The sequence below is a fragment of the Martes martes genome, assembly GCF_963455335.1.
Source record: "Martes martes genome assembly, chromosome: 1".
In the NCBI taxonomy this organism is placed as follows: domain Eukaryota; kingdom Metazoa; phylum Chordata; class Mammalia; order Carnivora; family Mustelidae; genus Martes; species Martes martes.
This window is the reverse complement of record NC_137888.1, coordinates 4,014,157-4,138,073: the sequence shown is the minus strand read 5'-3', so window position 1 is coordinate 4,138,073 and position 123,917 is coordinate 4,014,157. Positions and strand designations below refer to the sequence as shown.

The 123,917-nt window shown below is 54.8% G+C and overlaps 3 protein-coding genes across 6 annotated transcripts; 2 read left to right on the top strand and 1 right to left on the bottom strand.

Annotated features, from left to right (window-relative positions):
* The first annotated feature begins 3,522 nt into the window (after positions 1-3,522).
* MX2 (MX dynamin like GTPase 2) lies at positions 3,523-32,976 on the top strand. The gene is made up of 14 exons (XM_080803071.1): positions 3,523-3,599; positions 9,576-9,892; positions 10,426-10,618; positions 11,573-11,710; positions 13,779-13,933; positions 16,140-16,278; positions 19,991-20,189; positions 23,469-23,547; positions 25,153-25,275; positions 25,602-25,743; positions 26,798-26,956; positions 27,409-27,485; positions 28,944-29,198; positions 30,456-32,976. The coding sequence occupies exons 2-14, from the start codon at positions 9,644-9,646 to the stop codon at positions 30,684-30,686; spliced, it is 2,139 nt and encodes a 712-aa protein (XP_080659197.1). The 5' UTR covers positions 3,523-3,599; positions 9,576-9,643; the 3' UTR covers positions 30,687-32,976.
* Positions 32,977-40,596: 7,620 nt separating this feature from the next.
* MX1 (MX dynamin like GTPase 1) lies at positions 40,597-70,924 on the top strand. 4 transcript variants are annotated; one of them, XM_080809718.1, is made up of 18 exons: positions 40,652-40,669; positions 42,451-42,573; positions 42,747-42,885; positions 44,255-44,344; positions 45,711-45,822; positions 49,129-49,164; positions 49,668-49,860; positions 50,920-51,057; positions 53,728-53,882; positions 54,566-54,704; positions 55,252-55,450; positions 56,932-57,010; positions 58,593-58,715; positions 59,060-59,201; positions 61,631-61,789; positions 64,196-64,272; positions 65,635-65,901; positions 70,276-70,924. In XM_080809718.1, the coding sequence occupies exons 5-18, from the start codon at positions 45,733-45,735 to the stop codon at positions 70,504-70,506; spliced, it is 2,028 nt and encodes a 675-aa protein (XP_080665844.1). In that variant the 5' UTR covers positions 40,652-40,669; positions 42,451-42,573; positions 42,747-42,885; positions 44,255-44,344; positions 45,711-45,732; the 3' UTR covers positions 70,507-70,924. The 4 variants fall into 4 exon arrangements, with proteins under 4 accessions (XP_080665847.1, XP_080665844.1, XP_080665846.1 ...); XM_080809720.1 differs by lacking the exon at positions 49,129-49,164; XM_080809719.1 differs by lacking the exons at positions 42,451-42,573; positions 42,747-42,885.
* Positions 70,925-75,280: 4,356 nt separating this feature from the next.
* On the bottom strand, positions 75,281-106,256 carry TMPRSS2 (transmembrane serine protease 2; the record flags this gene model as incomplete). Its single annotated transcript, XM_080824569.1, is given in 17 exon segments — positions 75,281-76,746; positions 77,320-77,472; positions 77,952-78,094; positions 79,741-79,836; positions 80,803-80,978; positions 82,147-82,318; positions 83,698-83,741; positions 85,992-86,125; positions 86,131-86,161; positions 87,273-87,399; positions 91,110-91,229; positions 91,950-92,036; positions 96,781-97,003; positions 98,602-98,664; positions 104,497-104,577; positions 105,983-106,091; positions 106,174-106,256. Coding segments are annotated over 17 exon segments (1,854 nt in total). The 3' UTR covers positions 75,281-76,734.
* Positions 106,257-123,917: the final 17,661 nt, after the last annotated feature.

The following is a 123,917-nucleotide window of genomic DNA, read 5'->3' as shown; positions in this document are numbered from 1 at the left end:
GCTGGGACCCCTCCGCCTCCGCCGGCGCCTACGGTGGCCCTCCCGGGTACTCCCCCATCCCGCCCGGGGAGCACCTGTTTGCTGTGTCCTGTTTGCTGTTCACGAGGGCACCGAGTGCGGGCGCGTCTGAGCCTCTGGGGACCAGCCCCCGGGAGAGCCCCGCGTCTGCTCTCACACGTCTCTCCACGCTTGGCCGTCACGCTGAGCCGCCAAACACAGAGCTTCCGGAGAGCGCCCTCCTCAGCCGTGACCTGGGCCGTTGTAGTCCCTCCATCAGGCTTATGTTTTCTCCCCAGACTTTCATTTTCTTCCATTAAATAGTGTGGCCTTCAGCGGGATGACTTCCACAACATCGGCACAGAGAGTCCCGGCCTGGGTCACTGCTGGGGGTCCTGTGGGCCCTGCCACCGCGTTCTCTTTGGGCAGCTCTAGCTGCAGGTTCCTGGAAGCATCTGCCTCCCAGCGTGCACCGGGGAGTTCACCGCAGAGAGCAACGCCCACAGAGGGATGGCTGTGCCCACAACGTCCTCCCCCGCGCCGGGGACTGCTCCTGCCCTGACGAGCACCCTGTCCCCCACCGCCCCGGCCCTGTCCTCCCCTTACAGGGAAGCTCCTTCGGGCCCCTCTGCGGGAGGGTTGGGGTTCTGGGTTCTGTGGGGATGGGGTAGCTGGGGAGTGTGAGGGCGGCCAGGGAGGCAGCGGGGGCTGAGGGGCTGCGGAGACAGTTGGAGCTCGGAGGACCCTGGTCCCCAGAATGTGCATCACCAAGAGTGAACTTGACCTGAACTGCGGACTCTGGGTCATGATGGGTCAGTGCAGGCTTGTCAACTCCCGGGACAAAGATACCACTCTGGGGGGATTGTCCATCCTGGGGGAGGCTGTGCACATGCTGGGGCAGCGGGAAATGGGGAACGTCTATAACTTCCCCTCAATTTTGCTTTGAATCCACACTGCTGTCAAATATAGTCTAGTAAAAACAACGAAAAGCTGCCAATGGCAGATGACACAGATGGACAACCAGCCCTGAGCATCCTAGGGACCCAGCCCCCCTTCCCAGGGCAGAGCAGGGGTGAGGTCTCCCGGGAGGAGGGCAGATCCCGCCCCTCCCTAGAGCGGATTCAAGGGAGTGGGGAAGAAGCTCCCTTCCAGGGAGGACACCAGGGCCTCAGGCCTCTGCCTCCCTGAACGGGGGGCATCCCCCACACAACCCCACTCCCACCTGCCTCAGCATTTCCATTACCAAGACGCCTCTGACTTTGCACCCTGCGAAGCAGAACGGAGAGCTCGTTCCTGACCTTGCTCCTGACCTGCTCCTGACCGAGACCAGGGTGTCAGCCGCTGGAATGCCCCAGTCCCGTAGAGGACTCCTCCCGCCCAGCTCACTCTGCCCTCCCTGGGGCCAGGCCCCTAAGGACATCGCTGTGCTTGAGGGCTTGATGCGACATGCCTGTGCCCAGCCCGCCCTCTGCTAGTCCTCACGCCCATCCGGAGCTGCGGGCCCAGTGTAAGCCCCCCTGGAGAGGTGGGGCCCGGAGATGGAGGAGGCCGCGGACTCTGACCTCGCAGAGCCCCCCACCCCTGCCCCGCCTCTGCGCCCCACCAGAGCACATACCCCTCGCACCCCTGCCCGGCCTCGGTCTCCACAGATCCCTCCACCTCACTAATCTGAGTAGTTTTCATGGTGTCATTTATACACTGGAGAATGCCAGCTTGGAAGGACAGTGCCGCTGGACGGTGGGGGCACCCTGGCTCCGGGGGGCTGGGACCCTTTGAACACACCGGCTGCATCCTACAGAGGCTCAGCGGCCGACGGGGGGTGCATCCTTACCCCCCCACCCAGCGGAGCTGACGGCCTGCCTGGCCTTTGCTTTGATGCTCCTGACTGTGCTCCCCCTCGGCTGGGCGTGTCACCATCCTCTGGCCGCAAGGACCCTGTCCTCTGGGCAGTTCGAATGGTAGGCTCCCTCCTGGAGAGGCCACTGGGATGGGGAACGTACCAGGAGGGGGTGCCCTCTGGACAGTAGTTGGAGGGCTCCTGCTGCTCTCGCTGTGCCCCCGTAAGATCGGGCACTCTGTCCAGCGGGGGCTCGTGGTGCCTCTCCTGGAGCCATGGGCGCGCCCCAGGACTGTTGGGAAAGACATGGGTGTTGAAACAGAAAAGCATCACACAGCAGATGAGCGGCCCACTCCCTGCTGGGGTCAGCATTGGACCCCGGATCCCTCAGCGCCCAGATCTCCAAGACTATCTCCCCAAGACCTCCCAAGGCAAAGGTTCTAATTTTCTTCTTTAAAGGAAAACCTGGGGGCGCCTGGGTGGCTCAGTGGGTTGAGCCTCTGCCTTCGACTCGGGTCATGATCCCAGGGTCCTGGGATCGAGCCCCACATCAGGCTCTCTGCTCTGCGGGGAGCCTGCTTCCCTTCCTCTCTCTCTGCCTGCCTCTCTGCCTACTTGTGATCTCTGTCTGTCAAATAAATGAATAAAATCTTTAAAAAAAAATAAAAATAAAAAAATAAAGGAAAACCCGCCCGCAAGGGCAGTAAGTAAAAGGAATGAACAAAGAAATGCTTGGGATTCTTTTTTCGTGATTTATAAACAATGTTCGTTTCGATTTGGGGAGGATCAGCCCGAGGCCCACTTCCTCTTTTTTGCGCAGGCCCGGCATCCTGAGGGCTCCTGGGGTTTCCTGGCAGCTGTGCTCTGGGGACGGGCATACCCGACTTGCTTCCACTCCGTCACAGAACCGGGGACCTGCAGGACCTCTGGGCACACACGCCTGCCCTTTTGCGGGGGACATGACTGAGGACCAGAAGGTCAGCAGTCTCAGGGCTGAGCTCCCAGCTGGGAGCCCCCTGCAGTCCGCCTCTGCCCTCTTCCTGGCCCCGCAGAGAGCTCTCCCAGTGCAGGAAGCCCCGGGAGTGTGGGGGTGTGCACTGAACAAACAGGTTATTTCAGGGAGCTGCGGAGTTCCCTCCTTCGGGTCTGCAGGGATTCCCACGGGGAGAGGATGAGGATGGTCAGGGGTGGTTCAGGCGTGTGGCCGTGGGACCCCTCAGAGCGCTCAGATCACAGACCTGCAGGCGCAGGGGTGTGGGAGCCGCATGTGAGGGACTGAGTCAATCAGAATGAAACCGACTAAGACGGTCAGATCCTCAGGCTCACTGGCCTTGTTCAGGATGCTTCGAGCCGTGCAGGTGCCCCTCTGTATTGGACACAAAGAATAGAACGTTGCCATCATCGTGGATTGTCCTGGAGGTCGTGCTCCTCTAACTCCCTGGATGTCCAAGTTCTTCCTCAAACCAGCCTCCCCCGAGAAGCCGTCATCCCGATGCCGATTCTCCAGCCCAGGCATCTGCCCCCCATGCCCCGGTCCTCCAGGACAATTCTGCTGAGAACTCCAGGGTGAGTCACAGGGTGCGGGGAGGGGTGGGCAGCGTGCTGCTTTTTCGGTTTCATTTCTGTGGTCCGGATATCTGGTTTCATTTCTCTCGGTGATGCTCAGGGGGAGTGAGCCACACGGCATATAAAAGGGAAGCAAGGAAGGACCGGATGACTCTCCTGGTGCAGGAACGCGTTGTGAAGAAGACAAGAAGGCTCCGAGGTAAGGGGGCCCCTCCCTCCCCGGGCGGCTGTGCTGGGAGGACTGTCACCACGGCTTTCTGCAGCAAATGTGCCTTTTCAAAGGATTTCCCGGGAAGCGTGGCTTGTGCCTGAAGGTGGCAGACAGAAAGACAAGTTTCTGAAGGTGCCCCCTTGGGAGATCCGGGGAGGCTTGGTTGGCACAGGGGCCCCCTGCACGCCCGGGGTGCGTTCTAGAGGACGCGGCTGGTCTGGAGGCACAGGCGGCCCCCCCCACCCTGAAGCTGACCAGAACCTTGTGGCCACAAAGGGGTGGCTTCTGGGACACCTCGCTCACACATCACATCGGGGGGTGGGGGGAGCTTTGTGCCCCTGTGATGTTGTGAGTTGTAACAAGGTAAGTTAACTTTTGTCACCCAGCTGTATATTATATCCCATAGTTAGTAATGTAGTTAACAACGCTGTAGTGCATATTAGAAAATTGCTTAGAAAGTAGATATTAAAAGTCCTTATCAGAAGAAAAATTGTCGCTTTGTGCCGAGACTTGATGTTAACTAGATTTACTGCAGTGATCATTCTGCAGTATATTACAAATACCAGGAAAATATATATATATAAAATTTGATCTTCATCCTGTTCCTGACACAGAGCTCCTAAAACCCTGGGGATTTCTCAAGTGGAGAGAGCACTGTCTTTTGTTATGTTAATAAGGACTTTGGAAAGCCTCCAGGGGTGGGGCTGCCCGGTGACTCCCTGGGGAACTTTCTTTCCTCCCCTCACCTGGGGGAGGGAGAGTGGCTGGAGGTTGAAGCAGTCTCCAGGGGTCGGTGATTCCATCCGTCATGTCTGTGCAATGACACCACCATAAAAACCCAAAAGGAGAGGGTTTGGAGCGCTTCCAGGCTGGTGAACACGGGGGCCCCCGGAGGGCATGGAAGCACCCCCTCTTTCTCAGACCTCGCCCTGGGCATCTCTCCATCTGGCTGTTTTTGAGCTACAGGCTTTTGTCATAAATCAGTAATCTAGTGAGTTCTCTGGGTTCCCTGAGCCGCTCCTGCAAATTATCCGAACCCCAGGTGGCGGTGGTTGGAACCACCCATCTGTAGCCCATGGGTCAGAGGCAGGTGACACCTCGCACTTGTGCTTGGCATCTGCAGTGGGCTGGGTGGGGGTGCGGCGGGCGCAGGAGCGATCTGCCAGGACCCAGCCCTTAGCCTGTGGCATCAGATGCTATTTTGGGGTAGATCGTGAAAGAATTAAGTGTCTGGTGGTGTGGAAGAAAACCCCCACATGGGAACTGGTGTCAGACTTTGAGCCCTAAAGCCTGGTCTCTGGGCTTCGGGTGCCTTCAAAGCGGTCCCTCGAAAGAGACACTGAGGCCAGGTCCGCCCAGCAGAGAGTGGCATTGGCGGGGGACAGATCAGTATTAATCACAGACTGTCCGTGTCTCAGGGCCGCCAGAACAAGGTGCCACGCGCTCGGTGCCTTAAACGGTAGAAACGTCTCGTCTCCCAGCTCTGGAGGCTGGAGGCCTGAGATCCGGGCGTGGGCAGGGCTGGGTCCTTCCTCGCCTCCTCCCTCGTCTGGTCGTGGCCCGCAAACCTGGCATTATTTGGGGAACACATCTCAGGGTGCTGGGCTGCTCCGCGGGTCGTGCCAGCAGCAGGAAGGCCAGGGCTGTCCCGAGGCCGGAGGGGAAGTGAGTAGTGACACCTCCCTTTCTCTTTCCTGGAAACCATGACGAAATGTGGGTGAGCCCAATTTTCGTCGTTGTATTCTGTTTTCGGGAGAAACAAAATTTCTGAATTAGTGTGAGAGCAAGCAAACTCCCCACAGGTCTGAGAGGTCGTGCAGGCTCGGCCCAGTGGTGGCCATGGTAGAACAGCCCTGAAGGCCCAGCAAGCGGCCATGTCCGAGGTCGACAAGCTGCGAAGGGATGGAAGGTGTCCCCTCTGCACGGAGCCTGTGTGGCTGCAGAGCTCCTCGCAGAACCCAGGCCCGGGGCAGGTCCCGGAGGCCAGGCTCCGGGGCTGGGGGCCAGGGAGGGGCGCAGGGCCCTGGGTTCCAGACCTTTCCCCCTACTGTGCTTCCCCTGGGGCTCGGCAGAGTGAGAAGAAGGTCCAAACATGGTAGAATCGAAAGCAGGAGGACAGGCCCTGGGGGAGCGAGGGGCTGGTCCTCAAGGTTGAGATCCAACATCTACCCTCATTCATGGTGGCCCTCTGTGAAGCGTTTTCTTCTCTTTTCTTTTTAATATTTACTTTATTTTATTTATTTATTTCAGAGAGAGAGCACTAGTGGGGGGAGGGGGACAAGGAGTGGGGGATGGGAAGGGGTGAGGGAGGGGGCGGGGGCGGGGAGGGGGAGGGAGAGAGAGTGCAGGGGTGTTGGTGGGAGAATGGGAGCCGAGGGAGAAGCAGGCTCCCCACCGAGCGTGGAGCTAGACGAGGGGCGATTCCAGGACCCCAGGATCTTGACCCGGTGGAAGCAGACACTCAACTGCCCGAGCCGCCCAGGCGTCCCCTGTGATGTATTTTCCAAATGTGAATAACTTCACTATTTCCTCATTGTTCAAACAATCCACTGTTTCTTGGAGTCTCGAGCCTGTTGCTTTCTAGCCGGGATGGACCCCCAGCCCTTCAGCCTGTCTGAACTTCTCCCATCGCCTGTAAACGCAGGGCTCCGTAAACGAGATCGCGGGCCACCCAGGACCACAGGGCATGCGAGGAGCATCAGGGACCCTTTCCCGCACAGCCCACCCATCTGTCCATCTGTCCGACCGTCCCACCACCTCACTCCCTCCTCTTTCCTGGCCCCTCCGGGCACATGTAGCTTCACCCTGCATCGGTATCCCCCAAATTTCTCCGTCCAGGGTGCCCTGAGTGTCTCCGTGACTCGTTCATGGTGCCCCCTTTTGGGGGAGCAAGAACCCCTGCCCCTTTCATGTCCTTGTAGCTGGACTAAGAAACACGTGGCCACGAGGCAGATTCACAGGAGAAAATCCAATTTAGCAGCGTGCATACAGGGAGTCCACACAGACGTGGACGTTCTGGACAGTCGGGCGACAGGAGGCACACGTGTCGTCTGAACGGAGAAGAGGGGCCGGGCTCTGGGGCTTCGGAGGGAAGGAACCCCCTTCACGGGAAGACAAGAGGCGGCTGTTTGCATATTGGGTGGTTGTCCCACCGTGCAGATAAAATGCGTCTCTGCTGAGAACCTCATTCTGGAAAGACCCCCCAGTCCAGAATCTTCTGTGGGGTTAAGGGAGGGAAACAGTTTCTCCCGAGCCCACGGGGTCTCCGTTGCTGGCAGCTCAAGAGAATCCTCGCGCCAAGTAGTGCGTTCCTGGGGGAAGAGGAGCCTGACCCCTTCACCCCCAGCCAAAAGAAATACCAAATAGTTTGGTTTTTTTTTTAAGGTTTTATTTATTTGACAGACAGAGATCACAAGTAGGCAGAGGCAGGCGGGGGGCGGGGAGTAGGCTCCCTGCTGAGCAGAGAGCCCGATGCAGGGCTCAATCCCAGGACCCCAAGATCATGACCTGAGCCAAAGCCAGAGGCTTTAACCCACTGAGCCACCCAGGCGCCCCCTGAATATTTCTATCAATTAATCATTGCTGTTGGGTCCAAACAACTCAGCAGCAGCGGGTTGTATGGTGTCCAACAGGTGTCTGCGTGCACCCCTGAGAAGTTTAAAAACCCACAAGTGACCCTGCAAGTTAGCTGAGTTTCCTCAGGGTGCCCTGACGCACAGTTTGGGAACCATCGCCCGACCATTCTGGGCAGTGTCTTTTCCTCACCTGCATGTCACTCAGAGGCTTACCTGTGATGTAGGTAACCTGGTCCCAACGTGGGGGTGCCTTCCACGGAGGGGCCCTGTCTCCATGGACCCAGCAGCGAGGGATGATGGGATGAGGTCATCTCTCGTGCAGATGGCAGCTCCTTCAGGGTCAGGGAGCCCTCGCCTCCGGTCTGCTCCTCCTCCTGTCCTCGGCCACCGTCCTCCCTGCATCCCACCCTTCACCTACCCTCGGGGCCCCTTCTTCCTCTGGGTTGCGGGCTCAGCCCCTGTAAGTGGACTCCAGCCCGTCACCCCTGCAAGATCCAGCTGGAAGTGGGGGCCGGCAAGGTCCCTCTCGGATGCTTTCGCCCCAGAAGAGAGGGAGCGAAGGAAGGAAACCCTCCCTCTGGGGCGGCCTCGGTGACCCCCGAACAGGACCGGCCATCTTTCCCCTGCCCCTGTGTCTCCTCCCTGGCACACTCCTCGGGTCCCTCCTGTCTCCCCCGGTCCTGTGCACCACCCTCTATGCTCTCTGTCTTCTCAGAGACGGTTCTGCGCTCCTAACTCGATCGGGTCCTGTCGCCCCACCCTGCCCTGCATGGACCCCACGAGTGGGTGTTTCTTCCCACTCACTTCCCAGGGTCTCTCTGCGGCTCTGCCCTGTCGTTGGCTGTGCTCCCCCCCTCCCGGGCCCAGGGCCCCCACCAGGAAAGGCGGAGAATGTGCAGATCCCTGCAGACCACCTCTCGCATGCCCCACTGTACGTTGTTTATGAAACCGGGTTTGCCTCTTGTTGACTGTCTCGAGCCAAAGGGCACAACCAACCCAGCCCAAGAACAGGACGAAGAAGGTGGTACTTGGGACAAGCAAAGGACACCGGGGCTATTTCCCGAAGCAGAGTCCCCTCAAATAGCAGAACTGGGAAGGTTTACGCTAAGGGCATGTGCGTATTCGTGACGGGGCTCAGACGATGGGACCACAGTGTGCCTCTTAAGGGACAGAGTCCAGGTCCCGAGTGATGGAAGCCAAGGGCCGCCAGGGGAGACAGCATCAGTTCTCTGGGTCCGGTTGCCCTGGGGTCTGCGTGCTCTCGGGGTTGAGATCCCGCAGTGATACCTGGAGAGTGTGTCGGACCGGGTGCCTGGCTCTGTAGGGACAGCGTTCGACTCCCAATCTCAGGGTTGTGAGTTCAAGCCCCATGCTGGATACAGCGATTCCTTAAAAAATAAAATATTTGAAACAATAATAACGTGCTGGGCCAATCTTTACTTTTGAACCAGCCCTGGGAGTTTTATCACTGATCGATTGTCCCCGATACCATTGCGCTATCTCCTGGCCTGCCAGTGGCCGCTTGTTCTTACATTCTTGTCTTCCCCTAAAATCCTTAACTACCGGGCTCTGTTGTTCTGCAACTTCGACGTATCTCCGGAGGTTCTGCAAGAAATGTGCTCTGGGCGAGTAGTGCTGGTCAGGCACAGATCCCAGGGTGGCCGGGGCCTAAAATGGCCTTTCTTAAGTCAAGAAAGCTGCATCTCGTCTTTCTTTTTCTGGGGACCCCTAATTCTTTCTGCTTGCAAAATCTTAAAACAAGAATAAGGCCTGATAAGACTCTGGGGACGAGAGCCAAGGAGGATGGCAAGGCCCACAGCCGCACGAATCCCCACGATTCCCTTGTGAGCCTGCTTGCCGCCGCTGGGAACGGGGCACAGGCGGATGGTGTCCTTTACTCTGACAACAGGGAGCCCGTGATTCACCAGGAAAGCAAAGTCCTCCACCTTGGCCCTCTGCAAAGGAATTTATTCTGTGTACATATCGCGGAGGTTAATAGAACTTGCATGATATCCTTATTTAAGATTAAATAAGTGAACAGATTTGTTCTTGAGGTCTCTCCCTGGTCTGCAGGCAGGGGTGCATGGTGTGGAGTTGGGCGAGGCAGGGCTGGCCAAGGTCCGGGCTGGGAGGGGACTGCCCAGGGACAGTGGGCCACTCTGCCCTCCTATGTCTTTTTTTTTTTTTTTAATTTATTTATTTGACAGACAGAGATCACAAGCCTGCAGAGAGGCAGGCAGAGAGAGAGAGGAGGAAGCAGGCTCCCCTCTGAGCAGAGAGCCCGATGCGGGGCTCGATCCCAGGTCTCTGGGATCATGACCCGAGCTGAAGGCAGAGGCTTTAACCCACTGAGCCACCCAGGCGCCCCTTCCCTCCTGTGTCTTTGCAGAGTTTGTCAAGGAGACGCGGCGCTAAGCAGCAGAGAGCACACTCCCAGCTCTGACTCGGTGAAGGCCGATGTCTAAGGCCCACAGTTCTTGCCCCTACTGGAGACGCAAGCCGTTTCCTCCCCAACAGCAACCAAAAAAGGACACGAGTTCCTTCCAGCCGCAGCCGCCACCATCTGGAGAGGCAACGGGACACGAAATGTATCCCTCAAAGCATCAGGTCGGTGGGGAGGACCCAGCTCACCTCAGCACAGTGTTCCACTCCCTGACGCTGAACGCGCAGCAGCCAGAAGGAAGCAGAGCCCAACAGAAGACAAAGGTAGGTCCCGCAGAGGGACATCAGGAAGGGTGTGTTCCAGCTCCCGGCCAGAGGTGAGCTCCCCAGTCATGGCCGTAAACCCACAAGTCTGGTCCAATCCTGCCAGTAAAGCCGGTGCCCCATGGTCTCCCAGGCACCTCCAGCAATCACCGGGACATACCCAATCTCGGGCAGCAAGCCTGGGGCTTCTGTCCCAAGGGCCGGGGTTTCCTCCCTCCCTCCCGGAGGAGATGCTCCAGTCAGCATCACCATGGCTAACCCACCCCACTCCCAACCCCACCCCTGCTCGGCAGCCCAGGGCCTGGTTCCTGTCCCCACTCTGGCCAGGTGCTCCCACCTCTGGGTGCTTTCTGCCTGTTCAGTGAGGCACCTGCCAGCCAGCTACCCCACATCAGCAGAAGCAAAGCCTCTGCGGGAGGAGAACACGGGGACCTCCCTGGGGCCCATGCACCTCCTGTCTGCACCCCAGCATCAGGGAAGGCATACATCCTGCCCCAAATTCCCGGTGACAATGGGAATCCTGCCTTTTCCAGGGCCCCGAGCACAGGCTGGCTAGCCAGTACGAGGAGAAGGTGCGCCCCTGCATCGACCTCATCGACTCCCTGCGGGCCCTGGGTGTGGAACAGGACCTGGCCCTGCCCGCCATCGCCGTCATCGGGGACCAGAGCTCAGGCAAGAGCTCCGTGCTGGAGGCTCTTTCAGGGGTCGCCCTCCCCAGAGGCAGCGGTAAGCACCCTGGGCCAGCTTCGCTCTGCAGCCTGCTGGGTCACCCTCGGGCCACAAGGCATCCCTGGGGGCTAGCGTCTTCATTGGCAGGCCCTGGAAGGCTTAGGTCTGCAGCTCATGGCCTGGGCTGGCAGGTGTGTATGTGGGGTGGGGGGGTCCCTCAAGGCCCCCGGGTTCCTGACCCCCTTTCCCATCAATAGCTCTTGCTGGGCTTGGGCTGGAGGAGGAGACGATGCTGCCCCTATAGGGCCGGCAGAATAGACACATGGAATGCTCAGGACTTTGCAATAGGATTGCCCAGCCCCAAGCAGCTCAGGGAGGTTCCAGCCTTGAACCCCGAGAATGCCCTTGAACCCCTCCTTCGGACGTCCCGACTCTTGCCCTGGCTCTAGCTGCCTTCTCCCCACCAACCCCAAGTGTGAGGGGCTTGGAGGGGGTGGGACAGATCTCACTGCTCCACTCATCCATCTGTCCTCTGCCCTCTGCGGCCACCGGGACAAAGGCTGGTCCCGGGGCCAACGCCCAAGGTGGGACTCCAGCTCGGGTGTCCAGGGGAGCCCTCAGACACACAGAGCCTCAACTCGGGCTTGTGTGACTTCTAGAGCAACACGGTGGGAACAGTGGCCAAGGTCGGCCTGGAGGCTCAGTGAGCCCAGAGCACAGGGCCCGGGTCGGGGCTGGGGGGCACAGCTGCAAAAGTCTCTTTCCTCGGACCTGTGCCCCTTTGTGCCCGCCCAATCTGAGTCCCTGTCCCCACCCACCCCTGGAGACGGACCAAAACTTCAGATGAGCACTCCTGGGACGTCGGGGCAGCTCCTTGGGGGCAAGGGGAAAGGGCATGTGCAAACCCTCCTTTTCAAGGGAACTTAGCATGTCGGCTGCGCCGTCTCAGGGGGCTGAGCGCGTTGGGTGCGCCGTCTCAGGCGGCTGAGCGCGTCGGGTGCGCTGTCTCAGGGATCGTGACCAGGTGCCCGCTTGTGCTGAAGCTGAAGAGGCAGCTGCAGGAGAGCGCGTGGAAGGGTCGGATCAGCTACGGCACCAGGGAGGTCCAGCTCCAGGACCCCTCCCAGGTGGAGAAGGAGATCCTCAAAGGTAGGAGGCCCGGGGTTTCTGCAGGTGGGGCTCTGGGGGCCGCTCCCTTGCTGTCCCGCCCCCTTCTCCACCTCCTGGCCGTGGGGCCTCTTCCTCCCAGGCTTTTCCGTGCACCAGTCCTCCTGCCTCCCACGCTGCCCCTCCTCTGGGCGGTGCCCCCAACAGGACACCCCACCCCCCACCCTCACCACTGTCCTGAGCCACTGCCCTGCAGATTACTAAAGCTGATTCGGAACGTGGAGGGGCTCCATGCGACGGATAACAAACACGGCCTCTCCCCGTGGCTTCCCGGGCTCAGATCCCCCAGAACCCCATGTCTGCAGGCCTCAAATGGCTCAGCACAGGGACCGCCTCCAGAAGGGAGAAGTCCTGCCCACCCCCTCCCCGTTCTTGTGCTCGCCCTGCTGCCCTGCCGGAGAGAGAAGTCTTCTCCAGCCCTGATGCCCCAGGACTCGGTCTCTGTTCCACGGTGGCTCTGCAGCTAATTCCAGGAGGGGGAGGAAGGGGGAGGAAGGAGGTGTTGAGGGGAGAGCCCACCCAGAGGAACAAGGCCAGGTGATGGGGAAGCATCGTTCTTATGTCTCCATGCTTCCCCTTGAGCCGGTGACCAGTGACCTCTGTGTCCTTGTCCTTGGCACATGTATCTCATGACATTTGCCGTCACTCCCGCCCCTCCCCCTCCTCTAGATCATCCCAGCTTCCTCTCATTTCCGGGTTTCCCTAGGCGGTCCAGCCCCTGGGCCCTCATCTGGTCTGCAGCAGCCACTTGTCTGGGGGCTCGTTGGCACTGCAGAGTCTCAGGGAGACACCGCACACCCGCCCGGTCCGAATCTGGACTTGAACCAGGTTCCACAATGGGTCCCAAGTGCTCAGAGTGCGCGGAACCACACTTGGAGCCGGGCCGGCTACGTGGCTCAGGCGCTCCGCACGGAGTCAGGCTCCAAGACCTACCCCCATTCAAAATTACTAAGAATTTCAAGACCGTGAAAGCAGATTAGTAAACCAGGTGGGGGGCCCTCCGAACCATGGGGCTCCCCGTGACGGCTCGGGTCGCAGCTCTGAAATGTGTGCACGAGGCACCTGAGTCGGTCCCTGTTATGGCTGTGACGCCAACAGCCTGCGGGAAGGCTGGTTCTTCCTAGCTCACCCCTAGGGGTGCTCCCAGGAAGGGGCGAGATCCCTGGGACGTATCTGGTGGCCCCTGTCTGCCCGAGGGCATCTGGACATCACTGTGGGTGACGGGCAAGCAAGGACATGCACAGCCGGGCAGCTGGAGAGTGACAGTGGAAGTCGGGGGGCGGGCGGACTGTCTCAGCTCTGCCCACGTGTCCTCCTTCTGGCCGTGAGGTTTGCTCTGCGACGCTCTCATGCCCACATCCGCATGTCTGTCCTTCCTCCCCGCACCAGTCCTGGCTTGCGGATGGGACGGAAGCTCGGTGTCGATGGCTGTCTTTACTGACACCTCCAGACCCCCGACCCAGGGAGCCCGTCCGTCCGTTGGCCACCCTCTAGGAGGACGGAGACCGTCCTGCTGCACCAGCAGAGCTGGAGCCCAGCTCGAAACGGAAAGTTTCTTCTGTCTTTGAACCCTGGGACCCAGTGGAGATACTTGGTGTCCTCAGGACAGGGCGGCCACAGAGTGAGCCACTCGAGAGAAAGCCGGCGGAGGCCACGGTGTTTCCTTCCTGCTGGTCACACACGGTCACTCCCACCATCTCTGTCCTTGGACAGCGGTCCCTACGTCCCGCCCCCGCACAGGGGCTCACCTTTGGGAGGGAAGGGTGTGGAAGAATTTGCGGCCGTATTTGAAGCCACTATAACACGCACTGGAAAATATTAAAAAGCACGAAGGGAACAGAACCCTTTCGTAATCCCATCGTGAGCGTATGGTATGTTTCCCACCCCGGGGCAGGGGTGAGGTCTGTGTGTTCAGTGGCCCCCCAGGTGGCCTCAGAACCTCTCCTCAGGCCTCTGTGAAGTGTTTCCCAAGCACCAGGGGCTCTTGGCTTTTTCTTGGAGGGGTCGTTAATCTGGACTCTGGGTTTGCCCCCTGCCTTGGCCTCCGCAGCCCAGAACACCCTAGCCGGGAACGGAGTCAGCATCAGCCATGAGCTCATTAGCGTGGACATCACCTCCCCCGAGGTTCCGGATCTGACCCTCATCGACCTCCCCGGCATCACCAGGGTGCCTGTGGGAAACCAGCCCCAGGACATCGGGTTGCAGGTGAGCTTTCCTGGAACTTGGGAATGGGCCCGGCTGGAGACAGGGAGACTTCCTGGCCTGGGCGGGCAGGCCCAGGGGCTCTGGAGCGCCGCCACCCTGGACCTGGTCCCCGGCTCTGGGGCTCTGGCTCGGGGTGGTTGGGGAGGAGACCCGGGGAGCAGTGTGCAGGGCATGGAGCGGAGGCTGTCGCTCCCCAAGGCTCTCTGGTGGCTCCAGGTCCATCAGCATGAAAGTTCGCCACATCCAACGTGCTCCGGCCACACGAGCTCACGGGCCACATGTGTCACTGTGCCCCGTTCCTCCCCTGCTCCAGCCGCACCCGAGTCCTCGACAGTCCTCGAGCCCTCCAGCTTTGCACCTTCTCCTCCCTCTCTCTGAAACGCTCCCCCCGCCCAGATTTCCATGGGGCTCCTTCCCCTGCTTCCTCCAGAGCTCTCCCAAAAGCCACCTTCACCGGGATTCCCTCCCTGATGCCCAATACCCCGCACCTGGTCCTTCCACTTCCTATTTATCATCCCTGTTGAGTGTCTGTGTTCCCTCCTGGGACAAAGACCCCCGAGGGACATCACCTGTGTGTTCATGAACCTCTGCATCCTGGAATGGACCTACCACCTGGGGGTGCCCGTCATGTTCGTTGCATGAAAAGGAGGTGAAGAAGTGTGTTTCCCATAGTGATTCCTACCCCGAACCTATCTCTGCCCCCCGCCCTACCGCCCTGGGGACGTCAGCAGGGTCTGAGACATTTAAGGTTGTCACGGCTTGGGAAAGAGGGGCTGTTACCGGCATCCAGTGGGTAGAGACCAGACGCAGCTAAATTTATTCTGTACCGCACCGGCTAACTCCCCCGCAACAAAGAGCCGTGCGTCCTGAACTGTCCGCAGTGCTGAGAAGAAGAGCCCGGGGTGGGGAGCCCGCTTACAGACCTTGGCAGAACAGGTGCTGCCCTCCGGTGTAGCAGAGGGAATAGAGACCAACAAGAAAATGACTTTTATTTTAACTCAAAGACAATTCACGTTCAATGTGAGTTTATTCCATAATGTTATTCTACGACGTGAGTTTATGCTATTAACTAGCTTATAGGAGTTGATTGTAACTTTACTCAGGGAAAATTTCCCACAGTTAGAACCTCACCGGGCCTGTTGGTGTTTGTCAGCTTTTTTTTTTTTTTTTAAGATTATTTATTTATTTGACAGACAGAGATCACAAGCAGGCAGAGAGGCAGGCAGAGAGAGAGGGAGAAGGAAGCAGGCTCCCCGCCGAGCAGAGAGCCCGATGCGGGGCTCCATCCCAGGACCCTGAGATCGTGACCTGAGCTGAAGGCAGAGGCTGTAACCCACTGAGCCACCCAGGCGGCCTGATGTTTGTCATCTTTATTCGACCCCATCACTAATTGTTTCTACGACGCTAGCCTGCACTTACAGGATGCAAGGTTCCTATTTGTGGCTGTGCAGGATTATTTCCTTGTGCGACACAGAATAATTTCATGGAGCGTCATAAGAGAAAAAACTCTGTGTGAATTGCACCCGAATATACAAAATTGTGTTCCTAGGTGCCAGCTTTCTCCATGTTGGTTTGTACTGTCTGAGGGGACAATATTTTTGAAATTCGATATGTAAGGCTTGTGCTGCCCACATCTCTCTTTTGCCTACAGATTCTAAGAAATTTTATTGGATTTCCCTAAATTTGAGTGAGCTAGATTCCTTCTAAGAACAAACTCCGGAAAAAGACATTGATATTGGGGATGAACATGTGGAGAGATATTATTGACATCAGATACTATGGTAGAGGGCACTGAGCACCTGCCACTTGGGGCACCGTAGGGGACTCGGCGTGGGGACTGAGAGCTCACAAAGGCACCCCTGGGCTCCCAGGGCAAACATTATAAGGAAGACTGTCAGAAGCATCACAGGAGAGCCTTGGAGAAGAAGGAGAGTTCTAGTCCGGCTACAGGGACCAGAGAGTCGGCGGGAAAGAAGAAATATCAGTGGGGGGTCTGAAGGGACGTAGGAAATCAGCAGAGAACCCAGTAAAGGCAGATGGCACAAGCTTGCTTGTGGAAGGGGACTGGCCACATCAACGCCCTTCAGAAGAGTGAGACTGGGTCATGCTCTTGGAAGTTGGCTTGTTGCCGTCACACCTGTCTAGCTGGGCTGTTGGTTAACCAGAGGCATCCTCTTCCTTTGTGTGATTTTTATCTTTCCATCAGATCAAGGCACTCATCAAGAAGTACATTCAGAGGCAGGAGACGATCAACTTGGTGGTGGTCCCCTGCAACGTGGACATCGCCACGACAGAGGCGCTGAGCATGGCTCAGGAAGTGGACCCCAAAGGAGACAGGACGATAGGTAAGAAGACGGAACCAAGCTCCCAGAGGACAGGGAGGAAGGGGGAGATTTTTATATTTAGAAGGTCCCACAACGTAGCCCTATTCCCTGCAGAAGCTCCATGGGTTTAGGACGCCTTCACCCGCTGCCGATGGCAGTCTCCACTCACAGTCAGGGTGACAGGTGTGGCCAGAGCCTGGAGGGTCTTCATCCTCTTTCCTCCTGGCCCTCATTGGTGTTGGCAAACCCTTCCGCATGGGGGCCCAGAACTGCCTTATCCGCTCTCCCACAGTGGTCCGGAAGGGAGAAACTGACCCGCCCGTCAGCTCTGCTGTTCCACAGTTAAAGGTCTTGGGACCTGTTGGTACATGGCAAGGACCTTCATAAGGCCTCAGGGAACATTCTACGGGGCTGATGTTGGGGCATGAGAGTCTGCAGAATTGGTCTTCAAGCAGAAGTCTTTGTGGGGAGCTGGGTTCTCTTAAATATCTTCTAAAAAAAAAAAAAATTCACCCTGGAAGGTGTTACAGGGAACTTGACTTGAGAGCACACACAGTCTGGGTTTGAATCCTTGTTCTAGCACTTACAGGCTACAGAGCCTTGGGTATTATATTTAACCTCTCCGACCGCCCCGTCTTCATCCACAAACTGGTATCGCAGTCCTACCTATGCGTTGGGTGGTTGGGAGGATTCCATGAAGAAATATCGTACAGCATGGTCCGTAGGTCCAAGCATGTAGTATTTTCTCAGCAAAGGAGAGCTGCTCTTTTTTTATTAGTAATTCCGTCACTCAACATCACTTCTTCCTCGGTCACTCCGCCTACCCAGAGAGCTGACCCTCCTGAAACTTTGCAGGCCGTTTCCTGATGAAACGCATACCTGACGTGTAATTGCCTTTTCCGTTTCTTCCCAAATAAATGCCTGGTTTTCCAGGAAGGACAGAAATGAATATTAGGGGCGCAGACCTCCAACATATCATTTCAGTCTATGCTGGACCCCCCTGGTGTGCTGTTACCTGTTGACTTCTGCAAACATCACCAACACACCGAGCCAGACAGAATACTCAGGCTTTGGGTCCCTGGTCGTCGTGGCTCCGTGCTCTTTGTCCTCTCTCGATCCTAAGTCAGGAAGGATGCCTCACTGATGGCCACACCAGGTGACATCATCTGTCTCATAGGGTCAGGTGTCTGGATATTAGTAGGTCTATAGAAGGGGGGGCAACCGGGAGTTAGGGGTGAGTACAGAGTTTCAGTTCTGTAAGATGAAGCAAATCCTGGGCAGGGGGTGGGAGGCAGGGGGTTCACAATGGTGAGGATAGAGACACCGCTGAACTGTCCACTTTAAAGTGGCCCAAATGGTAACTTTTATGTGATGTCGATTTTACCACGATCTTTAAAAATACATGGGTTTTAAAAACAGGAAACCCGAAGTTGGAGTGACGGAGGAAGCAGCCTATTTTCATTAGCTGCATTATTCTCTTGCACACACGAATTATACAAACTTTTCCACGATTTTTTTAAAAAGAGAACCTAATGCCTGTCTATACAGTACTTGGGACGGGCGAAAATAGACCAAGGTTGATGACGAAGTGAGTAGAGGTTTACATAACACCAAGCTGCAGAAACAACTGGGAGCCCATATATTTGCAGGCCGTCCGCCAGCCCATCCCCCCAACCCGCCCACTGTTCCACGCATCATGCCCGCTTGGCCAGCACCAGCGGGCCTCCCGTCACCACCATGGCACAGAGATGGCATCTGGAAAGTCGCCAGTGCCCTCCGTGCCGACACGCATGCAGTCCCTTCTCTGTCCCCGTCTCCTCCCCTGCGGACCCAGTCCGATGGCCGACCACTCCCTCCTTCTCGAAATCTCTCCTTCCTTTGCTGTAACACGGCCCGCTGGCTTCCAGGTCACCATCCTGCACTGGCCACTGGAGGTCACATTCTTAGTCTTGTCTGGTTGTTCCTTCCCTTCTCCGACCTCTAAATGTCGGAAACCCAAAACGTGGCTCTGACATCTCCTCTCTATCAACACGTGCTCGTTAGGCAAGCTGACCATGGCTTTGAGTCTCTCTCTTCGCTGGCAACTCCCAGATCTAAATTTGTAACCCTTCCCTTGCCCTGGACTTGACATCTCCACTTGGATGTCCATTGAATGTCTCCAATGGAACGTGACCAAAAGACAGCTCCCGACACCCCAACCCCCCAGCTCTCCTCCCTCCCACGGCTTCTCCTCACTCACAGCACCGCACCTGCCAGCCAAGTTCTAGAGCCAAACCTAGGAGTCACACATGACACCTCCTTCCCCGGCTTCCATGTCTGATTCATCTGCAGTCCCGATGACTCTGTCTCCAAAACTAAACCAAGTCTGTCCACTCCTCTCCATCTCTGTGCTCACCACTAGACCAGACCCCCATCGTCTCCTGCCCAGATGACTCAACCATCCTCCCACTGGGTCTCCAGACACTCGCCTTGCCTACTACACCCCCCACTGGCCTTTAAGCATGTAAATAAAGTCAGACCCCTCTTCGGCTTTTTCTTTTTCTTTTTTTTTTTTTATAAATTTTATTTATTTATTTGACAGACAGAGATCACAAGTAGGCAGAGAGGCAGGCAGAGAGAGAGGGAAGCAGGCTCCCTGCCAAGCAGAGAGCCCGATGCGGGGCTCGATCCCAGGACCCTGGGATCATGACCTGAGCCAAAGGCAGTGGCTTTAACCCACTGAGCCACCCAGGTGCCCCTCTTCGGCTTTTTCTTTATTGCTTGTATATCTCTAGACTAATCTGGCTTTTACCCAGTAGGGGGTGAGGGGATAGTCACAAAATCAGGGACCTGGCAGTCTTGTTCCCGGCCCCTTTCTCGATACCTAAACCAGAGTGCTTAATAGGCATCCTTAAATTCAATATAAATATGTCATGTACTCAGAAAAGGGTTAATTGAAAAATGAGAAACGTTGTTGACCGTGCCCTTCTCCGTGGCCCTAGTAGTTGGGACACTAGACGATCTTCACGAACCGAGGCTGTCGAAGGAGGCAAGAGTGTTTCCTACTTGAGTTCTCGGCTTCAAACAGAGGCACTGGGTGAGAAGGCCCTCTCTCCCCAGGGACAGGGAGTTCTCATTGCAAACCTCCCTCTTTCTTATCTTCCTGCTTTCTCGGACTCCAGCTCAGTGTTCTAGGCTTCCCTGAGTGACCGCTGGCTCCGAGGAGGGGCCTTCACGGTGCTGCCGTCCCTCCCGGTGGAGGATCGTCTCCTTTCCCGGTGGAAGGTGCCGGCGCAGGTTCAGAGACTTGTCGGCTCCCTTGGGGACACAGAGGTCTGTGCGCACACAAACCTCTTCGTGAGTGTAGAGGCACGCTTTTGAGGACCACCCTTGGTAAAGGGAAGGTAAAACAGAGAGAAATCCCACAACTTAGATGCCAGAGAAGGTTCAGGAAATGAGAAGCCAGATGGCCAGATTTCCCCCCAGATTAAAAACAAGGACAAAGAGAGTAGAAGATGATGTTAGGTTTCCCCCCGCGACAGACCAAAAAAAAAAGTGGCTATTTGAGCAAGTAAAGATGCAGGTAAGACGGGTGGCGAGGGACTGCGTGAGTGGGGTTTCAGGCCCCGCACCGTCAGAGCTCCAGCAGGCTTCCCGGGTCCTGGCCAAGGCAGGCTCCTAGAGCCTAGCGGCCGTCAAGTACACGGGAGGAGAAAACTGACCCCTCCCGCTCTCTTTGCTGCTCCTCCCCCAGGAATCCTGACCAAACCGGATCTCGTGGACAGGGGCGCGGAACCCGTGGTTCTGAAGGTGGCTCAGAACCTCACGTACCATCTGCAGAAGGGCTACATGATCGTGCGGTGCCGGGGCCAGGAGGAGATCACCAACAAGCTGAGCCTGGCCGAGGCAACCAAGAAGGAAATGATGTTCTTCCAGAAACATCCGTATTTCAGGTGAGCTTCCTTAGGACTGTCCCAGGACTGCCCTCTGTGGAGGCCAGCCCTGCCTTCCAGGCCAGAACTGGCCAAGACGGGGGCCAAGTGACAGAGATCAATGTGGTCAATGTGTTCACCCCGGGTCTGGGGCGGGGCCCCGGGATTTGTGTTTCCATCACGTTCCTGGAGGCGGCCAGTGTGCAGGGACCGTGCTGTGAACGCCAGGACTCAGGTCCGTGGGGAAGGGAAGTCTTGGACGTGCTTTGTCATCGTGCGTCGGAGCGGAAATCCTTGAGTGCCCGTGGGCAGGGACTCACCTGTTTCATGAGAAACACTCAGAGCAGCACTTGGAAAATGGTCTTGTGGGACTAGATACAGAGCCTCACCGTGCCCTTAAAATCGGTTGTTCACAGATTGAACACACGCGTATTTGTAAGACCCTTAGAACCGCACCCGCTGCTTAGTGAGCACCATGTGAATTTTTAATTTAACTGTATTGTGGTAGGAACCTAACATGAGATCAACCCTCTGAACAAATGTCCAGCGCACGACACCGTCTTCTTAACTACGGGCACGAGGCTGACCAGCCACCTCCAGAACTTTTTCATCTTGTGTCACTGGAACATCGTCCCTGGTGATTAGCAAGTCCCGGTTTCCCGTCCCCCAGCACCTGCGACCACCACTCCACTCTCTGGTTTGTGAGCTTGGCCAGTGTAGACAGATCACGCAGGTGGCATTGGACAGTTTTTACCTTCTGGAACCGGCTTGTTTCAATCAGCGTGACATCCTCAACATTCCTCTGTAGGGGAACGGCTGTCAGAATGCCTTTTTTTTTTTTTAAAGATTTTATTTATGTATTTGGCAGACAGAGATCACAAGTAGGCAGAGAGGCAGGCAGAGAGAGAGAGGAGGAAGCAGGCTCCCCGCTGAGCAGAGAGCCCGATGCGGGGCTCGATCCCAGGACCCTGGGATCATGTCCTGAGCTGAAGGCAGAGGCTTTAACCCACCGAGCCACCCAGGCGCCCCCAGGACGCTCTTCTCTTTTAAAAGCTGAACCATATTCCTTTGTGCATCTTGTCTTTATCCGTTCATCCACCCGTGGACACTGAGCTAGTTCCCACGTCTGTCAAACGAATCACAGTGCGCGTGGGAGCGCTAACGTCTCTTTCCTGACTTCAGTTCTTGTGCTAAATGCCCAGAACTGGGATTGCTGGCCCACACGGCAGTTTCGTATTATAATTTCTTGAGGGCCGCCCGCACCGCTCTCCACAGCGGCTGCGCCGTTTGGCCTCCCCGCCAGCAGGGCACGAGGGCTCACGTGCTTCCACCTCCTTGCCGACACTCGTGGGGTCTGGGGATCGCACCCAGCCTAGCGGGTGTGGAGTGCTGTGTCGTTGTGCTTCTGATTTATGTTCCCCGGATGCCGGTGGCTTCGAGCTTTTTCTCACATACCTGTTTGCCCTTGGTGTGTCTTCTCGGAAGAAATCTCTGTTTGAGAACTGGGCCTGTTTTTAAGTGGGTGGGGTTTTGTTTGTTTGTTTGTTTGTTTAAGATTTTATTTATTTATTTGACAGACAGAGATCACGAGTAGGCAGAGAGAGAGAGAGAGAGAGAGAGAGGGAGAAGCAGGCTCCCCGCTGAGCAGAGAGCCCGATGCAGGGCTCGATCCCAGGACCCTGAGATCATGACCTGAGCCCAAGGCAGAGGCCACAGGTGCCCGGTTTTGGGGGTTTTATTGTTGTCATCACTGTTGACTTGTGGGAGTTCCTTGTACGTTTTGGAAACTGGTGCCTTATCAGCTACGTGGCCCGCACCTATCTGTTCCCACCCCGCAGGCTGCTTTTCCCTGCGTTGGTTGTTTCCATCGCTCTGGAGAAGCTTTGGAGTTGACGTAACCCTCTTTGTTTTTGCTGTGGTCGCCTGTGTTTTTGGTGTCATATCCATAAAATCATTTCCAAGACCAATATCACGAAGATTTTCTCCTGATGTTTTCTTCCAGGAGTTTATTTTTTTTCCCCAAGATTTTAGTTATTTATTTATTTATTTGAGAGACAGAGAGAGAGCACACGAGAGAGGGGAGACGCAGAGGGAGAGGGATAAGCAGACTCCCCGCCGAGACGGGGCTCCGTCCCACGACCCTGAGATCACGACCTGAGCCAAGAGTTTGGCGCTCAGCTGACTGAGCCACCCAGGTGCCCCCTATATTCAAGCCTTTAGCCAGACTTTCGTGTAGTCGTGTGAGAGATGGATGGATCCAAGTGCACTATCTTTGCACACGGTTGTCGTTTTCCCATCATCTTTCGGGGAAGAGACTGTCCCCATTATAGATTCTTGACCCTCCATCAGAGACCAGCTAATTGCATGTGCATGGGTTTACTTCCAGGCTCACCGTTCTGTTCTGTTGGTCTGTGTGTCTGTCTTTATGCGAGCACCATATTGTTTCAATTACCGTAGCTCTGTACTACATGTTTGAAATCAGGAAGTAGAGCACCTCCTTTTTTCTTCTTTATCAAGACTGATTTCGCTATTCGGAAATAATTGTCACAAGAAATAAGACACTCGTGTGGGCGAGTCACTTATCCTCTATGAAGTTAAGTTTTTTGGTTGTCCTGTAGCTAAGATGACTTACCTCATGAGTTTGTTGAGATGATAAAAAGAGAAAATAAATGTAACCTTCCGAGCACCCGGCTTGCTTGAGTTTGGGCTCACCCCGTAATTACGAACTGTCTTTCTAATGCACTGTTTGGCTTTCCGATGGCCTGTGTCACCCTAGGGACCTGACACATAAAGCCCGGAATAGGAAAAACGATCATATAGGTTATCGACCTTAGAAATAGAAGAGCGAGTTCTTTTTTCCAGCAAAAATGAATTTATTTGGGAATAACTGAATTGCAATTTGGGACATTCGAGCCATGGCAAAACCAAAGGCGAGCCCAACAAACAAAGGAGAGGAACGTTATCTTATGGAGAAGAGGCAGGACTTGGGTTGTTTGGAACTCAGTCCACTGGAGGAAGGCAAGCGTTCAGGGTGCTGACGGTTTTCCATTGGCTGAGTCGCAAGGGTGGTGGGTTGCTTGTGGGAGAGTCAGCTCACATCCTTTCCGGCTGGGGTTCTCAGCCAGTACTTCTCTCCCAATGAGGAGTCTTCTGCTGGGTCTGGTCCAGACGCTTCTTGGGCGGTGGTGTGGCATGGGAGCTCCCCCTTCAGGCCTCCCGGCTCCATTTCAGCGAGGTTCCCCTGACGGTACCGATGACGAGGGCGCTTCCTGAATGCCCATGTGTTCTGTCTTGTCTCAGAGTTCTCCTGCAGGAAGGAAAGGCTACGGTGCCCTGTCTGGCGGAAAGACTGACCAACGAGCTCATCTTGCACATCAATGTGAGTCAACAGCGTTGGGTTGCCTCTTGTAGAAATTACAGCCTACCCAAGTCCCTTCATCGTCCGATGGCCGAGCTGCCCGCACAAGCCGATCGGCAAGTGCATTCTGAAAACCAAATCACTCATGGTCAGAGGTTCCCAACAGAGCTTCCAAAACCTGGAGGCAACAGCTGCGGCCTGTTGAGGCAAATTGTCGAATCCGTCAGTCTGGGGGAAGCAACAAGAGAAGGAGGGGTGGGATCAGCCAGTTCGGAAGGGTAAAAGGAATGCGCACTGACTTAGCAAATACATCCTTTTGCAAGAGGCTGACACTTTGTCAACCTTGAAAATGAAACAGAGATTTTACCAACCTGTCAGACAAAAGCGATGAATTCTTCTGAGCCAGGAAACACATGCTCCAAGAACGTTTGGTGGGAAGGGGCCAGAGCTTCTCAAGCTGTGTGCACGAGTCACCTGGAATCCTATTTAAACTCAGATTCCTGGGTCCCAATCCAAGTTTCTGAGTCAGTAGATCTAGGGGGTGGAGAGCAATGAATCTGGCTTTCTAACTTCCCAGGTGGTCCAAGGAACATACTTTGAGGAGCCCTGCTAATCCAGAAACTGCCGGCAAGCCCCCACGCACCCCTCCTTCCAGGCCACAGTGATCCCCCGAGGTGGAGGGCGCAGAACGCCTCCTGGCCCAAAGACAGCCCTCCTGGCGCCTCTCGAGGTCCTTCCTTCTCCCCCTTTCCTTCTCATCGGCATCGCTGACTGGTTAGGGCTCCTCCCAGCCTGACACCAATATCCAAGACGTCTCCTCTACCGTAGCACCATTTATCTGCTTATAACACCCAAATGATCACCAGCAGAACATTTTACTAAAGAAAACTTACATTATATGCAAGTGTATTTGTTCCCTAAAAATTTTTTAAAAGATTTTATTTATTAATTTGGAGAGAGAGAGAGAGCACGCAGGGGGAGAGGCAGAGGGTGAGGGAGAGAGAGAATCCCAAGCGGACTCCCCGCTGAGCACAGGGCCCAACCTGGGACTCAATCTCATGACCTGAGCCAAAACCAAGAGTTGGATGCTTTTTTTTTTTTTAAGATTTCATTTATTTATTTGACAGAGAGAGAGATGACAAGCAGGCAGAGAGGCAGGCAGAGAGAGAGGGGGAAGCAGGCTCCCCGCTGAGCAGAGAACCCAATGCGCAGCTCGATCCCAGGACCCTGAGATCATGACCTGAGCTGAAGGCAGAGGCTTTAACCCCCCGAGACACCCAGGCACCCCAAGAGTTAGATGCTTAATTGCCTGGGCCACCCAGGTGCCCTTACTGTTCTCTAAATACAGAGCATCACCCAAGGCCAACCTGGCCATGCCCCGATTCCTCCCTAGTCCAACGACCTCAGCAAAACGGCAAATTCCCGCACGCGATCCTTCAGGCCGTAGCGCGCTCATTGCCTGCACAGCGACCCCTGGGCTCCTCGATGGGTGTCCGTGTTCACAAGCTTCACACAGTAACAGGAAATCCAGACCCTCTCGAGAGCTCTTGCGGGCGACTCTGTGTCTAAGAAACCTGTCGGCCAGTGTCACCCAGCTGCGGGTTTCATGGCCGGCTCTTTGTTCAGAAATCACTCCCGCTGCTAGAGGAGCAAATTCGGGAGAGCCACCAGAGGGCCACAGAGGAGCTGCACCAGTGCGGAGACGACACCCCCAGCAGCGAGGCCGACAGGATGTTCTTCCTGATCGACGTGAGCATGACCGGGGCTCCACGGGACACTCGGCACAGACCCGGGCCACCGTGTCACCAGACCCCCGGAAATGGCCGCATGCTCCCCTGTGGGCCGGCCCCCCGATCGTGGCCTCCCATATGTCCCTGCCTGTGGCCTGCCGGGAGCCCTGTTTCGTGGGGAGCTGCCCACCCTTTGTCCCCGCCAGGGGGCTGGGGAGGTCGGGTGGCTGCCCAGGTTTCTTGACCCCCGCCCCGCCCACCCACCGCCACACGCTGCTGCCGCAGGGAAGCCCCCGGCTCTTTAGTGGCGTTACAGCACAGCCTGATGACTTCGTCTCATTTTAGAAAATCAAGATGTTTAATCAGGACATTGAGAAGCTAACAGAGGGAGAAGAAGTCGTCAAGGAGAAAGAGACCCGCTTATTTAACAAAATCAGGGAGGAGTTTGAGAACTGGGTGCTCGTACTCACAGCCAATACCCAAAAAGGTAAGTCCTGGGACAAAGCTCCCCCTAAACACAGGACCAGAGGCTCCTTGTGGCTCAGAGGAAGCGCGCAAACAGCCGAACATGCCACGCAAGACACCAGGGGCCCCTCAGCCATCGATAACGGCTTCCCAGCCATCCATGGGCGCACTGCCCCTCCCCAAGAGACAACTCCACCACCACCAACCTTCTTCTTGCTTCTTTGAGACTAGACAGTTCTGCTCAGCTCCTGTGCCCTCCTCTCTTCGCCCCTAATGCAGAGGTCCGTGGTTTGATAAGAACCCCTTGCTTTGCTTGGGGAAGTTCCAACGTCCCTTCTGCTAGAGCCCAGATGCCTGCAGGGTGTGTGGTGTGTGTGTGTGTGTGCGTGCACGCGTGTGTGTGTGCATGTGTGTGCGTGTGTGTGCGTGTACGTGTGCGTGTGTCTGTGTGTGTCTGTGTGTGTGTGTCTGGCACCTGGAAAAAAATACCACTGTTCACGTCCAACTGTCGTCTGGACGTGTTCTTGGGAGATCTGTGAATCCTATAACAATATTTAAGTTTCTGTTTTCGTGGTACGAATCTGGTACCTTCTACCATTTAAGAACACTAAATTCATCTCTCAGGCTGAGGACTCTCAACTAAAACACGTTTCCATACGATAACAATTTTGTTTCTTAAAAGCCATTTTTCCTTCAGCTGGTATTATCAGACCATAATTATTTTTTTCATTATTAAAAAACTCCATTTAGGAATATTGCCTTAGGATGCAGTGGGTAAGCAAGACTCCAAGAAAAAGATGTTTCTATTTTTTTATTTTTATTTCTTTTAAAGATTCTATTATTTTATTTATTTGTCAGAGAGAGAGAGGGAGAGAGAGCAGGCGAGCACAGGCAGACAGAGAGGCAGGCAGAGGCAGAGGGAGAAGCAGGCTCCCCGCTGAGCAAGGAGCCCGATGTAGGAGTCGATCCCAGGACCCTGGGATCATGACCTGAGCCGAAGGCAGCCGCCCAACCCACTGAGCCACCCAGGCATCCCTGTTTCTATTTTTTTAATGGTGGCTTGTTTTATCCTGCAGTTAAAAATATTATTCACGAAAAAGTCTCCATATATGAAAAGCAGTATCGCGGCAAGGAGCTTCTCGGCTTTGTCAACTACAAGACGTTCCAGACCATAGTGCACCAGTACCTGGAACAGCTGGTCGACCCCGCAATCGCCCTGCTCCACAAGGCTGTTGGTAAGGAGCTCTCCTGAGTGCCTTTCGCACGGTCGGCCCAGCCCGGTACCGTCTGGAACGCACGGTGCCTCGGAGGGAGGGGTCGGGAGCAACGATCAAACCAAGCAGGAAGACCTTCCTTGGCCATTTAGGGGGGAAGACGAGAGTCAGGGGAGCATTCTCTGGTTTCCCCCACCCCTCCACGCAGCCACGTGGGCTATAGTCGGATGCTGGTCCTGGAGAGAACACACACTCCACCCGAGGACGGCAAATTGACAGGACCCGGGCAGGGCGGTGGTGGTTTTGGGTCTCCATGGGACAACGTCATGTCCCCCTCCTCCTCTCCTGGTCTGTAGATCTGGGGAGCACAAGGTTGGAACGGGGCCCATGTAACACGATTTCTTTTTCCCTGTGTCTCTAACCCATTTTACTCCTGCTTGCAATTTATGGATGCCTTGTTCTTCTCGGGTCAGAAATCGTCCGGCAGACGTTCTCCGACACAGCCAAGAAGCATTTTAGTGGATTTTCCAACCTTAATCAAAGAGCCCAGGTAAGCACCCTCAGTCTACGAGCCAGTCACCTGTACTGCTGGCTCTTTTGTCGGGGTCTAACCTTTGAAAGAAGCAGGGTATTTCCTGTCGTCTAGAAATTCGAGGCCGAGGTTAGGACTGCGGGCTGGCTGGGCTGGCGGCTGGTAGTCTGCACTCCCTGGGAGGGACGGAACAAAGCGCCCGGCCGAGTTCCTGTGTCTGCGGGAGACTAACGCAGGCCGCAGGCTCGGTGCTGGTGCTCCGAACATACCTGGTGACTGACCGGTTCTTTGAACCTCTTTCCACTACTATAAAGGACAGGATCGTCCTTTAGTCCTACTCCAAAATCTTTCTAAGTTGGACTTTAAAATATGATCGCAGCTGTGTGGGTTTCTACGGAAACAGCTCTGATGCCCCTCTCAGGGATGGGAAGCAGGGGTGCTCCAGCTCCCCACCCCCACCCCGGGCTCTAGATAAAAACCTTCTTCTGCTCAGGGCCGAGCCGGTGGGTCTGAATTTCAGTCCACAACTCAGGTGAGCAGGAAAGAGAATTTTTCTGCCATTTTCCCATGGCTGGGGAAAGCCAGTCTGACTTCGGACCTCTCCAGCTCTCCCAGGGGCTGTGTCTGAGGCCTCGGGTGCCTCCCCAGGGGATGGGGGACAGGCCTGGTCCTGGACCGCCGTTTCTCCAGGACAGCAGCCTGTCCTTCCCAGGTCTCAGCAGTTGGTCCCTGCCCCCCACCACGCTCCTGACCCCAAGAAGGGGCCCTTCTGCACCAGGTCACCCTTCCCTTCCCAGAACGCCTCTGACTGCCAGGGCAACGCAGGAGTCGCAGGATTCCTGGGAAACACAGATGTCCAGCTGGTACCCCGTTGTGTTCATTTGTGCGGATTCATTCTCAAAGGCATGGATTCAAGCCAGTTAGAGACCAGAGGGATGGAGGTAGAATTACAGAGTAGACACCATCGAGGAGGCAGGCAGATGGTGACGTGGGAGCGAAGGGAGGTCAGGACAGAGGGGAGGACCCGCTCGGAGCAGCAGGTGGGATCCTGCAGGGGCAGAGAGACAGGATGCGAGAGGACACCGTGGCGCGGGGCAGGGAGCCTCCCTGGAGTCGCCATGTAAAATCGCAGGCCTTCTTTGACCTGAAATTATGTTTAATACCATCTCAACATAATAGTACTTCCTACGATGTTTAAAACAACCAAGGGGAGGGGCGCCTGGGGGGCTCCGTGCGTTAAGCCTCTGCCTTTGACTCAGATCATGATCTCAGGGTCCTGGGATCAAGTCCTGCATCAGGCTCTCTGCTCAGCGGGGAGCCGAGCCTGCTTCCTCCTCTCTCTCTGCCTGCCTCTCTGCCTGCTTGTGATCTCACTGTCAAATAAATAAATAAAATCTTAAAGAAAAAAAAAAGAAAAAGAAAAAAAAAACGACCAAGGGGAGCCAAGAAGTCATGTGCTTTCTCTTCTCCAACCAGAACAAGATTGAAGACTTAAAAACGAGACAAGTAGAAATCGCGGAAAATCTGATCCGACTTCAGTTCCGAATGGAGCAGCTGGTATACTGTCAAGACGAGATTTACGGCGTGGTTCTAAACCAAGTCCGGAAAGAGGTTTTCAACCCAATGGGAAAGCCCATGCAGGATCATGAGTTGAAACTGTCTTTCTCAAAAGATACATCTTCGATGTCGTCCATCACTGAAATTGGGGTGCATCTGAACGCATATTTCTGGGTGAGCATGTAGGTCCGGGGCGGGCATCTTTGCCCTGCAGACCCCTGGCATTCTGCTTGAAGCTGCTTCGTGGGCCGGGGGCCCCTGCCGGGTATGCCGCCCCTTCCGCAGGCATAAATGTTCACATATTATCTCATTTATAGTTATAACCCCGGTGTTAACAAATAGTTGCAACCCTGTCTAGGAACTTTCCACTAACTCGGGAATTGGGGAATCAGGTTTGTAATGGGACATGGCACGTACTCAAAACGCATTCCAGTGGCAAAGTTCTTTGTATTTTATGCTATGCATGAATCCCCAAATTGCTAGTATCAGAATACAGCGAGATACAATCAGCACCAAGTTCACTAGTCAACGCGCAGCTCTCCCCTCCCTGACGTTCAGAAGGCACTCGGGTCTCGGATGGCCTCAGACCCACCAGCTGCACAAAACTGGAATGAAAATTCCTTTACTTAAATTCTGCGACCCGATCACCTCCAGAGTCTCCAGGCCTCCGTCCATGGACAGAAATGTGGCGCACGTAGAAAGGAAGAGAGCTTTTAACCTGCAAAGGAGCCCAACCCCTAAAGCCCTTTCTTTCTTTATTTTTAAGATTTACTTATTTTAGAGAGAAAGAGAGAGCAAATTCAGGGGGAGGAGAAGGGGTGGGGGAGAGAGAGAGAAGCGGACTCCGCAACTGAGCAGGGAACCTGATGCGGGGCTCGATCTCACGACCCCGAGATCATGACCGGAGCTAAAATCAATAGTCAGACCCTACCCGGCCGAGCCACCAGGCGCCACCCCTCCTGAAGCCTTTTCTGAATCAGAGTAGAAAGTAGTTATGCAGATGTGAAGTCCAGCTGCCCCGCAAACTGGTTCCTACCCACGCAGACAGGGAACGAGGTGGCCACTAACGCAGGTCTGTCTGCTCCCAGAAGGGACCAGGGGATCGCAGGGCCCGGAGGTCTCTCTGGGGAGGTGGAGTGGGGATGAGGCTGGAGGAGGAAAGGGGCAGAGCTCCCAGGAAGGCGGGGATGTCCAAAAGTGTGCTACGGTTCGCTAGCCTGCCAGGTGGGTTCTTAGTACTGAGGGAACACCTGCCTGGTCGTGGAACTCAGGCAGCCCATCTAGAACCTTCCCACGTCTCAAAGCTGATCATGGCAATGGGGTGCCCCAGGACCTATCGAGGCAATCACCCACAGATCCAAGAATCCCAAGGCTTTGCGGCAACCACGGGCGAGACCCCTCCGGCTGACCGTCTTTGTCCCTTCCTTCCAGGAAACCAGCAAACGTCTGGCCAACCAGATCCCATTCATAATTCAGTATTTCATACTCCAGGAGAACAGCAGTTGCCTACAGAAAGCCATGATGCAGGTCCTACAGGAGAGAGAAAACTATTCCTGGCTGCTTCAAGAACAGAGCGACACCGCTGCCAAGAGGAGGTTCCTTAAGGAGAAAATTTACCGGCTGTCTCAGGCGCAGCGCACACTCTATAATTTCTACAGTTAAAGGGGGCGCGTCTGCGGAGGGGCAACGATGCTTCGGGATTTTCTCTTCTGTGCGTTCACCTTAAGGAGAGGCTAGAGGTGGCCTCTCACTTGGAACCAAGCTTTTATGCTGCCCCTGTGTCCACCTTCTCTGTACTGCGCTTGCGCCCGAAGTTTGTATCTAAAGTCCGCACACACTTGGGGCTGTCACCTCCGCCAGGAGGTCCTCTCTGATCTCCCCAAAGAGGTGGCTCTCCAGTCCTTGAGCCTCAGAGCCCCCGGTTACGGCGTTCTCAACTACTGCTCTCTTTCTTTGTTAGGTTGTAAGGCCCCAGATGGGGGAGGTCAGGATCATATTCTTCTGTATTTCCAGAATCTTAATGGCACCGGCTACACTCTAGCCCCTTAATACATGATCTGTCACTGAACACATGAATGAGGAAGCCTCCCGGGTGCTACGGTTTAAATCCAGGATGGTGTCCCTTGGCTGGTCGCTCTCAGAGCAATTCAGCCATGCCACCTGCTTCCCGGCGTTGACTGTAGCCGTGTTTCCGGCCCCCCAAGGGAAAAGAGCTTGAATGATACCGATTCTAATGTATATGGTTTCCTGGCTCCGGTGAGCTCCCGTGGCCGTGCGAAGTCTTGAAGAGAAGGTTCATAAGGGAAAACATTTTTAAAAGAGTGTATTTGTTTATTTGACACAGAGAGAGAGAAAGAGAGCGCACACGCAGGGGGAGCAGGAGGGGGAGAAGCAGGCTCCCCACTGAGCCAGGAGCCCAATGTGGGGCTCGATCCCAGGATTCTGGGATGATGACCTGAGCCAAGGCAGACATTTAACTGACTGAGACAACTGGCGCCTCAGGAAAAAAAAATTTTTTAATGTAGAAATTTATACCAGTGACCATCTCTAGGTTGGAGGATTATGGCTAATTTTATGTTGTTCGTCATGCTAGGTAATACCTACTTCAGAGGAATTTTAGGAGGGTCAAGGGAAACCATTTCTGCAAAACACCTGTCCCAAAGCAGGTGTTCAAAAATGCCAGTAATTCCTCCCTCCCCATCCAACACCTCTCCCTTCCTTCCTCTCTAGGTCCATAGAGCGGCCCTTGCTTCTAAAACCCTTGCAGCCGGCTCTATCTCCCTGTCCTTTGATACTCTGAGGCAGCTGCGCTAAGGTGGTAGAGGAGCCTGACCTCATTGTTTTGCACGCGCATGCCCCATTGTTCCAGCACCCTTGGTTGAAGAGACCATCCTTCCCCCACTGGTCTTGGCACCCTAGTCAAAAATCATCTGGCCGCACGCAGAAGTCTTTATTTCTGGGCTCTCTGTTCCAGTCCACTGGTCTGCATCTGTCTTTAGGCCAATACCACCGTGTTTTGGTAACAGTAGCTTTGCATTAAATTTGGAAATCAGGAAGCGGGGGTCCTTCGCGTCCTCCTTCTTTCTCAGGATGGTTTTGCCCATTTCGAGGTAGCTTGAGATTGTACGTGAATCTTAGGGTGGGTTTTTCCTCTCTCTACCAAAAATGTCATTGGGATATTGACAGGGACGGTGCTGACGCTGGAGGTCACTTTGGGGAATATTTGCATCTTAATGATATTAAATCTTGCAATCCGTGAACACGGGATGTCTTTCCATTTATTTATGTCTTCTTTAACGTCTTTGAGCAATGTTTTTATCATTTACAGCATATGCGTCTTTCATTTCTGTGATTAGGTTAATCCCCGGATTGTTTATTCTTTTTGATGCTGTTGTAAGTGGAACTGGTTTTCTTCATTTCTTTTCCAGATCGTTCACTGTTAGGGTTACAGAAATGCAACCGACATTTCGTATCTTGGTACTCTCCAATGTGTCCACTAGTCCTAACAGGTTTTTGTTTTGTTTTGGGGGGTTTTGCGGAATATTTGTGGTTTTCCACTTGTAAAGTCATTAAATCTTTGAACACTCTGTGAACAGAGATCATTGCACTTCTTCCTTCCCAATCTAGATGTCTTTCATTTTGTTATTCTGCTGGATTCGTCCTCTGATACCACTTAAAGTGGCAAAAGGGGAGTGTCCCTGGTTTTAAAGAACCTTTGCGATATTGAAGCTAACCGTTACGGAAAGAGCATAGGAAAGAGAAATATTGGTCTTATTTCTGGCAACTTTTATTTTTCTTTTTTTCTTTTGTAATTTGGATTTTCCCCCTCGTTTTATGACGTGGGTCGCGTACACCAACAGTAGCAGCTCTGAGGAGACCCACGGTCCCCGTCCCCTTGCTTGTCGTCGTCTTCACCTTCACGTTGTAAACACCGCTGTGAAAATAAAGTCTGAAAAAAAGAAAGTCTGATCATTAATATTAGTTCCATTCACGGCATGTTCAAAGCTTCCCCATTTCACACACATGTGCACACGCCTGCACACGTGCACACACACAGAGCCTTGGCCAAAGCCGCTCATTTGCCACCCTGGGACTGACCCCAAGCCCAGGTGTGAGCATGCAGGGAATGCGCCCAGGTTTGGTGTCGCCAAGTCCTGGGGCTGCCGCGGCAAAGTACCACGAGCTGGATGGCTTCCACGGGTGAAGTCTGTTCTCTCACACTCTGGAGGCTAGAGGTCTGAAGTCGAGGCACAGGCGGGGTTGGAGCCTTCTGGAACGGAGGGAAAAGGTGTCCAGCCCGCCCCCCAGCGGCAGCTGTCCTGGGCGCCCTGAGCCTAGCGTCCCCCAGTCCCTGCCCTGTCCTTGTGGGTCTTCAGCGGCCTTCTCTGTGTCTCTCAGGCCCAGGTCCCTCTCCTTTCTCATCTCTAGACCCCGGTCGTCAGGCTGAATCAGGACGACCTCATCTTGGGATCCATAACTTAATGACATCTATAGAGATGCTACTTGCAAATGAGGTCATGTTCCCAGGCTCCTGGGCTTAGCACAGGAACACAGTTCTGGGAGACCCACAGCGGGGAGCACGGCACCCGGCTTCCCAGTTGGGTGGAGCGCGGGCCCGTTCCCATGAGAATAAGCACCCCCTCCTCTCCGCAGCTGAACACCACCCCAGGGTGCTCCCCTCCCATCACCGATGCCTGCGGCCCACTGGCAGGGTGCTGAGCCATGCGGGCCCTGGGGCCCCACCATCCCCGGGGACTTCGAGCCCCCGCCAGACCCTCTGCGCCCACCGGCAGGTGAGGAGGGAGGGGGTAGGGGACCGGCAGGGAGGTTCCCGGGAGCCCAGGAGATAGCCTCCTCCCGCGCTCAAGGGCAGGTCTTGGGCTGGCCTGCGCCCAACGGCAAGGCAGGCTGGGAAATGCGGTCCAGCGAGGCAGACAGAGGACGGGGAGGCGGGTTTCGGGTGTTGCCACACTGGTCCCCACATCCACCGGGAGCATTCCTGGAACAAGACACGGGAGTAAAGGAGAAGACATGTTCCCTGCTCTTGCGTCTTCCACGCGGGCCGCTGACTCTCGCACACGCAGGCACACGTGTGCACACGACGGCTTCCTCCCCCGCGGCTCCGGTGGGGCTGGGGTTTTGCCCCTCACGAGTGCGGAAGGAAGCCCACCCAGCCGGGAAGCAAAGCTACTCAGTCAGACTACGGCAGGGAGGTCAGCCGCCAGGACCGAGGTCCCGGCAGAGCCTCCCAGGCAGGGAGAGGAGCGGCCAGGCCCCATGGGGGGAAACACGGAGGCTCCCCGCGAGCCTGGAGGAGGCTGCGGCCTGCTGACTAGAAGCAGGCATCCCACCTGACTGCATCGGGGTATACACTCGGCTTTCTCTGGTTGGTCTGAAAGCAGGGACAGGGACAAAAAAAAATAGGGAATCTATGAGTTATTAAGCAAACCCTGGTCATTGGGGGCTAATGGTTATGAAGATTATCGTCAGCTTTCTGGACTGTTGGCAGAGAGCCTGCGGACTTCCTACGTCCGACTGGCAGCAGGCGGCTCCCTGGGCTGGTCAGTTTCTGGGCAGGGGCGGCGGGAGCACCGCGTTTGCAGACGGTCTGGCCACCGTGTGAGTCCGGCCGCTCTCTCCCAGCTTCCCTCACCCTGTGGGACCTGCCCTTCTCCAGGACTTCCCGTCTTGTTTCTACCCTGTGAGACCCTAGGATGCCCCTTTCGGCATGCACAGTGACATGACCGGATGGTAATCTATCGTTATATAACAAAGTATCCCGAGCTCTGACCCCCCAAATTTCCTGTCTTGGCTTCTTGGGATCAGGGATTCACGTGTTCTTCAGCGGGTGCCGCTGACTCCCGGCTGTGTCTCAGGGAGCTGGTCCAGCGGCAGGCCAGACGCCTGTTCTCTTAGCTGGAGGCTCGGCGGTGGGAGAACCGACCTCTGTGATGGGCTGAGGAACGGCCCCCCAGGTAGCCGGGCCCTAATCCCTGGCGCCTGTGACAGTGAGCGGAACTGCGTACAGTCTCTGTGCATGAGGGACTCCGTGCTGAGGCTCCGTTTTACCTTCCGGCTAATGAACTCTTGAACTGGGTCGGAATCCAGAATCGTTTTACAAGTGGCTGATCATAAAATCCAACAAAACGCCTGGCGTTTGGCCACAAAACTGATGATATGAACTTTAGGAAAAGCGAGGAGTTAATGAGTGCAGCCAGGGATGCGTTTGTTTGATGACCGCGAGAAAAGGATCGTTCAGCTGGTGATCGAAAGAGGCTCAGCCAGTTGGCACTGAATTCATGGGGTTTTTTCCTTCCTTTTCTAAATCATATGATTGTCATCTTCTTCTTTCTCATAAAGCCCCCTTGCTCTCCCTACCCAAGCGGGACACTTTCCTGGTTACTCCGGAACATGCACTCCCAGAGGTGCAACCCGGACGCCCCAGATGAAGCCCTTGCCCTCTCCAGGTTCTGCCCTTCTTCCTCAGGTAGCAGCTACTGTGTCCATTTAAAAAAAAAAAAAAAAAAACTTTGTTTATAGCGCTTGAGCAGGGGGAGGGGCAGAGGGAGAGGGAGAGAATCTCAAGCAGACCCCAGGCTGAGTGCGGAGCCCGACTCGGGGCTCGAACTTACGACCCTGAGATCATGACCTGAGCTGAAATCAAGAGTCGGACCCTCAACCGACTGAGCCACCCAGCCGCCCCGGGCGGAGGGGTGGGGGGGGTGCAGCTACTTTAAGTAGAGAAAGGGTCTCTACGGGTCTGAGGAAGCTAAAGACCTTGAGAGGACCCCGAATTATCCAGGTGGGCGCCAGATGCCATCACAGGTGTCCTCATGAGTGGGAGAAGGACCAAGCGGGGCTACAGGGAAGTCAGCGCAAAGAAGGAGCCGATGGGAAGATGCACCCTGCTGGTTTGGAGAAGGAAGAAGGGGCCCCGAGCCAAGACAGGCAAGGAACGCAGCTCTCGAAGCTGGATAAGGTGAAGGCAAGCATCCCGTCCCGAGTCTCGCAGGGGAGCATGGCGCTATCGACGCTGTGACTCCAGCCCCCTGGGAAACCGACCCTGGGCTTCTGACCTCAAAACCGTAAGGGAGTAAGCGTCTGCTGTTTTAAGCCACCGAGTCTGTGGCAATTTGTTACCATAGCTGCGGGAAACCAACACGGCCCCCAAGCTCCCTCGCCTGTCTGCGGGTGGCTGTGGCCAGAGACATGGGTTCCTTGCCACATCACGTGTCGGTCCACTGGCACAACACGGCAGCCCAGACGCAAGAGCTATGGGGTTATCAGGATCGGGATGGCATTTGGTACGTAGAATTGACTGGGTTTTTCTGAAAGCTGCTCAAGCAAGTGGGACGCCAGGCAGTATGGAAATGCGTGCAGAAATCCCTTCCCATCATGGTACCTGAACACGGACGACGTCTTAGAAATGTTTCTTGGAGCAATGAGTAATGACCGGCAGGTGCCTGCAAAAGCGACACAGAGAACAGGAAGGCTCACGAGAACGAGGGACGGAGTCTCCATTTCTCACAAGCCGTGTGATTTTGGGCAAAGGGGTCCGCTTCTCTGAGCCTTCCCTTGCTATTCGAGTCTGGCTCTGTTGGAGATCTTGTGTGTAAAGAAATCGGCCCAGTAATACGGCATGAATGCTCCACAGCCAAGGAATGGCGTTTTTAATAGAGCTACTGTGTGAGGGCCTCTCCACTTCCTACACTACAGATGGGCTGCCCACTTTCCATAGTAGGCAAGCATCCCACTTTTTTTTTTTTTTTAAGATTTTACTTATTTATTGGACAGAGACACAGCGAGAGAGGGAACATAAGCAGGGGGAGTGGGAGAGGGAGAAGCAGGCTCCTTGCAGAGCAGGGAGCCCCATGTGGGACTCCATCCCAGGACCCTGGGATCATGACCTGAGCCGAGGGCAGACGCTTAACGACTGAGCCACCCAGGCGCCCCAGCATCCCCCATCCTATAGCATGAAATACTGAGCCCAGCTGCAGGCAGAGGAGGAAGGAGGCAGCCTGGGTTGGAATTCGAGAACTGGCGGAAAGAAAAGGGAAGGCCCTTGGGAAAAGTCCTGGGAAGGCAGGTCAGAGTGCTCCTGCCTCCCGAATCGGAAAAATAAGCTTTCACAGGTGCCCGGAGAGTCCCCTGAAAATGCAGACGGATTCAGAGGTGCGGGGTGGCCCAAGACCCTGCAGGTCTCGCCAGCTTCCAGGTGACGTCAACGCTGCTGGCCTCTCCTTTGAGAAGCACGAATCTATGACTCGGGTCTATGGAGGAGAAAACAAAACCGGGCCAAAGGCACCTTACTCTGGGCTCGCGCTCCGGGCAGCACAGAGGCGACGCTGCGCGGGAACGCGGGCACCGCTCTGCCCTTCCGCCTAGACGCCCCGCGGCCGCCCACCCCCACCAGTCCCCACCCCCTCGCCAACACTGCCCCCTCCCCGTCCTCCGACCCGGCAAAACCGCGCCCACGCAGAGCTGGACGTCCGGGAGGAGCCCCTGCCAGAGGGCCACCAGCCGCGGCGCCCCTGCCCCCTCCGGCCCCGCCCCTGCCCCCTCCGGCCCCGCCCCTGCCCCTCCGGCCCCGCCCCTGCCCCCTCCGGCCCCGCCCCTGCCCCCTCCGGCCCCGCCCCTGCCCCCTCCGGCCCCGCCCCTGCCCCCTCCGGTCCCTCCCCTCTCCCTCCGGTCCCTCCCCGCCCCCTCCGGCCCCGCCCCTTCCCCCTCCGGCCCCGCCCCGTCCGGGGCACCCGCAGGGCCGCGTCCAGGCAGAGCTGGACATCGGGAGGAGCCCGGGTCTGAGAGCCTGGGCCGTCGCCGCCCCCTCCCCCTCCCGGCGCCGCCCCTCCCCCTCCGGCCTCGCCCCCTCCTCCCGCTCTCTGACGTCCCTTTCTGCAATCCGAGAAGCGAGGAAACCAAAACCGAAGCCGAGTCGTCTAGGAAACGCAAGGTCCGGCAGCAGATGCTTAGGATAATTCCCCGGGGTCACCAGAGAGCCCTGTCCGCAGGATGAGACCCACCATCGTTCATCCGTTACTTCATTCTAGAAACATCTATTAGAATGCCGTGGGCCGCGAACTCTGCTAGATCCCAGGGCGTGGTGCTGCCTGCCCCGTGGACAGCCTGGCGGCGTTCACAGAGGCCATGGCAGTGTGATGAGGCCACCTGCCGTGGGTGCGGATGCGAGGGGCCCCGGGCTCTCCGGGAGCCGGTGCGCTAGGTCTGGGGAAGACGGCGGGAGGCTGTTGGCTGAGAAAATGCTCCGCGCGCAGGGGTAGGAGGAGGAGCCCCTCGAGCTGGAGGGCATGTGCGTGGGGAGCAAGGTGTTACCTTCAGGAGGGGGGTGGGGCTGAGCCAGGTGAGGCTGGGCATGGGCAGGCCTGGCACACCTCCGGGATATCGCACCTGCCCCCGCTCCTGCTGCGGGGCACCCTGCGGCATGGAAGCGAGGCGCGGGCCGCTTCCTACGGGCGATGGGAAAACGCACCGGTGTGGAGACGGGGAGTCCTGCCGGGGGGCGCGCGTGGCTCTCCGTGAACCCCAGCTTGGCCGTCCTCCACGGGTCAGGGCCAGGCCGGGCAGGTGAAGAGAGGGCTGGACACGGTCCAGCGAGACCTGGAAGGGCCTGGGGCTGTGATGGCGCTGGCCGCAGGGAGTGGCGTCCCTGGGATCTTGCGATCCTACGTTTCCCGTGGCGGCTGTGTTTTGGCCGCTGCCTTTGAACGGACCCAGGAAACAACAGGAAGACGGCGGTACAACCCAGAGCCGCCGGGCCAGCTGGGCCAGCTGGGCCTTCAGTTTGCACACCAGGCAGATCACCCACCTCCCCCAGTCCTCGCCCTGGCATTATTAAGTCATTCCACCTGGTTGTCACTTATGCCCCTAGTCCTGTCTGATTCCGGTCATTCCTCAAAGTCTGGCTGGGGAGAGCGTGGTGTGTTTGAAGAAGTACTGTCATTCATCGGAGGCACGTCTTGTCTCTTCCCGGGCCTGCTCACACTGTCCTGTGTATCGCACACTTTTTCCTCTGGCCTGCTCACAGCCGGTCAGGAGATGGTGTCACTCGTCCTCCTGACGAGGAAGTAACAGAGGCCCGGAGCGATGAGTGGCTGGACCGAAGCTCCTCACTGATGATGGGAAGAGCCTGTGTTCTCCCTCTGGGACCCCAACACCGGACCCTGCAGAGCAAGGGGACTTCAGCTATACCGTGGGGCCCCCTTCCCTCCCACCGACGCTTTCCCTGGCCTGGAGCTGAGGAGGGTTCTGGGCTTGTGAGTGGACTGGGAGTGACCCTTCCTAACACGGCCTTTGGGGAGCTTGTTGTCTGCAACTCTGAGCGGAGCTAAGGAGCATGGAGGCAGGGGCCCGCCTCTTCCAAAGGGGCATGGTACTCCCCACCCACAGAGGGGCATGGTATTCCCCACCCACAGAGGGGCATGGTACTCCCCACCCACAGAGGGCCACCCTTGGGCCTGCTTGCCCTCAGCCTCCACCTTCCCTCCGTCTCCATCCTGGAGAAATCAGATGCGCCCAACTCAAAAAAGGACTTGAGGTGGGCCAGGAGGAAGACGCGGGTCTAGTGAAAATTAATAAAGAGAAGCTCACGGAAGGGGATTCCGGATGCTGGGTGAGGAGGCCGGTAGGGTAGCCGTGCCACTGGCAGTCGGTGACGGGAATGGTCGTGAATCAGAGACCCCGTGGAAGAACCATCCACCCCGTCCCAGCAGGGAAGGGGGCACTGCATTCCCCCACCAGCCATCGGCCACCCCCGCAACTCAGCCAGCCAGAAACCGTCGTCGGTGCAATGCTTGCCTTTCCCCTGCAGACTTCTGTTCGAAACCGCCCCAGCCAGCTCCCTCCACCTTCTCCACAACATAATGTTCCCCTTGTCTGTTGCACTTGCCTGTGGTTTTGCTGTAGCTTGCTTGTCCCGATTTACAATTTTTCTGCTGTTCCCAAATAAACCCATCCTGTGGTGGTGAAATAATTTTTTTTATTTGTAAAAATAAATAAATAAATATATTTATAATAAGTATTTCTGCATGGGAGGGGAAGTTGGCGGGGAGAGCAGTGTTGGGGGGGAGCAGGTGTGGGTCACTGACGTAGTAGGATGCTTGCGAATCCCTGCGGGTGCCGAAGGATGCAGAGGAACCGCTAGCAGGAATTCAAGACCCCCAGTGATCAGTGCACCTGCTCCGAAGCCCAGACATTAAGGGACTGCCCAGGGTCACGGCTGCTTCGGCTCTGGATGGCTCGAGGCTCATAAGGCAGCAGTTCTCAAACTGGCTTCCGAGGCCCCGCACCTGAGTTTCGGATTCCGCAGGTCGTGGCCCCGGAATCTGCATTTCCCTCCAGCTCCCAGGGATGCGAAGGCGCGGGCCGGGGAAGGGCTGGAGCGCAACCGGGGCGCCGCGCAGGGGCCGCAGGGAGACCCTGATGGACTGGCCCTCGGCGGTCGAGGGGAGGCCGTGGGGGGTGGGCCGTTTGGTTTCGTTTCTGCGCCGCGCTCGCCCCCCTCCCTCGCTTCCAGGGGAGTTTCGTTTCTCCGCGGCGGCGGCGGGGGCGGGCGGGCAGTGAGGGGCGGCGCCTGGCGCTGCATAAAAGCGGAGAGGTTCCCGGGGGCACTCGCGGCTGCGCGGGGACCGGTGAGTGTCGCTCTCCTGCGTCGGGCACCTCTGGGTCCCGGCACCTTACGGCGAGCTGGGGGAGGGGGTGGGGGTGGGGGTGGGGGTGGAGGGGGGATGGCTGCGGAGACCAGCGCCTTGGTGGGGGGATTGCAGGAGCTGGTCACGCTGATGGTGCTGATGGCGCTGATGGTGGCAGTGGTGGGGGGAGGGCGGGGCTCAAGCACGCCTGATTCTGTTTCTCGCCAGCAAACAGGTTGCTAAGCCTCTTGATGACTCATCAGAAACGCCCCCCCCCACTGCCACCGCCCAAACCTGCGGGCTTTTCTGCTGCGGGAGGTGGGCAGGTGGAGGGGATGGCGGCCAAGGGGGTCTCCCAGGGAGCTAGTCAAGGGGTGCGCACTAAGAAAGTTTCACATGCACCGCTGCGGGGCCTCCAAGCCCACCTCAAAGGCGGACCATCGCTTGGATCCTTTTATATTTCCTGCCATTAACCCTCAAAATAAGCAGGTATTTTGCCGGCAACAGTGGGTTGACTGGGGGAAAGGCCGAGACCTGCAATCCGGGACACGCAGCCTCTGGCCGAAGCGCAGACACGTCCCACCAACAAAAGGACGGGAGCGTTGTTTTCTGGAAGGGGGTTGGGAAGGGCTGTTGGACCCCAGGTCCCCTGGAGAAATGCAAGGGTTTCAGGGTGGCGGCAGGCTCCTGTTGGCCGGGTTGCAGGAGTGGCCGATCTCTCCTAGGAGAGGCGGTGAGCATCCTTCCCTGTCGGGCCCGGAACTGATGATTCTCTTCTGTTGGGGTCTGTAATTGACAGTCCTGGGGATGACTGAGGAGGAATGAATGGTACAGACCCTTTCTGGCCCCCCACTACTTAAGTGAGGTGTTAATTTTGTTACTTTTCACGTTGCTAAGGAGTGCGAACCAGACAGACAACAGTGGGGCTGCGTAGACAAGGGTCTGCGCTAACCTGCCGGCCGCGGGGAGGTTAGAGTGGAGGGTCCGCGCTAGAGGGCGTTCTGAGCAGCCGAGGCGCGCAGGGGGACCGAGGGGCAGGTGGGAAGACCGAGGCTTCTGGCGAGGTGCCCTGCCGGGCGTACCCCCAACCCAGGGAGTGGAAGGCTGCCCAGGGTCTCCCTTCGCTGTGGCTTGTGCAGCGGGGTCGGCCTGAGGGCGTGGGGACCTGCTAATTTTCGGGGATGGAGGAAGGTAAGACGGTCTTGGGGGCGGACAGAGGGAACCAGGCTCTGAGACCTGCACTCTCCACCAGAGACGACCGCTGAGCTGTGCATGTGGGATTCCTCGAATTACCTGGTCAAATTTTAAGTCGGATTTTTGTCAGAAGCAGGGTCAAGTGATGCTAGCCCCAGCTGTCAGTCCCAAAGGGCTCCTAAAATGTCTAACTGTGTCAGCTTTCCACTTTGGAACAGAGCTGCTGGCCAGAATGGCCAGGAACCCCTGTCATCTGGACAGCATCCCCCCCCCCTTGCCATTTTCTTCCTGGCTTCCCTCCCCCCACCTCCCGGCACTGAGCTCAGCATGGTTAGGTAGAGAACACCAGGTCTAATGTACTAGATATTTTCCCCTTCCATCACAAAAAAAATGTAAATGTCTGTGGGTTTTCGGAAGGCAGAACGCTCTCAAGAGAAAAAGTAAATTTAAGTTCTTCCAGGATCATTTTTAAAACTGGACTTAATTTTGTTGGGCAAGTTTCGGACTTTGGATCGGGCATTCAGCAGGATGCATTGGTAGGTGGTTCTTTTTTTTTTTTTTTAAGATTTTATTTATTTATTTGACAGACAGAGATCACAAGTAGGCACAGAGGCAGAGAGCCCGATGTGGGGCTCAATCCCAGGACCCTGAGATCATGACCTGAGCCGAAGGCAGAGGCTTTAACCCACTGAGCCACCCAGGCGTCCCTGGTAGGTGGTTCTTATTAGAGATTGGACCCTAATAAGAGGCTTTCCCACAAGGGGAGTGACACACTGGGCACCCCTGGAGGCCACCCCCACTCCCTACCACAGAGATTCCCCAGTGACGTTGCTGGGGGATGGTGTCCCGGTCTGGAAGCCGCTGGCAAACTTCTACCCTCTAGAATCCAAAGTGCCGGGGACAGCGGACAGCCGCCTCCGTGAACAGCAGACGTGGAGTGTTGACAGACCTGCCCTAGTAGTTTCTCCACTTCCTGCCCCAAACCTTGGCAGTGAGAGAAGAGGTGTCCTGGCTGCTGGGAGGTGAGGAAGATGAACGTGGACAGAGGTGTGGGGGTGGTGTGTCTACTGCAGAACTCCCCGAAGTCTTGTCTGTAAACACAAGACATTTTATGAGCGGTTTGGGGCTGAGAGCTTGACTCCATTGGGGCCAAAATGGGTGAACGCATTCAGTTTGGTCTGACAGCTGCAGCGGGTTGCTGAGTGTGGTGGGTAGTAAGAAACGGGCTTTAATTCCTGAGATCGCCCTGCTCCTGGGATCCAAACTGATCTTCAGAGATGACCTGTGAAAGGGTGCAAACATCTAAGAGGTACAGATAAGACTTTGAGTTCAAGGAATTGTCATCATATGGCACAGAGAGGGGGAATATATTCACGAAATCCTCTATTCACCAAATTTGAACCCGTGGTCATGGCAGGGCAAGCCCTGGGGACCACCGATGCCACCTCTCTGGGTGCATGAGGGCCGACTGAGGCAGCTGCGGTCTTCAGCCTGGGGCCCCAATCTGGGACCTCCTGAGCACGCAAAGCGTTTCCAAAGGCATGGTGGGGGAGGAAGGGGTAAGGAAATAAATTTCCAGATTGCTCGATTCCATAAGTACTCTTTGCAATTGATTGCTTTCCAAAAAAACTTTCTCCTACTTGTGATAAAAGGAACACATCCCCTCTCTCCCTGGTTCTCTCAACTGCCCCAATATCTATTATTAATAGTTGTTAACTTGAGAGCAAGAGCATGAGCAGGAGGGGCAGAGAGATCTCAAGCAGACCCCACGCACTGGGTGCGGAGCCCAGCTTGGGGCTCGATCCCCCTACCCCGGAATCACGACCCAAGCAGAAGCCGAGAGCCGGTCACCCAACTGATTGGGCCTTCCAGGTGCCCCTCAACTACCCCCAAATTAAAGGAAGACTGCAGAGCTCTTGAGCGAGGGTCTAATGAAGAAAAGCACAGAGATCATCAGAAAAAAAGTCATTGATTCAGGGGCACCTGGGTGGCTCAGTCGGTTAAGCGGCTGCCTTTGGCTCAGGTCATGATCCCAGCAGGGTCCTGGGACTGAGCCTTGCATCAGGCTCCCTGCTTAGCGGAGAGCCTGCTTCTCCCTCTCCCTCTGCCTGCCTCTCTGCCTACTTGTGATCTCTGTCTCTATCTCTCTGTCAAATAAATAAAATCTTTAAAAAAAAAATCATTGATTCAGGCAGTAAATTGACAGTAAGGCTCTCTGCCTTATCCATCTATCTTAGAACTAAAATATTTAAGATTTACCAAAAGGATTCCGAGAACTATGACCTTGCTTCAATGCACGTCCCCTGCCCACCGTTCTCTGCAACGGGACCTTCCCTTGATGAGCACTCACGTTTATTCACCCATTTGTGGTCTAATTTGTAAAATTTGCAGGATCTCAAGGAGGTGTGGGAGAACGACTCTGCGTTTCTGTCCCAACTAGTCAGCGCTACGTCGTCAAGTTAAAAGGAAGGTGTATTGGAGGTAAGTAGGTGCTTTTTACTTTTCATAACATTTATTTCAAGTTATGGAAAAATTTTCACTTACTTTTATCTGAGGTTATTAGGTATAGAAAATGTAATATTTAGAGAGTTGTGGTCCCAGACATTTTAAAAAATGAATTCGAAATTACATATTATGCTAAAGTGGTTGATTAACTTCTTTCCAAACAAAATGATATTGTATCTGTACCGTATCTATATGAGAAGGCGGATGTTAGCCAAACCTATTGTGGTAATCAGAATAGGTTCAAAATACACAAAATACATAAATCAAACCATCATGTTTTACGCCTGAAACTTACACAGCAATCAGTGTCAATTATTTCTCAATAAAACTGGAAAAAAATAGAATAAAGTAAAGGACCTTAAGATACACTCATATGGGAGAAATGGAATAAAAACATGAAGTCGGGAGCAAAGGGGACAAGTTCAGGTGTTTTTCAACTATCAAATTTCTCCAATTTTCAGAATCTCACAGCTCCATTGGGAGTGGTTGTATAATAATTTTACTTTTGCATGTGAATTTTAGTTCATTTTTTTTAAAGATTTTATTTATTTATTTGAGAGAGAGACTGTGCACATGTGTGCACCCATATACTGCAGGGTTTGGGGGCAGGGGGCAAAGGGAAGGAGGAGCAGGCTCCCTGCTGGGCAGGGAGCCTGGACCCTGGAATTATGACCTGAGCCAAAGACAGATGCTTAACCCACTGAGCCACCCAGGGGCCCCTACATGTGAATCTTTATTTTTTTTTAATATTTTATTTATTATTTATTTGACAGACAGAGATCACAAACAGGCAATGAGGCAGGCGCGTGGGGGAGGGGGGGCGTGGGTGGCGGGGAAGCAGGCTCCCTGCTGAGCAGAAAGCCAGATGCAGGGCTCAGTGCTGGGCTTGATGCGGGGCTTGATGCGGGGCTGGTTGAGCAGAGATCCTGATGTGGGGCTGTATGCGGAGCTTGATCCCAGGACCCTGGGATCATGACCTGAGCCGAAGGCAGAGGCTTTAACCCACTGAGCGACCGAGGCGCCCCTACATGTGAATCTTAAAAACGCATCCATCATTTCATTCTTTGCCACTATTTAAATGTGTGGCAAAAAAATTTTTAGTGTTCAACCTAAAATTGTAACAGGAAATACCTAGCTGGAAGGACCCTTCAGGGGTCTGGGAGCACATTCCTAAAGACAGTTGAGCCGGGAGGCAGGTGTGTTCCCATCCGTCATTTGGCTCTTTGTCATTTTTTTCCCAGTCCCTGCAGAGTTAAGGAGCCCCCAGTGTGTCCGGTGGTGTGGTTCAGGATTGAAGGTGCCGGCTTCGGAATTGTGTTAACCCTCATGTGCTTGATTGTAGGTTGCCCTGATAGAGGGAGAAGATGGTTAATTCTACTGGAAAAATCACTGACTCAGACCCTGGTCTGATACTGAATGGACTTGCCGATAAGGCAGAGAAAAATCCAGACATGGTAAGTTGCTGCCTGAGCACCTCTGTCCGTGTGGACAGGAGCTGTGCTGGGGGCTGTCCTTGTAGACCCCCGAGATGCTGCCTCCTTGTCTCTCCCACCATGCTTGCCAGTGCGATCCCTCCTCTGTTCAGCCGGGGCCCCTCCGGCAGCCCAGCGTGGTGTTGACACTTTGCTTTGGCCGACACTGGTTGCTGGGATACAGTTTCAGCCTGGGAAGCCAGGGGAGATGCTGAATGCTGACGGGCTCCCTTAGGAACGGGCCTGGGCTCTGGGCCCAAGGTCATGGATCATTACCTTCTTTCGGGTTGACCCGATCTTCATAATCAATGCTAAACAATATCTGAAACAATATTAAAAGCCACATAGAAGGACGTAGAAAGATAAGAAGGTCCCCAGTATCACGTCCCTTGCCGGACTGTAACCAGCAGCCTGTGGGGCAGTAGGAACTCACCCCACCCACACCCTCATGCTTGGCCAGAGCTTGGCCTTTCTTGGTCACCTTGAATGGGCGTGTCTTGTAATCCAGGAAATCCGTTTCTAGCTGGAGACCTTGGTTCTCAACGTGTGGCCCCCACACCAGCATCCCCAGCAAGGCCTGGGAAGTCTGAGATGCAAATGTGTTTGAAATGTAGATATCATCCAGAAGCTTCCCCCTTCCCCAGACCTAAAGAAGTAGGAGCTCTAGGGGTGGGGCCCACTGGCTGTGTTTCAACCGGCTCTCCAGGTGATCCTGTCTGTGGTCGGGTTTGAGAACCACTCAGACACTCCTACGGGGACCCGCCGACAGCCATCTTCATAACGGTGTTGTTTATGAGAGCAAAATCCAGAATCGATACAAGTGCGCGGGGATGGTGGACGCATTCGTAGGTAGCAGGATGCTCATGGGGCAGGATCCTCTTTAGGAGTGGCACATAGATCTAAAACACCATAGTGGCGAAACGGAGTCAAGGCACAGAAGAAATGTGTGGTGTGGTCCCATTTATGTGAAGTTCCAAGTCAGGCAGCAGGAAGCAGTGTATGGCTTAAAGATGGGTAGGTGGCAAAACCATCAAGAAGAGCAAGACTGTGGTTCTCAGAGCCTCAGGATGGAGGGACCCTCGGTGGGGGCAGGGGTAACAGCAGGAAGGGGATGGGGGAGGGTACATGGAGTGTCTGGTGTGCTGCGATTACATGTTTTCTTTTTTTTTGGATTATGTGTTTTCTTAATTCAGGTAGTTGGTTCATGCAATATCACTACTATTCATGTTGTATAAACTCTTGTGAATGGGTGATTTAAGGAAAAGGAAACAAGGGGCGCCTGGGCGGCTCTGTCGTTAAGTGTCTGCCTTCGGCTCAGGTCATGATCCCAGGGCCCTGGGATCAAGCCCCGCATTGGGCTCCCCGCTCAGTGGGAAGCCTGCTTCTCCCTCTGCTTGGGTTCCCTCTCTCACTGTGTCTGTCTCTGTCATATAAATAATTAAAATCTTAAAAAAAAAAAAAAAGAAATGAAAACAAAAAAAGAACCCAGGAGGAAGGCTAAGTGGGAGGCTGGTGGGTGCAAAGGTGTAGCCAGGCCACCATGGGGCTGTCCCTGGGGAGGTGAGCTCCAGACCCTTCGGAAGCTTGTTACAGAGAAAAACTGTAGCAGGCACTTGCTGCAGACGTGGCCAGGAGGCTCTTCTTCATGCCCGTCACTTTAAGGGAGAGAGATTGAGGTCAGGGTAACATACGAGGAGGACAAGTGGGGACATACAGACATCCAGAAATGTGAGGGAGAGGAGGGAGGACTACTAAGAGCAGGTTAGCATCAAGGGGGCCGGGGAAGGAAATCTATTAGCTCTCAACAGCGAGAGGCTTCTGGATGAACGAAATATAAATAGCTTCTGACCGTGATATAAAGGAACTATTAAAACATAGGTATATTATGAAGCTCATTCTCACATTTTCTTCTTAATCAGGTTGTTTTCTTGTCAAGTTTTGAGAGTTCTTTATATATTCTGGGCGTAAGTCCTTTGCCGAATATCTGTTTTGCAAACATTTTCTCCCAGATTATGGCTTACTTTTATTCTCTTAATGGTCTTCTTGAAAGATTGGATGTTTTTGATTTTGATGAAGTCTGATTTATCGATGGTTCTTTTATGAGTTGTGCTTTGGGGGCCATAGCTAAGAAAACAGGGCCTAACCGACAGCCACAAAGATTTTTCTCCTGTTTTCCTCTAAAAGTTATGTAGTTTTGGGTTTTGCATTTAAGTCTTTGATCCATTGTGAGATAGTTTTTTTTTTTTATATAGTGTGGAGTATAGGTACAAAGTTGTTTTGTGTGTGGATGCCCAGTTGGCCAAGCACCATTTGTCTTAAGTCTTATCTTTCCACTGTATTGCCCTTGCACTTTCGTCAAAAATCAGTTGGCCATAGATAATGTCAGTTTATTTCTGAAATACATATTCTGTTCTATTGATCTCTTTCTCCTTTTTTACACCAATATCACATTGTTTGGTTACTGAAGCTTTTTAAATAAATATTGAAATCAGGTAATGTTAGCCTTCCAACTTTATTCTTCTTTTTCAAAATCACTTTGACTGTTCTAGGCATACTTAGACCATTTATATTTATTGTGGTTGTTAATGTAATTAAGTTTGAGAAGATTGTTTTGCTATTAGCTTTCTCCTTGACTTATCTGTATTTTATTTCCCCTTTTCTCTGTCCCTACCTTCTTTCAAAGTAATCAGATTATTTTTTATGATTCTTTTATCTCATTTATTGGTTTATTAAATATGCCTGTTTTAGGGTTTATAGTATACATCTTTAACTAGTCAAGTCTATACCTTGAGGTGGTAGTATGTGATTTCCTGTTTAAACAAGAACCTTAGAACCATATGCTTCCAAACCATATCCTTCCATTTCTCCCCTCCCAGCCCTCATGCTGTTTTTCTTTTTTAGACGATTTTATTTATTTATTTATTTGAGAGAGACAGAGAGAATACACAAGCAGTGGGGGGAGGGGCACAGGCGGAGGGAGAAGCAGACTCCCTGCTGAGCAGGGACCCTGACATGGGACTCGATCCCAGGACCCTGGGATCATGACCTGAGCCAAAGGCAGATGTTCAACCGACTGAGCACCCCATAATCTGCCTTCATGCTATTTTTATCATAAATTTTGATTTGACTCTATCACAAACCCCAAACATATTGTTCTTATTATTTCTGTTTGGTCATATGTCTTTTAAAGATATGTAAGTTAGTCTAAAAAAGTATAGTAACCATTTCTGACATAGATTTCTTTGTGTAGATTCAGACTTTCATTCAGTCTCATTTTCCTTCTGACAGAAGGACTCTAATATTCCCTGTGGTGCTGATCTGCTGGTGAGAAATTCATTCACTTTTTTATGCCTGAAAAAGTCTCTGTCTTCATTTGTTAAAAAGATATTTTAGCTAGGTATAGTTCTAGGTTGATGGATTATTCCCCCCAGTATTTAAAAAAGGTTATTCCCACTATCTTTTTCTTTGATTATTTCTGATGAGAAATCTGCTGTATACATTTAATCTTTGCTCTTCGGTGCCTAAGATGTTCTCTAGCTGCTTGAATCACTTTGTCTCTATCACCAGTTTCGAGAAATTTGATTACAATGGGCCTTGATGTAGTTTGCTTCCTATGCTTGGGGTTCATTGAGCTTCTTGGGTCTTTGGGTTAATCATTCAAGTTTGGGAAATTTTTATCAATTATTTCTTTTAATATTTCTTTCTGTTCCTTTCCCGTTCTCTTTTGTGAGCTCCATGAACCTATGGTATTGGGTCGATTGAAGTCTGTCTTTGATAGAAAATGATCTGCAGGCCATGACGGAATTCTTTGATTCTGCTTTCTTTAGGAGCCCGAGAACAGCCTGTGTAGCCACTATGAGGAGAAGGTGCGCCCCTGCATCGACCTCATCGACTCCCTGCGGGCCCTGGGCGTGGAACAGGACCTGGCCCTGCCCGCCATTGCCGTCATCGGGGACCAGAGCTCGGGCAAGAGCTCTGTGCTGGAGGCTCTGTCGGGGGTCGCCCTCCCTAGAGGCAGCGGTAAGTACCTGTCCTGTGTATGAGTCAGCTCAGGCTGCCCTAACAAGATGCCACAGATCGGGAGGCTAAAACAACAGAAATTTATTTCTTACAGTTCTGGAGGCTAGAAGTCCAAAATCTAGGTGCTGGCTGGGTTGGTTTCTCCCACAGCCTCTCTCCTCACGCGGGTGACCATCTTATCATTGTGTCCTCATATGGTCTTCAGTCTGCACACACATGTCTGGGATCTCTTCTCTTTTTTGGATGGATGCCAGTCATATTGGTTAAGGCTCCACTCTTAAGGCCTCATTTAACCTTAATTACACTTTTAAAGAAAGGCCCCATCTCCAAATGCAGTCGTATTGGGGTTAGGTGTGAATATGGAAGGGGAGACATGACTCAATCCATACACCCTCATGTGGCACATTTTTATGTGTATTGTATGTAAACTGCACTTCGTGGCAGGTCTACATAAATATATTTGGGCACCCATAACCGTGTGGGTGTCTGTCCTGAGTCCCTTCTCAAGAAGTGACCCTCCTAGTGGGAGGTAAAGACTGGTGCTCTGGTCAGTGGTGCTGTTTGAGCGCCAAGGCCAAGGGATAACGAGGGCTCCAGGGGAGGCGGCAGACCTGAGATGGGCCTTGAAATATAGGTCAGATGTAGAGGAGGGTGGGATCTGGAAATTTACAGCAGGAGGGCAGTGGTGAGGGGGCCTGGTGAGAGCAGTACGCATTCCTGATGGTAGTGGACAGCGTATCCCGGGGGATAATGGAGGACACTTGCCTGAGTTTGGCGGTTTCCGAAACACTGTGGCGTGCCACGGGAGCCGATGGCAAAACGCTGAGATGATGGGAGAAGCATAGAGTATTGACTCTCAAACGTTAGTGAGCAAAAAATTACCTGGGCTTCGTAGTCAAGATGCACATTTCTAAGGCCACCCAGACCTAAAGCGTCAAGTACCAGAGAACGAGACCAGGAGGTTTTAGTGGTCTGCCTAGATGACTATGGAAACATCCAAGGCCACCCTCTAAGACCCCTAAAAGCAGAGGACAGGACTAATGTGGACATGGTCTCCAGGGATTGTTACCAGATGTCCTCTGGTGCTGAAACTGAAGAAGGTCACGAACCAGGACGAGTGGAGGGGCAAAGTGAGTTACCAGGACTTCGAGAAGGAGATTTCATACCCCTCGGAGGTGGAAGCAGAAATCAATAAAGGTGAGGGCCTCACGTCCGTTCATCATCACCTTTTTGGACATCTGGTCACCTGTGTGAAGTGGGAGGGGGTCCATCTGTCTGTGCTCCTACTTTTCCCCGTCTGGGCCCGTCCTGCTCCCCTGGGAACCCTTCCTCCCCGCCCGCGTCTGCGTCAGGTCCCAGCCCCCCTGTAGCTTCTCTTCTCTGACCCTTGTTAAGACCAGCGCTTTGGACAGAATCTGACCTCAGCCATTCGTTGCTCTGTTTGTAGGTATCTGAGAGTGATGTGAATTTTAAAATTTAAACAGGGAGTATCTGTCCCTTACTCAAAGGCTTTCCCACACCGCAGATGGGATGGAAGAAGGATCGGGGTGTAGGGCCAGGGAACCCCTTTCATGTTCACCTGGTAAAAAGGCATTCTGGACCATCCCTGAACCCTCTTTTTTTTTTTTTAAGATTTTATTTATTTATTTGACAGACAGAGATCACAAGCAAGCAGAGAGGCAGGCAGAGAGAGTGGGGGACGCAGACTCCCCGCTGGGCAGAGAGCCTGACGTGGGGCTCGATCCCAGGACCCTGAGATCATGACCTGAGCCGAAGACAGTGGCTTAACCCACTGAGCCACCCAGGCGCCCCGACCTGAACCCTCTTTAGAAGCTTTTCCTGGGCCTTTCCTTCCAAGAGTGAAATGCACATGTGTGCATAATCCTAGCTCGGGTTGACCGATGGGGGATCGCAGTGAACGCAAACACACCGATCACTCAGCCGTCTCAGCATCTGAAAGGAGAAATAGTGCTTGAAGTCGGTCGGGACCCAGACTGACCTGTTGGCTGCTGCTAGGACTGAGCGAGGCGAATGAATGACCTCCCCCTTGTTGACCTTTCTTCCTTGTTTGTCACCACTAAGGTTCAGTTATTGGAGGTGGGTACATAGGCGCATGACCTCATACTCAGCAGCAGAAAAAAGCGAGTTTGGTTTTTATGAAGGTGGAGGCACTAAGTCGCACTGATAGACTGTTTTACCGAAGTTGAAGGATGTTTGATAGAATGTTACTGTGTGATCGTTGGGGCAGAAAACCCAAAACCACCGTGCGTACCAGCTGGCCCTTCCCGCGTAACAAACCGACCTCAAAACCTCGTGGCTTGGAGCTGTTTGCTTCTCGCGGTTCCGTGGCTCAGCTGGGCAGTTCTTCCCCTCCAGCCGGCTTCGCTGGGGCCGGCAGTCTAGGACGGCGTGGGTCGCCTACCCAAGCCCAGGGCTGGAACGACCAGGCCTTCTCTCCGTGTGGTGGCCGTCCTCCTCTGGGAGTCCAGGCTGGGCTTTTTACGTGGGGGTGGGTGGTTCCCAGCGGCAAGAGGGGAGGAGCCTCCATGCTCAAGCTCTTGACCTCTCCTGGGATCCATTCTGTGATGTCCTGTCAGCCAAAGGGGGTCCCGTGGGACACTCTCTGGATGGGAGAAGGTCGCCCTGTAGAAGAGCACACCTACAGTGATGGAAGGGAATCCGGAGGCCATTTGGGCAAGTGGGTCGCTAACACGGTGGTTTAAGTGATCTGCCCGTTTTATTTCTCTCGCGCGTAGATGTCTGGAGGCAGGCAGCCCAGAGCTGATTTGGGGGTTCCGGTGTCCGGAGCCAGACTCCCTTGTTTCTCCATTGTGTGTGGCCATCAGTTCCAATGCTGCCTGATCTAGATGGAAAGCCCCTGTCCCAGCTCCAGGGACACCAACACAGGGCTTCTCCTGTCTTCCCAGTGGAGTTTCTGGAGGTTTCCTGTGACTTTGTCACACTTACCCCATAGGCCAGATTTAATCTCACGACCACATGTCCGGTAAATGGAAACTGGGGGCATGGGTAACAGATGGTGACATACACGCCATTGTCATTGTCATTTGTCCTGTCATTGTCATTGTCCTGTCCCCGAGTTCCTGATTGCTATAAAACAAGCCAAAAAGGCATTCTGGATTTGTGGAAAGGAGTCCAGGGGTGTTAGCTAACAATTTGATGAAATACATTGTATCTTTTTTAAAAAATATTTTATTTATTGAACAGAGAGAGAGAGGGAGTGAGCATGAGCAGGGGGACGGGCAGAGGGTGAAGCAGACTACCCCACTGAGCAGAGAGCCCAATATGGGACTCGATCTCAGAACCCCGGGGTCATGACCCAAGCTGAAGGCAGACGCTTCACCGACTGAGCCACCCAGGCCCCCCAGAAATACATGTATATCGTAAAATTTTCATCATTAAGGAGAAAGAAGCAGAATGATCCTGTATGGGAATACCAATGCTCATCAATTTTTCAACAAGAAAAATTCCCCTCCATAAGTTCCCAGACCATGTTTCAAGAGTTCCCATGTGTTTTTAATTGCTTTCATTTTACTTTGTTGTTAATTTCCTGATGGCATCAAAGGGAAGATTTAGTGTGACAGTGGCAAGAACGCAGGTCTGCCCCGCTCTGGACTGGTACAAGTTGGGGTGATCCCGAGAGATGTTTTCACTAAATGTTTTCTCTCTGGAGACAATTCTGGTCACTGGAAAGAAGATACTGAGCTATTCTTTGAGGTTCCTTTTAGCTCCAGAAAGGGGCGTCTGCTCCCAGTATGCCTTGTCCGTGACTCGCATGGGAGGACTGGCTGTAGGGAGATGTTTCCGCTCGAAGCTGTATTGACTTTTTCTCATTTTCCCTTTCCCCAGCCCAGAATGCCATTGCCGGGGAAGGACAGGGGATCAGTCATGAGCTGATCAACCTGGAGGTCAGCTCCCCTCACGTCCCGGATCTGACCCTGATAGACCTCCCTGGCATTACCAGGGTGGCCGTGGGCAATCAGCCGGCCGACATCGGACGCCAGGTAAAGCCTCATTCCGGAGGGTGGAGCGGTGCCCCAAACAGCAGTGGGCTTGGGGCTGAGTTGGGAGAGTGGACATCAGGAAGTGTGAGGGGGATTGGGACAGCGTGGCGGTCTCCATGGCCTCCATCTGACTTGCTGGAGTCCAATGGAGACTTTCTGGGGAGACTGAGGCCAACAGGGAGAACCAGAAATCCATTATACACGTGTGTGGGGTATCCACGGTGACCCATATTTAATCATTAGTTACACCGGGTGGTGTATCTAAGCCGATGTGTGTTAGGAAGGGGTTTTATGTAGGGAGAGAAAGCATTAGAAACAAGAATAATGACACCTTCTTACTGGTGAATATCACCCAAGGGGTTAAAGATTTAGGGCACAGTCAAGCACGTCTGGGCATCTTGTTTTTCCCTGTGGTTATCAGCTGTGGAGTCCTAGGAGGCGGTTGGTGAGCTAAGATCTGGCGGTCCCCTACCCCTGCCGCCCCGCCCCGCCCCTGACCCCGGAGCTCTGTTTCTGCTGCAGCGAACTCGTTTCCTCGTCACTCTGGCTCGGGCAATGCCACCAGGCTCGTGCCACGGGCTCATTTCTTTCGGGGAGCTACCCCTGGGACGCTGAGGTCCCGAAGCCAGTGCAAGGTCAGGACCTGTCCTTGTTCTCATACACACTCTCTCGATTTCCCACAGACCAAGCAGCTCATCAGGAAGTACATCCTCAGGCAGGAGACGATCAACTTGGTGGTGGTGCCCTGCAACGTGGACATCGCCACCACGGAGGCGCTGAGCATGGCTCAGGAGGTGGACCCCGACGGAGACAGGACGATAGGTAAGAAGACGGAAGAGCCTACCGGCCGCAGGTGGTGACCTTCACTTTGCGGTGGGCTCAGCAGAGGAGGCCGCCGGTCCTGGGGGGACCCGTGCTTCTCCAGGTGTGGGCCACGCCTCCCCTACCTGCATCAGAAAGAGCTAAAGGATGTTTAGCAAGGCAAGGCCTACCAAACGCCCTAAGGGAGGGTGTCCAGGGCAGCGCCCGAGACCCTGCATTCTAAGATTTGCCTCAGGAAGGGGGTTCTCTGGCACAGGGAAGTTTGAGAACCAGCCCAATAGAGAATGAACGCTTCCGTTGGGCAGAAAGAAAATTAAAAGGTCATTACACGTGCTGCTGTGCCTCCGGCATGAGGGCCAAGACCTGGATGAAGCCAGCCCCCCCAGCCGCCCATGGGGGCACGTGATCTTTGCACTGCCCAAGCAGTGGTTCGGTCCCTGGCCAGGGGCTCTGCCTGCACGGTGGTCCTGCGGGGGCAGCTGTGTGCCCTCGAGCAGGCTTAGAGGGAGCCGTGCGCGGCCTCTCATCGGAAGACTCTGGCTTACAGGAATCTTGACAAAGCCTGACCTGGTGGACAGAGGTACCGAAAGCAAGGTGGTGGACGTGGCCCAGAACCTTGTCTGTCACCTGAAGAAGGGCTACATGATCGTCAAGTGCCGGGGCCAGCAGGACATCCAGGACCAGGTGACCCTGGCCGAGGCTCTGCAGAAAGAGAGAGACTTCTTTGAAGACCACCCACATTTCAGGTACCCTGGCCGTGTTTTCGCAGGGGCGAACCAAACCTGGGGAGAAGGGTTGCCGTCCAAAAGCAGACATGTGCAGTGTTTGCACCTTGGCAGTGACCGTGGGAGTCCCCTGGAAGACCAGAAGAGGAATTGACAAAGGGTACCAAAAAATACCTTTAAAGGATTACATAAGGAGGGAATTGGCTACAGTCGTTTCTCTGGTGTGGTGTTGCCGCCAAAATAAAAACATAAATGCTTTAAAATAGGGGGGAAAAATCAGAAAGCCCAGACGTTGACCCAGGTACGTGTATTTGATGTATGATACGGGTGGCCTTTCAAATCATGGGCCGCATTCATTTGATTATCAATCAGCGGCACAGCGGGGAATTGTCAGTTTTATGTACATTTTACCACAATTAAAAAATTGACAGATGTGGAAACTGATGCTTAGCTGTGAGTGTACCCTCCCAAATAGGCTCATCAAATCATGGTTCCCTGCTGCCCTGTAAAATGAAAGTCCAAAAAAAGTCCTTTAAAATATAAGGAATCCTGTAATAACTCAGTGAACACAGATGTGGGTAGAACGAGAATCGGCCTTCCTTCCTCCAAGCATCTTGTGGTTTAGTCTCTGGTCTTGGGGAAGGGTGTGTCCCACATCAGTGTCCTCCACGCTCCTCCGTAGGCACTCATCAGTGTGTTTTTGTGAAGCCCTATGCCACCACGTATCCGTAGATTTGCACGTATTACACAGAGAAGGGTGTGTGTGTTATGAAAACTCATTTGTAGGTGACCACGTATACTTTTATAACGACCAGTTTTTATAGCCGGAGGTCATGAGACGCACTTAATATATCAGCTGGAAGGGGTCATCTATACTATTTTTTTTTAAGATTTTATTCATTTGAGAGAGAGAGGGGGAGAGGGCATGGGCAGAGGGAGAGACAGAGGGAGAGGGAGAAGCAGGCTCCCCACTGAGCAGGGAGCCAGACACGGGACTCGATCCCAGGACCTGGCACTCACAAACCGAGCCAAAGGCAGATGCTTAACCAACTGAGCCACCCAGGTGCCTCTCCCCCCCCCCTTTTTTTTTGAAGTAGGCTCCATGGCCAGCACAGAGCCCAAGAAGGGTTTTGAACTCACAACCCTGAGATCAAGACGCAAGCTGAGGTCAAGTGCCAGATGCTCAGTGGACTGAGACACCGAGGCACCCCATACCATTTCCAAATTAAACTTTTAATTTTAATTCCAGTTAGTTAACGTGCAGTGTTGCATTCATTTGAGGTGTACAGGATAGTGACTCAAGAATTCCATACAGCCCTCTACCTCTCAAAGTATCCATGATAAGTCCAACGGAGGCATCGTCATTCCGTGCGAGCCGGTGTGGCACATCAGTTGGGTGCCCGCTGGAAGTCGCTTGACTCTGTGGGCAGCAGAAAGCTGACTCGCATTTTCTGGCCACGCCAAGGTGGATGTGTGCATCGTCTCCTCTGCTCTGTCTGCAGGGTTCTCCTGGAGGAAGGAAGGGCCACAGTCCCCTGCCTGGCGGACAAGCTGACCTCCGAACTCATCGTGCACATCTGTGTAAGCACGGGCACAGCGGTCCGTTTTCTGAATAGAGCCCCGCAAACCCAAAGCTCCGCCGTGCAGGCTGAGTGACCCAGTGACGATCTCCCGGGGGCAGGCGACGTTGCAGGAGTGGGTCAGTGGGTCTCGAGAGCAGCTCTCCCGTTCCAGCAAGCTCCCAGGTGCTGTGGACGCTGCTCGTCAGAGGACCACACGTTGGGTGGGAGCTCGCAGATGATATCCGCTCGGCCTAATTAAAAATGAAAATCTTACGGGCCCGGCATCCACGTTCCCTTTCTCCTTACCGGCCACTGTCATAATGCCTTGGTCTTTGAGATGATGGTAGTATTTCATATTTTAGGTCTCTCTGGGGTTCTTTCTCAGAATTTGTCTGGGTAGAATCTCTTGCAGTTTCCCGTCTGCGATCCCTTAAAAAGATTTTTTGGCACACATCTCTCTTGCATTTAGCGCTTGATAATTCCCGGGTCAGAGGGAATTATCACGATGGCCACAATGACCTGGCTTCAGGTTTTGACTTTGGGCCTGTTTTGGGACTGGATCTGTGGCCCCTCGGGGAAGCCCAGGTTCGAAATCCGTTTCTCCAGGGAGAGGCAGCCTTGGCTCCTCCCAGCCCCTTGGAAGCGCCTCCTGCCTGAACACTTCAGATTATCCGCTTGACGCCTCAGGGAGTGCAGATTTGGGCGGCACACCTGTCTGAGGGCTGGCTCGTGGTCACAGATTTTCAGTCCTGATTTTATGCTCTTCTGCTCAGCTCTGGGTTCAGGTGTCCCGTGCAATCCCCGAGAATGGGGAGGGAGGGCGCGGTTGTTCCTAGCTGACCCACCAGCGAGAGCCTGGCTCTTTGGGGTCCCGGCTTTATGTAGAAGGAAGACGCCGACCCATTGGATTCCCTGCCTCCAGCAAGCCCACCTTTATTCTTAGACCCAGCCACGTCCTTTTCTTTGCAACAGATGCCCCGTGAGGCCGAATGTGGCTCTCCTCCGGCTCTCCTCGTCCGTCCCCAGTCTCCTAGGTCACCCAGCCAAGCCTCTGAGTGACTGTCCCGCCCCTGTCCACCCACCGATGCATTTCCAGCGATGTTTCCCCCACGTCAGCCAGCATTTTCTGATATTTGCGGTGGAAGAGGGGGCTGGTGCCCGCTGTCCACCACGTTATCGGGCACAGAAGTCCCCAGTACCATTCATCTGTGGACAGCAGGAAAGTGGTTGGATCTCGAATGGCTCCAACGGCCGCTTTTTCAGAGCCCATTAGACGAGCGGCTCTTTCTAATCTGCCGCAGAGTGGTTGTCACGTGATCACAGAACCACTCGTTCCTTCTCCGCCGGGGGCAGGCTCCACGCAGAGGGGTAGCCTCCGTGCCTGCCTGAGGCTGTCCCCCAGGGGAGCGGGGACATGGGGAGGGCTTGGTGGCATCAGCACCTGCTAACACGCCCCCCCAACACCATCTTCTCTCAAGAGGAAGCCAGGTGGTCGGGCATGCCGTGCAGAAGGAGGCCTGGGAGCCCCCGCTCCGTCCCAGTCCATCCCGCTCCGTCCCGGTCCATACTCATGTCTGTGCCTTATTTTCTCTTTTCCGCAGAAAACCCTGCCCCTGCTAGAAAATCAGATAAAGGAAAATCATGAGAAAATAACGGAGGAGTTACAAAAGTACGGCTCCGATGTGCCCGAAGATGAGCATGAAAAGATGTTTTTTCTGATAGACGTGAGTGTTGCACATCACCTCAAGTCCAGGAGTCACACATCTTTGTCCAGAAAGGGATCTTGTGCCTCATGCACTTTCTTCTTGCTCCCCAAAAGCTGACACAGGCTCGGTCTGCCTGCTTGGCCCCAGAGAGGGCCTGGGGCGCAGGGACAATGGGCAGGGAGTGACAGGTGTCACGTGCGCTCCCTGAGACCCCAAGGCAGTCAGGGCAGGGTGTGGGGGTCTGTCACCCCTGGAAGGGGGCAAGGAGAAACTCGCCTGCCTTCCGCCTCCACGAGACCTCCCAACGCCCCCGTGTGTGTTTGAAATACCTCCACCTACCCTTATGTTCTCCTCGTTGGCAGAAAATTAATGCTTTTAGCCATGACATCAACTCCTTAATCGAAGGGGAGGAGTCAGTGGGGGAGAATGAGTGTCGACTCTTCACCAAAATCCGGAGCGAGTTCCACAAATGGAGCACTGTGATCGAGAAGGCGTTCCAGAAAGGTGAGTCCGGGGTGCCACTGGCGACCTGGAGAGGGGGCTGGAGTAGGGAGGTCGCAGGGGGGCAGGAGGAGCGGCTGGTACGGATGCCGGTGAGGGGGCACGGGGCGCGGGCGTGGAGGCCACACGTGACCCGGCCCACCTCCCTGAGCTCGGGCCAGCAGGGGTCAGCTGTGGATTGCAGACGACACCCGCAGAGGACACACCATGACTTATTCCTGCTGACCGGACTTTCCCTTTGACCACTGTCCTTGGCTTTGAGTTCGGGACGGAGGAAGATACCTTATGCATTTTTTACACAATTCAAAGGCCATACCTCTCAGTCCTACTTGTTCCTTGGAGGAGGTACGGAGGGCAGGACGAGGTAAGTAACAGCATTTCGTGTTGGAAAAATGGGGCCGTCCCTCGCCCCATCCGCACAGCTCCCGCACCGCTTATTGGAGCTAATCCCACAGCACGGACGGCTGAACACCCACCGTGTGATGTGATCTTCCATCAGGGAGGGACCGCTGTCCCTTTCAAGGAGACAACAGTCCTGACCTCTGGCAGCCATGCAGCCATCGCTCAGCAAGCTTATGACAGTACACAGCCCATGAGAAATGAGCTTATTTTTTTTAAGATGCTAAATTCCTCCCAACAAATGATCAGTTGCAAATCATTGGGCACCCACATGCAGGTACATGAATCTAGACCCCCTAAAGCCTCCCTTACGCAAAGATAAACTCAAAATGACTCAGAAACCAAAATGTGAGCCCTTGAACAGTAAAACTCGTAGAAGAAAGTGTAGATTTGAATCATGTCCTTGGATAGGCGGTGGATTTTAGACGGGACACCTATAGCACGGGCAACCAACAGAATAACAGACAAAGTGGACTTCATCAAGGTTAAAAACTTGTGTGTGTCAAACAGCACTCCTCCCCCCCCATACAGAACAGGAGGAAATATTTGCAAATCGCACATCTGTAAGGGCCCCGTATCCAGAATATACAAAGAGCTCTTCGGATTCAACAACAAAAAGACAAATCATCCAAATTAAAAATGAACAATAGATTAGAGTGGACATATCTCTAAAAGGAGGCGTACAGATGACTCAGAGGCACGGGGATAGACTCAGTGTCATTAGCCATCGGAGGGACGCAAACCAAATCCACAGGAGAGCCCCCTCACATCCACTAGGATGACTAATATGTGCTTCTCCAGATGCCTCTCTCCTTGTCTTGTAGATGTCGCCTTCTCCCTGTGACTTTCCTGTGTGGGTCTGTGTCCTGCTTTCCTCTTCTAAGGACCCAGTCAGATGGCATTTGACCATCTCCATCTCCAAGCACAATCACATTTCTGAAATGCTAGGCATTAGAACTTGAAACATACCCATTTTGCGGAGTCACAATTCAGCCTTTGACAGCAGACCATGGACTACTATTCAGCTGTGGAAAGGCATGGAACACTGAACTTGGTACAACATGCATGAGCCTTGAGGCCGTCATGCTAAGTGTAGGAAGTGAGACACAGAGAGCCCCAGGATCTTTGATTCCATTGATATGAAATGTCAAGAACAGGCAAATCCGTAGAGATAGAAAGTAGATTAATGGTTTCCAGGGGCTGCAGGGAGGAGGGGGAAGTGGGGAGCGCGTGCTGATGGGCACAGGGTTCCTTGGGATGATGGAAGTGTTTGAGAATTAGCTGGTGGGGATGGTGGCACCATGTCCCTCATGCACTAAAAATCACTGAACTCTACGCTTTATTAGGGTGAATTTTATAGTATGTGAAGTATATCATGATTAAAAAAAAAAAAAAAGCCTATGAGAAAATTTCTCCTGACCAAGAGAGGAGACCCAGACCACAATTCCTGGTTAATTCTTCAAAAAGAGGAACCAGAGCTCTCTGATCTTGCACTTGCGGAAGTATCCTCCATAGTCCAGTTTGTTGAGAATAAAAAAAATTGCAGAAGTATAAAGAAGAAACAAAGTGTTTTATGTAGCAAACAGTGATCTTATGTATCTGGTTACTCTGTTGTCTCCTCTGATCTATGAACAATTTCTGCTCCTGCTGTTGTATGTGGATACTTGGATGTGTGATGAGTCTCGGATTCTGGATGGTGATACAATTTCTTTGGTAAACAGCTATAGAATTTCTTCCCCAAGAGGAAATTCCTTCCATCCTCCCCTTTCCTCCTCCCGCGGTTCACTGCCCTTCGGCCTCACACCCTGGCTCTGTACTTGCCGCCTTGAGATGACTTCAGGAAAATGGTCTTGAGATCCGTTTTTTTATTGCAATCCCTGATTTTTTTTTTTCCATCTGCAAATCAGATTGGATTTTTCCCCTTGCCTCTCTGTGTTTTCAGAAAGTCCAGAATGATATTGTATTTAAAAAAAAAAAAAAACAAAACCCACAAGGTTCTGTTTGTAAAATAACTCCAAACGCTTCTTTTCCAGGTTACAAAGCTATATATAAACAAATAGAGAAATTTGAAAGTCGGTATCGTGGCAGAGAGCTGCCGGGGTTTGTCAATTACAAGACGTTTGAGATTATCATAAAACAGCAAATCAAAGAACTGGAGGAACCTGCTGTGGATATGCTACACACGGTAACGGGTGAGTTCTTGATTTTGCTTTCAGGCATTTTATTTCCAGGGGAGGGAAAGGCTTGCACCCAAACCAGGGCTGACCTCCACAGCTCTCCTCCTGTGGTGTTCTTAACCTCCCAAGAACCCGACTAATTCTCTGGTTCAACATTTCGATTCAGTTCTGACCCTGAGTTAGCATCCATCTTCCAGCTTAAGGGTTCAGCCCCGCAGGACCTCCCCGCCTTGTCCATGCTTCTGATGGACGTGTTACTAATTAGAGTTCGCATAGCCCCCTCCTCGGGTTCTATACTTTGCTAGAACAGCTCACAGGATGCAGGAACACACTTTACTTATCTCTGCTGATTTATCTTAAAGGACGTACTTACCTTTGCCAGTTTACTGTAAAGGATGTGAATGAGAGAGATCCATAGGGGAGGTCTGGGAGGGTCTGGAGGGCAGGTGTTTTTGTCCTGTGGGGGGGACGGGTACCACCCTCTTGGCCCGTGGGTGTGTTCACCAACCTGGAAGCTCTCTGAACCCTGTCACTTAGGGGATTTAAAGGAGGTGTAATCAATTATCACAAAGACATAATTAATTATCAGCTCCATCTCCAGCCCCTCCCTCCTCCCCAGGGGTGGCAAGGGGGAGCTGAAAGTTCCAGGCTTCTCCTCCAGGCTTGATCTTTCTGGTGACCACGCCCCCTGTCCTGAAACTGTCCAGGGCCCACCAAGGGTCACCTCGTTAGAACCAGAGATATTCCTACCACCCAGGAGACTGTAAGGGGTTTAGGAACGCGGCGTCAGGAACCAGGAGCACAGACCAGATACCTGTGTCTTACTGTCCGCACCTCCAGGCGGTTCCAGAGCTGTGATTTCTTCACAGACTCCAAATCCTGTATTTATTTGACACCTCTGAGGATCACGGTTCACCGCTAAAGAACTGTCCGTTGCGGGATAGTTCTGAGAGTCTCGAGGCCGCGTGAGTCTAGGTGCTCTAACCATTGTCACGGCAGGTGGGAGAGCGTTGGCAGGCACTGAGGAGAGACGCAGCTGTCCCCAGGACCGACGGCTCCCTTCTCCTCTAACTGCCATGCTCTCTGTCACCGAATCTCTTTTCTCTGTCCCCACCGTGGCTGATGCCATATTGTCACTCATGCCTCAACTGTCTCGTTTCAGCAGGAAGTAATAATCATTTATGGATCCGTGAACCCGTAGAGCTTGGGGACGGTCCCATGACAGCACCTTAGCAGATGTATTTCTAATACAATTTTACCTTGAGTCTTAATAATTGTGTATCAAAACTGGTCATTGTGTTGTGTTGATAGAGCCTTACAGTCATAGACAACAACTCTGAAACATCTATGTATATACACCTCCTTTTGTTTCAGGAAGACAAGATGTGGAGTCAGGAAAAGATTTTCAGGGCGCCTGGGTCAGCTGAAGAGTCTGACTTTTGAGCCCTGCTCAGGTCTCGATCTCAGGGTTATGAGTTCAAATCCAACGCTGGGTTCCATGCTGGGTGTGTAGCCTACCTAAAAGAAAATTTCAAGAATAAAGATGCTGCACATCATATTAGGACCAAATTTTGTCAGGAAGTCCAATGGAAATATGAGGAGTTTCAAAAACTAAAAATATACAAAAAATAAAGCTATAATGATGGGGCACCTGGGGGGCTCAGTCACTGGGTGTCTGCCTTCAGCTCGGGTTATGATCCCAGGGCCCTGGGATCGAGCCCCGCATCGGGCTCCTGGCTTGGCGGGAAGCCTGCTTCTCCCTCTCCCACTCCACCTGTTTGTGTTCCCTCTCCTGCTGTCTCTCTCTCTTTCTGTCAAATAAGTAAATAAGATCTTTTAAAAAAATGTAAATTTTCTGATGATAAGAGCATGTTCATGTTTTTTTTTTTTCAAATAAATAACATGGCCATTTAGAGCCCATTGATATATTTGAGAGTGATGTGTCTTACTATAAAATATTTATATAGTTATAACCTACCAGATATTACATTCTTTGCAACTATCTCTGTCTAGGGTGAAAAATCATTTTTTTAAGATTTTATGTATTTCAGGGAGAAAGCCCAAGAAGGGGGACGGGCAGAGGGAGAGAGAATCCCAAGCAGATTCTCTGTGGGGCGTGGAACCCGATGTGGGGCTCGATCCCAGGACCTGAGGTCAGGCCCTGAGCCCAAACCTAGAGCTGGAATCTTAACTGTGCCAGCCAGGCGCCCCAGGCCGCAAAGTTTAAACGTCAAAGAAATACGCCTGGAGACAATTGGGCTTTAAGCCAGAGAGCCTCCCGCAAAAAAGGCGCTCGTTTGTCCCTGAATGGGAAGCCGGGGCAGGAGGGAGGGGAGGGAACTTCATTTCTGGATATTTCACCCTCATTTTTTTGGGGGGGGGGCAATGTACGATTATGAATGAATCTTGTTTTTTCCTCAGATATGGTCCAGGCTGCCTTCACAGGTATTTCGAAAGCAAACTTTGATGAATTTTTCAACCTCTACAGAACTACGAAGGTAAAACTGTCCGCGTGTTATTTAAAAAAAAAAAAAAATAATAATAATAATGTCAGCCTGATGCTGGAAAATAGATTTCTTGGATTAAGACCGTCTCGACTTTACTGGGTGTTTAGAGAAGCGAACCGTCCCGCTCACTAGTGAAATTTACCGGTGGTCCTGCCGGTGGGGTCTGGTTGGAAGCCGTAAGACCGGCTGAACAAGTGAGCGGAGTGTAGAAACCAAATCCTCCAGACCACAAGAACGTGAGACCCATAGTTCCTGCGGAACACCGTCGCCTCCGAAGACAATGGCTTTAACCTTGAAACTCACCGCAGGGGCGCCCCGTGTCTTCCGAGAGTGAAGAGGCAGGAGGAAGTCACACCTCCCTGGTCCGCTCTCAGAATCAGGGGCTCCCCGCGGCTCAGCCTGGGCCCACATGGCCCAGAGTGTGGCCTTGGCCAGCTTACGTGATAGTCACTGAACCCTCGCGTTCTGGGGGCTGGAGGGCCCCGATCGAGGTGCTCAGATCCCACGTCTCCTGAGGGCCCGATTCTTGGCCTGTCGTGGCCGCTTTCCCCTTGTATCCTCAGGAGACAGAGAGATGGGGGGGGGGGGTTGCAGAGAATAAGGGAGAAGGGAAGCACTCTGGTGTCTCTTCGTATAAGGGCATTGACCCCATCTCTGTAAGGGCTTCACTGGCCAGGCCTGACCCCCTAAAGCCCCCCCCCTCATGCCATCACACTGGGGATCAAGCTTTCAACCTGTGAATTTGGGGGAACACACGCATTGCCCCCCAGCACCCAGCACCGCTGGGAAGACTAGCTTGGCCTTGCACAGGCTGGGGGGCTTGGGGTGGACTACTTCTGCCGCCTGGACCTCTGGAATGAGCATGGAAGAAAATGTTCGGGGCTTGGGGTGCCCCTAGCACTACGCATCACACTTGGTGGCCCTGAGTGTGAGTTCTGGGGAGTCCAGATACTTTCTGTGTGAGAGATCGACGCCCCAGCCAGTTTCTCCAAACTGTAGGGACATGAAGCGTGCAGAATTGAACTGACTTAAATTTTTGGCCCCACTCTTATCCCCATGAGCTCTCTGATGGGTCCTATAGTCCTGATTCGATGGAAAGCCCCCCAAAGAGAAAGACAGAAGCTGAGACCTTGGGCCCACAAGCCAGCCCATTTGGGTTTCAGGAGGGGCGTCCAGGCTCCTGGGAGGTTCTGAGCCCAGCCAGGGTGGGAGCCCCTTCCTAGGCAAGCCAGCGTGGGGTGCTGTCTTGGCTCACCTGGGAGCTGGCTAGCCGTGGGCTCTGCAGAGGACCTCCTTCCTCGCGCCGATGATCTGTTTCTGAGGGACCTTTGTTGTGCTTCTCTCTTGCTGCAGTCCAAAATTGAGGACATTAAATTTGAACTAGAAGAGGAAGCCGAGAAGTCCATCCGCCTTCACTTCCAAATGGAGCAGATCGTCTACTGCCAGGACCAAGTGTATCAGCAGGCGCTGCAGAGGGTCCGAGAGAAGGGGTCAGAAGACGGAAAGAAGAAGGAAAAGTTAAACAGGGGTCATCCCTTCGAAGGGATGACCTTCGAAGAACTTTCTCCAGTAAACATCTCCTTGTCTGAGATCTTTGAGCATCTGATGGCGTACCGTCAGGTAAGCCCATGGGCACCTCCAAAGGCCAGTTTTCAGTCTGTGTCCTTGTCTTGTGAATGCCTCTTTGGCCTACCGGTCTCCGCATGGTGATCACCAGTCAGCTCGTCTGCCAGGCCCTTCTGGGAGCCCCGTGGAGACATTGCGCCTCGGAGAGGCGAGAAGAGGCCGGGGCTTGGAGCCACCCACTTCTGGAATGGACAGGCTGTGTGGCCCTGGCCAGGTTAATTGACCTTTCTGAGCCTCAGCTTTCTTCTCTGTAAAGTGGTATCTCCTCCCAGTTCTTGTGAATCTTCAGTGAGATAAGCATAGGTAGGACCCTCCGCTCAGCGTCGGTGGGCATTGGCCGTGTGCCCAGTAGAAGCGACTCACAGAGATACATGCTTTGATGGCTGCTGTCCTTTTCAACTAATGGGGAAAGCAGTCTCGTTCATGCTGGGGAAGGGGGTCCACCTCAAAGTCGCTGAGATGGGTCGGGGTCCGGGCAGGTAAAGCAAATAGGCTTCTCTCGGTTTACCAGATATCTCCATCAGGTCCGTATGTGGATGCTTTCAGGCTTCTCGAATTCAACAGCACACGCAGGTTCCCAGGATCTGGCTGCAAGGCAGATGTGGATTGCAGGTGTGAGGTGGGGTGAGGATCGTGCGTCTCTAATGGGCTCCCAGGGGATGCCCTTGCTATGGGACAGAGATGGTCAGACTCCATTGCCCGAAGATGCTGTGATGTGTGCCCACGTGAGTGAGTCCTGTGAAGGGCTAATCAGAAGGCACCCATGCACCTTGGCTTCTCCCGCAGTTAAGCCTTCTACCTGTCCGGTCGTGGGCCTCACAGAGACATTTAGAGCAGGCAATGCACACACAGAGAGAATCCCGAGAGGAGAATGAGTTGATGGTGGAAGATGTCCCCCACCCACCCCATCCTGAGCCCTCCCTTCTCCCCAAAAGAGGTCCTTCTCTGGTTTCTTGACATCGTCCAAGAGAAAGCTTTCTTCTTCTTCAGGAAAATCTCTGTTTGGCGCTTAAGGCCTTCAACTGATTGGATGAGGCCCACCCTTTGATCTCAGATAATCTCCCTCACTCAGAGTCAACTGACTGGAGATGTTAACCACATTTACAAAATACCAGCACAGCAATATCTAAGTTAGCATTTGGTTGAATAACTGAGTGCTTTGGCCGGGCCACGGTGATCTACGAAAGTAGCGTGCTCCGTTACGTTGATGAATTCTCCCCCGCAGACGGCCTGCTTCGTCCCACACTTGGCAGTTTGGTGTCCACTGAAGTTGTTGGCTTCTCGACATGGCAACTGGTTGAACATGAGCTCTTGTTGTGTTTTCTCTTATTACAATGAGGTGGGGTGTGGTTTCACAGCGCAAGAGCTATTTCTGTTTCCTAATTAGGAAACTGTGCTTCCGGCAGAAATTCTCTGCAGAGCAGGGTCTCAGATCTTGGCGATTTATGGTGCAAATACTCCAGAGTTTGTCGTCTGCCTGGTGACTTTCGTTTTGGTGGTTTTAGACCATGCTGGCATTTTCTAGATTTCTGAGTTGGGCTTCATAGTTATTTCCTTGTGGGGCTTCCGAACTTTTTGTCAAAATGTCTCCACTAACGCCGCTGGACTTTGTCTCTGAGATTTAGAAACAAAGTCTATATATTAAAAATAATATATCATTTCAACCTTTATATTTAAACTGTGATCCATTTGGAATTACATGATGTCCAGAATGAGGCTTGCTCTAGATGGCTGATGGTTGTCCTTGAACTATCACTTGAAGACCCTATCCCAGGCCTGCTGGTGCCTAATATGCCTTTAATCGGTCACCCTCCTCCTCTGTGCCCTGGGGTCTTTTTCTAGATCCTGAATTCTCTTCTGTTGGTTTACTTTTCCTAAGTCAGTATCGATATGATTACATTCGCAGCTTTTTATACAAGTCTTAAATTAGTGCAGCTGATGTCCCCAAATAGTGCGGTAAAATATACATCACGTAACATTTACCATCTCAACTATCTTTATGTGTCCTGGTCAGCGGCTTTAGGCACACTCACACTGTCGTGCAGCCGTCCCCCTGTCAGCCTCCAGGACGGTCCCCACCCCATCCCCATGAAACATGGAGTTCCCCATCCCTTCCAGCCACCCCTGATCCTCCGCCATTCCACCTTTCAGTTCTGTGGATCGTGTGAGTAGACCTGTGCGATCTCTGTCCTTGCGTGTCTGGCGTATTTTACTTGGCATAATGTCCTCAAGGCTCGTCTTTGCTGGGACGTGTGCCTGAATGCCTTCCTTTTAGAGTAGAGTGACTTTCCGTCGTAGGGACCGACCACATCTGGTTTATCCGCTCATCTGTCTGTGTACGTTTGTCTGCCCCTTCGGGCCGGATAATGCTGCTGAGAACGTGGGCAGGCAGCGCGGTCTGTGGCCCCCCTGGCCTTGGGCAGAAATGTTCTGCCCATTCTTGTTTGTTCGTTTCAGTATGAATTGTCGGATGCGCTTACCCCGCTCCCGATGCGACTGCTGACATGCTCGCCGCGCTTATATTCCTTGACCGGTCTGCCAAGGTGACACGACATCCTCATGATGTGAGATTTCTCTGTCCAGGAGTATCGAGGGTCTCTCTGCTTGAAGATCTCCTTTTGGGGGAGCCTCAGAAGTGTTTCAACGCTCTCTTTGCATAGACTGGGTGCACGTTTCAGGTGTATTCCTACGTCTCTGCTGCGAGTCTTTTTTTCCATTTTGTCTTCTGTTTGCTGTCAGATATGGTTTCTGCAGCTGATTCTTGTGCGTTTTCCCAGCAAACCCTCCCCGTGCGGCGCATAGCGGTGGCTGCCCATCCCCCTTCCCTTTCCAGTTCCACACCCAGAGCGTCGGCTTCGGATCCTCTTAGTGCGGCTGGAAACAACCGGGGAGTCAGAAGGCAGCCTCGTCCTGTCTGACTCTAACGAGAATGCTACTTTTCTCCAAGTATGATCCTCCCTGGCTAAAGGCAGGGTTTCCGTGGAACTGTGCTCCCTCTTGAGGTTCCAGGGGAGAATCTGTCTCTTTGCCTCGTGCGGCTTCTGGAGGCCGCCCGTGGTCCTCAGCGCGTGGCCACTCCGCCATCTTCAAAGCCAGCGATGCTGCTGCGTCTCCGACCTCCTTCCGGACCACACGCCACCCGAGTCTGCCGCCTGCTTCCCCCCTTTGCACCCGGCCCTCCGGATAATGCAGGATAGTCTCCCTGGTTTAACATCGGCGGACGACCTCGACCCCCTCTGCGTCCTCAACTCCCCTCTGCAGCACGAGGGCCTGTGCTGTTCTGTGGTCAGGACGCGGGTGTCCCTGTAGCCGTCTGTCTCCCTGGTGCACTCATCGTGACCTCGGGCAGGTGTCCCTAGGTCAAGGATTGGCCCAGTGGCCCCGTGGGCCCCGGTGAGGGCCAAGGCAGCTGGCTGGCGCTGCTCAGAAATTTCTTCTCCATTCCCGGAGAGATGGTTTCCCACAAACATGGCCCGTCTCGGGGATCCCCTGCTGGCTCCTTGTCCCCTTCCCTCTGCCTGCTGTGGCAGCAGGCCACATGCCTCCCTAGCTGCCACCCTGGAGCCCAGAGCTGTGTCCCAGCTCTGCTGCATGGCCTCTTGGGCGGCCTTCACCGGGCGCCTAGTCCATGCCTGGCCTCTCCTCCAGCTTTTCCCTTTCAGCTTAATCTTTTTAACCATCTCGTGAGGCCAGGTGCTCGGAGTCTCACTATTTTCTGGGGGAGGGAACGGAGGCACAGAGACATGGAAGGGACATCAGCCTGTCTCAGGAGGCTTTTCAGTAACAGGTGGGGCCTACGGAGGGAGGAGGGAGGGAGGAGAGAGGGGGGAGGGAGGGGAGAGGGAAGGGAGAGGGAGGGGAGAGGGAGGGGAGAGGGGGAGGAGGGAGGGGAGAGGAGGAGGAGGGAGGAGGGAGGGGGAAGGGAGGCGGGAGGAAGGAGGGAAGGAGGAGGGAGGAGGAGGGGCTGACGCTGACTTGGGACATGCAGAGACAGCAGAGGACGCCCCTCTGTGGCTTTTGACAGCCCAGCCCTTTTTTCTGCTAAATAATTTTCATGTGGATTAAAAACCGAGTCCTAAAATCTTTCCAGCAGAGCTGCAAATCCATTGAAATTGGAGTTTTTGTTCTCAGTCTGTGCATTTACCCTTTTCAAGCCCATTTTACCCCCTCTGATCAGAAGGGATACGAGAGACGAGAGACGGCGTCGGGGCTGGGACGCTCCCTGCACCAGGGGTTCCCCAGAGGACACTGCTGGGTTGGAGGCCCAGCCGGGGGCGTGCACCTGCCCAGCCGTGCCCGACGCTCACAGGCTGCCGTGGGCCCCTCAGCCCTCCGTGACGGTGACCGTGACCTCTTCTTCCCCGCCAGGAGGCCACCACGCGCATCTCCAGCCACATCCCCCTGATCATCCAGTACTTCATCCTGCAAGTGTACGGGCAGAAGCTGCAGAAAGCCATGCTGCAGCTGCTCCAGGACAAGGACACCTACAACTGGCTCCTTAAGGAGCGCAGTGACACCAGCGACAAGAGGAAGTTCCTGAAGGAGCGGCTGGCACGGCTGGCCCAGGCTCGGCGCCGCCTGGCCAAGTTCCCCGGTTAAGGCGGCTCCCGGACCCGCCCGCGTCTCCAGGGCACCTCTGCTGGGGAGCGGGACCCGCGCTCTCCCCCGAATCCATGTTACAGATGCTCGAGCAGGCAGCAGCCGGTCTTCCCAGTCATTATCCGTGCTTGTCCCTGCGTGGGCAGAGAGCTAGGAAGAGGACGTAGGTCGTGATTTGCTGCCACCGCTGCCTTCCCAGTTAGGAAAAATGCATTTCCACCCTCGGGATTGTTCCCCCGAACCCTCTGTGTCTCCCATGGGGACCCGTGCATGCGAAGCAGCATCGTAGAAAGCTTAGTTCCTGCTTTGTGCACCTTGCTTTCATGCCGCTGACGTTTTGGGAGCATTTGGGGAGCTTGGGGCGGGCACTCTTAGACCCTGTATCTTACTGATTTGTAATAAACCCGTTTCTACCAGACGTGCTTCTGATGTCTTGTGTTCTGGGGGGAGGACCCTGAAAATGATAGTGGGTGATACCCCCGTGGTGGCGCCCACGGCGGGGCCCTCGGCGGCCGAGCAAAGAACATGGCTGTTCACGAGAGGCCCCAGGGAGACGAGAACGAGAGGCAAAGCAGCGGGAAACAAAGGAAACAGGAGAGGGTGAAGGGGGTCAAAGGCCCAGGCCTCCCGTTAGAAGGCGAACACACTGACAATACCGTCTTGGGCATTTGAGGTTCGCTAAGAGAGTAGCCCTTTAACGTTCTTACCGCAAGAAAATATATCCTCTTTTCCCACCTGGAAGGTGCGGGAATGTTGGCTCACTAGACTTGCGGGGGTGAGTATTTCACAAACAGGCAAAAAGCACGCCGGGCAGGGTCTCTCCTGCGGATGGCTGGGAGGCGGCAAAGGCCTTGACCTTGAATTGTCCTTGGGGAGCCCTGCAGTGTCTCTACTGTTCTCCTTGGTCTGGTCAGGGCTGGGGACCTGCAGAGACACCCGGGCGCAGGCGGCTCGGGCACAGGAACCCGGACGGTGGGCTGTGTCCAGGCCGGACACAAGGGGATCTGCCTCCATGTCCCGTAAAGGCCTGGAGTGGCCCAAGCCTACAGGAGAGCCGTCCGAAGGAGGGTGGGAGCGAATGTTCTCCGGGGACATGTCCTGCACAACCAGAGTGGACAGTGGGAGCACTTTCTGCCAGCTGTCCAGAAAGGGAGTAGCTGCCCCGGGAGCTGTGTGTTCCCAGGCAGCGGGGGCTTCCGGGCCGAGCCAGACGACCGCCTCTCCGGGGTAGCTGACTGGTGACATGTCCCCTCCCAACCAGCCCCAAACCGCAGGTCCCTTCTGACCGTTGGGATGCTAGGATCCCCAGTGCTTTGGCACAATCCGAGAATTTGCTTGTAAGAGGGGATGCCCAGAGAACAATGGGTGTTCAACCAGTTTCAATCAGCTCCCAGCAGGGGGCGGCGCCTTACGCCTTTCGTGGCTGACCACAGGCGGGGGCGGTTTCCCTCCTGCTAAGAGGAAACGTTATTACCAATGTACATAGACTTCTGCAAGAGTGAAGGCAGGTGGGTGGTGTGGGGTCCCCTCCGGCAGGTGGTACGAGGCCTGTGTCCCTTTATCACGGGGATGCAGGCCAGCTTCTCGCCGGGCCTGAGTAACGTCTCCCACACCAGGCACCCCTGCCCGCCGCGGGAGGATTCCGCAGGGACCAGAGGCAGCCCAGGGATGTCAGTGTTGCTCAGGGGTCTTCTTTTGCTGTGGTTACGATTTTCCTGGAGTTGAAAGAGGAGGTGGAGGAAGAAACCTAGCATGGGCTCCGGAGAATGGAATTTCCCCCGGGGAGCACACCTGCTGCAGACTCACCAGGTGCTTGGAATCACTTTCATTTCGGCCCCAAACAGCAGGTGTCTAGGGATTCCCTGGGCCTGTCCTGACCTGCCATCCACAAGACAGAAGTGGACTGTCCCTTCTCCCAAGTCGACTGTCCCCTCTCCCAGGGAGAGAGAGCTCTGGAGTCCACCTGGTGTGGCTTCTTCACTCAGAGGACAGCCAGGCTCAGACAGGGGCGTCGAAGTGCCCTCCCCGTTCTCCCATCCGCCATCCCTAGCCCCTCCCCATGAGGGACACTGCCAGACCAGAACCTCTCTCTCCAGATTCTGCTGCCCCCCCACCCCCAAGCACTGACAGGAAGGGCCATCTATCTGTGAAGGAAGAACGTGCTAGAATACCTACCGTGCGCACTCAGGAGCCCTCCCTTCAGGTGAGTCTGGTCTGGGGCTCCGCACACCACGGGCTGGGGCTGAGTTTGGAGCAGAGCAACGAGAGGGGCCGGATGGAATCGAACGGTCTGAAACACGAAGCCTTGGTTTTCTGGGACACCGGGTCTGACATGCCACAGGTGCTTAATAAATGCTGTGAGCAGGAGTGGGGCCTGGGACACAGGCCAGAAAAGCCCCCCTCGTTTCAGAGGAAATTCCAGAATGAACACAAGCGGCGGATCCCCCAGCAGGCAGCAGGGAGGGCAGCAAAAGGCACACGGACGGACTTGACTTTCCACCTGTCCGACCTATTCTTTTCCTCCCCGGGAAGAAAGTCCTGAGCGATTCTGTGGGATTTCACTTGGGTGTAAGCTCGGTCTCCGTCGTCACAGCAAGCGTCTAGCAAACAACCACTTATGGGGTTGATTCCTTAAAACGAAGCTGGGACACCAGTGAATTTTTAAATGTCACTTTACTCTGGTACTTTTCTTAGAGCACCGGGTTTACTGGGGGGAGGAGTTCTGGTGTGTGTCACACCGTACATCGCCTTCCCTGAGTCTGGGGTGGCGGAGGGCTGGCCCCACGGAGTTTGGCTCCAACAAGGGGCGTGTGCAGCGCCTTACAAAGCCAGGCTCACGGTGAGGCCTCGGTTGGAAGGGAAATCAGAGTGGGACCCGGTAAGCCATAGGAGAACAGAGAGAAAGGGCTGAAAACCAGCCTGGAGTCTGGGTTCAAGGCAGGACTGTCCCCCATTCACAACTCAGCTGGAGGCACACGGAGGGGGTACAGTTTTCAACGCTGGGAACTCACCCTCACAGCCAAAGGCAACACAATGACCAACCCAAATTACTCACTTTTATCAATATTGCTGTTTTCACTTTCCTCTGACTAGTATTTGGGGTTTATTTATATTAAGTAAATTAACTCACATCATTTATAAAGGTTTTATTCTAAAGATTTTATTTATTTGAGACAGACAGAGAACAAGAGAGTGAGCAACAGCACGAGCAGGGGAGGGGCCAGAGGGAGAGGGAGAAGCAGACTCCATTCCATGCCGAGCAGGGAGCTGAAGGCAGGACTCGATCCCAGAACCCCGAGATCATGACCTGAGCAGAAGGCAGACACCCAACCTACTGCACCATCCAGGTGCCCCATGAAGATTTTAATACAAAATACCAGCCTCTCCCTAGCTTCAGCATTCTGGCTACGTTTTCCAAGTGAAACCAGCCTCATCCACAAGTGAAACCACTCACAAGGACACTCCAGCTTGGAAAATAGAACTGAAAAGATCGTCAGCTGCCTTGCCTTGTGGACACTGTAGGACTTGTGATCGGTTATTCGTGGATCCTTTATTTGCGAATCCACCTACTTGCTAAAATTTATTTGCAGCTTCAAACTCAACACTCGCGCCCTTCGGTGGACGTGCGCAAAGTGGCCAAAAACGGGAGTCGCCCGACGTGCGCGCTCCGAGCAGAGCACAGGCGAGGCGAAGCCCTGCCTTCTCGCTCCAGCTCTCGCTGTACACAAGCGTTCCTTGTGGTCTGGTTAGAGCCACGTTCTCAGCATTTTATTTATTTTTGCTGGTGACTCTTGCGGTTTCAAATGGCCACTTAGGTGCTGTCCTGAGCCCTGGGCTGTGATGTGCTTCACCGGGGAAGCAGGCGTGTGGCTAAGCTTCTCCAGGACTCCTGGTGCCATTGGCCGTGAGCTCCGTGTTACTGTGTCAATGTGTATTCAATTAAGTGTCTTTACACAGACACCTGCAAAACAAGGTCAGGAACTGATCAGCTGACAAAGACCGGAGGCTCAGAGGCACCTGACCCTGTCCCTGCTTGTCCCCTGGAAGCAACGATTCACTATTCACTAAATCAGCGTTCCTGCTGGTTTTCTGATACGTGATTACCATGACGAAGACTCAGCTGTATTTAAGCGTGTTGCCTAACAAAAAGGCCTGCTTTACTTTTTAATACTTTTTCTGTAATTTTAACACATCTTGATCTAATGAACACAGTCACCTGCCATGTAGGTAGGACCCACAGGATTCGCGCCATGCAAAGGATGTGAATGCATTTCTGTTCTCGGGCAGAGAAAAAACTCGTCCAGTCTCTCTCTCTGGCTCAGTCCCCAACTCCATGGGGCTGGCGTCCAGGAGAGCTGAGGAGGTAGCACTGCCCCCAAGAACTGAAAGGGACTTCGGGAAGACAGCTGTAGGGGACAAGATGCTGAACGCATTTTTGGACAGGTTGACCCTGCAGAGGGATGTGTGGGATGATGGGCAGAGAGGTCTGGATGGGCGAGCTGGGTCTCAGGGCCTGAGTCTGGGGGAAGCTCGAGCCATGGGTGATGCCCAGGCAGGAGATACCGCCGGTCACCTCCGACGGGCCAGCCCTGAGGGCCGACGGGACCAACCATTAGACCACATCTGCCCACACCCCCTGCCTCACCTCCACCCTCAGACCAGCCCCCTCGCCCCTGCCTCCGCTGTGCAACGCCTACCCAGCATCACTGCCCTCCAAGGAGAGGCAGACTGGTTCTGTGCGCCACCCAGATCTCCAAAGACTCAATGAACATTTGGAAAAAAAAATGCATAATTTATTTGTACAATATTTCACAACTGAATTTACAGTTTAAAAAAGATACAAAACAAAAGAAGATACGAAGGAAGACAAACAGTGGCCACAGCAAAAGAGGTTAAGGAAGGAGCACGTTCTCACCACGACAGTGCTTTTGAACATCTGACTTGGGGAGCAGGCGGGGTGCCGAGGGTTGGGAAGGCCCCCCGAGATGCTGCCACCCAGGAGGCACGCAGATCCCGGGAACGGGGCCCCACGACCTTCCGCTTCAAGGTGAAGCCCCGACGGTAGAATCCTTCCTTCTCTTCTGGGAAACCAGCAGGCCTGAGCGAACGCAGAGCCTTGGGAAAGCAGTACTCACAGCCAAGAGCCCCGACGCCCCCCACTCGGCAAACCACGGCCCTTCCTTCCCTGGGAAGCCTGAAGGGCAGGCAGGGGCCCCGAGGAGTCCAGAACGCCCCTTCCTCTTCTTTGCTGTTGGCCCAGGCACTGCGGCTCAGCACCTGTGTGCGGAACGCTCTGCAGAGCAGTTCAAGTTGGCTGCTGTCTGCACTTGGCAAGGACGATCATTTCCAAGAGCCAAACGCAGCAACTACTTCAGAGGCGTGGGCCAAGACTCTGCGAGCACTGAGGTAGTAACACGTAGAAACTTGACATGCAACAGTGTATCTTCAATCACGCATCCCTGATTTCCCCTGGGGTGACCTCGATTTGCATGTGATTAGCAGGCTCCAGAGGGCCAGCATGGCACCCCACATTCTCCAAGGAAGAGGGGGGTGGGGAGTGAGGCTAGGTCTCCCTCGGGGGCGCCCCACCCCATGCGCAGTGGCCGCCAGCCCAGCCGTGCTCCGAGGGGGCGCGTTTGCAATGGCTTTCCTTGTTCCGAGGGCTCCGTCTACGCTCTTGCCCTCAGGAGCAGGAGCAATGCTGTCCTCAGCCAGGAAGGGCTGGTCCCCTGGTTTCCAGCCACCATCCGGGGCTGCTGAGAAGGCACTAAAAATGATCAGCAAAGACCCCTGTGGGTTGGCCAGGGGTAGCCCTAACCGGCAGTGGCCCCAAAAGCTTGCCCTGACAGTCCCACCCAGCTTTCTCCCTGTCTATTGCCAGCCATTCAGCAGCTGAGAAGTCACTGGCCCCAGGTACATCCAGAAGGGGTCCCCGCAGTGGGTTCGGAAGGACGATCCCAATAGGGCAGCCTCCCACCCACTGTTCTGCACTGGCCCTAGGTGCCCACACCCAGCGGGGCCCGGTCACCCCTTTCAGACGAGGCGTCAGGGAGCAAGGGCCTGCGGCCTGCGCAGAACTGTGGAGAGCGCCAAAGACAGACAAAGCCACTATTTAATAACAATGAAAGGACCTTCCAATCATTTCTAGAAATACACGATGCCCGGGGAATGAAGAACCGGCTCCTTCACTTTCTCACGGGACAGTGCCAAGGACCCAGGGCACATGGATTAGCTGTTTGCCTGTTCAAAGTGGAAGAAAGAAACGATGTTATTTTCTTCAGCCATAAAAAAAGTAGCCAATTTTTTTTTTTTTTCTGCTAGACTGACTTCTAACCAAAGGAGCGAGTGAGTGGGACCAACAACAGACATTTATTTCTCCTGCGGCATGAAGGTCAAGGAGTTGGGCGGTCACCCCTCTGGACTGACTCAGGAAATTTTCAACTTTCCGTATCTGTGGGTCCTGCTCTTGAAGCTGCACCCCAATTCCGGTCATCACCACCTTTCCTTATACCAGGGAACTCCGGCTGCTCCCCCAGCCCAGGGCACAGAAATCTGGCTCGCTCTGCTCTCTGCCTGTCACCGCAGTTGGGCATGATGAGTCTAGGGGTGCTGGGGAGCAGACCCGGCTGAGCCAGACCTAGGAGGCACGGTCCGCGGGGCGCAGGACAGCCCGGAGACGGCGGACTCTGGACTCGGAAAGGCTCCCGGATCTTCGCAGCGAGCGATGCCGACCGCACACTCACACCCCACAGACTTCGGGGCCCTGACACCAGACTAGGAGCCCTCGGGGGAAGAGGGGGACAGGAAAGTTACCCTCATTTGTCGGTAAATCCAGTCCGTAAACACCGTCACGTTTCCGTACACGCCTGGCCTGTTAGCTTTGGCGCAGCCCGATCCCCAGCTCGTGTCCCCGATCAACCACCAGATGCGGCTCTTCAAAGTGACCAGGGGACCTCCGCTGTCACCCTGGGGGACGCAGCAAGGGCAGAAGTTCAGCCCCCAACCCGCGCACACAGTGGCCACGCGCGGAGGGCGGGGGTCGGGGTCGGCGCCCCGTGGGAGTCACGCGTGGGCGTGCGGGTTTCGGGGCTCCCCGGAGCGGACAGCACTGTAATCCCCCAGAGGACTATGCGCCGGTAACGGGTTTGAGTCGGCACCAGGCAGGAGTTACCCAGTAAACTGCTGATCGCATTTTTAAATAGTTCAGAAACTGACTTCTGCCCCCGCCACAAGTTGACAAAATACACCCCTGGGGACGCAGGCAGGGGTCAGCACTCAAGTCCCCAGCGTCAGCGCCGCGCACGGCCCCGGCCACGGCCGCCCGGAGCGGGCTCGGGTGCGGGTCGGGTGCGGGCTCGGGTGCGGGCTCGGGTGCGGGAGCGCGGACGCCCCCGCCCCCCGCCCCCGCCCCCCCCCGCCCGGCCTGCGCATGCGCGCGCGCTCACCTGGCAGGAGTCGGTGCCTCCCCGCAGGTAGCCCGCGCAGATCATGGCCGGCGTGACCAGGCTGTTGTAGACGTACTTGCTGTTGCATCGCCAGGGCTCGATGAGGGGCACCATGACCGCGTTCAGCTCGTCCGAGGTCTTCCCTGAGAGGAAGGACACTAGCTGCCGCGGGGCCTCCTCCCCGGCCCCCGGCGACAGGACACCGACGGGCCCGGCCCCTCCCTGCCCCTCCCCGCCCTCCCCGCCCCTCCCCAGCCTTGTCCCGGGACGCGGGGTCAGCCTCACTGCGGGTGCCGTGTGCTCAGTGCTGCCGGGTCCGGAAGGCCGTCCGCGTTCTAGAATCTCCTCTCTCACCGCCCAGCGACTCGGTCTGGGGCTCCCTCCTCACCAGACCCTTCCCGGGCAGCCCGGAGCCTCCACACACCGCCCCACCTCCCGGCCCCCCTGCACGTCCAGCGCGGACCCTTGTCGTCTCTACAGCTCCCCTCCTGCCTTGCCACCTCCACGTGGCTGTCCTCCAGGCACCACGGGCTTCGGGAGCCAAAACAGAGCCTCTTCCTGCTCTCCTCAACCCCAAATGCTCACCACCCAGTGCTCCCCTGCTCGGGCCGTGGCACCACCACCCCCGCTAGGGCTCAGATCACGAAGCACAAAGCTGCCCTCCCTGGGTCCCTCTCTCCCCTCTGCTGACATCCACTCCATCATCAAGATGGTGGCTCCGTCCCAAACGTGCACTGGTGTCCCCCACTCCAGTCCACCACCCTCGGCTGAGCTGCCAACTGGTCAGGCAGGATCACGCCAGGCTTCCCCACACTGGGGTTCAGCCCCCCTCCTGCCTGCATCCTTTGCACTCCCCAGAGGGCCACCAGACTCCGTCATTCTCCTTTTTCCAAAATAGGATTTATTGGAGAGAGAGCACGTGCGCGAGCAGGAGGAGAGAGAATCCTCGGTTAGACTCCTCTCTGAGCAGGAGCCTGAAGCCGAGCTTGATCTCAAGACCCTGAGATCACGCCCCGGGCCGAAATCACAAGTCAGACGCTGAACCGAATGAGCCACCCCCGTGCCCCTGTTCTGCTCCTTAAAACATCCCGATGGCTTCCCATCTCACGCAGAATAATAGCCAGCGTCCTCCCCATCGCCTGTGAGGCCCCGCACGGCCCACACCTTTACCCCGGCTCACCGCACCCCAGCCACACCGACCCTTGTTTCTTAAACAGCCTGGTCATTCAGATCTCAGCTCCAATGTTGCCTCTTCCAAGAAGCCTTCCCCGACCACCTCTCCAAAGCAGCCAGGCCCTTGCTGTCACAACTTCCTGCCGTTTGAAAGCCCTAATTCCGTTACCTGCTTCCTGTCTGGCCACATTCTGCCCCCAGACACCCACGAGAAAATGCGGACATTATCTGTCCTGTTTTGTTCAGGGCTGCGCTCCCAGCCCATGGGAGGCGCCCCGCAAATCTGTGCTGATTTTCTCATCTGTCTTGGCCACCGCAAAGCTGGGCACACAACCGTAGGCTCACCAGCAGTATCTGTGTTCACACCAGACGCCCGGGTGCCTGGCTCGCCTGCCCCTCCCCGACACGCACCCCCTACACTGCCCCGCCTGGCACTTTTCAGCTCGCTTTAGAGGAGGTGTGCATGTGCCCCGGACACACTTCTCACAAGGCTGCAAACCGTACGTAAGATGCCTCCTCGCACCACTAAGCACTTGCAACATGAGGTAGTAGAACCAGGATTAAAACCCGGGACCTCCCACTACCAAACCACATGCTGTGTCCCGGGGGACCTCACCCTTCTCGTGGGTGGCCCCCCACCCGGAAATCCAGCAGGACTGGTTCGGCTCCAGCATCAAGCCCGGGTTGGGCAGACACACCGGTTTCACTTTGTCTGTTCCAGGAAGAGAAAACACGGTGAGCGGGTCTGGTCTAACGGAAGGCTTCCCGCGACGGTCTTCACCTGGACCTTCCCCACCTGTGCGCGGCAGGGCCTGGTAGCGCCGTGGCTCATGGAAAATTCCAGATTCTGACGTGTCCTGGCACTCCCGCCTCCCGTCCCTGCACCCCTCCTTCTTACAGGCGGGGTGCTCCCTTCTCTGGAGTTATGCTACTTGCAAATGGGATCACTGCCTCGAAACATTCACATTCGGGGCGCTCCCAGCTGCACCTCGGAGGCCCCTGCCGGATGCCACCCCCACCGACCAGCTCCTTCCGGATCTAAACCGTATTCCAACTTGAATCCAAACACCTCGAGGGGAGGGACAAGGCTCTGCCTCGTCTGTGCCCAAGCGGGCTGGAACATTCCACAGGGACCCTCGCACGGGCTGGAACATTCCGCAGGGACCCTTGCACGGACTGGAATGGCCCAACACGAAGCCAAGGGAAACCCTGCGTGTTTTTTACTGTTGTAAACTGTGAAGTGTCTTATTTTCGGGGGTCACATGAAAACAGAAAGTACTGACAAACGTTAGACCAGCAGTTCTCAACTACAGGCGATGTCGCCCCGAGGATGTGTCACAGCGACGGGACACACTGTTGTCACAGCGGAGAGGCGCTGCTGGCTTCTGGGGTGGACGCCAGGGCTCCCGCTCTGTGTCCCACCCCACGCAGGAGGGCCCCGCAACCGAAAGCGGCCAACTCCAAATGTCCACGGGGCTGTGGCTGGAGCCCCTTCCGGACTTCCACGTGCTGATGAAATCATCGCTCTGTAAGGGGCAGGACGCCCCGCAAGCCAGCCCTCCGCACCCCTCCCTCCGGTCGGTCAGCACGGCCCGGGGTTTGTTCCCATCCACCTCTGTCCTTAAGATGCGGCGCAAGTGGCGCTCGCACCCTGAGCCCCACAGACACGGGGGCATACCGTTAAAAGTCAGAGGCGTCTGCAACTTCATTAGAGCGATGTCATTGTTCTTGGTCTTGGAGTCGTAACTGGGATGGGAAATCACTTTCCCCACTCGGTATCCGTGTCCATAGAACATGAAAGACTGTCTCAGGATGCCCGCGAAGACCGTCCAGTACCGGGGGTTGTTCAGGGGTCTGGAGGACAGAGCCCAACGCCACTCAGTGTCTCGGCAGCGCGAACATGAAACACTCGTCTGGTGACTGCAGAAGTCACGCGCCGGAGCCAGGCGTCCCAGAGGGGCACGACCCGCTAGAAGCTACATGGGAGGCTGGCGAGGTCGTCCCCGGCTCTCCCATCCCCCGTTGCCATGAGCTCCTCCCTCCTGTGCTCCGCACCAGCCTGCAAACCCTCCAGGTTCTAAGAACACTTTCTCTTGGGCCTGATGCCTCCGAAATGAGGTTTTGCACCTCATTTCTGGCAGGACAGGGTCTCACCTACCTTTATGTGGTAGGGCATCTTCTGGCATACAGTAGGTGCTTAATAAATGTGCACCAATGTCTAGACTCTAGGTCTAGCGGCCATCTGGGCATTAGCCTTATTGAGGGGTTTCCCTTGAAGAGAATCCCGGGTCCCGGGAGCCGTCAGGAGGAGGGAGGAGGTAAGGAGGGAAACCTCGCTCCTTCCACCCTCCCCACAGTCCCTGGGAGGAGCAGGCTTGCCTGTCCCGCAGGGATGTGGAGGGGACACTGTGGTCAGACACCTTGTGTGAATGGCTGAGGCCACACAGCAGGGAGATGGCAGGGCCAGGACCCAAGCCGGGCACAAGCTCACTCTGACTCAGAACAGATCTGCTGCGTGAACTTTCCTCCCACATACGGATGTGACCAAAAAACCTCTATGCTTAAAGGAAAAGGCCAGCACGGTAAATGGTGGCCACCCTCCCCGCTGCCCACCCGTCTGCGTGGGCAACACCATCACCAAGGCTGCCTAACTGTGGGGCCCAGGGAACCCCGGGCGGAGCAACGTGAGGTCCTCCGGTGTGCCGTCCTGAGGACGAGCATCCAGGAGAGACCAGGCCTCCCGAGGACTCAGCGAGGATGCAGGCTGGAAGGGGTCCCGCTCCCAGCATCCACCCCCCACCCCGGCAGCCCGCCCACAGCCCAGCATGCTGGGCGCCCGTACACACCCGCTGGAGGGTGCGGGATGGGCTCGGCTTCTGCTGCCCACGCACGAGCCCACCAGACCCTCCAGCAGCATCACGAAGTGGGTGCTGTGCCCCACGTACAGGCAAAGAAATCAGAGCTTGCAGGGGTCCCCCTAGCCCCGAGCCATGCCTGAGACCCCCTCACCCCATGGACTTACTCCTCCACACAGTGGGCGGCTGTCACGATCCACTCGGGGGTGATGATGGAGCCCCCGCAGACGTGGGTGCCCTGCACGTGCAGGCTGACCTGCCAGGGCCAGTCCCCCGGGGACGCGCTGCTCCCGCCCACGATCCGGCTCTGGCGCGTCGTCTTCCCCGAGACCCCGCACTCTGAAAGCGACAAGCACCGTGCCGTGGGCCCCAGCGGGGCCGCCCCCGCGGGCTCCACCCACGTCTCCTGCCAGACTGCTGGGCCACTGCGGCTGCCTCTCGGTCCCATTCGTTTGGGTCTGAATTCCACAGTGTGTCCTAGATGCTCCCCAGACCCCCCCAGACCCCCCCCAGACCCCAGGGAAGCTTCTGCCAGCATTTGATGCCACTTTTCATCTGGCCCTGATCCTGTCAGGGTCTCCTGCACACCCAGGTGGGGGATCTTGGATAACAAGGGGCCCGGGCCTGCTTGAATGCTCAGAGGCCCCGAGGTTCCTGAACAAAGCAAAGGAGGGTGGGAAGGAAGGAGAGGGAGGGGGGAGGAGGGGAAGGGGGGAGGAGAGGGAGGGGGAGGAGGAAGGGAGGGGGACAGGGAGTGTGAACCTCCGTGCCTGGCCTGGCCTGGTGCCACTTGTGCCAAGTTCTTTGCCAGAAAGGGAGACGAGACTTCCTTTGTGGAAACTCGGGATCACCAGTGGGGAAAAAGCCCACTTTACAAGACAGAGCCTCCTCATGGGAGGGGAGGGTGGTTCGGGGGCCTCAGAAGCACAGGGAGACGTTCACGGTGGACCAGGACCAAACGAGAAAGGGAGGCAGGGAGGCGGGAAGGGGGTGCTGAAGTCCCAGGGGACTTCAATCTCCAAGCCCCTCCAGTCCCCTGCCCTGTCCCCATCCCCGACAGCGTAGAGGAGCTGGGCTTCCGTCAGTGTCCCCCAATGCACCTGCCAACTGCTCGAGCGTGGGGGTCTCATGCCCCACAAGGTGGACGGCGAGGGCTGGAGGATGGGGCAGGCACCACGCTCTCTCAGGGCCTGAAGAAGCTTGCGCGGAGGAGCCCAGCTGGGAAGCGCCGGCCGGGACCGCGGGGTCACACTCAGCCCCCCGGGAGTGGCTACTGGATTCACCTCTTGAAAAGCCGAGCTTTGGAACCAGTATCCCGTTGGGAAACAGGGCTGAGCCACCCCAGAGAGGGGAGCACAGGGACGGTGCCTCCCACACTGACAACGGTTTGGAAGCTGTAAGTAATCCCAACCCAGAGATGGGAAGAGCCACGGCCTCCAGTCCCACCTGGGAACGGCAGGAGGGGGGGGCCCGTCAGCTTTCCGGGACTGCCTGTCCTCAGGGGACGGCTATTCTGGACCCAAGGCTGAAGGCACCTCCAGCACACCATAATCCCAGAAGGGTGTTCCTTGCAGGCAGCCGGGGTGCAGGCAGGGCGCAAGGCTTCCAGGCACATCCCGGCCCATCACCCCACCTCCCCAGACACCAGGGAGGCGTTTCTGAATCTATAGCGTGTTCCCTGTTTAGGAAAAAAGAAGGGGTAAGTAAGAATCACTTACCTATACAACGCAGAGAAACCACTGTTTTCGAGGCGCAGATGTCACTGCAAAGAAGAGGGGACACTCTGGTCACTCTGATGCTCGACTCCCCAAATACTTAGAAATAAACATTTTCTTCCAATGTTCTCGTGGCCCGGCCTCCCCAGGTGTGGAAGGGCCCACGACCGAAGACCCGGATAAGGAGGGTAGATCTACATGGGGGACACCGGCCAAGAGCAGACCCCGAGTCAAAGCCCAGGTTTCAAGTCTCCACCGTGTGCCTCTGGGCTGGCTACGTCACCTCCCCGTGCCTCAGTTTCCCCATCTGTAGAGTGGGATGAGAAGGGTACCACGTCAGAGTGACACCCGGTAACATGACTACGACTTTCATTCCCAGGCCTGGCAGTCACCTCCTGGTTTTCTCGGGAAGCCATCCGGAAAGTTCCGGGTTCCTGCTTTACAACCGCACGGAAAGCAAGGGCAGCCGATCACTGGCTCAGGAGCCAGAGAAAAGTTACTCATGTGGGAAGGAAGTGTCTGAAGCTACAGCTGAAAGATAAATGACCAACTAATACACAGTGATGGGGACCGTGTCCCAGACACGCGGTCACTGACAGCCCCCTCTGCTGGCCACCAGGAGGGATGGCACCCATTTGCCGATCTCACCGTAGCCCGGCTTCACGCCCGCCCCCTTCCAGAAACAGTGCTGAGATTCCAATCACAAAATCACCCTCGCTTCCTAGCCGCACCCGGTCCAGAGCGAAGCCCTGCTTCCTGGAACCTCCCCAGAATGATCCAACACAAGCCCAAGTCCGACGTACAGAATCCCCTCGGCCACCCTCACACCGAGTGCCCCGTGCTTCCCCGGACACTGCGGGTCCTGCTGGTCTTGGGCTGTGGGGCTGCGGGGCTTAACCACCCCGAGAGAAGCCACGTTCCCATGAAGAGAAGATGCTTTCCAAGAATCACGAAGCCGACCGTCCTCTCCGTGGAGGTGCAGCGTGCGGCCGCTCGGGCGACCCCAGTGGGAGCCTGTGACCCGGGTATCAACGCAAAGGAAGGAGCCTACCACTCACCCCCACATGTACGGGACACCCCGTGCCAGCCACGGACCTCCTCGTCTTCCCTGCCAACCCGGCGGCCACCCTGTGAGCTCCCGGGGCTCTCGTGGCCAGGAGGCAGCCTTCCGTCCCTGCAGCCTTCCGTCCCTGCTCAGCCCCGAGGCCGCAGGGAAGCGTCCGCAGAAGAACGGAGACACCCAGCGTTTACGAAGAGCCCCAGCAGCTGTGCTTAGCAGAACACAGCCCTGCTGTTTTGATGCCTGCACCTGGCGAGCACAGCCCTCCGCCCGGGCTCACCCTGTCACATTCCTGGGGACAGCCAGGCTGGGCAGCTTGGGCGGAAGTCAGCCCCCTAACCACCGCGGTGAGCAGCCACCAGGAATGCAAACTGCCGCCAGCCTCCCACTCAAAGGAAAGGAGGGGCGGCATGGTTACTTCACCCTCCCGAGTCGAGGGCAGCCCCTGGCAGCTGGCCGGCAGGGAGGAGACGGCTTGGCTGGCCACCTGGGGATGAGCGATAGGGACCTGGGAGTGGACCAAGGCTTACGCACAAAGGAGGACACTGTGTGACTTTTACGTTAGAGAACATTCAGGTAATAACAATCCCGGGAAGACGGCAGGACACTGAGGGGATCTCCGGGAAGCAGGACTTCTGGGCTGAAACTGGCAAACACCCGCGCAAAGTGCGATCAGTTGGTCCCCCTGGCCGCGACCCTGAGGCTTTCTCTGGACACACACCCTGCACATAGCATGTACGTCTCTAATGTCCAGGGAGTAAAGAAAAGCAGTAAGGGGGCACCTGGGGGGCTCAGTCGGTGAAGCGTCTGCCTTTGGCTCAGGTCATGATCTCGGGGTCCTGGGATCGAGCCCTGTGTGGGGCTCCCTACTCAGTGGGGAGTCTGCCCCCCCCGACCTTCCCCCTCCCACTTATGCTCACTCGCTCTCATTCAACTAAATAAATAAAATCTTTTTTAAAAAAGAAAAGCAAAGCAGTAAGGAGGACTCTCCATTCTAGGACGTTATCCGATGCCATCAAGGGCATCTGCCCTACAACAGTAAATAACCCTTAGCTGCTTCCCAAAAATGAGCCCAGAGCAACCAGCCCCGCTTACAAGTCCCATCTCCCGCCAACGAAAAACTCAGCGACACCCGGAATTCCGGCTCAGGGAAAGCAGCCTCGGCTCGGACTCCCCACGGTGTCTCCCAGTCGCTCGTTACCCATCTTCTTAGAGGGAGAAAGACATCGCCCAATACCTGTGGTACAGCTTCTTGTAGAGGTCCGTATTGCCCGCACTTGTGTTCAGCTTCATAAAGCTGGAGGCTCCGCTGTCATCCACAATCCCTTGGCTAGAATAAAAACTACTCCTAAAAGAGGCAGAAAACGTTAATTAAAACAATGGCTTCCTGATAAGCAGCCCCGAGTCCTGTGCCCATCATCAGTCTTCTCTTACATGGGGTTCGGATTAAGAGAAACACCGACGGGCATCTGGAAAACAAAACCCCAAGTTCGAATCCAGTGACCTTGGGTTAGAACCGTCCTGTCCACTGCCCTGGCAACAACCCGGGAGTGTCAGGTAAAAGCTCTCCGCTGGCCTTTTTCTAAGCTCCCAGGATCAGGGAGCTCCAGGGTCAGGATAAAGGAACCACGAGGACAGGGAAGTGTGAGCACATGGACTTCAGGGAATGGACAGATGCAGAAACCCGCCCGGCTATAAGATCCCATCAGGTCCTGAACTGCGCGGGGGGCCTCACTAGGTCACTCCACTGCAGTGTGAGGGCGGCGTTTTGAAACAGTACACCAGCTAAGATGCCGAATTTCTTATCAAGTGGTAATTAATTTTGAAAACCGGCCTCTGGCGAACCCCCTAGGACTGCACAGGGGTCATATGGGGACACTCCAAGGAAGAGGTGGTGGCATTAAGGTAACATGGCCCAGCCTTTCCCCGTGAGCCCAGATGGGTGCCATGCCCTCCGGGGGATGCTCTGGTGGCCTCCGGCTGGGAACCCCTGGGAAGGGCCCTCCTGCCTCTCCCACCCTCCCCGTGGCCCCAGGCAGGGCTGAACTCTCTTCCATAGAAATCTGATGTCACTTCTCTCCTGTTCAAAGGCTTCGGTGCCTCCCCCAAGCATCACAGTGAGGGTCAAGGACGATCTCTCCCCTCTGACCTCCCCCAGGGACCCCCGCCCATGCCCATCTCCACTCAGGTCCCATCCAGGACCGCTGGGGAGGTTAAGGCTTCAACTCTGCCTAGAGGCTCCTGGAGAAAAGAGCCACCAGGACCCTCAGCTAGCACCTTGGACCTTGGTGACCGCGGCACAGGGCATCCCCGAGTAACGGAGTGGGGTGGCAGTGAATCTTGGTCACTAGATGCAGAAAGGTGGCAGGGCGGGGGGGGAGGAGATGCAGTGGGCACCTGCTGGTTTCCCCGGCCAGCCCTGGGCAGGAGACCACTGTCCCAGCGTTGGTGTGCCGGGACGTCCAGGGAGGGACGGAGAGGATCCTTCCCGGGTGTCTGCAGCTGGGGCCACACTCACCGGTAGCCCATGTCCTGGCAGGCGGCCCTCCCGTAGCTGTCGCTCCAGTCGTCCTGACACACAGGGTGCCAGGACTTCCTCTGGGCAGAGTACACCTGGAGGATGAAGTTCGGGCCGTAGAGGCGAACTGTAGCGGGAGAGAGGCTCTGTGAGTTCCGGGAGGCCGTCCGTCACCCCCGAGCCCCCAGCCCTCGACACAAAGGCTCAGAGGGGGCCGCACCGGGTCCCTGTTCCCCAGGCACAGACCACACCTGAGAGGGGGTCCCGGGTCTATCCCTTCTCAGCTCTCACGTGCTCTTTACCCCGCAGAACCGAATGCAGGACCCGCCCAAGATGTTCAGCAGCAGCGTTAATCCCAACGGCCAGAAGCGGGGAGACAGACAAAGTGCGGTCCATCTCCACCACGGGGTACCACCCAGCCCTGAAAGGAGCCGAGCTCCGGCCACGCTTGCACCCCCGTTCGCCCCCGTTTCTGGGAACTGCGCGGAGTAGGAAATCCACAGCGACAGAGGGCGGGTGAGCCGCTGCCTGGGGCCCGGGGCGGGGCGGGGCTGGGGGCGGGGGGAGGGGGGAGGGACAAGCGGGGGACCCCTCAGCCTTCCCTTAGCAGGTGACGAAAGTATTCCAGAACTGACACGGGGATGGCCACACTTACGTGGACGTGTAAAAACCACCAAACTGTATAATCTACTTTTTTAAGGTTTTATTTATCTGTCAGAGAGAGAGAGATAAAGTGCAGAAGCAGGGGGAGTGGCAGAGGGAGAGAGAGAAGCAGGCTCCCCGCTGAGCAGGGAACCCGATGCGGGGCTCGATCCCAGGACCCTGAGATCATGACCTGAGCTGAAGGCAAACACTTAACCGACTGAGCCCCCCAGGTGTCCCCAAATTGTATATAGTAAAGGATGAATTTTATGGTATGTGAATTACACCTTGGTAAAGCTGATTTTTTAAAAGCGACCTTTAAACGATCCTTTGAACAAGCTGACCCCTCGTGCCCCATACCCCAGGTCCCAGCGGGGCACCCCAAGCTGTGCCCGACGCCCTCACGCACGCTCTACCTCTAATCCAGCAGTGCCTAACCCTAACTCTCTCTCTCTCAAATAAATAAATAAGCTTAAACACACACACACACACAAAAACTTAAAAAAAAAAAATGCTAACTAGGGAAACATGACAGTTGATACACCAGAGAGCTGGAGATGGTCTCAAGGTCAAATTCTTTTCTTCAGTCTTAGGAATTTTTTCGGCTTTGCTGAGGTGTAAGTGACCAAGGACAATCGCATATGCTGGAGGGGTACGACCTGGCATTTGGAGGAGGCACGCACACCCTGTGAAGCGGGCGGCACGATCGAGCGGGCGGACGTGTCCACCGCCTCACACAGCTGTCACCTTCCTCCGTGGTGAGAACCCCTGAGGTCCTCCCTCCCAGCCAATCTCAAGTGTACGAAACAGCGTCCTCCCTGGGCCACCCCGAGCCGTGCTTCAGTATTTCCTGTGACACCGAATGGTCCCGGAAACCATGGCCACGGACGCAGACCACGATCGAAGGCCAACGATACGTACAATTCAATACACATATGCATATTCGAGAACAGGTATGCTCGGAGGAAAGGAACGCTCCGCACGTGTACTTGAACCCTCTCCCGGGATGGGTGATGCTCTAGCGTCAGAAGACGCGCATTTCAGTGACAGTAATTTCCGCTCTAGGGGGGACGAATTAAACGCACGTCAAAGGCATGTTCTGATCTGATACAGAGTACACACGCAATGCCGTGTGCATCGATCTTGTTTTCTATCAGTAATCGATGTGGAAGTTATACAAGCCCAAATTCAGGTGGGTCGATCAAATACACATGTGCCAACGCTGACCCGGCGGTCTTATTTCTGGGGGTGTTTCTGCCCAACGTGCTCCTACGGCTGGAACACGCGTGTCATGTCCATGGAGACGAGGGGACTCCCAGGGCCCTGAAGCCACACACCAGAGCACAGAAATGGTCCCCAGGATGTGTCATCTGTGCCAACAAGACCTGCCCATCAGCTGGGCACTGGGCACTAAGAAATAAGGGCAGTAGGAAACAGACACACACTTATATGCTTTTTCACTTAAAAACTCTCTGGAAGGAGAAACAAGAAACACATGTTGCTGCCCGAGAAAGAAGCATGATTGGCTGGTGAACGGGCACGCGTGTGTGTATGCGTGTGTACAACTGTGTACGTGTGTGCATGTGTGAGCACAGCGGGGGGCATTGAGTTGTCCCTGCATATCCTTTGGTATGTCCTGATGCTCATCTGCTTGAGGACATTAATTCAAAGTATTTTAAAAAACACAACTTAGCCATTAAGAAGAGAGGGAGGAAGGGGAGGGTCTGTAGGAACACAGCAAGTCTGCTGGAGCTTATCCTTGCACACGTGCGTGCCCACACGTGAAAACACCAAAAGCCATCACACAGAACAGCTGAACCGCGCTCCACGAGCCCGGACGCCCCCGACTCAGGGGAACGGTGACAAACCCATCATCAGCAACAAACAGGGGAGATGTCGTGTTCTAAGTTGAAGGCGCGAGTGGGTCACTGCCAAATGCAGACACTCCCCAGACACGGGCGCAGCTCGCAGGACTGAGAGGCTCCATCATGGGGACAGGTGACCCCAGGGGCCCTACGGAGCTGGGGCTGGGTCCCACCTTCCTCTCAGGACTCCCCCCGGCGTGCCCCCCATAGATGCCGGGACTGGGCAGGGAGGGCGTGCAAGGCAGCAGTCCTCAGCAGGAGGGCACAGGACAAGGCAGGGGACCCACATTCCCCGCCCGCCACTGCCTTCCCCGTGCTTAAATGAAGGGGAGGACTTAGGGCAAACTTGAGGGGAGAAGAGGAAAGCTGCTGGTCATAGTCCTGGTGCTCCCTCGGACTGCAACTTTGAAATTTGTTTAAAAACAAGAGGTTCTCGGGGCACCTGGGTGGCTCAGTGGGTTAAGCCTCTGCCTTCGGCTCAGGTCATAATCTCAGGGTCCTGGGATCGAGCCCCGCATCGGGCTCTCTGCTCGACCGGGAGCCTGCTTCCTCCTCTCTCTCTGCCTGCCTCTCTGCCTACTTGTGATCTCTCTGTCAAATAAATAAATAAAATCTTTAAAAAAAAAAAAAAGGTTCCCAGTTAAGCATGTCAGAGGGGCGCAGCAGGGAGCAGGACGTGGGGGGGCAGCACCACAGGGCCAGGGCCATGGCCACGGCCACAGCCCCACAGCCAGGCAGACTGGCTCACACATTTTGCCAGAGGAGGACAAACTACAAGGTCATCAGGAGAAATAAGCCAGCCGCACGCCAGGGGCAGAGGTCAGCTACACACACGGTGGATGATGCCAGCTTCTCCCCGTCCGCCCACCCACACGACACGGAAACAGCCCATGGGCTGTCTCTTCGCCAGGGGCCAGGTTGAGGTCAGGGTCACGCCGGGGCTGGCCGTCCCTGGGTACAGGCATCACACCCGCACACGCACCCTTTTCCGGGACATCCACTCCACCCACCCCGAAATCCCTCCTAACAATTAACAGAAAATAATAAAAAGCGAAAGCCGGGTGCCCTCTCTGTGACAAGAGATCCCCACCATGCTGAAGGCGAGCGGCTTGAAAATACCGAGCCCAACTCAGCGCTTGGGAGCCCGCCGTCCCCCTCCCACCGCTGTGTGAGGCTGGGCCAGCAGCGCACTCCCTGAGCCTGGGTCCTCATCTGCGGTTAGAGCATCTGGGTCGCAGTTCAGTGACCCCCTGGGTGCCCAGGACGGGGCGCAGTCTGGGCACCAGGGCACAGAGGCCGCCTCCACGAGTGCACATGTGCCTCGACTTACCGCATCGGTTCTCGTCCTCCCCGCTGGGGCAGTGCAGGACCCCGTCGCACCAGTGAGAGGGGCTGATGCACGTTCCCGACGAGCCGCACTCTATCCCGGACACCGAGCATTTGTTCTCCACTTGAGAGTGACAGGAGGGAGACCCAGTCAGCCGGAGACGCTGAGAAAACCTCACGCACACAGCGCGAGTTCCGGCGTCCTCTCTCAGGGTCCCAAGCGACAGGAGAGAAGAACCCTTCCCCCTCAATGTTACTAAGGAGCAGGTGCGTCCTTGCCACCGTCAACAGCAAAGAAGCAGGGCTGGCAGTCAGCAGCAGCGAAGCCCCTGGTGCGAGTGGGAGGGGCCGTGGCCTTGGACTTGGACAGCACCCCGTGTCCTCTCTGCCACACACAGGTGACCTCTGTGCTCCACCCAAGCCGTGAGTCTGCACCACCCAGGGCTGACAGAAAAGGCCGGGCCGCGGGTCACAAGGTGGCACAGGATAGTCACGCCCAGCACGTAGTCGGTGATGCGGCCACCGAGATTCAGGGGCAGGTGTGGCTGAATCCCGAGGCCGGGAGTCTGTGCTCCCCAGTGCTGGGCGATGCCTAGTGCCCAAAGCACCGGATACAGTCAGAGTGGGTCAGTGCCTATCAGCCCACAGACCAGCGGGAAACATGAAAGTGACTCAGGACAACCCAGACAATGCGGTCGGATGACAATGGTTACTCATGTGTCCTCATCACCAAAGAGAAGAAAGAGAAGACAGCTGGTTGGGGGCAAAGACACTTCAGGAAGGCTGGTGGGCCACCCACGAGAGCAGGCACCCCGCAAAGGCTTGGTTCCCCTCCGACACTTACTGAACTTCCAGAGCAAAACCGCGGTCACGGCGGCTCCCGCCAGGACGGCCCCCAGGGAGACGGTGATGCACAGCGCCTTCTTGGCCTCTGGGGAAGGGGGAGAGCACAGGACGGAGTCACAAAGTTTCTTTAAGTTCCACTCTCAAATCTTACCCGCTACTTTTAAAAAAGAGGATGGCACATTAAGCAGTAATTTCTCATACACTTAAAAATGAGACTTAAAATTTTAAGAACGTGTCTGGGGAGATCTTACCTCTCCCACAGGAGAAGCCATGATATGAAGTAACCTTGACTTATGGTAAGTTTTTAAAAAGTATGGCTTTGTGGGGTGCATGGGTGGCGTGGTCGGTGAAGCGTCCGACTCCTGCTTTCAGCTCAGGTCATGATCTCAGGGTCGTGAGATCGAGCCCTGCGCTGGCCTCCCCACCACGCTCTCTCTCAAGTAAAGAAATAAGTCTTAAAAAAATGAAAAGTTATGGTCTTAGAATAGTCCAATAAATGATTCATGTAAAAAATTGCCTAAAAGAGGGGCACCTGGGTGGCTCAGTGGGTTAAAGCCTCTGCCTTCGGCTCAGGTCATGATCTCAGCGTCCTGGGATCGAGTCCCATGTCTGGCTCTCTGCTCAGCAGGGAGCCTGCTTCCCCTTCTCTCTCTGCCTGCCTCTCTGCCTACTTGTGGTCTCTGTCTGTCAAATAAATAAATAAAGTCTTTAAAAAAATTGCCTAAAAGAGGGAAAATACCTTATTTCGGTGATGACAAGCATAGGAAAACAATAGCAATGTCCCCAAAAGATCACCTCCCTGGCAACAGTGCTCAAGGCAGAATAAATCGTCCCAACCCGAGACAGTTTAGGGAAGGGCTGCCGCGGAGCCCCGTGTCCCGTCGGCAGGCACTAGCCACGTGGGGCCGTTTGTGCCTCAAATACTTCTGGTGACATTTATGAAATACTTATTCATCCGTAGTTATGTAAATTCAAATGTTCAACAGCTATAGGAGGCCGGGGGCTGCCTCTCTGGACACGGCAGAAATAGAAGGTTCCCGTCCCTGTGGAACGTTCCACGGGGGACCGCGGACATCCGTCCACTCTTTGGTTTGAGGCAGGAGCACTGGGCTCACATCCCAGCCAAGAATGAAGTCATTTGGAGACGGTCCCCAGTGCTCTCCAGTCAAAACAAACCCACAGGTCACTGTTGGTCAAAGCCAAAAGCGATTATCAAGGGTCAGACACACCACACCCAGCGCGCCCAGCGGCCGCATTCCTCAGAGGAGGCAGTGGAGAGGCAGAGGGGAGGGAGCGGAGAAGGCATTCACAGACCCTCCCACCCCCTCAGTTTACAGGAGGACACCCAGGTCGGTGTCCCGGAGTGTGGGGGAGGCCAGGCAGCCCCTGCACCCATCTGCGCCTCTGGAGTCTGTTGGACTAGGGCAGACCCATCCAGCGGGGCTCAAAGCCACGGCTCTCGTCCTGTCGCCACGTTCTCAAACCCTAGCAGCCAAGCTTAGGAATCGCCCGTGGCGCCCGCTAACCTGTTTCCTGGCCCTCATCACCAGGAACTCAAGAGTCCGCTGGGGAAGGGGAGGCGTAGATTTGCAGTCCTCACAGGTTCACGGGGGAGGCAGAGGCCACTGGTCTGGAGAAAGCCACGTGCCACCGAACCACGTTATCAGAACTCAGGGCTGGGCGGGGCAGGGCGGAGTGGCAGAGGAAACTCTACAGGGGACGTTCCAGATGCCCAACGTGATTCATTAGCCAAGGAGGATTTCTTCCTTTCGGGGGGCTTTCCTGTTCTTTGATCCTAGATAGACTGACCGGGGTATTTATCTAGGATAAGATAACGCCTGCGGTGAGCCAAGAGCTAGTAAATTGTCTTCTGCACGTCTCACTGAGCAGACAGCGATCTGCCCAGCTCTCACAGGGAGCACATAGGCAGGGGGAACCCCCGAGGCTACCTTTTGAGGACGGGCACTTTGCAATCAGTTGTCTAGTCAGCCCAGACTTGACTTGGGGCCAATGGGCGAACGCAACACCGTTGCATTTAATGACAACAGACTACGCATGTACCGTCGTCACCATCGAGTCCGTCTCTCGTTGACTCAGCCCTAACATGACCAGGGCCAACCATCCGCATCAGACTCCGGACCTTCAGTGCTCCGAAACCCAGACCTGAGGGTGTGTGAGCACGGGGACTCAGCGTGAAGCCTTTAGGACGGTTGCTGGTGCAAACCGACAACCGGGAGGCCCCAGACGGCCCGGCCCCTGCACTCCTGACGGGTTCCTCTGGATTTGCGCTACTAAGTAATGCGCAAAACACTCTCGAGGCTCTGACAAGGCTAGATACTGCACGATCTCAAACGCACGGCATTCTGGAAAGAAAAGCAAAACTACAGAGACAGAGATCAGTGGTTGCCAACAGCTGGGGGAACCACAGGGGGGCTGGATGGGCGGAGCATGGGGCATTTTGAGGGCGCTGGAACTATTACATATTTTACTGTAATGATGGAGGTGCCATTATACTTTGGTCAAAAGCTACAAAATATACAACAAAAGAGGCATGATCCTTATAAAACAGTGGACTTTAGTTAGTAACAATGTATCAACATCGATTGCAACAAGCGTGGCAGCGCTAAGGCAAGATGATGGGAAAAACCTGGTGAAAGAAGGGGTATATGGGAATCCAGCACTCAATTTCCTGTAAGCCAGAAACTGCTCTAAAAAATAGTCTACTAATTTAGAAAAATATGTCCAAGGCCAAACATTAAACTTATAAAATGTGCATGTCTCTATGCAAGTCAATAAAAAGGTTTTCAAAATGCCTGGGTGGCTCAGTTGGTTAAGCATCTGCCTTCGGCTCAGGTCATGATCCCAGCGTCCCAGGATCGAGCCCCGTGTCGGGCTCTCTGCTCAGCGGGGGGCCTGCTTCTCCCCCTGCCTCTGCCTGCTGCTCTCCCTGCCTGCGCTCGCTCTCTCTGTATCTGATTAGATAAAATCTTTTAAAAATAAAATTTAAAAAGCAGCAAGATAAACTCACTAAGTAATTTTTGAGTTCAAAGGGTGGTTTGATAATACAGAACCATACGTGCAGGCTTGTGTTCCTCCCTTATGAAGTCACGGGTAAGGCACTGACAGACTTCCATCCCGTGCTTGCCATCACCAGGATGGTGACGTCGGTGTCACGCAAGTGGGCTCGTCTTGTCTGCCTGCGCTGGACACTGACCAGTATGAACTCCAACTCCGAACGTCTAATCTCAACAGGGGACCCTTGGTTTCTAACAAAAGCCCTCTTTCCTGGGGGAGACAAGTATACCTCTGTGGGTCTTCCTGCCAAACCCCATGGTGACCTCAGAGCAGGGCTCCTGGAGCTCGGCACCTCGGACATCTTGGCCAGGTGGTTTCAGGTCTGGGATGCCATGCTGTGCACCACAGGTGTCCCCAGGGCCCCCGGCACCCACCCAGCAAGTGCCACGCCAGCCTCTCCCCGGTTATAGCAAACAAGGGATCTCTAGCATCGCCGAGTTCCCAGATCACTGGTCCCAGCACCCCCAACTGCCACCAGAGGGACATCGGCGCACAGAGGGGGATTTCCTTGACGAGAGAGGGACGGGTGGAGGAGGGAAAGCGGGAACCGCACAGGAAAGGGGTGACTGCGGAAGAGGGAGACTGAGGGGAAGGAGATGAGGGAATGAACAGGCTGACAGGGAGAAGGAAGGACCAAGAGCCGTTTTCAAAGAGTGAGGGACGCAGAGCCCCGCCTGGGGCAGGATGACAGGCGACAGCGCTGGTGAAGGGCTGCTGGGGTCTGGGGAGGGGCACGCCGGGGCTTCCCACAGCACGGGTGTTAAGGACTCGCTTCTATTCTTTAGGATGTGCTGGGGGCACGTGCAAGTTCGCGTTACTGTTCCTCCTTACGCACACCCTGGGCACATGCATGCTCGCCAAATAAAGAAAACTCCATCAGCAAAAACATTGCTGGTTTAGCCACTAATACTCCTACCGGCTGTACTGGCTGGCGGCTGTACCAGTCCACCGGGCAGTTCTCAACACTCCACTGACCCGCACTAAAAGCTGGGAGGGGCAGGGCGCCTGGGTGGCTCAGATCGTGATCCCGGGGTCCTGGGATTGAGCCCCACGTGGGGCTCTCTGCTCAGCGGGGATCTGCTTCTCCATCCCTGCCCGCCACCCCTCGCTTGTGCTCTCTCTCTTATATAAATAAAATCTTTAGGAAAAAAAAAAAGCTGGAGGGCTGCGGGAAGGAAAGAGATGAACAAGAATTAGAGAGAAGCATGTGGCATTGAAAGGATTCCGTCCTCGGAGCCCTCACCCTGCTCTACGCCCGCTCTGCTCTGCCCACGAGACCCTTAACGCCCAGACAACCTCCCGTGGGCCAACCACACCAGCCACTTCATTCACCGAGCCTGAAGCCCTCGCGCATCTTCAGCGCGACCTGCTGTATCCAGGGAACCGCACCAGAGAAAGGGTGGGTAGGGGGTTCCCGCATCGGAGCTTACCCTGCATTCGGGGGGACGCATGGACAAGCCGCGGAGGCAGGAAGAGGGCAGAGAGGCCCGGCTTGGGAGATCACCCTGGGTGGGACGGGCCAAGCTGGGCCAGGAGAGTTAAGGAAAGTAAAGGAAGGGCTCTGCAGCCTGGCAGCTCTCCGAGGGCCCTGGGCAGGAGGCGAGAGGGGCAGTGACAGTTGTGACAGCGAGGGAGAGGGGAAGGGCGAAGGACCAGCCCCAGCAGAGGGAGGACAGTCGGCGACAGAGCCCCCGGGGAAGATGGCCCCCAACGCTGGTTCCGTTGTAGGAATGAAATGCAAAAAAGGGTCCTACTTGCGGTACACGCCGTCCCCGACGGGGACTTAGGCTGCGTGTGGACGGCAGGTGTCGAAGCATGCGTCAGCACCCTGGGGGTGTACTGGGGCACCGCGGGCGGGTAGTACGGGGCTGGATACGCCGGGTAGGCGCCGGGGACCGCGGCGGGTTGCGCGGGATACAGGCTTTCAGGCTGGTATCCATGGTTTTCGTAGTAAGGTCCAACTCCCGGCGGTGACCCCTAAACCATGAAAGAAAAGGTGAGTGATATAAACGCCTGGTCATCCTCAAGGCTGGGCTCGCGTCCATGGTGCTCGGACAAGGAGCTGAAAACCTGCTGCGATTCTCGTCGGGTCGAACGCTGGACTCACCTGAACGAAGAACTAACCAGAACTTTCGATTCACTGTCAACAGTTTTTGTATTTGCTTGTTTACGGATCATTTTTTTTTTTAAATAAAGAGAAAGGAAACGGTCAACACTGAGATTGAGTGAAAAAAAAAAAAGGTAAAGAAAAAATGTGTAGAAGCCGGGGCAGGAGTCCACACCCAAACCCTGAGCTGGAGATTACAACGAGGGCAGTGATAGCCAGGCGTTCACACTCCTGGCCTCCTGGAAACTGGACAACACCCCCCACGACAGTGCAGCTATGACTCGTGGACCCATTTTGCAGAGAGGAACACTGAGTGACAGAGGGTAAGAAATTTACCAAAACGGTCATCCTGCACGTTATTCTGAACATTCCTTTTCTACTTCCTCCTTCCTTAGGACACTTGTCACCATTTACTGAGGGACATTTAAAGAGTCTGAATGCCATCCCGCTGTGATGAACTTTCTCCCAAGGCACCACACCTCTGCGGGGAGCCACTGGGTCTCTGAGCACAGGGCGTGGAAGGTGCTGCCCCAGACGCACATTTTATTTTATGCCGTCCCCACCCATGTCCTTGGAATGTCCCTCTCCTTGCCCTCTATCCACTCAAACCCTGCCTCCTCTGGCTGCCCCCGCAGGACCCCAGCTGGCCAGCCTGCGTGTCCCCTGCTTCTGCCCTCCTTAATCGTCCACTGGCAGGGCCACACGGGGAGGCCACATGGGCTCCCCCCATCTGAGAGCCCTTCACACTTCTTCCCACTCATTCATTTCTCCCCCTGCTTCTTGTTGACCGTGGGCTCAGACGGGACCGGTGTTCTGAGCCGAGGCAACGCCACGCTTGATTTTAAGCGGGGCCTCCAGGGCAGCGAGACTATACAGGAATGAGCCAGAGTTAACTTCCACTTAATAGCTCACCCACGCTCTCCTTCAAGTCCAAAGACTGTAACTCTGAACCGGAGCAGTGGACAGAAAGAGGAACAGTGTAATCTCTCATCTAAAAGGGGCACCAAAGGCCAAAAAAAAAAGGTAGCACATGGGTTTGGTCTCTATCGGAAGCATCTAAGAACACGCTGTCCCACCAGGAAGGTCGCGGCAGGCACAGCGGGCTGTCCCGGCGAAGCCCTGGCAGGGGATATGAAATTTAAAATGGATCCAGTGAAAATAAAACCCAGCAGCTGCTGAAGAGGGAAAAGCAGGAGGGCTATTTTCCAGACACAAGATGCGGCAGACGCTGGTTATTGACCACAGGTCTGGCCTGTGTGCGCGCGTCCCGGGCAGAAGGTGAACTAGTGAGAGACAACGGGGAGCGAGGATGCCGCGTCTGTCTCCAGAGTCGTTTCGGGCGCCGGGGTGGGGGGCGTCCAGGGAGAGGGACAGTCAGCCCAATGCGATTTCCATCACGGCCTCCTTCAGTTTCCTGGGACGCAGGGCGGCACAGGGGGGGTCCGCTGGCCGGTGATGCCTCACGTACCCGTTCTTCCCTCCCAGCGCCCACCTGCCCCTGGCTGTCCCCACCGCTCACCCTGAAACTCACCTGCGGGGCAGGAAGAGAAGGGGCCAGTGAGCAGTGCACACACCCCACACCCACCCGACAGCTTGGGGCGCTCTCCGCGGGGGCAGCTGCTGTGTGTCTGCACCCTGACCCGCCCCCACCCCTCCAGTGGAGACAGCGCCCTGACCCGCGTCCCCCGAGCGCACCCATTCCCTGCGGCCAGCTCTTAAAATGCAGCCCGGCACGCACTTCAGAAAGTAACGGCGGAAATAATGGAACAAGGGAAAAGTCTGGGAAGGTAATGATTAACCACTTACTGAGTTCAAAGCCATCCTGGTTTTATCAGCAGCATCGGGCAATGGCAAAGATTTCGGACGTTCAAGATGACCTAGAAGAAAGAACGATAAGACTGTGTTATTTCGATGCTGGTTGTTTTTAGGAGACACACGGAGAAAGAACTAGAAGGTGTTCTAGGTGAGGGTCAGCTCTCTCCTGGGCAAGGGGCAGTGCTCCGGTTCACCTTGGCCGTCACCTTCGCCAGCCTCTTCCCCACGGGACACACGCGCGACGAGCAGCCGGTGCCCGCACCTCTCTGGATCCGAGTCACAAATGGATGTGGAGGTGGGCACGGTCCCAATCGGGCGAGGATTTAAGGAGGGGGTCCGGTGAGCCACAGCAGGCCCTGGGACGCCCCCTCGCTCGCTCCTGCAGACCGTGCCCGGGGAGGAGGGGTGGGCACCCACCATGGAGCAGGAGGCCCGGAGCTTAGTACCAGAGGGAGGCCACACCTGCCTTCCTGAATAAGCCACACGGAACCTCCCACTTCCTAATAAACACATGGGAAAAGTACTCCATAAAACACATCCGCACGCACCCACTTCTTCACGTACCACCCCAAATCCATAAAAGAAAACATTTCAGAGCTAGCCCTTTTTTTAAAAGAGTTTATTATTTTGACAGACAGATCACAAGTAGGCAGAGAGGCAGGCAGAGAGAGAGAGGGGGAAGCAGGCTCCCCGCCGAGCAGAGAGCCCGATACGGGGCTCGATCCCAGGATCCTGAGACCATGACCTGAGCCAAAGACAGAGGCTTAACCCACTGAGCCACCCAGGTGCCCCTCAGAACTAGCCCTTTTGACAGTTTCCAAGGTTGGCGGTGATGAAGAGAAGGTTCTGTTGTTGGCAGCTGTTGGCAGTAATTTCTAGAAAAACCATCAGCACGGAAGCCTCCATTCGGGCATCACGCTCTCCCTCCTGAGCGCACGTGAAGGGCTTCTCCCCGCCCCTCCCTGCTGTGTTGGAATGACCAAAGAACGCTTCAAGAAAGAGCCTTCCAAACCCGCCATCCCAAGACCACGTTCCCAATGAGAAAGCTCTGGGCTTCATGCCGGCTGAAACGTGCCCGGCGCACGGGAAGTACTCAAACATCAGTAGGCGGCACCGTGCCGTGGTTAAGCCCATGATCTTTGGGACCTGTGACCTGGGGCACGTCAGTCAATGTTCCCTGTGCCTCAGTGGTCTCACCTGCAGAAGGGGATAAGAGTATCCCCCCGAACGGCCATGGAGGGAGCTGCTGCCACTTCTGTTCGGTGAAACCGATCATAACGCTGACAGAGGCGCCTCGAAGGGGCAGGGGGAGGCGACCGATAATGAGGCATTGGCCCGTCTGCAGATTTGCATCTGGTGTTTCTCCCTAAGTCCCAAGTCCACCAGCTCGGAAACGCTGGTGCAGCTAAATGCAGGAGAACCGGACCCGGGCCACTTCCTGCCTCCTGTCCACCCCCCAGCACAATTATTACTGGACTCGTTAAACTAAAAACAAACAAAAAACATGAACTTGGTATAAATAAAAATGTGAACATGGCTTTTCAATCTTGGGAAACCTCCAATGAATAAGCCGTAATAAAAATGCATCTGGTCATTTATCTACTTTCCACGTAAAGCTAAAATACAAGAATGAGGGGGCACCTGGGTGGCTCAGTCTGTTGAGCGTCCGACTCTCGATCCAGCTCAGGTCTTGGTCTCAGGGTCATGAGTTCAAGCCCAATGTGTGCTCTACCTTGGGCGTGGCGCCTACTTACTAAAAATAAAGGGTGGGAAGGGTGCCTGGGTGGCTCAGTGGGTTAAGCGTCTGCCTTCGGCTCAGGTCATGATCTTAGGGTCCTGGCACCGAGCCTGCGTTGGGCTCCCTGCTCAGTGGGAGGCCTGCTTCCCCCTCTCCCACTCCTCCTGCTTATACTCCCTCTCGCCATCTCTCTTTCTGTCAAATAAAGAAATAAAATCTTTTTCCAAAAAATCAAGAAATTTTAAAAAATGCAAGAATGAGTTCATATTGACAGCTTTGAGATTTTTTTTAAGTTTAAATAACAGGTCAACACCCTTCTGGGTACAAGGAAAGAAAAGATCCTCACCTACTAATACACCTGTCCCGTGTCTGCTCCTTACAGCCATCAAGGCGGTACCCCCACTCCACACTGGTCCCCGCAGGGCAGAAAATCGTAGCATGTCCCTGAAGTGCCTTTCCAAAGCATCCTGCCCACACCTCAGCACTATCTCCCCAGTTCTAGGTTTGGGTGAAGTTTCAGGAAATGAGAATTCGATCCCCTGGCCACGTTCCCAGCTGAGGAGCCTTCTGAAAGGACTGATCCGTCGGTGCTCGAAATCCGCGCTTCCTATTCATGCGCGATCCCTAACAGTGAGAGACCAGGAAGCCGGGGAAGGAAGGGGCACAGGCGTCTACGGCCACAGAGTGTCCCGTAAAAGCCACAGGACCCAGAAGTAATCACGGGATAATCCTATCTCGTCCAGAGATCCCACGGCCCACAAAACCTCAGAGCCAGAAACACCCAGTGCGCCCAGATGGGCCCCCGCGGACTTTGGAACAGGAGACGGGAGTCGCGCTGCCTGTAATTTCTCTGGCCGAGAAGCAAGGAAACGGGACGTGCCTCCCTCTGGAACCGGATTTGCGAGAACCACCGCCGTCCGACAGGCCCGGGAGCCACACCGGGTCCGGTTCCTTTTCAAAGCAGGCATTTACCGAAATAACGTTGTGCGTCCAAAAAACACACAATACAAAACACACAGACACCACACCGCGGGCATTCCCACCGTAAAGCCCGTCTCTGCAACCGGGTTTTGAGCAGAACAAGGCTGCCAAGATCTGAGAGCTCGACGCCGTCGCCCAAATGCTCTTTCCTGTCACTTAGAGGACACGGATGACCGCCCCAGATTCCGGAGAGTCAGCCATTACAAAGGGCTCTTCCTACAAGTGGCGAGAGAGCAAACGTGTGACAAAGTTCCTCGTCCCTCCTCGTCCTCCACTGCTCCCACACCAGCACCGACAAAGTGGCCCACTTGAGTCACACAACACAACACTACACAGTTTCAGTCACTCCGGGCTCTCTTCTCGGAGAGCTGAGTCATCCCCGAGCACCTGCGCGGCCAGGGCAGGACCGTGCGGTGACATCCTGCCTGTGCCCCACGACATGATGAAGCTGTTTCCAACCACCAGTCTTTTCTCTGGGGATCTCAGGAAGCATTTGCTGTATTTTGAAAACCAGCAAACAGATGCAAACAAGATCCATCTCAAAGATCCAGACTCCCATGTGGGGGTCCAGGATCTTCCTTATACCTTTATCCCCGCGGATCCCACCGCACACGACCACTCAAGGATTTGCAGCTGTGCAGAGCCCCAATGGGCGCCTTCAAGACGCCGGGGGTGTGACGGGGTGTGACAGGATGACGAGGCCCCACCGCCCGTGACCCCCGCACCCCTCCTTCAAACTCTGAAGCAAGCAACACCATCACACACTCCCTAGCCAATAAACAAGTGATCACTGAAAGCCCCTTATGTCTCAACCACGGCCCAAAATGACATCATACGAAAAGATGCTCTCATATCCTGTCGCGGATGCAAAGCACAGTGAGATGTCAGTTACGGGACAGTGGTGGGTCTAAGCGACCCTTCCACGCAGACAAGTATGAGACAATCGGACAGAGGCCTGCGCAGTGATTCACACGGGAACGAGAGAGACAGAGACAGAGACAGTCAGAGACATCACCTGGGAGAGGCACGGCCAGTATCTTCCCCGTTTCTAAGAATGCCTCATTGTCCTAGCGCGACTGCAAACTTTGTAGGGCAGGAATTGGGTCGGGTCCTTTTTGCTCGTTTGCTTTCCTCCAAGCTAAGCTTTGTAGCTCACAAGAGTGTTCTGATATTTTTTGAGTTCCGGAGGCCAAATGAGTAAGATAGAATTTGAGAGCAAGCGCCCCTGGACGAAAGCAGCCGCCAAGGTGAGGACGTGCGTGACCCCCCAGGCGCAGGTGAACAACATACTTAATGGGACACGGGCTGGAGAGGCGCCCAGGTCCCTCCGGGAGGGAGGAGTCCCGAGACTATGCAAAGGCCACGGCTAAGGGTTAAAGACCTCGCCCAAGCCCATCCAGGGAATGGGATAATCAATGAATAGGGTTGTTTGAGGACAGAGTGTGTCTGTTTCCAGCAGTGGCCAAGACGCATGATGGACACACGATAGTAACATCATGACGGCAACTACAGTTTACCCGCTGGCACCGGAGGAATGGTTATGTCCAAAAGAGATCTAGCTTATTCTGTGTGAGGCAGAGGACGAAAGAAAGCAGGACCCAAATGGTCAGCCACATCAGAAAGGCAGATTTGACTCAACCCGGGAAAACCACATTTCCAACAACGCAAGTTTAAATATCGACGAGTTGCCTTGGACAGAACCGTGTTCTCCAAACTGTGAACCATCTGATCCAACATGGAAGGTGGGCTATCCACGCGTATGTTATCCCAGAATATTCTAGAACAGAACCGAGCTCTGGCTGGGGGCCAGGCAGGGTGATCTTACATTGCCTGTGGTCAGACACTCGCAGAAGGAGCTCCAAACCCGACATCCCTAGACACAGGCTCCGAGTCCCGAGTTCTGATCAAGGGTTGAAATGAGCAGGTGTGGTGCCCCTTGGGGAGCAAGGACCGTGGGGGACACTGGCGCTGGGTCTCGAGTCCGCCCAAAACCTGTTCGACCTTCCAGCTCCTCTCTCACTTGAAGACGTTTCTCTGTCAAACGTCCGTCCGCTTGATGCCACGGCCTCTTCCCGGGTCCCCTCGGTCCTCCTGTTAACTCTGCCCTTCCAGAAACTTCCAGAATTCCCAGACTTCAGCCGTGGCTCCTGCCGACCCTCGGTGCCCTTCAAACTTCTGTGCTTTCTTGTCCTATCTCTGCTCGCTCAGCCCCCTGCACGCTCGGGCCGGTGAAGCCTCCCAGCCGAGCTCCGTCCACGCCAACAAAATGCCTGGAGTTTTCACCCAGAGCCAGCCCTACCCTCCTCCTCCCGCGCTCACCTCTACAAACCTGTCTGTCTTTCTGTTTTTTTGTTTTCTTAAGATCTTATTAATTGATATGAGAGAAAGAGAGTGTGACAGAGACAACAGGAGTGGGGGTGGGAGGCAGAGGGAAAGGGAGCAGCAGACGCCCCGCTCAGCAGGGAGCCCGATGTGGGGCTCCATCCCAGGACCCCAGGATCACGAGCTGAGCCGAAGGCTCAGGCGCTTCACCAACTGAGCCACCAGCCGCCCCTACAAGCGCATCTTCAAAACACCTTCCCTCTTCCCTGTTCACAATCTAAGTCACTGCCCACATCCCCACCAGAAAATCAGTGTCTGCCTTTCTCCCTTGATGCCCCTAAGGCTCACTGTGACACTTCTGCATGTGGCTGGGGCCAGGATGGTCAATGCACAGAGCCTACAAGTCCTCCTCCTCCACAACCAGGCCGACTACCCTGGAGGCTCGCAAGCCAGGGTTCCCTGAGACGGCCGTTAGGGTCCCCACTACCAAGCCAGGATGGGACTCACGTGATGCCCCTTCACCCCAACCCCAGAAACCACCAACTTGTCCTGGGGCAGACCCAACGTCAGGAGGTCCGTGCGGGTGCCCTGGAAAGGGGGAGGGCGCAAGGAAGAGCAGGAAAGGCTCCACAGCTGTGGGAAGCAGGATGACCCCAGGAGATCCAGAACAGAACAGAGGTGGGAAAGAGGGCAGACCCGGTGCCTCTCCAGACCCCCTCACGCTCCCCGGCAGCAAGCCAGCTTAAGTAACCAAAACGGACTGGCCCCCAAATTGACCGAATCAATCTCCTTTCCGTTTCCTACTCCCATTATCAAGGCTTGGACTTGACTCCCGGGCCTCCCAAACCTGTGATTTTTCTGGAGGACTTAGAAGAACAGAGAACTGAGCTCCACTGTCAGTCTGACGCGGCGACCCCATACGATCACAAGGCTCTCCCGGGTGTCCCACCGCGGGTTTGGGTGGGGAATGATCGAGGGCCAGCAGCCTGGACTCCTGGTGCTCACTTCCTGGGAGGCCCGCGTGTGGCCGGGGCGCCCTGTCCACCGCACGTTTTGACCCGAATCTTGTCTCCCATCACCCCATTAGCCAGGGAGCTCAGCCCTCGGCACTGCCCCACTGAGGAGTCCCAGACACTCCTGCCCGGCTCGGTCTGGAAGCTCCAGCACAGAGCCCAGGTGCGGCCGTGGGCAGGGGGAGCCGGCCGGGCCGGCCAGCAAGCACAGGCCTCCTGGGGCTTCCTTGGGCCTGGTTCTCAGCTCCCCGGGCCTCCACCCTGGTACCCGGGACACATCAGTCTCCAGGAGGAAGAGGCAGTCACAGGACGGGCCAGAGCCCTAAGGAGCCGGATGGCCAGGCTTCATCCCCAGTGGCCTCCCACGGGCTCCAGGACCCTGGGCCAGCGTGTTGCCTCTCCGTTGACTCCCGGTGAAGAGAAGGACGTTATTAAAGAGTCTGGAGTGACACCTGACTGGAAGAAAGTGCCGCGTCCACATTTGCTGTTATTTTAATATCAACGTGGCTACATTTTCTCCTGCAGTTCTGGCGGCGGAGCCCGGGGCAGAGCAGCCAAGGGCTCGAAGCCCCAGCGCTGAGCCCACTGCAGGGTTCTGGCAACAAACAGCGAGGCCTTGCTCGGAGGAGGCTGACTCTGGGAGGCTGACTCTGGGAGGCTGACTCTGGGAACGCTGAAGCGCAAAGCCCCTGTGGCCCACCCATTGGTATTTAAAAACAACAACAACAAAAACAGAGAGGAAAGTGCTGAATGACCGTTTTCCAGGCACAAGCCCTCCACTGAGGGGCTCCCCCAACTGGGGAGCTTAGCATACATTTCCTTGGTGGTGTCCTTGCCTTTCTGGGAACCCCAACCTCGTGTAAGGTCCGCTGCCCTGTGGGAAGAGGGCCAGCCTCCCCTCTGGGAAAGCTGGGAAGACGGAAGCCACCCCCCAGTGACTTGGGGGGCCCCCCATCACGTGGTCCAACAGATCCCCTCACCTCGCTCAGCAGGGGCATCGTGGGAGCCTGGGCTCTGTGGGTCCCTGCGCCCCCAGGTTCCTGGGCCTGGGTGAGCTCTGCCCACATTCCCAGTGGCCGGGCCACCCACCTGCAGGGGAGGTTGGTGCCAGCCTCACTTCCTGGAGAACCTTCCCCGACCTCCCAGGCTAAGTCAACAAGCCTCCTCTCACTTGGGTTTCCTAAACACCTTGGAACTCCGCTTGGCAGCCTGTGGAATTTTCCATGATTCCGGGGACCCCTCCACAGCTGCCATGACGGCAAGGATCAGGGACCCCCTGTGCGCCCCTATCTCAGTCCCGGGGCCACTGCTCGATTGGAATGGAGGAGGGTACAGTCTCAGGGCTGAGCCCTGGGTGACCAGCCCGCCAGGTGGACCTCGGGGAGCGAGCCATTAGGATTCCTCCTGACCAGGCCTGCCGCCTGTGCGTTGGAAAGGGGACTGGGGCTTCGCTCAATTCTGGGCCACTGCGCTGTGCCCTCAGGGCTCTGGACACCCAAGCGCCCTCTGGGGTGGGGACGGAAGAACTCTGGGGCCATAAAGCGATTCTTCCCCAAGGCCCGTGGGGTCGCCGCCCAAGACATCCACTGCCAGGCTGGTGCGCTCCGCCGCGCGGCCACCGTCCGAGTCCCGCTGGACGGCGTGCGTTGGACGGAAGCGCCCAGGGGCCGGCCTTGGCCCCGGCAGGGAGCGCGTGCCGGGGGCCAGGACCGCTCCTCCCCGCCGGGCTCCTGCGGACCCCGGTGCTCGGGCGGCCTCGCTCGGATCGCCGCCGCCGGGGTCTGGCTGCCGACAGTTCCTCCCCGGGACCGCCGAGCCGTTCGGGCCTCGCCAGGGGGCCCACCCGGGAGCCTTTCCCCGCCGTCCCCGCCGTCCCCGCCGCCCCGGCCGTATCGCTCCCGGAATCTCAGCGAGTTTCCAGTTTCTCCCGACCTCGGGAGGGAACCAAGCAGCAGCAGGAGTTCAGGTAACACTCGGGGCTGCAGAGATTTTCCCGAAACAAAGAAACGGATAGACAACTCTCTGTCCTCCTTGTCCCCTCAAAGAAAAGGCGCACCCCTGCTCCCCAGCTCCGGGCCGCAGAACGCAGGTGGTCCGGGAGCCGACTGTGGCTGAGGGGCCGACCCCGAGGCACCCTCTACTCCGGCCAACGAGCCAGAGACTCGGAGCAAAAGGTGCCCGGGCCGCGCGCAGCCAACGCGGTGGCCGGGGGGCCTCCGAAAGGCGCACCGAGGGATCCCAGGAGGGTCACAGCCTCCAGCCCCACCGAGGGCCCTTTGCCCGGCCCGGCCCGGAGAGTCCCGCGGGTGGAAGGACGCACCTGCTGCGCTCGCGCCGCTTACACCTGGCCTCCCGTCCAGTCGCTGCCACCCAGCGCGGGCGGCGCTTGCCTTGTCTTCCGGCGCCCAGATCCTTCCTTTTGCGCCCGGGACCCGCACCCCAGACTCACGGAGAACCGGCCGCGCGCGCGACTTACCGGCGGGGCTCCCCGGCCGGGCGCTCTCCGCCCCTCGCCCTTCCGCCTCCGCCTCCTCCGCCTCGCTCGTCTTCCTCGGCCCGGCGCGGAGTCCCCGACGCTCCCCGGTGCTCGCTTAAATCCCGGGAGGCGGTGTCCGACTGCCCAGGGTGACACCCCTAAACGCGGTCCCGGGTCACCTCCGGCAGGGGGAGGGGGCGCGCCGGTGCGCGGCCCCGGGAGGGGCGGGTCCGGGCGGGTGCGGGAGGAGGAGTTTCCCCCAGGGGAAGCCCGGGAAGCGCTCCTGGCCCCGGCCGGCCGGGGGGAATCCCGCGAAGGGGGCTTCGTTCCCCCACCCATCCCCGGCGGGCAGTGTGGGGCCGGGAGGAGAGTGTCTCCCTCCCCTCGTCCCCAGGACCGCTCTGGTTGTGGGCGCTTCGAATTTGGATTAAGGAAGGGGATTCTGGGGAGCCCTGATTGAGTCCCCGTGTGAGCCCCAGGATCTGCTGCTCCCTGAGCGCCTGGGCGCGAGGACAGCCGGCCCAGCCACCAGCGCCGACGACCCTCCAGCCCGCCTAGGCCAGCCTTCCCTTGCCTGCGGCCCCCAAGTCCCCCCCAGGCTCCCGACGCCCCACGAGTGGGAGAGGTCTTCCGACGCCGCAGGCAAGGGACGCGGCGAGGAAAGGGTGGGATAAACCTTAGTCCAAAAGGCATGGCTTTTCCTGGTCCTCCAGAAGTGGGAGAGGACGAAAGCTGAATTCATTCCGAGTCGCATGCCTCCTTGGCCTGCCACCTGGACTCTCCCGGTAAAATCTTCTCTCCCACCCTGTGCATTGGGTCCCACCCTTAGATCCATAAAGGGGACGATCCCAAATATCCCGGGGACCCACCCATCTTTCCTATTTCACAGGTGTCCAGACGGCCCAGGTAAAATGTTCCAGGACGCGTACAGCACCCAGGTCGCGTGGGACTGATGAAGGTTTAGAATAAGTGAGGTCCAGAGCTGACCACCAAGAAAGAATTCTTGAGACATCTGTGATGCAAAACGGTGGTTTATTAAAGCACGAGGACAGGACCCGAGGGCAGAAAGAGCTTCATGGGGATCATGAGGCGTGGCCTGTTTTAGCCCTGCAAGTTGGAAGGTGAAGGTAAGGAAAAAGGGAGGTTTCAAAAGAACTTTCGTATCTCCAGATACAGAGCCCTTGACTTGTCAAGTTAAGGCTGTCTTTTCCCCTCTAGCAAGGCATTAACATTAGGCTAGTTGGGAGGTTCAAGGAGGAATGTCGCACAGGGCCCACCCTGGAGGGGGGGCGGGGTAGGTTACAAGGTGTCAGCTTCCGCTCTGTGTTCAGCCCGCCTTCTGTTCCCTCATCAGGACTGTGTGTCTGGAACTGTCTACCAGTGACCCGATGGTGGCACCAACCCCCTAATGTCCACCTTCACACCAGGTGACGTGTGTGTTTCTATAGTCGGCCTCTTCTGCGGGTGGCTCTCTCAACACGCGCTTCTCCTTCTCTCGGAGGCTTCACGAAGGTTTTGCCGGCCTGTGCGCAGCTCCCTGAGCCTGCGATCGGGCTGCGTAGCCTGCGGGACCTCCGAGCGAGGGGTGGGCGTGTGCCCAGTCTCGGGCGCCACGGGCTGCACCTCATCCCCTTCCAGGATTCCCGCTTCAGGGGTGAACACACAGCCCGCTTCTGGCCAGGGAGATGTGGGGCTTCGGGGAGGAGGTCTGGGGGTTTTCTCACTCTTCTAAAGGAGCTGCAGAGCCCCACTTCCTTGTGCTCAGGAATCGTCTTCCCATCACCGTCTTCCCATCAGCACGAAGCTAGCTCCGGGTAACGAAGGCTCCTCCATCAAAACAGACCGCGTCGAGAAAACTAGAAACTGAGTTCCTCCGGCTGTCATCGAACAGCTGCGTCAGTCACACCGGCTCTGAAGTGAAGCCCGCTTGCGACTTCTTTTGTGAATAATTACGGCAGAATTTGCAGGAAAACTTGGGAAATCCTCAGCCACAAGAGTGAAGTAGAAGTATGTATCTGGGGAAGGGAAGAAGGAATCCTAGTGGCAGGCCCAGAGCCCGATATGGAGCTGGATCTCATGACCCGGAGATCAGGACCGCAGCCAAAGCCAAGAGCCAGGCACTTGACCGACTGTGCCACCCAGACACCCCTAGAAGCCAGGGTTTTTAAAGATAACTTAGCAGAGGGGCGCCTGGGTTAAGCAGTCTGTTAAGCATCTGCCTTCAGCTCAGGTCGTGATCTCAGGGTCCTGGGATCGAGCCCCACGTCGGCTCCCTGCTCAGTGGGGGAGTCTGCTTCTCCCTCTGCCTCTGCCCTCTACTCCCCCCACCCAGCTCTTGCTCTCTCTCTCTCACACACACACGCTCTTTCACACACGCACTCTCTCTCAAAGAAAGAAAGAAAACCTTTAAAAAAATAAAGAATGAGAAATAGAGTATATGTTGATTACGTCCAACCCCAAAGAAGAAAAAAATGGAGTAAGTGGAAAAGAACCCAGTGAAGCCGAACAAAGTGAAGCCGAGAAGGCTGACGGGGAAGGGGAGTAACACTCAACCCAGAAGAGCCGGGTAAGAAGAAAACACAAAATGCACACGGACACGTGTGTGCAACGTACCTCAGCCATCATGCGTGCAGATGCTCTCAGTTGGGCTAAACCGTCCAGGTACTATGAACAGGGTTAAAAAATATAGATTATCAGATTGCGTCATTTTTTTAAGACAGTCGTACGCTATGCTGTTCATTAGCCATATTTAAAACGAGCTGGTTTGGCTACATTAGTAATGGACCAAATGGACCTGAGAATAAAAAGGTTTTATTGAGAATAAGGAGAGCCCATGATAATGACAAAATGCCTAGAAAATATAGCCATCGTGAGCTTGCGTACACCTAACAACAGCTTCCCAAAATGTCTGAAGGAAACATTTATAGAATTACAAGATCTTTACAAATTCACCGCCTTCTCTCTTGGCCAGCAAAGGTCAGGCAAAGAAATAAACATCAGTGAAAAAACAGACGATAACAACACTGATGGGGTTTGGGAATACAGGTGAGGTTCACTGGCGTGAGGTCCAGAGCCGACGACCAAAAAAGAATTCTTAAGACGTCTCTGGTGCAAAAAGGTGATTTTTATTAAGGCGCAGGGACAGGACCCGTGGGCAGAAAGAGCGGCTGCACCCAGGTGGTGAGCCGAGGCTGACTGTATCCTTGGGAGTTGGGGGAGGTGAGGAGAAGGAAGGTTTCCAAAGGATTTTCATATGTTAAAGAAGACTCCGGAGGCTGGAGGCCTTGCCATTGTCAAGTGAAGGTTGTTTTTCCCTCAAGCAAAGCATTAACATTAAGATAGCTGGGAGCTTCCGGGAGGAACGTTACCCTCTGGCCAACTCAAGCCTCTTTCCACCGGCTGTGTGTGACAAGGACATTTAGTTGTATCTACGTTTCCTTCTGGAAGCTAGGTTATTGATAGAAATGCTTTGTTCTTGCAAATTGCTGAGACTTTTGTAGACTGAGGGTGACTCCTGTCTTGCAGGATTGTGATCTCTATTAAGTTAACTATTTGTTTTTCCTTCCCTTAGTTTTAGGGCAGCCGGGATTGCCTGAGGAATGGCACATACATCCTGTGGGGGCGGGGGGGGGGTCTGCCTTGTCCTCACCTAGGCTTCTGCTCCCTCATCAACACAGGGAGCAGACTTTATTAATGGACTTAAATAGATGCATACACCAAATAATTGGCCAGATGATCTTCCACGTTAGTTCCTAGGAACAGTTAAACTTACTATTCTAGTCTTTCAAACATTCTTCCAAGGAACTGAAAACCAGAAAATACTCATTTATCAATGCCTGAACCAGCAAAAATAGTTCAGGGAAAATTACAAGCCAACCTAACTCACAAATATAAATGTAAAAATCCTAAACAAATACTAACAGAATGAATCCAACACTCAACAAATAGATTATGATCAAGTTGGCTTTATCCTGGTAATAGGATATTGCTTTAACATTAGCAAAGCTATCAGTATAGTTCAACACAGTAACATAAATCACAAAGCTAAATTCAGCCTGCCTCTTGTGATTTAAAAAAAAAAAAAAAGTCCTTTGCAAGGATGAAATAAAAGGAATCTTTCTTACCTGATAAAGGAGATCAATAAAAATCCCCAAAGATATCACCCTCATGGTGAAATGGAAGGGGTTGTTGCTGGCGGTCTACTCAACACTGTGTGGGATGGTTCAGCAAGGGTGAGAAATTAACCTGATGACAATTACGGTGGCAGTCTGTCATCATTTGCATATGAGTCCAACCAGCAGCCGGAAGTGCTCTCTTTAAGGGTGTCCTCTACTGTAACAATGATAGCGTGGTTTTGTGGGAGAACGTCATCCTTAGAAGAGGCAAATAGAAACACTAAAGCATTAAGTGTCGTGATGTGTGCGATTTAATTTCAAAGGGTTCATCCAAAAAAGCCACCTATAGGGGGGCACCTGGGTGGCTCAGCGGGTTGAGCCTCTGCCTTCAGCTCAGGTCATGATCCCAGGGTCCTGGGCTCTCTGCTCAGCGGGACGCCTGCTTCCTCCTCTCTCTCTGCCTGCTTCTCTGCCTACTTGTGATCTCTTTCACGTTCTGTGTCAAATAAATAAATAACTCTTTTTTTTAAAAAAGTACCTATGGGAAAATGTTAATCGTTGTTGGCTCTAGGAGGAGTGTGTACATGTGTTCGTTGTACTAACCTTTCAGATTTTCTGCATCTCTGAAATGCGTCATCATGAAAAGTTGAAAAAAAAAACCCCACCCTGTAAAGGTATACCACTTAAATGGCAACAAAAAATAAGTTACCTTGAATAAATCTTACCAAAATATGTGAAAACTCTTATGGAGAAAATTATAAGCCTCTACTGAAAGGTATTAAAGATGAAATAAATAAATATGATTCACGTATAGAAGATGTAGTATTAAGAGGTCGTCAACTGTCCCCTCAAATTGATGTCGTGCATTTCACACAATTGGCAGCCAAAATTCTGACACGTGTGTGTTGGAGCTCAGGGATGAGTTTAGTCTAAAATGTTTGCGCAAGAGCATGAAGGAGCAAAGGGCCAAGACACGCCCGTCAAAAGCACAGACGTGGAGGGAATCTTCCCCAATAAATTGTCTCAGAAGACCACTGGCAGCAGATTGAGTCCGATGACTTTATTATAAAAGCTCTACAATGGTCCTGGGAAGGGGGAAAGAAGAAACAGTGAATGGGGAAGAACAGAGAGCCAAGAAACGGAACCCCGTGTGTATGGGGACCTGAAGTGTCACCGGCGTGCGGAGAAGTCTCACGGAAACCGAGTATGATACGGAAAAAGATAAGACTTAGAATCCTATGTCACATCGGACCTGGACGTCAACTCGGGTGAATTAAAGACCATATGTGAAAATAAATGTGCTTGATCTTTTAGGAGATGGGGTAGCTTTGCAATGACTTGACTTCCCCCGGAATTCCCTGCTTCGTGTGCACAGAGGGAGTGGGGTCAGGCTGTAAGGGATCGCGGGGGGTCTGGAGGGCAGAAGTGAAAGCAGGACCTGTTTCTGCTTCCGCCTGGTGCTGCCGGTCCGCTGACACACCCCTGTGTCCCCCCCCCCCACCCCAGCTTCTGTAGCTCCCAGGCCAAATGCGTGTGTTTAGCTCTGCGACGACGAGCCCGTGCCCGGCTTCTATAGGACACCCTCATCAAGGTCACAGACAACCGTGCGGCTTCAGGGGCTCCAGCCCATGCATATGGGTTCCAGCTTGTCTGTGCTGTCCCCCACTTGACATCTGTTGCAGATCGAATTATCATCCCCCAAATTCCTCTGTGGAAGTCCTGACCCCCGGGTGACTGTTGTGGAGATGGTACTTTTAGATAATTCAGGCGAAATAAGGTCCCAGGGTGGGCTGGTGATCCGTAGGGTTGATGGCTTTTATGAGAAGAGAGATCTCTGTTTGTGTGTCTGAGGGCCTGTCTCAGTCTGGGTCTGTCTGCCTCTCTTCATTCCCACACCGCCAAGGAAAGGCCATGTGAAGACACGGCAAGAAGGTGGCCACATGCCAGCCGGGGAGAGAGTCCTCCCTAGGAACCAAACCGGCCAGCATCCCGATCCAGGACTTCTAGGCTCCAGAACTCCGGGAAGTGACTGTCCTGTGGATGGCGGCAGCAGCTGAGCTGACCAAGACCATGTCCTACCCCGCCCCGTGCTCGTCGAGCTTCAACATCACGTGCAGAGACAAGGGGCTTACCGGGGCTGGTTGGAAGCTCCCTCAAATGCACTCGAGTCCTCTACCTCATCCCCTGGAAAACACGCACGCACACACGCGCACGCACATACACACACACACACATACGCGGCAGACTAGCCAAAGTTAAAGTCACTCAGTACCACGTATGGCCCAAACCGAGTCAGCGGGAAGCTGGTGGGCGGCGGTGGGAGGGTGGTGAGAAAGGAGGAGGGTTTTAAATTTGCTACAATCACTTCCAAAAGCTTTTCAGTATCATGTTGAAGACAGGTAAACCTTTCACCCAGAAATTGCACGTGAGTGTGCACCCTACAGGCACTCTTGCAGTGTGCCCAGAAACTTCCACGGGAAAGTTCCCCGAAGCGCTCTTGCTGGTGCCGAAACCTGGAACCCACCCAGACTGACAGGAGACTCCCATCAGCTCTTTCCGGTAGGAAAGGGGATACTACGTACTGGTATCAAGAGATTGAAAGTGGGGAAACCACAGCTGTACCCATTACCATGAATAAATCCCGCAAAACGTTGAGCAAAAAAACCAAGTTGTCCTAGGATACACACAGGTGATTCCATTTACGTAAATATCTAAACGTTCGACATTAGATAATATATTGCTTAGAGGTACATACAGATGCACACACGTACTGACACCAGGAAACGTAGAAAGAAATGGGCAATCACGAGATTCGGTGTTGTGGCTTCCCCCAGCGTGTTATGGGGGAGGATAAGAAGTGAGGGGATCAACCGGCTGGTGTGGGTGACAGTCTGCGGGCCGGGACCATGACGACATGTATGTCCCCTTTCTTTTCTCTGTATACCCTCTTTTTGCATTACATGTATTCTGTTGTATGTACATAATATTTCATAGTTTTAAAAGGCGTGTACACATACCATTAAGCTGACTGGTTCTAAGATGTGTGCCCCTGAGAGCAAGTCTGTGGGTGGGAATAATCATGGTCGGCCGGTTATACGACCTTAGTCCCACGCTATTTACAACAGAGAAGACCATTTTGTATTTTCGTTGTCCTCTTAACCAGGTCCGAGAGTCCCCTTGGTACCCAGAGTCAGAAGGAGTGCAAGAGAAGGAACACACCCCGGGAAAAAGGGGGACCCGGAACTCAGTCCCAGCAAAGTGCTCTCTGAGGAGTGACCAGCGTCTCAGCCACTTGAAGCCTGAGCACCAAGACCTTCGGCGTGTCCTGCAGGGAAGGACAAGACCCCTGCTAAACCCCACCCATGGGAAAACACCCCAGCTCGTGGGCCCCTTGCGGCAGACACCCTGCTCTCAGTGAGTTCTCCAGATGAATCCACATCCCAGTGTTCAAGCAAGGAAGAAGTCTTCAGTATTTGTCTTTTGTCGCCATTGAAACAGGTTACAAGGCTTGGCCCCAAGGCTCAGCATGTGCTGTGTGTCCGGCTCTGTGGAAATGACAGTGACCTTCTATTAAACATTCAGCATGACAGTGACCTCCTTACGGGATGGGCACATCGGGAATCCCAGTTTACAGCTGGGGACGCCCAGCTCTGGGAGGACACAGCGCTCCCTGGTCCCACAGGTGTGCTGAGACCAGAACTGGGTCTCTGGGCTTGGGTGTCTCTTGGGCAGCTAAGTAGGGCTGGGGCTCCGGCCAGGGACGGCTTTCTGTGTCAGAGACCCCAAGTCCCAAAGGCCCCTTGGCTCAGGAACCCAGAGGCAGGCAGTTCCAGAGAAAGAGGGTGGGCTGGGGAGTGATGGAGGGAAAAGCAGGGTAATAGAAATTTTAGCTTGAGAAGGAGGGAAGGGGAAGCAGCACTCAGGGGCCACATGGCTTCCCTTGGACCCTGTTCAGCAGGAAGGACCAGGATTCCTGCCCTGCTATCCTGAGAGGTGCTGGTGGCCCCCAGCTCTGCTCTCAGAAGACCCCTGGGTCCAGTAGGTCAGAGGACAGAGGGAGGGGGGCTTTCCTTGCTGCCCCGCTGCCTGAGCCTCCGTCTGTTAACCTGGGGGAGGCACCCGGAAATAGTGGGGGTGGGGGATGACAGGCTTTCCTGGACTAGACCAGGGCATCTCTGGCCACAGGTCTGTGGCAGGCTTCCCAGAGTGAGGTATCCATCCACCAGAATCCTGGTCACATGCGGTCCTCCAAGCTAGACTCGACCCCATCTTTTGGCCTGGATGGCCGGTGTCCTGTCACAGAGAGCAGAGGTGTGGAGAAGATGTCCCACCACCTCCCTGGGAGACGCCAACCCCCGCCCCCAAAGAAATTCCTGCCTCCCAGAGAACCCAGAACAGGACAGAAGCTACTTAGCCTCTTGATGCCCCAGTCTCCTCTGTAAAGTCTCACAAAGATGCAACTCTGGCGAAATGAGTTACGGTGTGTTCAGGTTTTGAAGAGCACGCAGCCCCTACTAAATGCCCAGTTACGACCACCACTTCTTCTTCTACTACTAGAAAAGTGCTCAGGACGTACTCCCTCTCCTAAAACACGTCTAGCAAAACACCTACCCTCATCACGTTGGGGACATATTCTAGACTTTCCAAGATGGCACCCATGGCTCCAAAAAACCATAAAATAAAGGTACTCACTGTTTACATATGTGAATTAATCCATTTCTAATTAATCCACTCTACAATTAGCCTCTGGATGGGTGAACCACCAACCTCACTCTGCCTGGGGAGTCCCAAGTTTTGCCTCTTGTCAAGCCACATGTCTGCATTGGACCGGCCAAGACTGACCTCCCTAGTGCAGTCTACACTCCATCTACCCTCTTTTAGGGGCCCAGTGGAATTGCTCAGTTTGTGTTAGTGAATGCAAACCTTGTTTTCATCGTGTCAAGATGAATAGTGACATTACGTTGTTGAATGCCAACATTTTGGACATCAGTGACAACATCACTGCAGACTCCCAGGACAGTGCTGATGCCAACCGGGTACCCACAGTGCCCTTTCAAGCATTTTAATAAATGCAGCACCAGCTCTAACAATAGCGAGTCATCGTTGAACAAACTTCATTAAAGGTCAACCTCCAGAATTCTATCTCAAGCCCACCTCCCAGGATTTGACTGAAGGGTGACAGAAGTCAGGGCTGGAGAGGCATACGGGGGCTACTTTGCAAGGTGGGATGTCACAAAGCCTTTCCGTTCACACGTCCCACTTTCTGGAAGAACAGGGCCCAGCAGACCAGCTGCCCAGCATGTCCATGAGGATTCTTTAGGGAGGGGCTGGATGTTCTCTGCACCAGAAATGTGTGCAAAGCCAGGCTGACAGCCTCTTCCAGGTGAGGCAAGAGGGAGGCAGTGAGTGGCTCCAGTGTGGGACAGGGGACGTAAAGGAGCTGCTTCCTCTTCCCCCCCTGACCCCACGGAGACCTGAGCCCTCACTTTGCATGTGCTCGGACAAGCTACTACGTAGGGCAGGGCTGCTCCTGGATGGGCGTGGAGATGCCTGTGGTGGGCACCAAGGCAGGGCAGGCACCAGCAGGTCCAAGTCCCCGCCTTTGTCCCCTGCTTGAGTGCGTTCTGCAGAGGGTGTGCCAGACTTCTCTGGAAGAACAAACATTTGACAACATTTGAAAGTGGGCTGGATCAGAACTCCGAGACCCATTCAGAGAATCTGGTTTGACCTCAGTGCTGGGGCATCCTTAAGGGTTTAAGACAGAAGTTGAGATGAATTTGCAGCTCTGGTTTCTGCCTCCTTCCCTTCACCCAACCCTGCACCCCCTCACCCCGACTCAGGGTCAGGGCAGGGAGGGGCAGTGTTTGCGGGCGGGGAGAGGGGAGCAGTTAGAAGCCAGGAATAGTGTTCAGCTTCATTTGCATAGCAAATGTTCTTCCATCCCTCTTATTATTTCATTTTTTAGCTTTTTATGAAACTTGTTTCTAAATGAGTAGTGTAGGCTTTATTATTTATCTCAGAATGCACTGAAGGGGGTCAGAGTAAGTGTCCCCAGAATGGACCCCTCGGGCATGTGGACTATTTTGAGTTGAGGGCAACTGACACCCTGTGGGCCTCCAGATGATTCTGAAAACAAGAGAAATTTTGCCCCTCCCTTAACTACATAGAAGAATCCAAACTGAGGGTCTCTCCCAGAACTGGAGTTATTAGTAGAGATAGATTTATCTGGGTGACCTGTCTGTGGGCATGGTGGACATCTGTTTGCCAAACATCTGTTGTCACTCTCATCTTCCTGTGAAGTGCCCTCCTCCCCTTTGAAACCCAGACCCCTATCCCATTTCTTGGCTCAGGAGAGACTAGATAATCTCATTAAGCTCTCTGCCTTAGAATCTTTCACATACGTGGGGTTTCCATTGTTATGGAATTAAGTTTTATTTTTTCCCGTTAATCTGTCTCATGTCAGTTTAATTCTTAGACCAGCCACAAGAACTTTAGAAGGGTAAAGGAAAATTTTTCTCCCCAGCAGCACATACCTAGGGTCTATCAAGAGAAATTAAAATGTATTAACTACCAAATACAACTCCATTTCCAGAAAGGTTGCTCTGATGAGATGCGTCTCACCGAACCCCTTGTGTGATCCCTGGAGCTTTGTCCTCCCATCACTCCCACCTTACAAAGAGAAACCTTTTTTAGGGGTGCTGATCTGGATACATTTTTTTCTTTGAAAGAAAGAAGAACTAGAAATATTTCATTCATAGTAAGGTTTTTGTTGTTGTTGTTTATTTTTTGTGGGTTTTTTTGAGCGAGAGAGAGTATGAGTGAGCAGGGGCAGAGGGAGAGGCAGAGGAAGGGCATCTCCAGCAGACTCCCCACTGAGCACAGAACCAGACGTGGGACTGGATCTCACGACCCTGAGATCACAACCTGAGCCAAAACCAAGAGTCCAGCACTGAACTGACTGAGGTAACCAGGTGCCCCCATAGTAAATTCTTAAAGATCTAAAATTTAAAGTTTTTTTTTTTTAAGGTATTTCTCATCATTAAACATACTGTCTCCCTCCTTGCTTATTATGATTTCTTTTTTCTGGCTAAAATGCACAAAAATAACTTAAAAAAAGATTGAACCAGCCTATAAGATGCTCTCTTCAATATTCACACTTAAATATCCTTCAGACTTTGAGTGGATATTTGGGACTCCCAGAGCCTCCATGGCCTGACCTAGGTATGGCTGCTGAATTTACCACCATCTTTCCTGCCCCGCTGCACCTCCAAACCCACAGCTCTGAGTTAGGAAGTCAACTTAGGGAGCTGTCCCTGTTTTCTGTCTCTTTCCTGGTAACGGCTGCCCCAAAGTTTCATAAAACCTTTAAGTCTCTCTCCCCAGAGAAACGACGTCCAGCCACGAGAGCCATTGTGACGTGTGAAGGGGGCAACAGCAGTGTTGGGATGGGTCAATGCGCTTCAAAACGAACAGGAACCCATGGCATGGCCCACAGCCTTGGTGAGCACTGCTCCTCCTCCCCTTTCTTCCTCATGAGGACACGCCACAGGGCGACTTGGTTTTCACACTTGTGTCCACTTAGAACACGAACCATGGTCGATCGGCAAACAGCGTAGTTTGTTTTGACTTGCATATTTCTCGTTCTGTTCATTTGGGGACCTGTGACACGCTGAGCACAATTTAAATATGCACACACGTAAACAATATGTAAGTGTATGTGCGTGTGTACTGTCTATTTCTCACTGGTTTTCAGAAACCATAAGCTTTAGTCAATCTGTCTTTTAAAGAATGAGCATGGAAACCACCCAGGCCCACACCCGAAACAGTTCCCTGTCTCCATGACTTCCCTATTCCTGCCAATGACTTGATTGTTCACTACTGAGGCTGTGGGAAGGCGCACCAATTCTTCAATGGCAAGTATCGTCGGGTTAGGCCCTGAGATTCTTCAAATCCCTCCCTCTAAACTCCTTGCTGGGTTCTTTCTCCAGTCTGGAATGTTGCAAGGAGGATCCAAACCCAATTCCATTCAAACCATCCTCCACCCGACCCTGAAGTCCCCACCTTAGGCTAAACTTCCCGTCCTCAGTTGGTCCTGCCTGGCCTCCCCTCTCCCAGGCATCTCGAAGGCTCTGCCTTATCACCAGGAGTGATAAACTGGTCTTTGTCTGGGTGCATTGGTGGTTATCTGGGAAGCCTACAGCTCACAATAATGGATGATTTTATGTAGATGCACAGTGATATATTACTCAACAAAGTAATAAAGAAAATAAAACAGGGGTCGTGTTCCCAGTTGTAAAATTCTTTCAGTCCTGGGTACAAAATGTCTGTTGTAAAACGGTAAATTATTCCATTATAAAGAAAGAAATCAAAAATATACTTCCTTCTTTACTGACTTCAAAAAGGACTGGGTGTCTCCCTGGCTGTGGGCCCTGGGAGGGGCTGGAGATCACCCCTCAGTGAGCTAAAGGGCTGAGTGGGCGTGAGAGTGCCCACCACCCAAAAGGACAGGGTCAGAGCAGTCCCAGCCACACGGGGTGGAGCGGCCTAGACCTCAGGGACCTCTCAGGTCAGAGCATTGGGGTTTGTACTCCACTTAGCTCTAAGCACTTGGGGAATCTCACAGGCAAATTGCTTAAATTCTGAGACTTAATTCCTTCGCAACCATAAAATAAGCATACTAACATCTTTCTGTACTGCATAGGATTCAATTAGCCAATGAATGCAAACCGTGAAGAATGAGACAAGTAAAAGCTGTCATCTTTTCCAAAGGAAAAATTCCTAGACCAGTTTAGGTCTAGGATTGGCTGGAATGAGACATCCATACCTGGGGCTGTCCCGTGTGGCTGTGCAGGTTGCATACTGTGCAAATCCAGAGAGTGCTTTCCACATTTGTAGCCACGTTTATGGCAGTTTTAACATGGCAGGTTTCGGCAAATGCCAGAAAATGTCCTGTGGGAGAGGTGATTTATTCCAGTTCATACAAAAGTGCTGCACAAGCCCCTGGTGAGGCTGCCTGTCCATGCTCTGTCTGGTAAGACAGGAGAAACTAAGCCTGTAGCAGTACTCTTCTCCACGTGCACTGTAAAGTTGAATCACGGTTTTGTATCCTAATTGTTCTTTGACTTAAATATATGATTAGAGGCCAGAAGCAAAGGCATTAATCACTTTAAAAATAGGTCAAGCCGCTTTGGACTGATTTATAAGAAAGCCCTCACTTGGTTGTAGTGGGCCAAACTCAGAATGACATGTCTTACTGGAAACAGGGTGCTAAAGCCATTTGCAAGGTCATAGGGAGCAGGGATGGCCTCCGAGTGACTGGCCCTGGCATGGGACAGGTTTGGAACTGCTGTGAGCTATTCCAGAAGGTGCTGGGTCCACCTTCTGGGACCTTGAAGCCTTGAAGATGGTCCCAGAGTCCTGTCTCCCTGGAGGACTGAGGTCAGAAGCTATTGCTAAGTAGGAAACATCTTTGCCTTCTCTGTACTCCCTCCTTGCCACCTAAATTCCTTAGCTTAGAGACAATGAGGAAAACAGCGGGGGGCCCCCACTCACATACTTCTGCTCTGCAGGGTTACTGGGCACCTACCTCGTGCCAGGCCCTGTGCTGGGGGCACAGAGGGAACCCACTGTGAGTCATCATGTTGTTTTCATCCCGTTAGGGAAGGCAGAAACTCATAAGCAATAAATACCTAGAATCCGATGTGCTAAGGGCTAAAAAGAAAAGTAAAAGCAGGTCGAGGGGGCAGAGTAATGATTGGAGTGGGCTCCTGCTCATACTGGAGGCAGGGGAGGGCCCCAAGAGGCCAGGAGGGGTAACAGATGCACCTGCAGGAGGAAAAGCTTTCCAGGCAGAGGTCCCTGCAGGAGCAGGCATGGGTCCCAGAGGAAAGGCCCGAGAGACAAGAACCTAGAATATAAGAGACTGGGAGAGGGGTCAATGATGCAAGTCCTCAGAGCAAGAAAAGAAGTTTTATTTATTTATTTATTTTAAAATTTTATTTATTTATTTGACAAACAGGGATCGCAAGTAGGCAGAGACGCAGGCAGAGAGAGAGACGGGGAAGGAGGCTCCCTGCTGAGCAGAGAGTCTGATGCGGGGCTCGATCCTGGGATCATGACCTGAGCCGGAGGCAGAGGCTTTAAACCACGGAGCCACCCAGGCGCCCCAAGAAAAGAAGTTTTAGGTTGTATTCTGAGTTGGGTGGTGGCAGAGAGATTGAACGATCTGGCTTGTGGGTGGAAGGGGCACTGTGCTCTTTGCTGTGATAAAAGCAAATTGTTGGGGAGCATGCAGGTGACAAGGGTCCTTGGAGAAGGTGCGCCCAGAGGTGCCGGGAGTGTCACAGTGCCTGGGCACGGGTGGTGGGTCGGATAGGATTCATGTGACCAAACGAATGTGGGCCTTGCAGTTAGAAGTCGGAGAGGTCCCCAGGGATTTTGGTCTGAACAACTAGACCAGCGGGGGTGCCACTGACCGGGATGGGGAAAGTAGATTTGGGAGACAAAACCAAGGACGTGGCTGTGGGCATGTTGAGTTTGAGATGCTGCTATGGGCTGAATTGTCTCACTACCCCCCACCCCCATTCGTATGGGAAAGCCCTAACCCCAGGGCCCCAGAGGGACTGCGCCTGGAGATAGGGCCTCTATGATTCAGTTGAAACGAGGCCCTTAGGACGGCTCTAATTCTGTCTGACACACGTCCTTATAAGAAGAGGAATTTGGATGTGCGGAGGGATGACCATTTGAGCCACATGAGGAGGAGACTGCCACCCGAAAGCCAAGCAGAGAGGCCTCAGGATGAACCAACCCTGCGGAGACCTTGATCTTGGACTTTTGGCCTCCGGAACCATGAGAAAGAAAATTGCTTGAGCTTCGTGGTCTTTGGTATTTAGTTATGGAAGCCCGGAGAAATTAACACCGGGGGCCATTAACCCTCCAAGTGGGGACGGTCAGTACGCCGTCGGAGCTGAGGGAGTGGACACAGAGTTGGGGTCAGCAGAGAGATGCTGCTGAAAGCCAGGAGCTAGGCAGAGCCCCAGGGGCACCTGCGTGAGGACGAGAGGGACCCACGGAAGGAGAATGAGAAGGGGTAGCCTGTCATCAGGTGGGATGGGGGCTGACCCAGGGAGGGGAGCGCCTGGGAGGCCGAGGGTCAAAAGGGTTCAAGGGGAAGGAAGCAGCTGGCTGGCACGTGCCGGAGGACCAGACTCCATCTAGGGGCCGCGGCGGAGGCAATTCTAGGAGACCCGCGGTGACCAAAGCCTGGTTGCTGGGGAGTCAGGAGAGAGCAGGAGAAGGAAGGATGCCCCTTGCCCTTCTCAGCACAGTCTTAAGACCCCGTCCAACAATAGAGGATTTCCTTCTACGCTGTTTCTAGAAGGAACACCCAGTGTAGAGAATGGGCATTCCTACCGGCTCTCCCACACCCCACACAGCCCTGTCTAGGCCGGCGGGAGGATGGCAGGGCAGAATCAGGTCCTTCTGGCAGGGACCATCGTCTGCCACGATGATGTAGTAGCCCTGGGGCTCCCTGCGCGGGACTCAGAGCCCTCCCCCGCCCCTTGCCCTTGGTTCCACGGAGCTCAGGAGCAAATTCGTCATATCTACCTCTATACTCCGTTGCTTCGTTTTGCCTCCTCTTCGGGCATCGGTTGGTTTATTTCAGTCGCCTGGCGCGGGTCCTCACTCTCTCGGTTCCCCGCTTACACCCAATGAGGCGGACGAGCGGCGCGCAAGTCAGTCCCAGCAAACCCACTTCCGAGCGGTCCTCCGGCTCTTCCGGGGACGGACACCTGGTCGGTCTGAACTGCTCTATGTCCTCCCAGAGTCCCCACGCCGGATTTATTTTTCAAGGTATGTTTCACCGTCACAGTGACAACCGTGTTTAATTCTCAAATTTTCAAACCAAAAGAATCTCCTCATTTCAATTTAAAAATGTACAATTCGATGTCTCACAGTGGCTTAGAAAGAAAGGCACAAACCCAGAGCGTCGCTGGTTAGATAAGGGCTCGCGGCCGTTAGGCAGCACGTCTTGCCTTGACGTTTTGCTGAGAACGACGTGAATCCGACACGAGCATCGCAGGCCGAGCGCTGTCCCGTGGGCCCTGCAGTGCTGGGAGGAGGCCCTGCCCGACGAGGGGAACTTCCTCTTCCTCGAAGCAAATTCCCTTCCTCCTTTCACTTTACAGCCTTTCAGAAGGGGTGCTTCTAGAACAGTCTCCTCAAGATTTAGGCTTTTGGACTCTGAGAACCAGAAACCACTTCTGGTCGTTTCCCTCAGTCTGCCACCTCGGGCTCCAGAGAAACAAATCCCAGAGTCGGCTT

Bases quoted from the DNA above. Each gene is read 5' to 3' on its own strand.
- MX2 (XM_080803071.1), top strand. From the start codon at position 9,644: ATGTCTAAGGCCCACAGTTCTTGCCCCTACTGGAGACGCAAGCCGTTT. The intron at 10,619-11,572 runs GTAAGCACCCTG...GCGCTGTCTCAG, and splicing joins CGCCCTCCCCAGAGGCAGCG to GGATCGTGACCAGGTGCCCG. The intron at 25,276-25,601 runs GTGAGCATGACC...GTCTCATTTTAG, and splicing joins GGATGTTCTTCCTGATCGAC to AAAATCAAGATGTTTAATCA.
- MX1 (XM_080809719.1), top strand. From the start codon at position 45,733: ATGGTTAATTCTACTGGAAAAATCACTGACTCAGACCCTGGTCTGATA. The intron at 61,790-64,195 runs GTGAGTTCTTGA...TTTTTTCCTCAG, and splicing joins TATGCTACACACGGTAACGG to ATATGGTCCAGGCTGCCTTC. The intron at 65,902-70,275 runs GTAAGCCCATGG...CTTCCCCGCCAG, and splicing joins ATCTGATGGCGTACCGTCAG to GAGGCCACCACGCGCATCTC.